General features: G+C 45.1%; 3 protein-coding genes and 2 long non-coding RNA genes across 11 annotated transcripts; 3 read left to right on the top strand and 2 right to left on the bottom strand.

The window, feature by feature from the left end:
• The first annotated feature begins 15,584 nt into the window (after positions 1–15,584).
• Positions 15,585–21,054, top strand: CNGA2 (cyclic nucleotide gated channel subunit alpha 2). The gene is made up of 5 exons (XM_058154609.1): positions 15,585–15,842; positions 16,372–16,539; positions 17,858–17,965; positions 19,076–19,182; positions 19,643–21,054. The coding sequence occupies exons 1-5, from the start codon at positions 15,673–15,675 to the stop codon at positions 21,052–21,054; spliced, it is 1,965 nt and encodes a 654-aa protein (XP_058010592.1). The 5' UTR covers positions 15,585–15,672.
• Positions 21,055–35,447: 14,393 nt separating this feature from the next.
• On the bottom strand, positions 35,448–57,483 carry LOC131183858 (gamma-aminobutyric acid receptor subunit alpha-3-like). Of its 6 annotated transcripts, none has more exons than XM_058154588.1 (10): positions 57,173–57,483; positions 53,708–53,838; positions 50,094–50,218; positions 46,409–46,476; positions 43,470–43,690; positions 42,930–43,012; positions 40,934–41,068; positions 39,827–39,979; positions 38,829–39,040; positions 35,448–38,418 (listed from the first exon to the last, which is right to left on the bottom strand). In XM_058154588.1, exons 2-10 carry the CDS (start codon positions 53,794–53,796, stop codon positions 38,077–38,079), a joined length of 1,428 nt encoding a protein of 475 aa, XP_058010571.1. In that variant the 5' UTR covers positions 53,797–53,838; positions 57,173–57,483; the 3' UTR covers positions 35,448–38,076. The 6 variants fall into 6 exon arrangements, with proteins under 6 accessions (XP_058010571.1, XP_058010572.1, XP_058010576.1 ...); XM_058154589.1 differs by having other exon boundaries at positions 57,177–57,483; XM_058154593.1 differs by lacking the exons at positions 53,708–53,838; positions 57,173–57,483 and adding an exon at positions 49,730–49,978 and having other exon boundaries at positions 50,094–50,217.
• Positions 47,037–52,645, top strand: LOC131183859 (uncharacterized). Its single transcript, XR_009151861.1, has 3 exons — positions 47,037–47,126; positions 50,290–50,385; positions 52,629–52,645. It is a non-coding gene; the product is annotated as an uncharacterized LOC131183859 (long non-coding RNA).
• A 6,239-nt stretch (positions 57,484–63,722) lies between the features above and the next one.
• Positions 63,723–65,922, bottom strand: LOC131183934 (uncharacterized). The gene is made up of 3 exons (XR_009151879.1): positions 65,697–65,922; positions 64,865–64,978; positions 63,723–63,951 (listed from the first exon to the last, which is right to left on the bottom strand). It is a non-coding gene; the product is annotated as an uncharacterized LOC131183934 (long non-coding RNA).
• Positions 65,923–66,030: 108 nt separating this feature from the next.
• LOC131183850 (gamma-aminobutyric acid receptor subunit beta-4) lies at positions 66,031–134,994 on the top strand. 2 transcript variants are annotated; one of them, XM_058154570.1, is made up of 9 exons: positions 66,031–67,394; positions 70,499–70,587; positions 97,312–97,379; positions 105,935–106,155; positions 116,585–116,667; positions 118,803–118,940; positions 120,791–120,943; positions 122,627–122,883; positions 123,893–134,994. In XM_058154570.1, the coding sequence occupies exons 1-9, from the start codon at positions 67,297–67,299 to the stop codon at positions 124,268–124,270; spliced, it is 1,485 nt and encodes a 494-aa protein (XP_058010553.1). In that variant the 5' UTR covers positions 66,031–67,296; the 3' UTR covers positions 124,271–134,994. The 2 variants fall into 2 exon arrangements, with proteins under 2 accessions (XP_058010553.1, XP_058010555.1); XM_058154572.1 differs by lacking the exon at positions 66,031–67,394 and adding an exon at positions 67,628–67,746.
• Positions 134,995–139,129: the final 4,135 nt, after the last annotated feature.

Genomic DNA, 139,129 nt, shown 5'->3' with positions numbered 1-139,129 from the left:
CCCTCATTGGCCACAGTTGTTGACTTCCTGCACCTTCTAGGGGGATAACCTGGAGCAGGGGGCTTCCAAGGGACACCTGACATTGCTTCTGGGCTGTTGGGTTGAGCTGTCAAAGCAGACCATCATCTGCCTCAGCTGGTTTGAAGTGCATTCAGTTCACTGGGAATGTGGAAAGGCAAAGCATGCAAGAAGGGGACCAGTGTTGGGGTCTTTCTCTTTTTTTGGCAAATCATTCCACTTCTTTGAGGATGCTTCTTTTCTTCACGGCTGAGACACGGGAAGATCTATCTGTCCTCCCTCTGGGCCAGCAAGAGCTTGCTAAGGGGACTTCCGGGTGGCTCCACCTCTTCGCTGAGCCCTAATTAAAGGGGCTCCGCACTGAACATCGTAAAGCCAGGAAAAGCCGGCTTTAATCTTTTTCCCTGGATGAAAGGGGAAGATAAGAGCAACAGGAAATGTTGGTAGACCTCCCCAGAGGCTTTGTTTTAATTAAGCAGAGCTTCGAAGGGTCGACGGGTCCCATAAATATTCCTGCCATAAGCTCCGACTTCAGTGCGTGCCTGCAAAAGCAGGAAAAGAAGAAAGTGTCCATCTCTGCTAATTGTCTTATCTTTATGGATCTCTTTAAGCAGGCGGAATGAGTGCCAGCGGACAATTATTGGATTGCAAGTATTTTTGATTTCCTGACTTCTACCTTCTAAAAAAGAGAAAAATTTTTTTCCTTTGTTTTAATTGACTCTTAAAGATGGCGCCTGAATGGGAGTGAAAGTGACGAATGGAATTTTAAACAGTCTGTGCAACTAAAAAGATAAGAAATGTTATGTGTGGATTTTAATGAACTGAGCTCTCCTATACTTAAAGGGGAAAAGAGAAGTTTCTAGACTTATATTTTGTGAATTTTAAAACTGAAATGGCTACTAAACCACCTAAGACTGGGGGCAGAAGGGGTTCTGAACCAGCTTTAGAAGATCTGATTAAAGAGCAAGGGAAAGTGTCTGAAGAAAGGTTTAAGGAGATTATGGATAATAATGAGAAAATAAGAGAAGAAATAAAAGAGAATAATAAAAAAATAAGAGAAGATATCTTGTTGGCTTTTCAAGGTTTGGCAAAAGACTGGAGGTGGTGGAGGAGGAGGTGCAAGAAATTGTTCAGTCAAATCAACAAATAGAAAATAGAATGGGGGAATGCAAATCAAATTGGATAAAATGAAGATCAAGTGGTGGTGATGCAGTATAGAATGATGGAAGGAGCTCTGAGAATTAGAGGTTTGAATGAGGAAAAGGGAAGATTTAAAAAATTTTATCAGAAGCTCTGGCTGAATTTATTGAACTTGATCCACAAGAGGTTGCTTATCAAATTGACAAAATTTATAGAGTTAATTCTTGGATTGCTAGGCAAAAGAAACTTCCTAGAGACATTGTGGTTTATTTTTTGAAAAGAACAGTGAGGAATCAAATTTTGCAAGTTGCTTTTCAGAAAAACTTGAAAATAGGGGAACAGGAGTTGAAGGGTTTGAAGAGATTCCTCCCAAGATGTTAAGGGATAGAAAGGACTTTACATTTTTCACAAGAACTTAAGAAATACCAGATTCAATTTAGATGGGAGGTTCCAGTTGGCTTGACAGTGTATTATCAAGGAAGGAGATATCGTATTGACACAGTGCTTAAGGCCAAAGATTTTCTTTCTACAGTGCTGAAATTTGAAATAGAAATAATAGAAAAAAGAATTCAAGAGACTCAAATGGGTGTGGAAGCTGAGGTGATTCCAGTGATGTTACCATCAGAGGAACAACCACAAGAACAAAGACTGACGAGGGGAGCCCTTAAGCGTAAAGAAAAGGAGCAACAAACTCAAAGTAAAGTTCAGGATTCTGCTACAGAAGCGGTGGGAGGAGCACGGCCGAAGATACGGGAGGACGATCTTCAGTTGATTGCTCAAAGGCTTCAGCAGCCCAGTAATGGCAAATAAAATCTTGACTTGGAATGTCAATGGTTTGAACTCAGCTCAGAAGAGAAGAAAAATATTTCATTATTTGAAACAATTTAAAATGATGTTATTTGCTTACAAGAAAGCATATTAAATTATCAGATCAAAAGTACCTAATAAACTCAAAGTTAGGTAAACATTTTGTTGCTTCAGCTTTGGAGAAAAAACATGGCATAGTGGTTTATTTGAGAAAAGATATACCAGCCAAGTTAATAGAGGCAGATATTCACGGAAGATATATTGCTATTGAACTTACAATAGAAACAAAAAGGACTCTCTTGCTTGGTATATATGCACCCAATCAGCAACAAGAGAAATTTTATAGAATGTTATATGATAAGTTGAATCTATGGGATTATAAATCGTGCATTATATTGGGAGATTGGAATGGAGTAATAGATACACGAAAGGACAAGAGAATTTCTTCCAAGAAGATACCTGCACATGCAAAGCTGCCTAAATCCTTTTTTGATATGATAGAAGATTTTGAGTTAAGAGATGTATGGGGACTGGAATTTGGAGGAAAGAGACTATACTTTTTCTCTGATAGGCATCAATCCTTCTCACGTATTGATTTTATTTTAATTTCTAATGATTTGCTTTTTAGGGTGAAGAAAACTAAGATATTTCCAAGATGTTTGTCTGATCATAGTCCTGTTTGGATGGAATTGCAATATGGAAAAGAGGGTAGAAGAACTTGGAGATTAAATGAAAATTTGTTTAGATATCAGGATAATGTAAATCAATGTAAAAAGCAGATGAAAGAATTTTTTGATTATAATTTGAATAATGAAACATCGATAGAAATGGTTTGAGACTCAGTAAAGCTTTTATGAGAGGTGTATTAATATATCTTAATAATAGACAGAGAAATAAGCAACAAAGACAGCGAGGTATTTAGAAGAGGAAATTTATAAGTAACAACAATTATTAATACATAATCCACATGATCAAAAACTTAAAGATGCAATAAAGTTACTACAGAATCAATTTAATATGATAATGACTGATCAGGTGGCAACAAATATACAATATGCCAAACATAATACTTTTGTAATGCAAATAGACCTGGTAGGTGGTTAGCATACACTTTAAGGAAAAGACAAAACAACGTACTATAGAAAAATAGAATATAAAGTTAAAGAGAGATATCAACAGGATAAAATTAAAAAAGCTTTTTTAGAATATTATACAAATTTATATCTTAAAGATAATATATTGAATAGGGATATTGATAATTATTTGAAGGAATATAAGGTTAAAAATTTAACTTTAGAACAAACGGATGAACTGAATCGGCCTATAACCTCGGAAGAAATTATTTTGGTAATTAAACAATTAAAAATGAGGAAAACTCCTGGTACGGATGGGCTCACAGTTAGTTATTATAGGAATTTACAGGATGAGATGTTAGGTCCACTTAAGGAATTATTTAATCAGATACAATTTGGGTTCCCCCCTCATGGAGAACCTCTTTTATTTCATTGATACCAAAAGAGGAACAGGATTGTTCTAAACCTGGGAATTATAGGCCAATCTCACTTTTAAATAATGATTATAAGATTTTTGTTAAAATAATAGCTAATAGATTAATGTTGATTCTGCAGCGAAGAATTCATAATGATCAATCTGGATTTATAAAAGGGAGACAGATGAGGAATAATGTTAGGCAGATTGTTAATTTACTGGAGTACTTAGAAAAGAAAAATTTTATTCCAGCAGCATTTATTTTTCTCGATGCAGAGAAAGCTTTTGATCGATTGCATTGGGATTTTTTATTTAAATTAATAGAAAAGATGCAATTTGGAGATGGTTTTTAAGAATAATTAGGCAATTTATGGAGAGCAAACAGCACAGTTTATAATCAATGGTAGCTTAACAGAACCTTTTAAGATTGCGAAAGGAACAAGACAGGGATGTCCTTTATCACCATTATTGTTTATTTTAACTCTAGAACCATTATTGGATAAAATACGAGAAGTAAAGGAGATAGAGGAATTAGAGTTAGACAGTATGAATATAAGTTAAGAGCTTTTGCAGATGATTTGGTGATTACTTTAACAAACCCTATAAATTCTAGTAAATCTTTGTTGGAAATAATTGATCAATATGGGAATGTCTCAGGGTTTAAGGTAAATCAGAAAAGACAAAAGTGATAATAAAAATATGGCCAGACAACAGAAAGAAAAACTAGAGGAAGTAACAGGATTTGAAATTGTAAAGAAGGTTAAGTACTTAGGGGTTTATATTACGTCATCAAATGTGAAATTGTATAAGAATAACTATGAGGTTTTATGGCAAAAGTTCAGAAGGAGTTGATTGTTTGGAAAAATTGCAATTATCTTTGCTGGGAGAATTGCTGCTATTAAAATGAATGTTTTACCTAGATTTTTATTCCTCTTTCAGATGATACCAATAATTAAGAAAGATAAGAATCTTGAGGAATGGCAGAAGGAATTAACAAATTTATATGGGAAGGTAAAAAGCTAGGGTTAAAATGAAAATAATTCAAGATTCTCGGAAAGGGAGGTTTAAAATGCCTAATTTTAAATTATATTATGAAGCAGCTGCTCTCTCTGCAATAAGTGATTGGTTTAATTTAACAGAGGACAGAATTTTGAATATAGAAGGTTATGATTTGCTATATGGATGGCATGCATATTTAATTTATGACAAAAAAGTGGATAAGGCCTTTAAAAATCATGTGCTAAGAAATGCCCTTCTGTGTTTGGAAAAATACTCTTATAAATTAAATTATAAGGTTCCTATATGGGCAAGTCCTAGACATACAGTAGAAAATATAAACATAGAACAGAATCAGGAAATGATTACATATAAAGATCTTTTGTATACTGAAAGAGGTAATTTGCAGTTAAAATCTCTGCAAGTATTAAGAGAGGAAGGGAAAAATTATACTTGGTTTCAATATGAGCAACTACGTGCTAGATGGAAGGGAGATCAGAAAATTGGTATAGAGCAGAACGAGGAATTTGGGTAAAGCAAATTAGAAATCAGTCTCAGGAGCATATAAAGAGATTGTATAATGTGTTACTTGAAATAGATTCTGAAAGGGACTTGGTAAAGGACTGTATGATAAAGTGGGCACAAAATTTTCAGGAGCCAATATTATTGGAAACGTGGGAAAAAATTTGGGTTAGAAATGTTAAATTCACGCAGGCACAGAATCTGAGGAAAAATTTTTATAAAATGTTTTATAGATGGCATCTAGATCCTAAAAAATTATCGTGTATGTATCCAGAAATGCAAGCAAAATGTTGGAGATGTAATTGTGATGACGCTACATATTTTCACATTTGGTGGACTTGTAAGGACATAAAGGCCTTTTGGATAAAAATTTGGTGGATTTTACAAAATGTTCTGAAAAAGAAGATAAAGTTCCTGCCGCAATTTTTCTTGTTGGGAATTATTACGGATTGTACAGTAATTGAGACTAAATTGATTTTAAATCTAATAACTGCAGCAAGATTACTAATAGGACAATATTGGAAGAAAAAAGAAGTACCAACAATAGAAGAATGGATATTGAAAGTTGCCAATTTGGCTGAGATGGCGAAGATATCAGCCTTTTTGAAAGACAATACGCAAGAAAGATACTTAAAGGAATGGAAAAAATGGATTGACTATATTCAACGTAGATATCAGACTAAGAGTTATCAGACTGTTTTTGAATGATTATGATGTATTATTTTTGATTGCTTTTGGGGGAAGTTAGGAATTGATGATTGTAGGGGTACAATTAAGTTGGGATGAAAATTTTTTAGCATATGTTTGTTTTATTTTTAACTATACCTTGTGCTCGTTCCGGGAAGTCGGGGGGGGGGTTGCGAAGGGAGGGGGGAGGAGGGGGGGAAAGGGGAAAAAAAATTTTTTTGTAAAACCTTTTGAATAAAAAAAAAAAAAAGAGCTTGCTAAGCTTCCAGCTCTGCCTCTGTCTCTGTGGCCCATGCAGGCTGGAGCCAGGCCTTCTGCACCCGTGCCCCAGCTGCCCAGCATTTTTTGGGAAAGGCAGAATCTACTCCTCCAGGAACATCCCTCGAGTGCTGCACTTCCTGGGGCGCCAGCTGTTCTGGCTGCTGTGGGGGCCCAGATGGGTTCAAATCAGGTACGACCAACCACCCCGTGGAACTCTGCATGTAGCGCACTGAGAAGTGGGTCATATTTTCCAGGGGGTGCAGCCACATCCCCAAGGTTGACCAGTCTTGCTGGGAATCTTTCTCCAGCCTGCTCCTGCCACCATTTATGGCTCTGTTCTGCCCCTCGCCTGCCAGCTTTTTCAGTTTGGACTAGCCCTGCTCTCCCTCCCAGCATGCAGCAGCGAATGATCTTTCTTTGCCTCCTCCCTTTAGTGCCTGGGGGGTGAACTTGGTCTTAGATGGATTCCTGGAGGAGACTGGCACCCTGGAGATTAGGGTGATGATGGAGCAGGTAAGATGGCGGACCATCAAAATGGGACTACCCTTGTGAAGCCCTGAAATGCGGCAAGAGGCTTGTTCCCTCGGCTGGGTCACTTTCTCTTCTTTCTCTCTCCTGTTGGAAATGCAGCTGTCTGACCTTTCTGAGCAACTGTTTGCACTGGAAGAGCAAAGTGGGAGTTGGCACCAGAAGGAGCTGTTTCTTTACTCCATGCTGGTCTCTGCCTGGCTCTTTAACGTGTGGCTGTGGCTCAGGAGATGACTTGCCCACGACAGCCACAAGAGGAAAATGATGCGGTTAGCTGTAAGATTTGCAAACCAGCCATGGGGGTTGGGGAACGGGACACTAAGTGTTCCTGGTCTCTAGTAGCCTGAAGGGTAGGAGGCAGGGGTGAAATCCAGCAGGTTCTGACAGGTTCTGGAGAACCGGTAGTGGAAATTTTGAGTAGTTCGGAGAACCAGCAAATACCACCTCTGGTTGGCCCCAGGAATGGGGAGGGAATGGGGATTTTGCAGTATCCTTTTTCTGTCACACCCACCAAGCCACGCCCACCAAGCCACACTATGCCCACCAAATCACACCCACAGAAGCGGTAGTAAAAAAATTTGGATTTTACCACTGGTAGGAGGGGAGAGGAAAGGCTGCCCTTCAGTTTCTTTTTTTTAATGTTCCTGCTGTAAGCCATTGCCAGGTTTTATCTTTATTACTATTGTTATTCCCTGCAATGCCCCTCGGGTTGTAGAGGGGAAAAAATGTATTTTTTCCTACTCGCATAGCCTTTCCTGGGGGATGGTGTGTGTGTGTGGAAGTGGCATTGAGTTGCCCTCTCTTCCACTCTTCTCGAGTCCAAACTAGAGATGATAATATGGAGGTGCTGTGCATTTAAGAACATGATAACATTGGGATTCTAATTTTTAGAGGGCTCTGCACATATTCCCCCCTGGCCTCTTTCCACATTCTCCCCATTCTTGTTTCCTGTGGACATAGTAGAAAGTATTGAAGATCATCTTGATAAAAATACGCAGACTCCATTACTAAGGCTGGGAAGGGTGAACTATACCTTACGTCCCCAGCAGACCAAAAATATGTGAAAGGGGCTCAGACAGAAAGCACCCTGGGTGTCAGGAATATAAGAAGGCTGAGCAAGATGGTGATTATAGTCATTCTCAATTTTAGCCTTCCTGTGGAGCTAATTTATGGATCTGCTCTACCTTGTGGGATTGCAACATGGTTTTTGTATCTACTTGTATATAATTTTTGGGAACTTTTTCTTCATGATAGCTGCAGCAAGATTGTTGTATGCACAAAGATGGAAAGATTCGGCATTGCCCATCATGGAAGAATGGCTGGTGAAGATGACGGAACTTGCTGCGATGGCTAAATTAACTTCTTTGATCAGAGGAAAAAACACCAATATATACATTTATTACTGACTGGAAACCTCTTACAGGTTTTTTGTGAAAAAAAATGAACTCATGATATATGATTTTGATGATTAGACTGGATAGATTATAGAAAGAAGATACGTTGTAACCATAAAGCAAAATTTCTAATTGTACTTATAACTGCTGTAAAAGAAGATTGAAAGCTCCTTCTTTGTGTCTTTTTTCTTCCTTTTCTGTTTTAATGTTACATTTCTGTTGCATTGATAACAATCGTGGCAGGGCCAGGGATTCGCCTAGGCTCTGTTAGCAACTTTTGGCTGCTTCCAGCATTGCATAACTCCTCTCTGGTTGGTATCAGCCTCCTCTGTGGTCATTTTGGCTGTGCTGCTGGACATTTGTGATATCAGGAGAAGAGCAATCATAGCAACCTCACTAGCAGGGCTGAAGGCCTGGATTTTGTAATCCTGCTCAACCCGCGGATGGGGCTCCTTCCTGCGAAAAGCTCTATGGGGTTTTGTAGCAGCCTGGGCAGGACTTCCACGTCAAGATCTGACAAGAAGATCAGCCCAAGAACCCTGGAGCAGGGATTGTACTAGTTCTGCCAGCTCTGTCGACCCTCCACTCCAGCCATCTCCACCCCCAGCCCCAGCAAGTTTTATGGGAAGCAGCTAGGGGGTCTTCTTAGTTTAGTTTTAGTTTTATTAGATTTTTATACCGCCCTTCTCCCGAAGGACTCAGGGCGGTGTACAGCCGAACTAAAATACAGAGTATATACAATTAAAAGAAATTAAAAGAAACTATTAATAAATGGCCGATAATTTAAAAATTTAAAAAATTTACAAATGTTTAAAATCACTAAAACCCCAATTTAAAATCACTATTTATGCCAGTCCTGCTTGAATAAATAAGTATGTTTTTAGCTCACGACGGAAGGTCCGAAGATCAGGAACTTGACGTAAGCCAGGGGGGAGTTCGTTCCAGAGCGTCGGTGCTCCCACAGAAGGCCCTACCCTGGGAGCCGCCAGCCGACATTGTTTGGCGGACGGCACCCTGAGAAGGCCCTCTCTGTGAGGCGTCTGGTCGATGGGAGGCATCTGGTAACAGCAGGCGGTCTCGTAAGTACCGGGTCCTAAGCCATGGGCGCTTTAAAGGTGGTAACCAGGATCTTGAGCGCACCGAAGACCACAGGAAGCCAGTGCAAACTACGGAGCAGAGGTGTTACGTGGGAGCCTCGGCTCCCATTACCACTCGCGCAGCTGCATTCTGGACTAACTGCAGCCTCCGGGTGCACCTCAAGGGCAGCCCATGTGAGAGCATTGCAATAATCCAGCGAGGCGTAACCAGGCGTGAGTGACCGTGCATAAGGCATCCCGGTCAAGGAAGGGGCGCAACTGGCGAACCAAGCGAACTTGGTAAAAAGCCCTCCTGGTGACGGCTGCCAGATGTTCCTCAAGGACAGCCGGCCATCCAGGAGGACGCCCAAGTTGCGAACCACCTCCTTTGGGGCCACTAACTGCTTCAACAGTCAGCTGCGGATGCAGCTGACTGTACCGGGGTGCCGGAATCCACAGCCACTCCGTCTTGGAGGGATTGAGCTTGAGTCTGTTTCTCCCCATCCAGACCCGTACGGCTTCCAGGCACCGGGACAGCACTTCGACCGCTTCGTTGGGGTGGTCCGGGGTGGAAAAGTACAGCTGAGTGTCATCAGCGTACAGATGATAACTCACCCCGAACCCACTGATGACCTCGCCCAGCGGCTTCATGTAGATGTTAAACAGGGTAGGCGAGAGAATCGACCCCTGGGGTACCCCACAAGTGAGGCCCCTCGAGGACGACCTCTGCCCCCCTGTCAACACCGACTGCGACCGGTCAGAGAGATAGGAGGAGAACCACCGATAAACGGTGCCTCCCACTCCCAATCCCTCCAACCGGCGCAGCAGGATACCATGGTCGATGGTATCAAAAGCCGCTGAAAGATCTAATAGGACCAAGGCAGAGGAACAGCCCTGTCCCTGGCCCTCCAGAGGTCATCCTGCGACCAAAGCCGTCTCCGTGCTATAACCGGGCCGGAAGCCGGACTGGAGCAGGTCTAGATAGACAGCTTCCTCCAGGTGCCGGGAAGCTGCCATGCAACCACACTCTCTACAACCTTCGCTAAAAGCGAAGGTTGGAGACTGGACGATAATTTCCCAAAATAGCTGGGTCCAGGGAAGGCTTCTTCAGGAGAGGTCTCACCACCGCCTCCTTCAAGGCGGCGGGGAAAACCCCTTCAGCTAAAGAAGCATTTATAATCCCCTGGAACCAGCCTCGTGTCACTTCCTGGGCAGCCAGTACTAACCAGGAAGGACACGGGTCCAGTAAACACGTGGTCGCATGCAACCTCCCCAGCAACCTGTCCACGTCCTTGGGAGCCACAGAATCAAACTCATCCCAAATAACCTCAACAAGACGAGTCTCTGTCACCTCAGCTGAATCATCGCAATCATGGTCCAAACCATCACGAAGCTGAACGATTTTATCGTATAGATAACCGTTAAACTCCTCGGCTCGTCCCTGCAAGGGTCATCCCGCCTCTTGTTGAAGGAGGAGCGGGTCACCCGAAACAGGGCGGCCGGGCGGTTATCTGCCGGCGCAATGAGGGTGGAAGCGTAGGGCGTTCGCCCCCCCCATTGCCACTAGGTAAGTCCTGGTAAAGGACCTCACTAGTGTCCGATCAGCCTCGGACCTGCTGGACCTCCAAACACTCTCTAGGCGTCTTCTCCGGCGTTTCATCTCTCTCAGCTCCCCGGAGAACCAGGGAGCCAATTGAGATCTGCGCCGGGTCAGAGGCCGCAAAGGCACGACACGGTCCAAAGCCCCAGCCGCGGCCCGATCCCAAGCCGCAACTAGTTCTTCGGTCGTGCCGTGGGTCGTGCCCCACTTGCAGGGGGAGGGGAATGACATCTTGCACTGCTGCACCTTAGCTTCTCACCCAGTAAACAATTAGAGTTATGTCCTCCTCCAGCATTGCTGCCAAGACAGAGCAGAGACCTGTTTTGCAAGTGAGCAAATGGCAGCATGTAATTTTGTGCCATCCCACAGTGGGAGAAAAAAAAAGCAGTTCTCTGAATACACCTGGATGTTGCTTGTGGCATTCTTGCTGGAGAAACCTTTTGGCTGTTGTCCCGCCCTTTCCTCTGCCACTCACTTCCCATCTCCCCCTTCTCCTGGGAGAAGATTGTTGTGGCTTTGCTAAGTATGTTTTGCATCATAGGTGCACTAGGGAGCCTGTGTCAGAGGATATAAGATTGGTAGCTGGCCTGGCAGCTGCTGCATCTTGAGCCTTGCCTGCTGCCATTTTACTTTCAGATCTTCTGATTTTGAAGCTTTAGCCTGGAAAGTCATATTCCTCCCAAAGTTCCCCTTCCCAGGACTTCCAATTCAAGGTTCTAATTTGGAGGAAGAGCAGTTTTGCAAAAATGTGGCCTTCTTTGTGGGTGGTGCCAGTGGTTAATGGCACAAATTCTGTATTTGCTACCTGCTTAGAGGACGTCTTTTGTAGGCAGAAGGTTTCAAGTTCAGCCTTGGCATCTGTCCAGTTTGAGAGGGGATCGTTTGCCAGGTGTTGGGAAGGCTGTCTTGCTGTCTGCAGCCAGGCGTACCCAAGTGGGAAGAGATGAAGATGCAATTTGCCTGTTGAGTTTGCATCCGAGATAATTTGATTGATTGACATCCTTTGGCGTTTTCCAACACGTTTTGACTTTCTTGCCCACTAGCTCAGCAGAAAGGCCGCAGTTCCAAAGAAAAAAAGCGGCAAACCTGTTAGCTCGAAGCAATCTGTGTTGGTGCTGGAGGTTACCTTGGCAAGAAGCCTAGTCCCTGAGCAGCAGAAAGTAGTAGAAAAGGCGAGCTCCTTTGGGCTCAGCTCCCACACCAAGTGAGCCAGAGGAAGGGCTCGGCAGCAGGCAGGTGGTCCTTCCAAGCCAATGCAGGAATGGGGTGTTGAAGGGCATTTGGTTCAGCATTAGCAGCAGGGTTGAGAACTCCTACAAAAAGAGGTTTGAACAAATGCAGAGGTCTGGCTGGGCAGCGTCTGGGTCTTTCTTTGGCCTCTTCTTTTCTCTTGAACAACAGGCTGCATGATTGGGTCGCCTAGCACCGTCCCAGCCTACAAAGGACCTCCTAGTTCCTTGGAACACCTGGCAACCCTTTGAAGCAGCAAGTCAGCCGCCCAACTGCAATGCCCAGCAACGCTGCGAAGGGAACCTGAGGCCCAGAGAGAGGGTGCTTAGCACAGACCGCAGGATCACTTGGAAGCAGCAGCTGCTGCTCCTCCTCCAGGCCTACCCACCTCCAGTGCAGTCCCCTGCCTCTGACCCGGCGGTGGCAGAGCAGCCAACTAGTGAGTAGCAGGGGAAGGGCTGGCTAAGCCTACTTAGCTGGAGGAAGGGTTAGGTTGGGGGGCCTGGAGGAACAAACTTACATGGGGCTGAGGAGAGTGGCCAATAACTTTCTTGCCGCTTCTTCCCTGACAAAGAAAACCCTAATTTCACCCTTGCTGTCACTGGAAGGCTAAACTAAGGCCACTTTGGAAATGCTTTGCCATTAAACAGGAACAAACATTGACATCTGTGCAAATCTGCAGGATGGCAGTCAAGAGGGCAGGCTGTTTCATTTGCCAAGAGTCTCAAGTGTGGCAGAGATAACAGATGTCAGAGAATTTAGAAATAAGTGCTGATCAATAAAAAGAACGAAGGTCAATAATACAACTACATTGCACTGGGTATAGATCCTGAGATCCCACTTCTCTTCTATTGTTCCAACTGTCTCTTTCTTTTTCTTCAACTGACTTTTCTAACTGCTCCGGAATGACAGCAACTGCCTGTCACACACAGCCAGGTGGCTCTTTCTCTGGCAGAGCAGAAGCAGCACAGCTGAACTAACTTCTCCTTTTTACCCAGTGTGTTGCTTGCTGTTGAGCCTGGGGGCTGCCTGGCCTGTGCCCCTTCTTTGATGCCCTCCCCTCAGGAGTCTGAACTCAGAGGACAGAAAGGAAGAAGTGTCTGTCTGTTCTTGCAGATGGACAGCCAGAGTAATTAGATACTAAAAAAAAGAGAGAGAGAGAAGAATCCTGGGTAGTTAACTTCTGAACTGACAACCATGCTTGGCACTTCTTCTGAGCGACCTGCCCAAAGACTGGAAAGCAGTGAGAGTTTTGGGTGGGGAGGTCTTGAAAAGCTGTAAAGAAGAGCTTGGAAGCCCATCTTGAATCAGGTAAGGTGATACAGTAGATACAGGTAGCCTGCATTCCTTCAGGGGCTTTGCCCTTTCCTCCTTTTCAGGTGACATAGTTCAGTCAGGGATGTGGCTTCTGCCCATAGTCGGTGGGTGGGTCCCCACAACTCAGCTCTGCAATGTAAGGACACTTCAAGTCCTTGAATATTATTCCTTTGATTCGTGATTATTTTATTGATGGTTCTTTTCTCTCCCACTCTGGGTTCTCCCATTGAGTTAGATACAAGCACTGCTATTACTTTTGTTTTTATTATGACTACTGCTAAATTTGCTGAAACCAATTACAAAACAAAAAAGCCAAGCTAGTGAGGGCCAAAACAGATATCAAAATGTCCGCATAATAGATTGTGGCAGTTGCTTCTTGCAACTGGTTGGTTGCGGTCAGTTGGAAGCTCTGTTGTACCTTCTGGCTAATGAGCCAGACTGCCCACTGCTCTTCCTCTGGAAGACTTAGGTGATACTTCTCCTGGGAAGCTGGCCGGGGGCTGCCCCCCCCAGCTGGTTCCTCCCAAGTTGCCCCGTTGAGTCTGCTGAGGACAGGCCATGAAAGCATCTCACACCTGTTGTTAGGCAGGAACTTGACGCTGATGAGGTTGCCATGGTTCTGATGGCAAAGATGAAAGCCTCTGGGAGAAGCCTTGAATAATAACATGGAGAAACCATGTGGGGAATTAGAGCAAGCAGAGGCGGCGGGGGGGGGGGGGATGCTGCAGAAGCCGGGAAGGAAAGGCAGATGGGAGGAAATTCTCTCACTAGCTGTATCAATCAAATTCAAACAAATTTTTGAATGTGAATATGGGGCTTTTTGCTTTGCCAATCACAATGATCCAATTTGTTTATTAAGATACAACCATTTAGATGATATTTTTCTTACTCCTGCAATTAATTGTATCCGCAGAGATTTGTCACTACAGGCTGTTTGTAGGGGCTTAGGCAGATTAATGGAGGGAAGTTCAGCTCTGCATTATGATAGGTGCCACACAATTAGCACCCAGTCCGCAATTCTTTTTTTTTTGTCACAACAGTATACGCAAACATTAACATAAAACAACAAAACATTATATAAACATATATATAAGCAAAAGTATGCAACAACTATATTAATTTGATATAATGAAAGGGAACAATAGGACAGGAACGGTAGGCACTTTTGTGCTCTTATGCACGCCCCTTAATTAATTCTTAATTCTTAATTCTTGTCCTCTATCTTTCATAGCCAAAGCTCTCACTGATTTTAGGGGTGTCACTTATTAAGCCAGCTCCCAGCTATTGGCCATAGGGCTCTTAGGTGTGTTCCTAGGACTAGATCTGATTCCTCCCCCTTGTCCTGGACAGAAACTGAAAGTGAGTCATGCCAGGAAGAAAACGTAGGCTGGTTGTTCCCTTGAGACACCCGGGATGCATGGGGACAGGACTTCAATGGAGACACCTGGGAAAGGTGGTCAAACTGACAGGAGGAAAGGGCAACCTCACTGGGATGCTTCAAATAATGCTCCATCTATTTGAAAGCCCTAAAGCCGTGACTTTGCTCAAGAAAAGTTGAACAACAGCCTTGGCAAGATGGCGTTGCCTAAGCCAAGCAAAGATGCCATATTTCAGTGGATCTCAGGAAAATTGCTTAAGGTACCAGTTCCTCTAGATTGCCAACCCTATGCCCCCTCTCACGTACAACAAAGTCATCTTTGGATAAAGCCATAGTGAAGCACCCAGCCCAGAAGCAAACCTCTTATTAGGTTCTCACATATCCAGCCAGGCTTCTTTATTTTCCCTGTTTTCCGGAGCAGAATAAAGTTGGTGGCTTCTGCACATGGAGGATGATGGCAAAGAACAATGGTGCCAACCACCAGAGAACGGTCTCTATAAAAACCAAAGGTAACCCGGAGCAGACCAAGCTGAGCAGCCACGATAGCAGGTAACTCAGGGCTTTGGAAAGGCTGCAAGACCCTCTATTTGCCAGATGAGCATCTGCTTACATTAAGACAATGGCATTCTGTATATTTGAATGCATAGTGTCTATTTGGGTATGTGTGTGCGGGAACATGGAACAAGAATGTGGTGCTGCAAACCCGGCTCCTTTTGTGCACATGTTTCCTGTTGCAGCCATGTATAAATTGGGCAGTTCAAGGCTTCGATGCTGCTTGTGTTATTCAGGTGGAATTCACTAACCGGTTTCCTACCTGCTGCCCCATCTAGAGAGGTTGGCGAGGCTGCCCTAATGCCAAGGAAACTTTCTTCCTCATATGACCCATGAGATGGCATTTCATCAGAAAGTGCCTGGTCTTTCCACCCCTTGATTTGGAGCCGTTTCTTGCCTCATCAAAGATAGGCTGATAGAAGCAGGGTCTGCTTTGGCCAATAAAGAGCTTCTTTCCAGATCACTGGGCCCCAGAAACATGGTTGGCAAGGCACAAACCTATGGATTCCCACCAGTCTGTGTAGGGAAGGAGAGGCAGCTTAGCTTCGTTTCTCTGCTGTGGCCAGAGCAATGGGTCTGGGGAAGGCAGAAGCTCTTGATGTCTAAGAGAGCAGCTCAGGGTTTGGCAAGTTACCAAGGCCTTATTTTCATGGAAAGAGAGGAGTGGTCTTGCTGAGCATGGTGGGTGATGGTGGGCTGCTGCTTAGCTTCATAAGCCAAGGAGGACCATTTGCTATTTGGTCTCCTCTCTACAGGCTTCCTTCAGTTGATGACGATGCCGCCTCGGAACTGCAACGAGTGGCTGCCTTAGAGGATGCAGACCACCCCAAAAAAGGAGCCCTCTCCAGGTAGGCTTCCGGTGGCTTTAGCCAGCTAGGATCGGCCAGGAGGAAAAGGCAAGGGAGCAGGCCTTTTTTAGTAGAGTTGGATAACAGCAGGGATTTATTCTTTGTCCTGAAATGCAGCCGTATTTTGCCAGAGTCATTGGGGAGTCTGCTGCACCCCTTCCTAGGCAATAGGGGGAGAGGTCAGTGGGTCCTTTGTTGGAAACTTTGGGCTGCAATCGCTTCAAGAGTAATTCTGTAGTTTGCCTCATAAGACTGATGCAATCATGGTTCCTGGGTTCAACATATGAGGATGTGTTGATGTTTCAGCAGGAGGAGTAACAATGTTTTGGGGACTACAAAAGGTCAAGATGTATTCTGTTCGGACATTACTGCTTTCCTTTTCCAGTCCTAAGCAGGCAGAAGAAAAAAACAAAACAAATGGCCAGTTTGTTTCCCTGAAGCTTTCTGTGCCACATCTTCAACTCCAAACGAATCAACCAACCAACCAACCAACCAACCAACTAACCAGCCAACCAATCTTCTTCCCTAGGATAGCTCGGCTAGTGATGGCTGTCCGAGGATGGGCAAAGAAAGGTAGGAAAGAAGAGGAGAGACCGGACTCCTTCCTTGAGCGCTTTCGTGGACCTGATGTGAAGGCTTTAGCATCAGAGTCGGCAACGGCAGGTGGAGATGGCCTTGCAGGCCAGGGCCGGAAGAAGTGAGTCTGCCTGACTCCCTGGTGAGAGGGGAGCTCTCTCTTCTGGGCTTGCAGAGGGGACTGAGGGACTTCCTTTCCAAGGGGTGTCTCAAGAAAGAGACCAATGAGGGCCGCCTTGGCCTTGGATGGGGGAGGATGGCAGATGACCCCGATTGTTAATGCCAGAAAATGGCTGCTGGCCACTCTGTGGCGGGGAGGTGAGCAGCTGAGAAAAATGAGAGGAACCTGAGAGAAGAAGGAGAGAATGCAGCCCATCTACTATGGTGAAGGTGGCTTCTTGGGCCCCCTGATAAGGGAATGGTGATATCACACTGAATGCATTTGAGAAATGTTGCCTGGACCTCTCATGAGGAATAGCAGAAAGTCTGAGGTAATCTTTTGGCATTTGGCAAAATGGCAGAACATCTCTTGAGGCCACCAGTACTAGTAGCTAGTGTCTCTAGTTGTTGCTCAGTCCTTCAATGGAGCCTCATCTCCCAGAATGGCTGCCATCTACCAACTCCTATCCTTACACGCTGCCCAGCAGGCCCCAACTGCTCGGCTTTGTCAGGGCATTGTCTTCATGGGTCCTTTTCCTGGGCAGCCAGGGAAGCCTTGAAATGCCACAGAAGCAGAATAACAGAATTGGAAGGCACCTTGGAGGTCTTCTAGTCTAACCCTCTGCTCAAGCAGGAGACCCTCTACCATTCCAAACAAGTGGCTTTTCAGTCTCTTCTTGTAAACCTCCAGTGTTAGAACACCCACAATTTCTGGGGACAAGACACTGATTATTTTCACTGTTAGGAAGTTTCTTCTTAATTCCAGGTTGCTTCTCTCCTTGATTGTTTTCCATCCGTTGCTTCTTGTTCTGCCTTCAGGTGCTTTGGAGAATAGGTTGACCACCTCTTCTTTGGGGCAGCCCCTTAGATATTGGAACATTGCTATCATGTCTCCCCTGGCCCTTTTTTTTATTAAACTAGATGTACCCAAGACAGATTGAAGGGCAGTGAGTCATAATCAGCCCCAGAGTCCTCTCATTATCTGTTCAGGAAGTAGACCATCAGCCAGAGACTGGCGCTGTCTCTTTCTTACTCTGGGCTAACCAAGGATGTGCTTTACTGAAGCCAAGGCAGTGGATGCTGGACAGAAGTATGGCAGTGGCTGTGCTTTGGCTTCCTCAAGTCACACACACACCCTCTCTCTCTCACACACACACCCCTCAGCCTCCAGACCCTGGGGGCCCTATCTGAACTGGAGCCGGATCCTTCCGCTCATCAGCCCTGCCCTCTTCCCAGTGCAGCTCAGCTCCTTTAAAAGAAGGTTTTGACTGTGTTTCCAGGAAGAAATGGAAAGTTCTTGTGATGGACCCTGCTGGGAAGTGGTACTACCGCTGGCTCCTGGTTATTGCAGTGCCAGTTCTGTACAATTGGTGCGTGCTGGTTGCCAGGTGAGTGGGGACTGTGGTTTTGGGGCTTGCCTCCTGTGTGTCTCACTTGCTGGGGTGACCTGGCTGCCTTCCCCAGGGCTTACCAACTGAGCAAGGGGCATGCATAAGTGCACCTGCGTCCCTACCGTCGCTGTCCTAATATTCCTTTTTACTTACTCTTTTCATGTATCCAAATTATGTTTATACTTTTACCCTTTATCTTATATTTGATTGACAAATAAATCAATAAAATAATCCAGCAGGCTCCAACAAGTGCAGAGGGGAAGAAAAGATTCCCAAATAGACCCTTTCACAACCCTTATTCTGCCCCATCTGTCATCATCCGCCACTATAGACCTGAGCTGACACACCCAGACTGCCTCCTTTCGTACCTGCCATAGTATCTCTCTTCCACTGGCTGCAGAGGAAGAGTATGTAAGGGCAGAGGTTCTTTCAGACATCTCAGTCATCAGAAGGAATGTTTCGCTGGTGGACAGCTGTCATCTTCTGATGCATGGAGGCCCAACAACTGTCCCTGGAAATTGTACTGGCTGTCTTTCCTCTCTTGGGGACCCCCCCCCCAAATCAAGGAAGCCCTTTTGGTTCAAGGCAAGGGAGTACCAGCCAGTTCCTTGTACAGAACATCCAAATGCTCGCTCCCACCACTATGAGTTCACTCTTAACAAACTGATTTTCAGCCTTTAACCTCCCCCCACCCTTCCTAGCAGTTTTCTGAAATTGCAGGGCCCATTTTTTTCAGATCAACTGAATGTTGATCCATTTGATCATGACAGAAATTGACTGGCTGGCCTGTTGCCTGAGCCTGATGTTGTGGGCTGAGAAGACTGGCTCAAAGTCACCCATCTGGCTTTCACAGCTAAGGAGGGACTAGAACTCTCAGTTTCCTGGTTTCTAGCCTGGTGCCTTCACCATTAGACTAACTGGTTCTTGTTTTCAGCTTTTAATGAAGGTGCACAAAATACACCTTAAAGAATGTTCACCCTATGGTGACCATTCGCCTGTTTTTCCTTTGGACAGCCCTGCCTGTTGGCCCCATGGTCTCTATGCCCTGTTTGTCACAGGCTCTTCAAGGGCTTCCTGGGCAGCACCTCAGCTCTGGTCTCTTTGCAGAGCTTGTTTCAATGATCTCCAGAGAAGATACTTGCTCTGTTGGCTGCTCCTGGATTACCTGGCAGATGGCATTTACATCGTGGACATTGTCATTCGGATGAACACAGGTGAAGGAGATGAGATGGGATCTAGATTGGGGATCTGGTTTGTGCTCTTTCTGTAGCTGAGGGAAAGATGCCTCTCTTGCCAACAGGCAGAAAATGACCCTGAGAAAGTCAATCTCCTTGCTTTAAGTTCTTGGGGAGAAGAGGGAAACAGTGATACATTTATCAAGTTTTATTGCTAGCAATGACCAAACTGGGCAGTAGTGGCCATCATAGAAATGACACTGCCCTGATAGCCAGCTGAATTAATAAGTGTTCAAACTGGGGCACTTGTAACTTTCAATATTTTGTCTCACCAACCTTCATCATTGTGATAATGGAAAATGTTGTCCTTTATGTTGTGCGATCCAGAGTAGTTCTTTCACTGATCACAGGCAGACTGTGGACCTTGGGTATAAGGAACAGTAGCAAAGAATGATATACATGACTATATTTGAACTGCTCTTTGTGTTTTTCCTGGTAGGTTTCCTTGAGCAGGGATTACTTGTTAAAGACTTCAAGAAACTGCGTGCTAAATACTTTGCCACTTTGCAGTTCAAGTTGGATATCTTATCCATACTGCCTACTGACTTGGCATATTTTGCGGTTGGCATCCATCGGCCTGAGTTACGCTTCAATCGGCTGCTGCATTTCCCTCGCATGTTTGAATTCTTTGATCGGACTGAAACAAGAACCAGCTACCCAAACATCTTTAGGATCTGCAATTTGGTGATGTACATTTTGGTCATTATCCACTGGAATGCCTGCATTTACTATGCCATCTCCAAGGCCATTGGCTTTGGAGAAGACACCTGGGTTTATCCAAATATCTCAGATCCAGAATATGGATATCTGACCAGGGAGTATGTCTATTGTCTCTACTGGTCCACCCTGACCTTGACTACCATTGGTGAGACTCCACCCCCTGTGCGGGATGAGGAATACCTCTTTGTCATCTTTGACTTCCTAATTGGAGTTCTCATCTTTGCTACTATTGTGGGAAATGTGGGGTCCATGATCTCCAACATGAATGCCACCAGGGCAGAATTCCAGGCCAAGATTGATGCTGTCAAACACTATATGCACTTCCGCAAAGTAAGCAAAGAAATGGAAGCCAAGGTTATCCGGTGGTTTGACTATCTTTGGACCAACAAGAAAACTGTGGATGAGTGGGAAGTGCTCAAAAATCTTCCTGACAAACTGAGGGCTGAAATAGCTATCAATGTCCATCTGGAAACCCTGAAGAAAGTGCGGATATTCCAGGACTGTGAGGCTGGGCTCTTGGTGGAGTTGGTGCTCAAGCTTCGCCCTCAGGTTTTCAGCCCAGGTGATTATATTTGCCGGAAAGGAGATATTGGTAAAGAAATGTATATCATTAAGGAAGGAAAGCTGGCCGTGGTGGCAGATGATGGTATTACTCAATATGCCATACTGACGGCAGGGTGCTGCTTTGGAGAAATCAGCATTCTCAACATTAAAGGAAGCAAAATGGGGAACAGGCGAACGGCGAATATTAGGAGCATTGGCTACTCTGACCTCTTCTGCCTGTCCAAAGAAGACCTCATGGAGGCTGTGACTGAGTACCCAGATGCCAAGAGGGTCCTGGAAGAACGTGGCCGAGAGATCCTCACCAAAGAGGGGTTGTTGGATGAAGCGGCAGCGGCGGAAAGCATGGAAGCGATGGATGTGGGTCAGAAGCTGGACAGGTTGGAAACCAGCCTGGAAACACTGAACGCTCGCTTCTCTCGTCTCTTGGCTGAATATGATGCCACTCAGATGAAGCTCAAGCAGCGCCTCACTTCTCTGGAAACCAAACTGAAGGAAGACAAGCAGGACGAGCCTTTTCCTGAGGGTTTTATCAGCCCACTGGGGGAAGAGGAAAAAACCAAGCATTGAAGTCTTGCTTCCTACCATTTCCTGCTCATTTACTTTATTTACTTTGTTTGCATGTTACTTATTCCCCCCAAATCGAATTCTCATCAGACTATCTGACCACAAGATTCATTTCCAGACTGCTGCTTTTTACACAACTCTCTCCCCTTACAGTGACCTTAGCACTCTCCCAAGGCTTTTCTTCTTTCACTAGTTAACAGATAACGGAGTCTCCCTTTTTCTTAATTCCCTTCCTTCATTCCTTTTCCTACCCCCCTTCAAGATGGGACAATGCAGGATATTAGATGTTCATTCTGAAAAACAGCCATGAAATTGAAGTAGACCAGGCTGTCCTTCTCCTACTTTTGGCCTCTATCCTGGTGACAATAATCCTTTTTGAAATATCATTTCACAGTTGGTGACTAACAGCCGATAAAAAAGTCCCAAGTCTTCCTATTCTGGAGCCAATTTCCAATGGAATTCTATTGCCTATACTATTTCACAGGCAGAAGGAAGGAAAGCGTGTACACACATTTCATGCAAGTGGTAGGGAGGGTTTTGTGTATCAGCCAGGACATGCAATCATCTCTTTAAGTGGGGTCTGCATAGTTCAAAATTGCAGAGAGAAAAATGTGCCTAAATCCTCTTGAACTTTTCAGCTCAGTTTTTGCTGCCTGGATCTTTTTATTCTATTGATTCTGAACAGTGAGAGTTCCTGCTGTGTATTCTCTTTGTTTTTGAAGATAACTGAAATTTCTTCTGAGGCAATGTTGAGTGCCAATAAATACAGCACATTCTGGCAGGAGTAGGTGTTTAGGGATTATCTTCACAAATCTCAGGCAGTCAGAAAAGGTCAGGTCCGGAATCTTTTCTGGGCCAGCCACCCTTTCTCATACTTAGATCCAGCTTGAAGAGGACCTGAAATTAATTGGGAGTAGCTGTCCAATGAGCATAGATATTGGTGGGTTGAGGCCTACGGCTGCCCACCAGATCCCCATGATTATAGCCTAGTCCTCTTTTAAATAAGGGGTCTTTCCAACATCACGGATGGGAAAATTATGTGCCTTGCAGGAAATGAGAATTGGATCCGTATAATGAAGTTGTCTGGAAAGGCTTTGGCACGATGCTTCCTTACCTGAATGGATTGTCCTTGGCCCTAACAATAATAGAAAAATCAGCACTTTGCCTAAGAAGGAGAAACAAGTGTTTGCATCCTCATAGTAACACTTGCTTGATCTACTTGAGGTGATGAAGAAGTGAGCTGCTGTCCTGCTTCAGAAGCTGGGAATGAAGAAGACATTTTCCTGTGCAGCTTTATAAAAGAGCATTTGGATCCACACACCCCCCCCCCAGATCTAACTAGAATTGGAAGCAGATTAGGCCAGTTGGGAAATCATCAACTTCCTGAGAAAAATGCATAGGTGAAAGCAATTTGCCCAAAGTCACTTTACATATTGCACTACTTGTAGTGTATTTTAAGAGATATCTGCCTTGATGTAACAGAGTTACACGCTCCCATGTCATACTTAAAAAAAAATAAAGTACTCAATACACCTGGGTGATTTCTTTTCTTGCTGCTTTTTCTCTTCTTGTATTTCCTTGTAAGTGGAAAATGGGGCAGTGAAATTGTTGAAGCTGGTGGCTCAGAAGGAAACAGACAATTCTAGTGATGGCAGGAAGTGGCTTGTCCACAAAGGGAACCATAGGCCACAAGGGGGTGCTGTTTTCCAATAAAGACAGGACATCTGAGGGAATGACACCCCCCACCCCAAGAACCAGTGAAGTTTGACCAGATGCAAACTTGCAATACTTTCCTGCTTTTTCTGGAGAGTTAAACCCATTCTGTAGATAGGTTTTCTCTTATGATAGTAACTTGATATACTTACTTCAGGTGTGGATTCTGCCATCTGGTCAGCTTGGTCTGAGAATATTCTGAGGCCACGTGCTTATAGAAGTTTCAGTTTTGCAGGATAGATTACTGAAATTTGCAATGCCCTCCAGAGGCTCCTGAGCCCTTCAGCAGGCACAAGACTTCCCTTAAAGCAGCCTATTCTCATTTGCCCTTGGCAAAGGACAAAACTGGATCAAGTACTGGTAAAAGTTGCTAGTAAAGCATGCTGATTTGGGCATAGAAGCATAAGTACTTCCGCACACTAATTGCATCTGCAGATAATCAGCCAGTGACCCACTTTAAAGTGGGGTAGGAGGATGCAGAGGTCTACCTGAAGGGGCATGAGGAGAGATCTGATCATTTTCTAGAAGACAAAATCCCCCAGATTCATCCCCAGTTAGTTGTCAATGTGGTTGCTGGACCGGTGGAGGCACCTGGGGAAGGTTCTTGCCCAGTTATCTGGGAATGGTTTGACCTGGTTGTTCCCTAAGACAGGGTCTAGGGAGTATGTAGCAGCTGTATTTTAGATCCATGCAGCTGTATTTTAGATCCATGCCCATCCTGGCTTGTGAAAGTTTCTTGGGAGGTGACATCCAGGTGGGTTCTAGCAGTGATTAATGTTTCCTTGCAGGAGGGAGTGGTGCCTTTGCTTCTGCACCAGTTGTGTCTTTTCCTGGACCAACAGTCCCTGCTCACAGTCACTCATGCCTTAGTCACCTTCTGTCTTGACTACTGCAACATGCTCTACATGGGACTGCCCTTAAAATGTATACAGACGCTTCAATTGGTCCAAAAGTGGTGGTTCACATGGTTTTGTGCAGGCTAGATGGGCAAAAGCTGCATTGGTGCCAATTTGATTCTGGGGCTAATTCAAGGTGCTGGCTGTCACCTTTAAAGTCCTTCATGGTTTGGGACCAGGTTATCTGAGGAACTATCCTTCCCTAGTCACATCTACCTGACCCACCAGAGCAGAGAGAAAGGGAATGCTATGGGTCCCCTCCCCTAAGGAGGTCCATTTAGTGGGATCCAGAATTAGGGCCTTCCTCCCTGCAGAACATGATCCCCATGGAGGCAAGACGGGCCCCCATTTCGACACTCTTTCAGAACGGCCTGAAGATCTGGTTCTGCCAACTGGCCTGGGGACCCCAGAGTGGGATGGAGTCCATCAAGTAGCTTATCTGATTGATCATTGGGAGGGAGGAGTTATTTATATGTATGTATTTATTGGATTAATGTGCCACCCATCTTGACTGGAGGTGCCTTTGCTTTTTTATTGTTTTTACATTGAGTTTTATCTCTGTAAGCTGCCCAGAGTCATTGAGAGTGAGTTAGGCAACCATATCAATTTTCTGAAATAAATAACTGTGAAGCCATCTTCCCCCAGCCCATTGAGATCATTCTTGTCTGTGTTACTTTCTGGTTTACGGGAATTTTTGCTTCAGTCAACAGCCACAGCGGGAGAAATTTACACCACAAGACTCAGCAGTGAAAGGGGGGGGCAACAGGAGCCTTTTCTGCTTCAGGATGGCAGAAGAACAATAGAGGTTTCAGCTGAGAGAAGGGGGGGAGCTATGCTACAAGCATTTGTAACATCTGCTTTGTTGTTTCTGCTGCTTTTGTCATTCCTTCCCATTTGCCTGGGGGGGTGGGGAATAGGGGAGTCTCTGACTTGCTTCCGTAATGACGAAATGTGAATGCTACATTTTTACTGCTCAGTCCCTCATGACAAAATAATGCTAAGACGAAATCAGGCTATCCATCTGCACTGAAGATAGTTTAAAACAAACAAACAAACTTCACCCAAGAGGAAGTTTTTTCAGCACCCTGGACAGCAACGGCAGTCCACAGCTGTGGGAAGGCAGAATCCCAGAAAGGCTGCCTGAGGCTGGCAGAAATGAAAGGTTCCGAAGTATCACAAAATAAAGCACAATAAACAAAATGAAACAAGATGCTTGACTCAGCCTATTGACTCACCTGGGCTTATTTTAACTTCTGTGAAAGCTAGGATCACCAAAGAATCAGGCAGCTGTTTTAGGATGCCACATAAAATCAGCTGTTGCATTCCAGGGGTTAATAATCAAAGAGTGGGGCTCATGGGAACATGAACTGGTTGCAGGTACAATGTTGCTGGGAGTGGGGGGAGGGGAGTATTTCTCATCCAGTTTTTCAATGGAGATGAGTGAAGAACCCTAACCAGAAACTTTTCAAAGTGTCTGAATATTACTTTCCTGAAGCTCTTGATATTAAATCTTGATGCTGGAAGAGGTTAGAAAGAGTGCACAGTCTCAATACATTTAAACTATACCAAGAGTATAAAACTCTTCACACCTTTAATAATAACTCCTTTGCCCTAGTCAGAGATGGAAATACAAGTTGCTTTCAGTAGGATGCATGGCCAATCCATGTCTAAGTCTAGCCTTGAAGGCCAAAAGAGCAGAACATCCATTAATTTATCACACCCATTAAAATAAGGTAAATGGGAATTAACATCTTTCAAAGCAATTCTCATCTAGGATAACTGAAACCTCTTCAGATGTTGAAGTTTTGCAAGGTGAAATTCTAACATACCTCCTCCCTGCCCGCGGCTCAGCAATTTCATTAATATAGCTGATGTCTTGGGTTTTGAGTGACTGTTGTGCAAACTCAGCCCGTTCAATCACAGCCAGCTGTCCAGTGCAGCCAAGCAGAAGCACTGAGTCCTAAGAGGAATCGATCAGGGTCGCAATCTCCAGCAGCCCTTTCTGCTCCCTGGCTTTGCTCACCCTTGGGGATTTCACAGCCTGGCTTGGTTTTTCAGGTCAGTCTGTTCTGTTTGTTTGTTTGTTTGTTCTGTCAGGGCTGTTTTGTTCGGCATGTCAGTCTGCCAAATTGTATCCCATTTGCTTGTGATCTCTTGTACAGGGAAAGGAAGCCCAGTCCTGCTTTCCTTCTAGACTGGAAGCACCACTTCCTGTGCACAAAGGCTTCATTATGGGCACAGGATGGCCTGGACCTGATCTCAAGCTCCCACAGGCTCCCACACATTCAGCAGCAGTCAAGCTCTGCCACACTTTGGGGTCACAAAGCAGTCTAGTGTCTTGGCAAGGCCAAACGGGTAGAAAGTGGAAAATAAAAACATCCCAAGAGGGAAGTAAAAAAAAACCAAAAACGCTACCATTCAAAGGAAAAGAGAAAAGTCTGTCCCCATCTTTCACAGCAATACATCCTAAAATAATCCCCCCCCCAAAAAAAATCTGGATTTCTGGCCAGCCTGAATCTATTTTTTCAATCTAATTTTTATTAATTTATCAGGATGTAAAATACAAAGGAAAATAATGGGAAAATAGGGGTAGGGGAATGAGTAGAGGGAAAAGGGGGAAAGAAGAAAAAGCATAGACTTCTAATGCTTTTTAGCACAGTAGAATAAGATTAATATTACAGTCTCAACTTTTAAACTTTTATATACTAATGCAGTGGTCACCAGACCACCAGAAAATTTTGGTGGTCCACAGAAAAATTATTTGCATTTTTTATATTGCACTAAATCATGGGTCCTCAAACTATGGCCCCTGGGCCGTATAAGTGCAATGAACAGTTGTATTGTTGCAGAGAGTCTCCCCCTTCGAGGTCTTTTTGTGCAGGTCGGAGGGGGACAGAAATTCCAACTTGGGGTCTGCTTCAGCCTCCTGGTGTGGGGCTTTGGGTGAAGGCTGGAGGGAAGTGCAGCTGGTGGTGAAGAGCTGAACCGCCTTGTTCCAGTGGGACAGCATCATGGCCTGGAAATGGCTGACCATCTCAGCTCACTGAGCTTCCATGCGTCTGTACCTGGCCTTGCACTCCCACAGCTCTTCCCTCTGCTTGGAAAGCCTATTTCCTAGTTCTTCATGAGGTGCTTCTGCTGAGCCTCCTTCTTGGTCAGATCCAATTTGAACTGAGCTATTTTGCCAACTCTTTCTCATGGTGGCTGCTTAACTCCAACAACTGCTTCCTGTTGGGGCCCTAAGGAGCCCTGGCGGGCAGGTGAGGAGTGGCTGGGAGGGGAGGGGAGAGTAGAGGTTGGCAAGGCGCCCCTTGACTTGAATGACATCGATTTGGCCACATCTACCCAGTCACAGGACTACCTAGCCACGCCCACCCAGCCGGTCATTAGGCAGATCATATCAGTGGTCCGTGGGATTTAAATTATGAATTTAGTGGTCCCTGAGGTCTGAAAGGTTGGGGACCCCTGTACTAATGTATACTAGCCATTTCTATAACAACAAACCTATTTAATCAGCAAAACCCAAAGTTTCATATTTTTCAATCTCAATACAACATCCAGAAGTGTGCCAGTTTGGATCTTAACATTTTGGGTAAAGCTGCAACGTTTTTCATGCAATAGAGGAAGAGAAGGTTTCTCTTTTTTTCAGATTTACAGTTTGGAGGCAAAGTTAAAAAGAGTTCAGGTATATTGTAGTAGAGGCTAAATCCATTAACAGTTATTGGCCAAGGAGCACCTCCATATTCAGAGGCTCTCTCTGGTTAGGAATGGGGTTCAAGGGAGAAGATTATTGTCCTCAGGCCCCGTAAGCGGGTCATCCCGAGGCACGCCTGGTTTCTGCTGCTGCTGCTGCTTGGAACTGAGGGGTCTTTTGCCGACTCTTAGGATTCCCTGGAGTCCCTCGCAAGAAGCGCGCGGCCGAGGGAGGGGCGGGAAGGTGAATGAGCGAGTCAACGAAAGTGGCCGGATTTTGAGTCCGGATCAACGCCGTTTTGACTGGGCGTGCCGAACGACCCCCCCTTTCTCGGTAAAAGCGGAGGACGACGGATCCAACGTCTGCCCTCCCGCCATTGCCAGGGCTCCCGGGGCTTTTCAGCTCCCACCAAGAAGGCTTACAAACGGTCCAGCTCTTTCTTTCTCCTCAAAGGCGAGGCCGCTGCAGTCAAAAGGTGGGAAGATGCCCGATCCGAGCCCGTTTTCCTCTGGACTGGTCCGGAAGGCCAGGAGTCTCTCCGGGTCTCTCCGTGCGGTCAGGGAGGAGCAGGAGCGGAGGCAGCGGCGGCCCCACATTGCTGGTCGAGGAAGCCAGTCCTGCGAGAGCCGCAGCGCAGAGCGAGAGAAAAATAGGTACCCGCCGCCTGGTGGACATAAAGATCAGCTAATCCAGCACCCTCAGATTGCTGATATTGTCCCCCAGTACAGTTCCTAAAGACCAAGACAACCTGTTCTCTCTGACCTGCGTCTTCCAGAATCGGTGGGATTCGGTGATTCACACATGGAACACGGATGTCTTTTGAAGGAAGAGTCAGCCACCTTTTCAGACAACTTTTCTGGTTTGAATCAGAGATCTCCTTTTGCCAATCCCATTGGCCTATCATTGCTCCAGGATAGAACACTGGCTTCCACAAGTGGAGGCCAACTAAAGTGCCAATTGATTCACCTGTGTGTGCTGGCCGGCCATGATCCACTGTCTCTTTCACCTGCCCAAGGCCAGAAGGCCAGCAGGCCAGCAGGCTCCTTGGGACAGAGGCTCCTCTCTGCCCATAGAAGGGGTGATGTGGATGGACTCCTCCATCACATCTGATGGCACTTTCTGGCATGGAAGGGGGACAGAGACACCCAGGAGGGTTCCCACAATGGTATCCTGAAGTGGAAAAGCTGCTCTCAAGGGCAGCCAAAGGGCTTATTGGCCAAGAGAGTCTCCCCACTTTTCTCCCAGGTCATTGGCCATCTTCTCTATTCTGCACTTGCTAATTTTTGAAATGCAGAAATTTGTAGACTAGGATTTAGCTGTTATCACCATCAGCTGTTAATGCTTAAAATATAATTAGTTGTGAAATGTTCTCTCTCACTTTCACAATTAATTACGCATGCATAATAACTGTCTTTCTCCTCCAGAATGCCCCAAGACACACCAAGATGTGTCCTCTGGGAATTTTTCTTCTAATCTAAGGCTTCTAATCTAAACTGTTTCAACTCCTACCCTCAAAATGACGCTACAGAGCACTGCACATCAGAACAACTAGACAAAAGGACAGTTTTTCCTCAAACACCATGACTCTGCTAAACAAATAATTCCCTCAACACTGTCAAACTATTACTAAGTCTGCACTACTATTAATCTTTTCTTGGTTCCCATCACCCATCTCCTTCCATTTATGACTGTATGACTGTAACCTTGTTGCTGGTATCAAGATTTATATTGACTGTTTCCTAATATGATTTGATTGCTTATTTGTATCCTATGACAATCATTAAGTGTTGTACCTTATGATTCTTGACCAACGTATCTTTTCTATTAGGTACACTAGAGCGTATGCACCAAGACAAATTCCTTGTGTGTCCAATCGCACTTGGCCAATAAAGAATTCTATTATATTCGTCTCCTCCTCTCATTTATCCTTCCTTGGCTCTGGAGGGATAATTAGGCCAACTGTGTTTCTCAGGGAGATGCAGGCACAAGAGCCTCTGATCCCTTGTAGAAAAGCCACCCTTTGAGAATCAGCCCGCTTTTAAGGGTCAGCTTGGGAAAGAGTGCTGCACCTGGAATTTAGGAACTGGAGGTTTGCTAATTCAAAGGGATAGTGGAATATCTTCTCTGAATGCTGGTTCTTTCTGTTGACAATACTATGGAGATTCTCAATCATCCAGGTTATGGTTGTTCCAAAGGTGCTTTTCAAAAGGCAGCTGGACTTTCTTCGTTTTTTCCTTGAAAACATTTCACTTCTCATCCGAGACTGAAGAAATGAATGAATGGATGAAAAGCAAAATGTTTTCAAGGATAAAACCAAGAAAGTCTAGTTGCCTTTTGAAAAGCACCTTTGAGTTGACAGTACAGTTCCTTCAGCTCTTCCTCCTGTTCTGGGACAGGTTGAGACGCAATCGGACCTCCTGTCATAAAATGTAATGTTTTGCTGTTTTCTTGGGTTTCCAATAGAACTTCCTAGCAATTGTGCCAGAAAAAGGCCTTTTCAAAGTCATATGTGACTGCAGGTTGGATGCTGATGAAGAAATGGAAAGGGTGTTAGAATGCCTGGTTAAAAGATGCTTCTGCCACTAGCAGTGTTTGCTGGGCAAGCTGAAGTGCAGTCATTACTGAGTTCTAGTACAGGGTGGTAGACAGAAATAGCAACTTGAATTTTGCTAGTAGAGCCAGCCTTTGTCTAGAATCTTAATTTGTTTGATTCTGCTTCTGGATTCTGTACAACTAAGTTATTCATTTGAAAAAAGATGAGCTGCCTCAAACAACAAAAATAACCAAACCCTCGGGCACAATGGCTGAATCTCCAGCTCACACAGCAAATGGAATACCTAATGAAGCAAGAGTACCTGAAAAGTAAATGCCAGGGGTACTGGCTGCCCTCTTCCATGGTGCATCAACTGATGCTAAAACTCTTAAGTCAGCGGCATTCTGATGAGCTTCAAGTTCTTCTTAGAAGCATAAAGAATGAGAACTTTTGTAGCCTGCCTGGCAGCCACCAACCAGGTTATTGCAATTTTCAGATTTATATTTAGGGATGATGGGCTCCCTCTTGATTCCCAAAGAACAGAAATGGATGAGGTTGGTAAGGGTGGCATTTTGTTTGACTTCTACTATGGTTAGCTAATTGGTTAATTTCACTATTTTGTTCATTTCAAGATTTCTGTCTTCCTAAAGCACCTTGCTATTTAAGTGAAAAATTAAAACTGGAGTGAGGGGAAAGACTGAAAGATTCATCCTATATCATTTTCTCAGTTACGGGTAATCTTCATTTTGTGACCACCTCATTTAGCAACCATTCACAATTACAATGGTGATGAAAAAGTAAGTTTGCAACCAAGCCTCACATTTACAACTTTTGCTGATCTGTAAAGTACAGTTAAAGTAAGATAATAAGTACAGTCAGGGTTATATTTTGCAACTCCTTCACTTAATGGGGTCCAGTTGTGGTCACTAATTGAGGACTACCTGTCTTTTCACCCTACAGCAAGCTGGTCTGAGTAGCAAATCAGGAGAAATGGCCTCCTCAGGAAAACCTTTCTTGCTCTGCGGGTCTCCCTGCTTCCAGTCTAGCTCCACCAAACCCTCCCGGAGTGGGAAAGCCTGCAAGGGAGTCCTCTCAACACCTGCGCCCATCCCACCCTGAATTTGCATGACAAGAAACTTTTCCTTATCCTGGCAACAAATGTTTCCAGTTCCAAAGAGTGAAAATAGTGCTTGGCACTCCTCCACCTGCCTTGATTAATGGAGGGCTCCATCTGTGCCCAATAGTCAGTCGTGCCCTCTGATCTGTGAACACTACAGAGATGCAGTAACATGGCAGAACAAAGCAAAAGCAGGCTTTTGAGCTAGTTTTTGCTAATGTGAGACTGCAGGCCAGTGCTTCATGTGCCACCATTTGACTTCAGGTTTTAGTAGACAGGTCCTTTGCTCAGTTTGTACATTTTCTGAAAGTGACATAATTTTTCCAGAAGTCCCTAAGTTTTGTTCCTACCATAAATAGGTGACGTCACTTGAAATCCATCTTTCCTTAGCCATGAATTTGGTCTTGGCAGCCCTGTGTCTTTTGGTGGAAAAGACAAATATATCCCTCCCAAAGAGTTTTTGTTGTTGTTGTTGTTGTTGCTGAAAGGAACAGCTATTCTTATTTATTTGTTTGTTTGTTTGTTTATTTATTTATTTAACAATATTTATAATCCAGTCCAATCCAAGGGGCCTCTGGGGAGCAAACAGGATAGAAACAATAAAAGAGAACAGGACAATAGTATAAACAATAATACCAGCAATGGCCGTTCATGATCAATCAGGGGCAAAGGCACATTGGGACAATGCACATGCTATGCCCTTACTTTAATTTCCTATTTGGCAGATTTTCCAAGCATCATTATAGCAGCTGTAACCTTTTCTTGGCTCCCTGAAGTTTTTCTCCCTCTTTCCAGTCAGTTATGTCAGTTCTCAGAGACCGCCTGGACAAATCCCTAAAATTTTCTTGGTAAGGTATTTCAGAAGTGGATTGCCATTGCTTCTTTCTTAGGGCTGAGAGACAGTGACTGGCCTAAGGTCATTCAGCTGGTTTTGTGTCCAAGGTGAACTAGAACTCAGGGTCTCACAGTTTCTACCTAAATGCTCTTAATCACTATACCAAACTGGTTCTCATGCTCTGAAGCTAAAGATGTTAAAAGTAGATTCCTGGTAGCATTTTGCTGCCAAAATGATAATGAGGTCAAATGCTAAATTTATTTTCTGACTGTCCACCTCAGACAGCATGGCAGTTCATAGTTTCACCTTGCATGTACAATGACAGTTGCCTTGACTGGGGGGCATCGCAAAGGCTTGGAGGTGGGAGGCAGATGGGTCCAGAAGTCACCACTAGCTTGGAAGTCCTCCAAAGAAAACAGGCCTTGCCTTCTCCAGCTTTCTTCTCTCTTGGCTTCTGTGGAGGTGCTTAGATTCTGCCCTGTGATGCTTGCCTGGCTCCCACCTCCCTTTTGCCTTCCGCTGCCCTCTCTTCTGCTTTGCTCCAGGCACCTCTTTTTCTCCATTGGATACATTCTCAGCAATCACATCTTTTCCTCTTCCTTTTTTCTTCTCTTGCTTCCTCTTCCCCATTTTGCCAATTAGCACTTATATACCGCTTCACAGTGCTTTACAGCCCTCTCTAAGCAGTTTACAGAGTCAGCCTATTGCCCCCCCCACAATCTGCGTCTTCATTTTACCAACCTCAGAAAATGGAAGGCTGAGTCAATCTTGACTCAATTGCACAAATAATCCTTGTTTCTGAGTTTCCCTTTTTGTTAAAAACAGGCTGTGTTTCTCCTTCTATCTAATTCAACCAGTGCTTTCTCTGGTTTTTCATTTGAGTCAGAGTTTGGGACATGTCTGGAAATATGTTTTTTCTTGCTCACGTCTTGTTCTCAAGGAAAATTCCCCTTTCCTGGGCTTATTTTTATGATAGCCAGGATCATCTCTATGATTGAATTCCCTGGGGACAACTGGAACCTCCTGATGATCTCTGGCTACCCTCTTGGATATTATTATTATAGGAGGAGCAGGAGCAGCATTCCAAATTGTCAAGTCTCATGGAGGCTTACGGTATAAAATTATAATAACATATATCTGCGGTAAGAATATTAACATAAATAATAACATAGAGTAAGAAATCGAACTCCCAACATCATAATAAAATGCAATGAAAAAAAAGTAACAGTTTATACTATAAGCTAACAGTGGTAAACAGTGATACCTTGATGGCCTTCTAGAGAACTTTGAAACTTATTAACTTGTAGGAGCTCCTCCACTTGGAGGAGGCGGCATTCCAGAGCATTGATGCCCCCTGCCACAACAAGAAGTCTTTCAAGGTTAGGCCTCTCAGGTAGATAACAATTATACACAAAAAGGCTGATCAGAAAGAGATTTGGACCACCAATCCCTGTTTTATTATTAACATTCACAATTATATTTACAACCCAATGAGAGATTTTATGAAAAGAAAAAGATGTTGCATATCTACTGAGTTTGGGATATTTTGTATAATTGCCTTGAAGCTGATTAAAAAAAACCCTCTAAGGCAATATTTGTTCACATTTAGCAATTCCGGGCTGTAGTGATTAACAGCAGATTCAATAGATAACAAATCCAACAACAAATATGAATGAACTAAATAAATTAAAAACAAAATGTTTAAAGTTACAAAAGCTAGTGAATCTGAATCTCAGTAATATTTGGGAAATAATTCTAGGAAATATATTTCTTAGGAGCTGAAGAATGAAACCATGACAAGTTCATCCCCACCTAATTCATGGCTTCAATTCTTCCCCACCAATAGAGAATGGATTTTTCTATGGGTGCAGGTGCCCCAATTCCTCACACCAGACCTAGTTCAGCTTCATTTGGGCTTCTTGAGCACTGAGAGATGAGGGGCAAAGCCTCTCTTGAATAAGCCAGCATGGCTGATCCCACAGTAGGACTATCATAACTTGAATGCAGAACTCTGGACAATTGCAAAATGGTAACCAGGTAATATGAAAACTCTCTAATGCTTCACTCAATGGACTGAGATGCTGCTGAGCAACAAGCCGTTGGTCGAAGTTCGGCAAAGCTTTTTCAAACATTGTATGAAACCTAATTTTTCTCATGATTGGTTTGGGAATGACTTTTCTTTGTCAGCCATTGCTCTGCTTTCTTCATTACCAGGGGGACTTCTACATAAGTGAGCGAAGGGCTATTTTAAAGCCTTTTACAACTTTGTCCTGGCGCTCTCAAACTAAACTTCCTTTTTGTGCTGTCTACTGGCTGTAACACAGGATGTGACTCCTGCGTTAGATGCTTTTCCAGCCCAGCAGCAAATCTCTGGTTCCATTGTCTTTTTATCCTACTCTGCAGTGGCACATCTGGTTGCTCTCTCATAAAAGGAGAAGAAGGTTGCCACCTGCTTTTCTTGCTGGGTCTGGGTCGGGGTGAAATGCTCCCGGTTCGGACCGGATTGCCTGATCCGGTAGCGATGGTGGTGGGTGGTTCGGAGAACCGGTAGCAAAAATTCCTGCCCCCCCCTGCCCATGCCCAGTTGAGCAGCGAGATCATCAGTTTTTTTTAATTTTTAAAAGCATTTTTTCTTCAGCCGAAAAAATGCTTTTAAAAGTTAAAAAAAAGCCTCTGATGATTGCGTGGCTCAGCTGGGATCGTCAGAGCCTTTTAAATATTTTTTGGCCAAAGAGGTTGTAAAAAATGCTTTTAAAAGGCTTTGGCAATCCCAGCTGAGTTGCCTGATTGTCAAAGGCTTTTTTTCTTTTAAATGCCAAAAAAAATGCTTTTAAAAGAAAAGTCTCTGATGATCAGGCAACTCAGCTGGGATCGTCAGAGGAGCCTTTTAAAAGCATCGGCCGAAGAGGTTGTAGAAAAAATTCTTTTAAAAGTAAAAAAAGAAGAAGTTGGCCACACCTACCCAGTCACATTACCACCCCCATCAAGCCACGCCCACAGAACCGGTAGAAACAAATTTTACATTTCACCACTGGTCTGGGTGGCCACAGAACATCAGAAGCAAGGAAGGCTTTCTGCTCGTATCCATTGACAAGCCATTCGCTGGTAGATCCCAAAGGTGTTTTTCAAAAGGCAACTGGACGTTCTTGGACTTTACCAATTGCCTTTTGAAAAGCATCTTTGGGACAACCATGACCTGGTTGATTGAGACTCTCCATAGACAGACGCTGGTGTGTTCACACTCCAGCTATTGCAATATGGCCAATCCTTAAAGAGGTCCAGCAACTGCCCCTGGCCAGGAATACAGAGGGGCAGATGGGAAGGCACAGGACCAAAGCAGCAGGGTGAAGTCAGCTTCACTGCCCTTGGAAGGACTTCCCTTTGAACCCTGCACGGGGGCATTTCCCCCTCTTATTACACTTTGGGGTGAAGTGGAGCTAGGATCTAATACACGAGGCCTTTTTTATGTTCAAATGCTTATGGTTGGAATGGTTCAATGTTTAATATTTCCTATTTTTAAGCATATTTCAATGATTGTTTTTATGTAGGTTTGCAAGCTTCCAGGAAGTTATCTAAGCAACCCCCTCCCTCCCCCCCAATGGCTGCTCCCAATGTTCCAGCCTCAGATTCTCCAGGTGAAGAGTTCCAGGAGCGGGAAAAGGCTTTTCAGGCAAGGCAGATGCTCAGCTGAGCTCTGGGGACTTCTTCTTGCACCTCTGCCCCCAAAGAGGCTTTGGAGAGCCAAGCAAGAGAGACAGAAGGGCAAGATTCAGGACAGCAAATGCTGGATGTGCTATTAAGGGGGCTGAGAGTAAAGAGGTGTCTTTAAAAATGGGCTTTTGGTTCAGGGTTCAAATGGAAATGCTTCAATATGTGTGTATACAAAACAGAACAACTTAAATTCAGACTATTGTGACAATTAAGGGAAATGAAGAATTTCATATTTTATGCCCATAGGTTCAAAACTTCAATATCAAGCCCCAGGCCTTCTCAAGAAAATTGTTCCGTGAGAAACAGAGGAAGGCTGCCAGATGCCAAGGAACAAGAGACAAGCAGAGGGCTCCCTGGCCATCAAATGGAGAGTAGACTAGGGAGGAGTTCCTCTTCTGGCCAAAAGACTAGGAAAGCCATACTTTATATTTTCATCCTTCTATTTTGTATTTTAGTCTCCTTTTTACTTGTTCAGTGGTAATTATTATTTTTAGGCATATCAGAAATCCCACAATTTTCTTACCATGTCTTTCTTGGTTATTCTTTGCAATTTGGTTTTGTACTACGTTTTTTTTTAAAAATTTGAATTTATATCCCGCCCTTCTCCGAAGACTCAGGGCGGCTTACATTGTGTTAAGCAATAGTCTTCATCCATTTGTATATTATATACAAAGTCAACTTTTATTGCCCCCAACAATCTGGGTCCTCATTTTACCTACCTTATAAAGGATGGAAGGCTGAGTCAATCTTGGGCCTGGTGGGACTTGAACTTGCAGTAATTGCAAGCAGCTGTGTTAATAACAGACTGCTTAGTCTGTTGAGCCACCAGAGGCCCAATCTTTTGCCCAATCTTTTGCCCAATCTCTACCAATTTCACATGTTTTATAATTTGCAACTATAATAATTAAGTGCAGCTCGCTTCTATTTGTACATCTCTGTCTTCACAAGTAGCCTATAATAAGGAGGCTGCTGAAACCTCAATCCTGAAATAATCCTCATCTTTAAATATGGGCATGGTGCAATGTGCAGGAGCGTGCAATTGCACACCCTTGTCCTGCTGTGGGAGTGACTCCATAGAGATCAAGCAGCTCCCTTTCCTCCAGCTGCGGCTGAATCTGAGATGAACTTAGGCTCCCTTTCAAAATATTGGCCAAGAGGACAGGTCTGCAGAAGAAGCCTGTGGGGATCCAGAGAGCACCTATACAGGTTTCTCCCCTTTCTGCTTGATCACTTCCAAGTCAAGGATAGTTTCTGATATTCCTGCTGGCTGGAGGGCCAGAAGGTGGGAAAGTACCTGCACTCCTTTTGATTCAAACTATTCTTTACACTGAAAGGTGGATCAGCTTCTTTCTCTTCTCCTCAAAAGGAAGCAGTTCAGGCTTGCAGAAGATCTGCTCAATTTCACAGGAAATGCTTCCAATGAGCTTGAGTGCTTCTTGTGTACTGGCAATATTTCAATAGACTATAAATGCACATTTATCACATGTGTATATTGATGGGGAAATAAAATTGGAAATGCATATGTTGATTCATTTATTCCACAAATGCATTCTCAAGAAACCACTGTGCACTATGTTTTAATGTGCACATGTGTCCATGCACATGGCTTAATGAAGAAAATAAAAAAAAATTCTCTGAAAGAACAGAGAAATGCTGCATCAGCCAATTATGCTTACTTAATATTTACAAAATTTCAAAATCCAGTTTAGATAATAACAGATAATAAAATCTGCTACATATATTACTGCTATATGACCAGAGACACATAATTCTGAACCATAGATCCAGTGAAAAATTCAGAGAAACTACCCATGGAGGACAAAGTCTGGCATAAGAAAACTGCAAAGTTCCTGAAACAGACACCTGTTCAGTATTGACACCTGCTGTTCCTGTTATATCCTAACAGCTTTTGTGAGAACGTGCAAGTATTGAGTCCAGGACCTGCCTGGATTCTGTGAGTGGCTGTCCTTCATCTGCCTGCTAGGCAAAGTTATCCCTTCAACTCTCATCATGTTTTCTGAATGGCCAAGTTGCTCCAAGAGGACCTAACATGTTCTCCAAATGAGGGACATCTTTCTCACTGAAGCCCTAGGCACTCCAGTGAGAAAGCCCCCTTCCTCCAGCTCCCCAGAGGCCACGGGCATCAGGAGCCCCTCGGTATGTCTCACACAAGATGAGCAAGACAGGAAGCCAGCTCCTGGCAAGTTGGAGAGGAGTTAGCCAGATTGGAGCAAAGGAATGTCAGGCTCTAAGATAGACACACTCCCCCCTCCCCCGTGGGTCTCTCAGGGACGTCCCCTGCCCCAAACAGTAAAGGTAATACATCCAATAACATTATTGATTTTGTTTTCTTTCTTTTTTTTAAATCACAGTTTGATTCACATAGGAAAGGAAGGAAGTCAGCTGAATAATATTAATCATAATAAAAGGTAAAAATGATTATAGTATCAGCAGGGGGACCAAAGCACCCCCCCAGGGCTCCTCTGTCCGGAATTGCATGGACATATGGAGGGTGCACAGCTAGTTTCAATCCTTGGGGATCATATCCTTGATGGCTGACTCCCGGTTGACATACGTTGCCCAGTACACCATGTTGAAAATGGCAAATAAGACTGGAAAGACAATGCGAGACATTTTGTCTACCTTGCTGACACTGTTGTAGGTCTTCCTGTTCTCCAGAGGTTTCTCTTCCAATCGGGGCACCTTGACGGCAGGGACCACCACAGCAGCAGGTGTGGCTGTGGGAGCAGCTGCACTCTTGGCAATGGTTGGGAGGGCAGGCTCCTTGGTGATATTGAGAGCATATGTGGTCCCCACAATGTTGTAAGTGTTGTTGGTTTTCTTAGCCAATGTGGCTGGCTCTTTCTTCTGAGAAGAGAAGCAAAGATGGTGAGATAATGGCCCAATGGTATTGATGCATCCAAAGATATTTGCCTCTGTGGGAATGGAAAGCTAAGAAAAAGAGAAAGGGCCAGCAGGGCACAATCTTTTGGAAAAGAGTACTTCCTGGAATCCAGGCTCTTCAGAAATGAACTTCTAATTTTTAGAATAGGGCACCCTCTCTTGGTGGTGTTTTCTGATGCAAATGTGAGAACTTTGGTGCTTACTCTGCTCTTTAAAGTACCATGACAAAAAGAGGCCAACTGGATGGCAATCACACTATTCCCTTTTGCAAGTTGTAGATTGTTACATTGTGGGCACATGGCCAGAACTTCTCTGGGTCACTAAACCCTGGCTCCTCTGATGCCTTCCCTTCCCCTCTGCCTCTCCCTTCTCACCTTCATCTCCTGAGCTTCCAGCACCTTCTTGCCTTCCCAGGCCCAGCTGCGCTTAGTAAAATAATTGACGGCAGCAAATTCAATCAGTGCAGAAAAGACAAAGGCATAACAAACTGCCATAAACCAGTCCATAGCTGTTGCGTAGGCCACCTTGGGAAGGGAATTCCGTGCACTGATGCTCAGGGTGGTCATGGTCAGCACTGTAGTCACGCCTGTGAAAAGGATAACAGATCAGAGGCATCTGAAGAAGGCAGGCTCCCATCCTTAGGCTCCCCTATGTCTGGGCTAGCAGGATTTTCTTTTGTCTGGTTTTTTTTCCCCTTTAAATTGGGAAATCACTCAGCAATCTTTCAAAATACAGCATCAATGAGGTTTGAAAACCTCTATAATGAATGACAAATTCAGGCACTGTTTATCTGCTATGTTAATAATGTCTTGTAGTAGATGATCCATTTTGAATAAGAATCTATAATGCTGGTGTAATAGAGTATTTTATTATTTTACTTTTAATTAATTAATTAATTAGCACACACACACACACACAGTAGCTGCTCATCTCACAGGCACATGATTCGGGGTGGTGTACAACACAATAACAGTTAAAAACCCCATACAATTTAAAAACAATAAAACCGATGACCTCCACCAGCGACTTCACGAAGATGTTAAATAGGAGGGAGAGACAGCTGAATCCTACAAAACTTCACACGATAAGTGTCTGATAGATGTACATACTCTCACATAATAAGGACCTCTATACTTCCCAAGGCAGCCTATGCAGTTACAGTATATAGGGGTGAATTTTGACACTGGCTTTTCCTGATCTTGTAATACATTTTTCTTGTGATTATCTTTTCACCTTGAAGAAGGAGGAGGAGAAGGAGGAGGAAGGAGGAGGTGGAGGAGAGGCAGTGTCCAGGCAAGTAAGACAGAAAGGCCCAGGCTGTGAGTGCCTACTGGCTCTCCTCTCCCTGCAGCCTGCTCAAGGACACACTCACCAAACACTGTTCGGGCTGGGACACTCTCCCTGTTGAGCCAGAAGGAAACCTGGGACAGAATGACTGTCATGATGCAGGGCAAGTAAGTCTGGATCACAAAGTATCCGATCTTGCGCTTGAGATGGAAGTAAGTGGTCATCACAATGTAGGTTCCTAGAAAGAAAAGGCCACAATGCAGTGATACTAATATCCTGTGGACAATCTAGGCAGCAATATGTTAGTTCAGCTGCCATCCTTATAAATGTGCAGGAAAACTGCTCATTGGAGTGACCAACCGCAGTTAATGATTGGGGTGCACCTACATCTATATCTTCACGATTTAAAAATCTGCCTTTCACATACTACATCTGTAATTGTTTTGTAAAAATTGTTTTTTTGGTCTCACGTGATACCATCAGTCTAGGGAAATGAAATAGCTGGCAACGCCCTTCTCAGGGTCTTCTACACTCTCCTTTCATGAAATCACAGGGAGTCGTCAATCCACCCAGTGAATTGGTTCGCATACTTAAACTACTTGAATTATTGCTCTAAGACCGTGAAGGTGAACCTATGGCATGCATGCCAGAGGTGGCATGCAGAGCCCTCTCTGTGGGCACATGTGCTGTCGTCAGCTGGTCTTCAGATTTCTGGTGCTCCTGCACGCACGAAGACCAGCTGGTTGGCATGCATGCATGTGCTGGAAACCCGAAGACCATCTGGCCGGTGAGCGCATGCACACTGGCCAGCGGGTCTTCGGGTTTCTGGCGCTCCAGCACGTGCATTCCAGTTTGGGCAATCAGTGCTGAAAAGGTTCGCCATCACTGCACTAAGAGACTGGTACAAATTTCCTTGCCTGGTCCTGCCTTCTTCTGACAGTGACAGGACCATGCAGCCCCTGAGCTTAAACGTACAGGAGGAAAGTGTTTTTTTTCCTTCTTCTTGCCACAAGAAGGACCGTGTGATACAAATATAATCCCTATGAAAATCAAACACACTTTTCATGGGATCATCCAATAGTAAGGGCCATTCTCTAAAACTACCCCCCTCATTTAACCCTCTGTAAAAGTGATCTCTATTCCTGCAGTCTGCATCACCTCTGCTTCTTGGTGCCTCACCCACCCAAATTACCTGTGCTAGACTCAATGGAGTCTCTGCCTACATTATGGCCAAGGAGGTCATATTGATTGAGGCGGGAGCCACCTTCAGCCACCTCCACTTTTCCCAGAGTCCAAGTATAGATGACTTCTGTCGTGGTGTAGGCATCTATGAAGGAAAAATTACAGAACAGATGAAAGATACGCCCAGAAGGCCTTTGCCCAGCTTTGTTTGGTTGGGCTAGTTGCACCCTCATCCAGAGGGTGTAGCACTAAAGAAGATGTCTTCGGCTTGCTGTAATTCATTCTAGATGGGGCTCTACTTGATGATCACCTACAAACCTTTTGATTGGGAGCCTCTCTGAGTTGGTTATAAGAGTGGTGTATAGATGTTTTAAATAAGTAAGTAACTTTCAACTGCTGCAAAATGCAGCGGTCTGTATATAGTACTTATGTCCCATTACTGCCATTGGAACATGAATGCTGGATATGAGAGGCTGCTGCTTGTGACCTACAAAGACATACAACTCAGGGTTTCTGCAAGATTGCCTTCCCCAAGCTAAAGAGGAAGTCCCAAAGCTGCTTTTTCCAAAAGGCAACAGGACTTTATTGGGTTTTTCTTGGAAAATGTTAGGATATTAAATTTAGTAGCTGAAACGGTAAAGTGTACAATGGCCAGAACACACAGTTATAGTTGATTGGTCGGAGAGTGCTGGCTCCTGCATGAGGCAATCTGTGCTGTGATTGGCTGCTGTGGGTGTAAAGGGGGAGTTTCCCTCCCCCCCCCGCCTTTTTTCTTGGCGTGTGTGCTCTGCATACTGTCTAATGATTTACCTCATGATGTTCCTGATTCTCTTGTCTGCTGTGAATATAAATGTAAAATATATTTATTTATATAAAACTACAAGTTTGTGTCGGTGTCTCCAACTTCATGTGGTCAGCTGCTGCTACTCAATTCCCTGACAGAAAACATTTCACTTCTCATCCAAGAATCTTCTTTAGTTTAGTTTACTTTCCTTTATTGTCACTGCACATGGTACAATGAAATTAAATGCCGTCTTCAGTGTACGTTATAACTATAAAAATAAAAATACAAACAAAAATCCTTTACATTCTATATAATTGAAATTAAAAATCTGATATTGCACTATTCCATAGAATTCAATATGGTTATTGCCCTGGGATAGAAGCTGTTTTTCAGCCTATTTGACCTTGTTTTTATTATCCTGTACCGTCTGCCAAATGATAATAGTTCCAAAAAGGGTGCCCAGGATGAGATGGATCTTTAAGATGTTTTGAACTTTCTTAAGGCAGCAGGAGCTATAAAGCTCTTCCAAAGAGGGGAGAGGGCAACCAGTGACCCTCTGGGCAATGATGTTGACCCTCTGGAGTGCTGTCCTATTTGCCTCTGTGCAACTGGCAAACCATACACAGGTGAAGTAAGTTAAAATACTCTCTATGGTGCAGCGGTAGAAGGTCACCAGCAGTTTTTCATTCAGTTGTTGTTTCCTGAGAAGTCTCAGGTAGTATAAACTCTGCTGGGCCCTTTTGACCAGTGCTGCAACGCAAGCGCCCCAAGTCAGGTCCTCTTTTATGATAACACCCAGAAACTTAAAACTGGCTACTTGCTCCACCTGGTCTCCATCGATAAGCAAGGGCTGGATGTCTGATCTATTTCTTCTATAGTCCACTATAAGCTCCTTGGTCTTATTGAAGTTAAGGACCAAGTTATTGTCTCAACACCATAAAAGCAACCGTTTCACCTCATCTCGATAGGCAGACTCATCCCCCACCCCCCAGAGATCAGTCCCACCACTTTTGTATCATCTGCAAATTTAGTAATAGTATTACTTGCATGAGTGGAAATGCAGTCATGCACATAACTTCAGCTCCTAAATCAGAAGAAGTGGAAGCAGGCCAGTTTCCAGCTCCATCTGTAGATGCAGACTGAGATATCACCACAACCTATGAGAGTTTAAGCAGGCAAAAACTTTCCTTCCCTTCCAGCTAAAGAACAATGAAGTACTTACAGCTCCCAAACTTCAGTGGGCAGGCGTGTACATCCATGGGGAAATCCTCCAAATGCATGGGGCATTCTGCATGAATGGTCAATCTGCAAAGGAGAGGGCCCACTGTCAAGCAGGAGGCTTAGCCCTGAGACGTATGGCAAACCCTTTGATTGGTTTCTTTCTCAGCTATCACAATTTGTCTTTCCACCAGAGACGGTGTTGACTCATAAAATGTATGCTTTTAAAACTGCCTCGATAGCCCTATACTGCTATTCCACTAAGATGCACTGCATTATGGGATGGAGTGTGCAAAAGTCCATTGTCGGCAAGTGGCATTGCCGACACATTCAGCCAGTGGCGTTGAGTGGGAAGCTCCATTGTAAACAGTGGTTAATCCAGTCCCTCCATCCGACCTCTCGGTGGCCAATCTGAGGTTGCCTCCTGCTGCTTCCAGACTCACAGCAACGGTGCGGGTAAAGCAGCGGGTCTCCCCTCCATCAAGGCCAAAGAGATTCCGTGCTACAACCCAAAGGACGCCCAACCCCAGAGGCCCCAGCTCACCTCATGGTGTAAAGGAGAGTGCCATTATCCACCAGCCGAAGCAATTTGTTTGGTGTGGTCATGTTGTGGGCCACCGATTTCTTTCCATTGTGGAAAAAGGTGTCTGGGGTCCAAATCTTACTGGCTAGCAAGTTATTCAAGGGCAAAATCTTCATGGGACCATCGAATTTCAACCGCTCATCTCTCCAGGATTGCCGGAAGAAGACATCAATGGTGTACTCCTGCCAGTGAAGAAACGAGCTGAAGATGAGGCTGCCTGAGGAACAGGCCCTCCCCTGGTGCTGCTCACAATAAAGAAGAATCCTGGAGCCAAAAGACTTCACAAGGTGAAACCACAGCACACGCCTCTAGGGCCTCTGTTCAATGCCTGCCTTGGTCTTGTGTGTTCATACCAGAATTAGCACCTCAGAGCCCCACAGAGTGAACAACCCAAAGAGGCCTTTTGTGCCACCACCCCAGCATCATACATTGCGGTCCACTTGTCCTGCACCCGGAGACCGCTCATGGCCCTGCCTTCCTGCCCCCCACCCTGGTCACTTCTGCCCTGTCAGCTTTGCTGCAGGCGGCTTCTGCTACTGTAACTGTCTTGCTGTCTCAGCGATGCCCTAACTTGACTGATTTGCCCTGTGGCCGGACATGGGGTGGCTAAAGGAATCCAAGGTCACTCAGGGGCGCCCTAGTTACGCTCTTGTCTCTAGAAGCAGCTCAAGTGCAGAGAAGACTGCGGGTGCTGACTTTTCAGACCTTCTTGGGAAGAAAACTAACTGGCAGGAGCAGTAAAATGATGAGAGCCCTCAGGAGATGCCAGTTGCTGGGTTCCTCTCAGAGCATGTAAGGGTCTGTGTGGGATTTTGCCCTAAGTGTAAAAGCAGCTGGAAGAAGAGATTGCAGGAGCCTGACAGAACATCAGCTGCTCTTTCCAGAAGCCAGTTTACAGGGGAGGGGGGTAATCATCAAGTCTTCTCCCGAACCTTCGCTTTGGGCTGGGCAGCAGGGCTACGTAGGCTCAGGAGGATGTGTTGTTCTCTGGGTGTTTCCAAGCCCCCTCCCCATCATCATAAGGAGAAAAGGCCCAGCAACAAGTGCAGAAAAACAGACCCCCTCCCAGCAGTTGCCATAGCAACAATCATGTGGCAAGGAGCACTAATGATAATGGATGCAGAGCGCTGCCAGCTACAGCAGCAGTTGCTCTCCCCTTCCCCCAGAAAAGCTTAGCTAGCCCCCAAGGTCCTTGGCCCATAGCCCTGTGGAAGGGAAAGGCTGTTCCTTCTCCAGCCAGCTCCTGCCCCTGGGTGGTCCCCTGAGGGAGGAGAGGACAAAGGGGCCGCCAAAAGAAGGTCCATGGATGAGATGTGCTGGCTAAGGAGGAGGATTTGTGCAGAAGTGAAGCAACCACATTCGACTTGACCCATCTTCCGCTGAGTAAATTTTGTAAGATCACGTAGCAATAGAAAATGCAATTTATTTTCAACTCTTTTGATTTCTCCTTTCTTCACAGTTCATTATACATGCTCACTTAATCAAATATGCTTAACTTTATAGTAATGACAAGGTACTCCCTGAAGGTGGAATGATTGAATATATTAAGGTTCTTGGCTTATTGTGCAACAATAAGGCAGAGACAGAGAGAAAGAGAGGGAGGGGGAGAGGGAGGAAGAGAGAGAGAGAGAGGAAGAGGGGGGGGAGAGGGAGGGAGGGAGGGAACGGGAGGGAGGGAGACAGCAGTCCAAAATGAAACGAAATTCACTTTCTTTGCAAGAGAGGCAGCTGTCCAGATTTTGGAGCTTCCTGATGGGGTGTGAAAGTGAAGCTTTTGCTTTTAAGCTGAGGTAACCCTGAATCTACCCAGTATCTCTTCCCCTGCACCATTCCATTGAGCCAGCTGCCTCTCATTCTTAATCCCTCACCAGGGATTTGTAGTGCCTGATTGACAGACCTGGGGTAACTGGATGCTTTAGCACCCTCATTACCACCTTATAGATCAGGTGCTGTGAGTCAACCATTTGGCAGAGCAGCAGCAGAGACCTCTTCCTGCTTTATTTACAACTGTAGAAACAGAGCAATTATTTTGGCTTGGAGTAAGCCTGTTAAATCTATGCTGCTGAAGGCCACAGACAGACTGAGCAAGGCTGATGACTTCAGAGGGACTCAAACGTCCCATCCCACAGGCCCAGACGGAGAGACCCGAGGGAGGCAAATTCCATTCCCTTGACTCAGGAAGAAGGCAGGTTCAGATCCCAGCAAATAAGTGCGGATGAGCCAGCTGTCGTGGCCAAGAGCTTCTCTCTGGGGCAGAGGAAGTCAGACTTGCAACCCAAACATACCAGAGAATTCCAGTCTGCCAGCAGGCTTAATCTGTATTAGCCAGAGAATCCCAGGAAGAATTCCCCACCATAGCTCCACAAAGAGGGCATGGAAAACTAGTTCTGTTTTCTTTACATGAATGGGATTTAATTTCCTGGCTGTATTTATTTATAGTGGAGATTGTTCAGATCTTGACTATCTCATTCCTATTTCCACTCAAGGGCTATCCAGTTCTCTCCTTTCCCTTCCCCATTAGAGTCTGCAGTCCCACAAACTTCTTTGCTGCCAACCAAAGATGGCACTTCCAGGGGCAACCTTTGCCAACCTGCTCTTCTGGGTCAGAAGTTGAATTGATAGCCTAGCTCCAGGGACTTGGAGGATTCTTCCATTGGCCATGGGAAACCATTCCCTCTGGTCCTACCAAGCCCATTAACACCTATTCATCCTTCAAAACAGTCCTCAGAACCTGATGGGCTCCTGCTGGGAATCACGCCCTATTGCTCCCCAGCCCTCCCTCTAAAATCCAACTGCAGGAGAGACCATAATACCAAAATATTTTTTAAGGCAATGCTACTCTGCTAGCTGAGAGCATCCCTTTCCCTCAGGAAGCTTGGATGTAACAAAGCATCACCTACCATGTCAGTGTCTGAGACAGGGCCAAAACTTGTCACATAGATGTTGGTTTTGACTTCAGTTACTGTATCTGAAACAACATAAAACATGATAGCTATTGAAAACAAGTTGTATTTACAGAGCAAACGTATCCCGATATAAAATTAGCATCTTGGGTTTTGTTTGAAATGTCCATGCTTTGGGGGAGCCTTTGATGTCTAAAATAACCCCATGATTTGAAAATAAATCAGAGATAGAATTTAATTCAAACAGAAAAATGCATTTTTATGTTTGTTAATTTTATAGGATTTCTATATACACACACACATGGTGTGACCCATGGATCTCCTGTCGTGCCATCAGCATTCAGCCAAGAATAATGTTTTCAAATTCTATTAAATGGCACAGGCTGCATATTGCTTAAAGCAGACGCTTCACAGGGGGCTGCTGCTGAAGACTGGTTTGGAAACTTGATTAATTAATTCAATATTTGAGCCAGGCAATGGGATGGGCTGCAGTCCTGCCCCAACAAGATCAGGGGCCTGCAGACATGGACTGGGACTTTCCACACACACACACCAAGGCAGGCCACGGAGCTACCCATTAAGGCCTCCCCATTCAGTACTTCAAGCCAAGGGCTCTTCTACATGGACACCCCTTCAGGTTTTTGCCCTCCAACCATATAACCTTGCTACAAGAAAGAAGAGTCGTTCCTTTGGAAAGAGGCCAATCACCTTTTCAGTTAAGTATTTCCCTCAACCTGCAGCCTCTGAAGGTTTGGCAACTACTTGCATTCTGACAAGCAGCCATAAAAGACTTGTTAGGACTGGTGAGACTAAAATATATAGTGAAATGGGCAGGTTAAGTCTTTTTTCTCCCATTCCTTTTGAATCCAAGTCATCCCAGTGATAAGTATCAGACCTCTTGAAGAGATACCTTCTCTACTTTGTGCCACTTTCATAGAGAAATTTTTGGCACAGAGAACTTACTTTCACCAAGTCCAGTCTTTCTGGCCATTCCCCCGTCCTTGAAAGCACCACACTTTTTAATTCCAAGCACCACGGCAACATATTTTGGCTTCCCCTCTCACTGATGCCTGTTGGGCAGTTGAGAGATTCCTAGACAGATAACCTAGACAGGCAGAGATGCACTTACTCATTTTATTTTCCCCATTATTATGTTTGTAGTCTCTGCCTCTGACACACAGAGCCCCTCTAGCCCATACTCTTATGATGACCATGCAGGCTCCCTGTTTCTTGCTTGGGGCCATGGAGAGCAAACTCCTCTGATCCAACTTTGAGCCTGGTACAAACCAGTCCAAGATCAATTTATTTGGCCTTGCTGGTTTGCCAGTCCTCTTACTGGCTATCTCGCCAGGGCAGCCAATGCCTCTGGCTTATTCTGCAGCATAGTAGGCAACTCAGGCCTACTAACCCTTGCCCACAGCTTCTGCTTTGCTCCAGTTTTGCGCTGCCATTCTTTTACAGCCCTTCCACAATGGATGGGTGGAAACCAAAGGAGAAGAGTTTCTCCAGAAGGAAAGGGTGGGAGAATGACTAGGAAGGGGTTTGAGCACATGCCAAGCTGCCCTCTGTATTCCTGGCCAAACCTGGGAGGAGTGTCCTCCTTCTCCTGCACCCCTACTTCCTTTCCAGCATATGGACTGCAACTTCCAGTCAGGTAACTACACTTCCTTTATTTTAGCAACAGCCAAGTGAGCTGTACCATTCCCCAGATAGAAGGCACCCAAAGTTACAGTTCTTCCCTAGACATTCTCTCTGGGACAGAGAGGAATGGAGGTTTGCACAAAGGGGTGTCTTGACAAGGATGTGGAGTGCGACTGGGAGCTTGAACTACAGAGGGTGGGCTAGCGAGTATTCTTGCTGAAAGAGGCCAGGCCCCTCCTCACTGCATAGGCAAAGATTTAGAAAGCTGGATGTGACTTAGAAGGTGAGCAAGGCCTGCCAATCAATGTGCCCACCCCCACCCGTGGCTCCACATAAGCCTTTTCCCACATTGTGAGGGTAGGCCAACCTTGTCCATTAATTCTCAGGATTTCTCTCGAGTGAGCAGTTATGTTGCCATGACAGCATCCTCAGGCCAGAACTGAGGAAGCCAGACAGACCCATGTATTCTTCTGGAGGCAGGAAAATAGAAATCCCCTGAGTGGTGTGTGTGTGTGTGTGTGTGTATCTGAGCTCAATTAGTGGCAATGCAGAAAAGGGGAACAAGCCTTCGTCATCCCTGGATATGATGCCCAGGGTAAGAAAGGAATGGAAAACCCAACCTTACCTTCCCGGGAGATAGGGGAAAAAAGGATGGGTTTTGCTAAATATGCCATACAACTATGGAGTCATGCATGCCTTGAGCAGCACTAGGTGCCCATCCCATCCGGGAGAGAAGTGTAAGTCATCCTTCATTGCACTGGCATTAAAACAATGTTTTTCCCTTACTCTGCCACATCCAAGGGCAAATTCAAGTTACATAAACTCTGTTAGGCTTTGTCACCTTGGAGGAAAGTCAAGCTCCATTGGCAGCTGAGAACAAATGCAACCGAGGCAGGAGCAGGATCAGCACTGAGAAGAGCACATGATCTGGTGGAGTGTTGGGGAAAAGCCCACATTTTTGGCCATGTTAATTCTTGTCTTTGTAGAGTCACACCAGCTCAATAGTTTCCTCTTGAATGAGAATAGTGTTTAGTGGTGGCTGAGAGTTTAGCTGCATAACTATAACATGAACCAACTTTACTGTTCCTTCAGGTGTTGGACTGCAGTGTGATAAAAAAATATTTTACAGCTTGATGCTATTTAGACAGTGGAACATGCTTTACAAGAGGTAACTACAGTAACCAGTTAAGAAGACCTTGTGCTTCTTTGCCCTACCACCGTTCCACTGAATGTTGGACAGACTCACTGTAAAATACCAGCTATGGCTTATAAAGCCCAAATCAATGTGGGAAAAGTTTTTCTGAAAGGCAGATTCTCTAAAATTAAGCCTGCTTAATTTTAAGATCCAGAGAACTTGCAGCCCTATTTCAGTTGGAAAGAAAGAAGGATAATGTTCTATATCAGAAATAGATTAAGAACATAAAAGAGATGAAGAGCATACATCCCAGCCACTACGGTATAAAAATCTAAAAAATAAATAAATAAATAAATAAATAAATAAAAATCCCCATCAATTTAAAATTAAGCCCAAACCAATTTTGTGTCAAGATGACTTGGAGAATCAAAGCTTGGCAGTGGTTTTGCTGGTCCTGCCAGTGACTTGGGTTGCACCTTGTAGACAAGAAAGAGCAGGTGAGATAACCACAGGAACCCCTGAGCTCTCCAAGCTTCACAGACCATTAAGAAGGATGCCTTGTTCCCAATTCTTCAAGGAGGGACTTCTCACCCACGCTCAGAGGGCGCCAGAACACCTGCCCAGATAAGTGCAGGTACGTCGTCGTGAGGAAGTAGGGAGGGAATGCCCCACAGGGCCAGCACTGTACCCACAGGCTGTGTTGCTGAAGGCTTCAGTGCCTCTCCTCCCCCCAGGCAGGAGCAGCTGCTCATGAGCACAGAACAAAGTAAGTCACCAAGAGTTGGCCGTATCTAAATTCAAATAACAGAAACATCTCATGTACAAAGAGTGCAAAGAAGCTTGAAATAGTTCTTTAGTTTATGGATGTCAAGAAACCACAAGGAAACACAGGTAAAGTGGATTTACCTCCGAGACCAGGTCTCAGTCGGTTATCATAGCCATCTAACAGACGATCCAGGATGCGTGTAAAGATGGTTATGTTGTCTTTGCTGTCATCGTCAATGATATCAGGACCATGTTTTTGGGCTAGTCTGTCATGACAATGGAAACAGGGGGAAAAAATCAAGACACACCTTCATTTCTCATATCTTGTCTCTTTAAGGGAGTCAGACATATTGGGACACATCCCCATCCAACAGATTTGAGGAGGAATTGGGTGATGATTGACTGTCCCAGACCCTCTCTAAATGGATTTCAGGTAAGTCCCAAAGGCCTGCTGGCATAATCTCCTCCATACTTCCACTGCTGCATAAATTGACAAAGGCAGTTTACTGTAGACAACATCATTAATAACATGGTAACATCTGGGCTAGATGAAGCTTCAGTTAGATGCAATCAGCTGCACCCTAAGAGTGCTTGTTAATGGTGCCACTTCAGCTGGGTGGGGAGGCTCAAGTGTCCTGGGCCTTATGCTGTTCAACCTTTCTATTAATGATCTGGATGAACTGGTTGAAAGGAGGATTATCAGATTTACAGATGACTCTAAACTTGGGGGACCGGCTAACAGTTTAGGGAGAAAAGTACATTTCAAAAAGGTCTATATATCTTTTACACTGGGACCTCCCAAACAAACAAAACAGAAAAACACCCAACCCAGAATGAAATTTAGCAGCAGAAATACCAAGTCCTGACTTGTGTACATGCATATGAATATGTACACGTACACATTCGTGCATACAATTAGGAATGGGGAGATCTGGTTTTGTTCTAATGCAAAAAAGTTGTGGCTGTTCTAGTAGGCCAAAAGTGAATGTGCGCCAACTGTCTGTTTTAACATTAACAGCTGTTAAAAATTAACAGCTGTTAAAAAGGCAGGTGTTATTTTGGCCTGTCCTAACTGCATATAGGAAGTAATTGTTCAGCTTCACTCTGCTTTGGTTAAACTCCAATTTTCACACTCTGCTTAGTATTAGGTACTGCAGTCTAAAAGGAGACAAACAGGAGCAAATTGAGAGAGGTGCTACCATGATTCTAGGGGGACTGGAAATCATATCCTATGAAGAATGGCTAACGGAAAATTTAGCTTGAGAAAGTGACATCTAATGTTACGGTATAAAGCGAAAGGTTTCCCCTGTTCAGATTTTTCTGGCTCTAGGTGCTGGTGCTCATCTCCGTTTCTTAGCTGAGAGAGCTACTGTTGTCTAAAGACATTTCTGTGGTCATGTGATCAGCATGACTATAGCCGAGGCACACGGAATGCAGTTCCTTTCCCACCGAAGTGGTACCTATTGATCTACTTGCATTTGCATGCTTCCAAACGGCTAGGTGGGCAAGAGCCAGGGCAAGAATGGGAGCTCGCCCTGTGGTGCGGCACTCGCTTCTCAAACTTGAGTTTTTAGCTTTCCAGCTGACAAGCTCTGCATCTTTATCTGCTGAGCCATTGTGCCATTTCACATCGCAAAGTGACATCTAATGTTGTGGTATACAGAAGACAATGGATGTTGTCTGTTGCCCTAGAGGGCAAAACCTGAAGCTGTGAGTGGAACCTTCTAAGAAGTAGGCTTTATGTTAAGAAGAATTTCCTGATGTTAAGAACTGATAGCAGTGAAAGAGGTTACTGCAGGCAGAGGTACGTTCCCCCTCATGAGGGGTCTTCAAAGATAGAAAGCAGACAGCCATCAGTCCCTTTTAGCAGAATGCTGAAGGGTTCGACCAGATGATCTCTAAGGTTCTCCCCTACTGTGTCTATGATGAGAAACTGTATTTGCAATGTGGCTGGAGGAGAGCAAGTTTGGGAATTGTATATGCTAGATGAATGGTATCTTTATGAGATGATTGGTGAGTTGCTACCTTCAAGATGGTCTTAACAAGAAATAAACTCCCCAAGAAGGTTAGACCTAAGTTTGATTAAGATAGATTTTGTGAATAGATTTTCTATCCATCCTTTTGATACCCTGTAATTCAGGGAGGAGCCGGCCTAAGTTTCTTCCTAAACTTCTCTCCTTTCCTGGGGCTAAAGGAAAGCTTCTGCTCTTGTTGTTTTTGTTAGGGTGTTTTTGAATATTTCCCTCACGAAAATCCCTGTGGCACTCCACTGATGCCCCACTCAGCAAACAAGATGGCCGCGTGAGGCTGCTCATGGAGCCTGAGACAAGGTCTCCTCTGACTAAGTACCTCCCCACATCTCCCCACTGCTTTTCCATTAGCTTCACACGCCCCCTCCCCTGCCCCCTAGACCTCGGTCCACATCCCCCGAGGAAGAACAGATAGTTCTGTATAGGAGCAAACCCCCCACCCACCCCCGTTCACCTGGCACAGGCTTATTATTCAGGCTGCCTTCTGAGTGTGGAGCTGGGGCAAGTCGTTTCTATGTTTTGTTCTGATCAGTCCTCATTTAGTGATCATAATTGGGACTAGCAACTCAGCTATTAAGTGAAACAGTTGCTATGTGAAACTACAACTATGCTTACCACCTGACTTCAGTTTTTCTTTGCTTTACAGACCTGCAAAGATTGTAAAGGTGAGGACTGGTTGCAACTTTATTTTTCATTGCTATTGTAACTACAAATGGTCACTAAATGAGACAGACCTTAAACGAGAACTATCGTATCTGTGATAGTAAAGTGATGCTCACGTGTCCAAATTCTCCTTGTGGATTAGGATTAGGCAAAGCAAGTAGACAGTAACATTCACAGCAACAAAATGTAGAAGGTGGAAACCCCCCTCCCCAAATGCCATTGTAAACTGCCCAGAGACTTTTTGGGTAGAGAGCATGTGAAATGAACGAATGAGAAAGAAAGAAAGAAAGAAAGAAAGAAAGAAAGAAAGAAAGAAAGAAAGAAAGAAAGAAAGAAAGAAAGAAAGAAAGAAAGAAAGAAAGAAGCATCAGAGTGACACTGGAGAGAGGGAGAGGTTTAAATGCTGAAACCTGTGAGTTGCAGCCAAGATTATCTTCATGGACAAATGCAAGAAGGAAGGGCAAATGACAAACTCTGGGATTCTCTTTTTTTTTTCATTCAGAGTGGGAAGAGCCCAGGGATCCATAGCTCCATCACTCTCTTGGTCAGGGCAGGAATCCAGATTAAAGTCTCCCAGCCTCTGTCTGAAGGTGTCCAGCCAAAAGGAGTCATCCCCCTCCACCTCCTGGCCTGCCCCTCTGCCTTTGTGGCTGGCTGTGAAAAAGACAAGAGGCTGGGCTGATGGTGGCCTCCCCACCCCAGGCGCTCCACTCAGTGTAGCTCTGCCTGATGGACAGCAAATGGCAAATGATGAATGAGGCCCAAGAAAGCTCCCAGCAGAGATGTCCTATTTTTGTGGTCTCTTGAGAAACTCCAGGGGCTGACCCAGCAGTAAATTCAGCCTGCAACAGACTGCTGAATCACCCCTTCTCTAGCACAGGAAGGGTAAAAACTGAGCAGAGCAATTTGTCAGCTGGCCTCCAAATAAGCGAATCAATCCTGTGGGGCCAGAATATGGGTCCAAGTGGAGGCTGATGCTTCCCTCCCAAAAATCATGGCTGGATCAGAAGGAATGATTCAGCTGCCCTGGTGGGACAAGAGACCCCGGTTCTGCCACCTTACCCTTCTGCAGGCAGGGCGTAGATTAGGAGCAGAAGTCCAAGGCTAGTGGTGCAGAAGGGGGTCCTTGCCCAGAGGATCCTGAAGGCCATCCCTTTACAGTGCAGCCGTGGTAGCCAGCAGATACGCCACACCTGCCAAAGAGGAAAAGGGGAGAGTCACCAAGGCCAGAAAGATGCTGAGGATGGGAGATGGGGGGGACAGAAGGCACATGGGCAAAGGCCAGCGGGAGCCCCTCTGGAGTCTTAGTCTAAAGGACCGACAGCAGGAATCATGGAGGCTGATGTGCAAAGCCAGGTCCAGCTAGCCACTGTCGATCCCCTGTGATGGTCCTTGGTCCCTAAATAATGTTGAGTTTGGACTGCTATTTCTAGACAGCCCAGGAAAATAATAGCTCCAATCTCTCAAGTCTGTCCTCCCATCTTTGGCAATGGTCAATGTGCTTTGCAGAGTTGAGAAGGAAGGAAGGGAGGGAGGGAGGATTACAGTGGTAATCTCTCAGGCTGGTGAGAGAATTATTGGTTTTGGGTTAGTTTTGTATGTTAGTGAATAATTTCAAAGAACTTTTATAAGGTTCTTTTAGAAGTAATGCCTGTTTCATATATCCTTCAGCCTCAGCCTTCATTCCTCCTGATTCCACATGTTTTCCTCAGTGTTATTTTTACACTTTTCTTCCCTAAAATCCAGAAATTAGGAGGGGTAAGTCAAAGGAGAGGTAAAACATAGTGAATATTAAAGGGTCACATTTAACATTTTAAAATTAATGTTATCTCAAGAAAACGGTTGGCAATTAAGAACTTTATCCATCAATGCAAAATGTTAGATTGAAATACATTTTAAACAGGCTAGACTGTGTTTTTCTCATCACTTTTTAGCCCCTTTGAGCAAAGAGAGCTGATGGAAAGCGTTATCTGGAATGGTTATGGAGAAGGTGGCAGCACAGCCGGAACACTACCGGAAAACAGCTCTGGAAAATACATGTTAGCCAAACAGTTCCAGTACCTAGAACTTCTGAGAAATAGCTCAAGACAAATGTTTGGGAAGCAGCTTATGAGTGAGCCTGAAGTCATAGAAATGTACACACGTTTCTGGGATAAATACAAACATAAGACTGAAGCAGCAAAATGGGCATCTCAGTAAGGGAAGAATGAGAGACCCTGGAAAAGCTTCCCCATCTCAAGAGTGGGAGGACGCTGGAGCCTGTGTGGATCTTTCAATCCCTCATTTCCCCCCCTGGAAGGCTCAGCCTAACATCAGGTGAACGAAGGGTGGGAAAGCGATCAGCCCTGAGCTGGCCAGGCTTTCTGTAGAAAGACAGCAGAGGATACTGTTTCTGCAGCACTCCTAAGCATGGTGTCTGTCCAGTTAGTTTTTCTAAAGGAAATGACAGAAACGCGTCTTTCACGGCCACCCCTGCTTTTGAACAGTCCCCACATGAGCTCATGTGAAAGGTATTCATGGATAGCTGGGTGACATGCAACCATGCATCTGCTGATGCCTGGAAAATGAGCTCTGCAGCCACTGCCACCGCCGTGCTAGTAGAAAAGGGGGCGTATTAAATGGCTGCCTTATTTACTACAATGTCTCCCTCTGTGTGCCTAATTATGTCAGCTCCGTCTGTATGTTGAGCTACTTGTTGTTAAGTCTTAGCAGCAATGCTTCCATCAACACCACGGGTTAGACACAGTGGAACTGAGATGGAGGAAAAGCGTAAGAACAAAGCCTGAGTCACTCATGGGGGGAAATGGAAATGAACTTGGTGGTATGGTAAGCACCGGGCACTCTTAGCAAAAAGAGTATCAAGGACCAGAAATTACAAAAAGAGAAGCGGCAAAGACAGAGGAAATGCACACAGAGAGCACACAGTGCAGTGCATCTCCAGCTGTGACTGGCTGGGACCCCCACATGGCTTGGCTATTTGTTGAGGCTCCCAGGCTCTTTTTGGAGGTGGGACTATGGTTGTTCCAAAGGACCCACTGAAAGCTTGCAGGTATCGAGCACCCCTGTGCCTCAGCCTGCCAAGCAACTCAGCAGGTGGCTTTTAAACCACTGGAAGGAAGCAAATGGTGGTCATGGATGCCACTTCAGGCAGCACGTCTTGTGCTGCTGGCAGCCTTGTTTGTAGGCTGCACCTAGTGGCTCTGGGAAAGCTTCCTAGCCATCAGTGGTAGGAAGAGAAATTGGGGATTAAGCTCTTCTGTTTCCCTGGGGTGCTGGCAAAAGCTTCCTAGACACAAAACGAAGGAGCCAATCCGTACTGCTTTGGCACTCAATTTCCACCCAGCTAAACCATAACCTTCTGCTCCAGGCCAGGCCTGATTCGCAGGAGCCCTGCCTCCCAAGGTGGCCTCTGGGACTGTGCAGCAGGGACTCCGGGAAGCGGGTACCGCGGACGTTTCCCTTTCAGCCTTCGGTGGGAGGAGATCTGTAGACCAGTTGGAACTCCCGAGCAGAGAAAGACCGCGGCGGACACGTAAGAGCACAGCGCCAGCTGCCAGGTTCGAGCCTGCAGCCCTGGAACCCAGCAATAAGCCCCTTTGGCCTGCCCGCCACAAGTCCCCAGGGGGCATGGGAGGCTAGACCATCCCTCTGTTGCTGCGCCCTCCCGGATTCTCTTTCGGACGCTGCTCTCCGACCCAAAGAATGGCCACCGCACCCGAAGTCCGGCGCCAGCCGCGTCCGTTTAAATGGCGAGACGGGACGGTGGGGGGGGAGGTGCAGGTTAGCGTCACTACAAGCGCTTGATTCGGATCCTGGAGCATCGCGCAGCTGGTTAACTCCCCGCGAGCACGGAGGCCGAGGGCTTAGTCGCCCCGTCTCCCCAGCCCCAGTCCTTTGCTGCAGCCCATTAATCAGACGAGTCTAGAACTGCCGGCTTGGAGCGCGAGAGACCCAGAGAGGCAAGGGGGCTGCGGAGGCACGGAGCCTGTCCGCGCAGTTCCTTCTCCTGCCAAGGCAGCCCAGCGGAGGGGAGTCCCGTTAGCCGTTGCTGTCTCGGCTTTTCCGACCGTCTCCTTGGGCAGCCGGCCTCAAGACCCTCAAGCGCTGGCATTCAGGGTTATGGCTGTGGCTGGCAGCGTCTCAGCCAGAGGGAAACGCGCCCACTGGCGCGCGGCCCTTTGTCCTTCTCTGGAAGTCGGCCGTGCGACTGCCCTAGCTGCCGGTGGCCCGGAAAACGAGGGCCGAGGGGCCTTTGCCTCCCCCTCCCTCGCTGCTTCCCTCGCAGCTTGCTGCTGGCGCTGCGCAACTTGGGCGGGGGCCGGTGTGTGTGAGGAAGATGTGGGCTGCAGGCACCGATCTTCGAGGTCGTGCAACGGGTATAGCGAGCCGCCGCCCGCCGCCCGCCGGTTTCCGCGTCTATCGACCGGGCTTTGAAAAGGGGCCCGCACACCAACAACGTTTGCCCTCCCCTCCGATGCCTCCCGGCGCTTCTTTTTTGACCCAAAGTGCGGCAACGATCAACAGCACCTGCCTTCCTTGAGATCCGAGACGCCCCTTTGGGCAGAGGAGGCGAGGGGCCGAGGCTCAGGTCCGTCGTCGGAGCTGCCGAAGCCAGAATCCTGTCGGAGCGGCTCTATGGGCGGCTGCTCGCCGCCGCCGTTCGGTCTTGCTACCGGCAAGCCTCTGGCGCTGCTCTGCCCTCGCGGGTGGCTGGAGAGGGGAGAGGGGGCGGGGCAGTCTGGCGAGTGGCTAAGGAGAGGAGCGCATTTCGACCTGCGTTCCCCGGCTGCTGCGAGTGATTCGCGCGCTCTCTGGAGCTCGGCAGCGGCAGGGCAGCAGCCGCGGCTGTCTTCCTCCGAGACTGGTGAGGGTTAGGGCGGCGAGGCGCGGCGGACAGATTTCTCCTCCCTACGCCTCTCCTCCCCCTCCCTTTTCAGGAGAAGGCTTGGCGATCTTATGAGCGCCAGCAGAGAAAGTGCCTACTCTGACCCGGATCAGAGAAGCGGCTGGTCAGACGGAGGCAGAAAAGGTACCCGCAGTGAGAGCCCAGCAAGTGGCCCCATCGGGATTAACATCACCGGAGCCTCATTGGCAAAAGAAGGTGGCTCATCGGTCCGAGCAGGCCCGCTGTCAGGCGGAATTCTTCAGTCCTGCACTGCTGGAGGGCCTAGGGCAGGAAACGTCTTGCCCAGATCAAGAGGAAGGGTCCGGACTGGAAGAGGCGCTGCCGCTTCTGACAATGGTGTCAGACATTTGGAGGGGGGGAAAAGGAGGGGGTGGGTGGGAAGGGAAGGTGCTGGTGCTTGGAGGTGGGGCACTGATTGCATTTTGTGGAACCTTTGCAGCCAAAGACAGCAAGGGTTGGGCTGACAGCTTCGGGGGTGGGGGGTGGGAATGGGGAGCCTCAGAGGGGAGCCTCAATAAAACAATTTTACTGATTGTTTCCTAACAATCAGTAAAATGGCCCCAGCAGCGGGTCTTATCCTGCTGGTGTCCAGGCATCCCTTTTTTGGCTGGGAGAGTTGCTTCCTCCTTTCTTTTCAGTGGGATGGCAATCGCTGAGGGACTCCCTGGTCTAAGAAGTCTGCCTTGGCTTCCTTTGGCCCCAATAGCAGGAGGGTGAGTTGGTCCAGAAGTCAATAGCAGGCAGGCCTGTATTTGTGGGACAGTCAGCCCAGAGTGTATTGCTGTGGCTGAGGAACTTCCTTGGATTTCACTTGATCCAGGCTCTTTGACCTCTCCCTTCTCTTTCTCCACCTGCTGATAAGAAACAGAGGGGATGGTGAGGGCATGTCTTTTCCATTCAGACATTCCAGAAGATTGCAAGCCTCCACTCATGGGTAGGCTCTGCTGAGATGACCCTATGAAGTACCCAGGTCTCAGGGTTTCCTGTGCAAAGCTCCCACAGGAGACGCTTTGCCCAGCTCCCCATCCGCAGAGCAGGGTTTTCCGAGTGGCATCTCAACAGTAGCAAAGCAGAGTCAAACTGGCAATGGGGAAGCTGTGTAACAGGAGAAGCACATTCAGCACAGCAACTGCCTCCTTTTCATCCCTGACCTCTTTTGAGACAAGGTGCCAGCTAAGAAATGGGAACTCTGGACTTGTTTCACTGTCAGTTTCTCCCCCTTCCTGTCTTAATTAAGGAGGATTCAGAAATTAATTAACAGGTTTCTTAAAAATAACTTCTCAGAACATTCATACTTAAGATACTGGAGATTTAGGTCAAGAGCTTGTATTGTCATGGGAGTAATCACTTCTACTTTGTGAGGAAGACACTGCATGGACTTTAACTGGGGGGGGGCTTTTTCCATTTGCTTAGGACATTCTGTGCCCTTTGTCCTTCATGTTTTGATTTGGATGGGCTGAGATACCCTGAAAGCTTCATGGCATCTCCTACCCTCAGTCAAGCTGTTGTTGGGGTCAGCACCAGAGAGCTGAAGGTCTTCCCCAAATGCTAGATTATGTGAGACTGGCCATAGATCTTCACATGTGTTGTGGGGGCAAAAAACAGTGGAGATGATGCCCCAAGATGACAATGACCAATGGTCAATTTTCAATATCGCGGATGGCTTTCCTCCTCTTGGGGTTTCATAAGGACCCTGAGGCACAGCAGCAGGAGGATGCAGTCATCACTTCAGTGATACCAAGTTAATATGGAACCTTAGCCTCTTCCAAAAGCAGGTGTCTTTCCCTCTGGAAAGCCTGCTCATTGGAGAAATGAGAAACGGATGCTGTGCAGTTGGAAAGCCTGAACCTGGAGGAGTTTGAGCCTGAGAATAGGGCAGAGCCTTTGGGAAGGATCCTGCTCCCTGGGTGGGTAGGTGTGCTCCTTCTGCATCCTATCTTGGAAACCCCACCTAGACCTTCCTGTTGCTTTCATGTTGCCCAATTGGAGCAGGTCCCTGCAACGCCCTTGAGAGACTTCTCAACCACTGAGTGCACCCCCTCCCCTATTAAGAAGAAGATGGCACAACTTGGAACTTGCTTCTTTCATTGCCTCCCCCAACCCGCACACATTACTCTGAATTGGGGTTTTGGAGGGTTTTTTTGAACTGCATTGTCAAAGCTCATCGATGCCAAGGATTTCATTAGTCAATTTCCATAGCAACCTATCTACAGTTTTACTGAGATGGATCCCACCTCACCATGGTGGTCTGAAAGACAGATCTGCACCCTAGTCTTCATTCTGAATAGTTGATACTTCACATTTCTCAAGGATGAAGGATCACCTGGTTTAATCATAAGTTAAAGAAACCGCTGTGGGGGTTTCATAGTATGTCCAACTCCATCTCTGCTCCCATAATCTGGAGGACGGTCTGTCACCTCTGAGGAAGATCAGCCCCTTCATAGAGCAGACAATGTTTGTGCTGGCTTGGAAGGCAGCATTTTAAAATGCAGCTGAAGTGTTTACTACAGGATTTGTTTAGTTTTTATTGCAGACATTTACAACAATTCGTGGTTGCAGTTGCAAACATACTCCATCTGCATTAGAACTTGTGAGGGATGGCTCTGTTGCTGTTCTCCAACAGGCACTAGACTTTCCTGTTGTAGACTGGGACTTTCAAGAGCCCATATGGAGAAAGGGGAAAAACAGACCCAGGAGCCCATCTTCTCCTTCTCCAACCACCTCCTGAAGCTTCCCGGCACACTTGCCTGCCCCTCTCAATATGATCCAAGCTGATTAAGTACTTCATTCCTTTTTTTTAAAAACTGATTGAACTTTAAATATTTGCTGTAGCTGTTCATATTGATATCAACAATTGCTTTAAAGATGATGTGCAAAATGAGTGAAGTATTCATGTTGCAGTCTTACAGAATGCAGAACAAACTAGCTCAGAACTGGCAGAGCAGTGGCAAGAGTGGCTCCTCGCTCCATATATTCAAGGTTTGTGGCAAGAAATGGGGTGTGAAGGAGGCCTGGGAGCTCTACAACTGGAGGCAGCTGCCTTCCTGGCTCCACTAATCTTCATATGTTTTGCTGCAACCAAGTGTGTTCTGTACAAATGATCAACACAGTTACTTAGTCCATCGCCTGAGTGATGATAGTCTGATGGTAGTCTGGCAAAATCTATTAAATTAAGCTTCTTACAGCTGCTCTACAACTTCCCCAGGCATCCAAACCAAGCTGTCTGCTGCCCAATTTGTTGAACACATGAACACCTTTTCCTTTTTATATAGCACAGGAGATATGAAGATGGCTTTCAGGGAAATATTCAGAAGCCATTAAAAACCAAAAAGGGCAGAAGCATTCCTTAAACTCCAAGAAAAAAGACAGTGTTAGGAAGAGGCTCAGGTTACCTCCTTACTCACTCAGTGGCAGACAAAAGAAGGGAAGGGAAAAGGCAATCTCCATGAAACAGAGTTGCACTCTTCCTGTGGGGTGGGGTTCCTTGTGCCATCTTCCAGGCACCTCACCCACTTGCCAGCATTTCTTCAAGGATACCACCAGCTCATTCCTTTGGGGTGCTGTTCTTCTAGCTCTGAAGATTTGACCTCAGTCCATGAAAGCAGTGCAATTCCCCTGTGATAAGTTGCTCATCGCAATTCCTAATTGTGTTTTTATCCATCTCGAGCTTCATCCAGTTCTTCCAATTTCTTGAAAGAATGCTGGCCTCTTCCATGCTCCATCTAAAATCTGGCCTCCTTCTTTTCCTCCTGCCAGCTGCAGGGGCGGGGGAGGGGGAAATCACTCATCAGCTCCTTCTACTGAATCAAACTTCAGAGGAGGGCAGCTTTGGTACTATAGTAGTTGAGATTCTGCTGCCCTCTAGTTGCCAAATGTATCCTGTAAAGGCACAATAAAGCACACCCCAAAAAGAAAAACAAGCATTATACTGTATGAAGAAATGTAGTTCTCCAAGGGATTGCGGACATGTATTTAGCAGCCCTTTTACTGCTATAGTATAAGCCATGTCATGCTGTCATGCGTGTGAAAAATAAGCTGAGCAATGGTAGAATCACAAAGTGGGGAAGAGAGGGACATTCTTAAGACCTCAAGCTGGGATGGCAGCACCCACCGACAGCCATTGTGACAGAATAGTAGCCATTGTGTCAAGCCATTGTCTCCTTCACAATGCCTTTTCCTATTCCTCTGGTCATAAGAATGAGAAGAAAGGAATATCAGTTAGACTTTGCCAATATTTTAACCTTAGCATGATAGGAAGTGTAACATTGTAGGAGATCTAATGAATGAGTGTTGTGTGTAGATCCCAAAGCAGATTGCAGGAAGAAATAGAAAATTTGGAACTGACTTGAAAAGTACAGTCGAGAATGGCAGGAGACCTCACATTTCTATTGTAAATGGCTAGGAATCCACAGGAGTATGGTGGAATAAAATTAAGCAAGTACATACAAATTACAGCATTGGTCCTTGAATATCAATGAAATTATGATTAAAGCTTGCAATTAAATGACGAGACTGATTTCTGTCTTCTCTCTTTGTAGCTTGTGAGTTTCAGACTTACTCATTCAGGTTCTCATAAGAACAATACATTTAATAATCTAACTGAAAAAGTATTCACAACTGCATCTGTAACTGTCTTTGTTTGGAAATCAGAAGAGAGGTTCTTCTCCTCTAACATGAGTTTAGCTCATCCTGACTAAAGATTTTAAAAGAAAGAAAGCTATAGAAGGAAAATTGAAAAACAATATCAGACCCAAATCTCTTGGAGTATCTTCCTCGCATGGTAAAGTTTATTCCCTTCAGGCAGCAGAGTTTTCTAGTTCTGCAAAGCATGTTCGCTAATATGTTAATGAGGCCACATTACTCTGATATAGCAGGGATGGGTGTCAAAGGGTCAACCTCCCAAGTTTAATGTGGATTAATTCAGTGTAGCAAAGAGGAACGTACTTCAGACTCAGCAGATTGTCATATATTTCACTGGCTTCCGCGTGTAGTTGTGTATAGGCGTGTTATCACAGGTAGCATCAGCAAGAGAGTCTGACATCAGTAAGTGTCTGCAGAATAAAAAGACCCAGGGACTTGCAAAAGGGTTTATTTTCTTATACACAGTTCATAGACTAACTCTGTGGAATTCATCACCAGCATCCTGGATGATTTTAGAGGTACAACAGACAGGTTCAGAAGGATCAGGCAGAATGGTGGCTCTTTATAATTTCCTTAACTGAAAAACACAAGGAGAGGGATGGATGCTTTGGGATTTGGGGCACTTTGTTTCATGCCTTCCACAAACCTGGCTGCACCACCAAAACTGTCGTGGAAGAGCAACATCAAAAGAAAAAAAAAGCAACTGAAGGAGAAGCAGCTGCTGCCCTGGGAGGGCCAGGCAAGAGCAGCCAAGCTCTGGCAGGCCTGCCTCTTTTTCTAGCTGGGGCAGCCACTGGCTGCCTGTTACCTTTCTCTCCCTCCCACTTTTGGCATGGGGTCTCGGCAAGTGATGTCTGAACTTTTGCCCAGGGATGGGTGGATGGGTACACTAACATGGGTCCCAGACGCTCAACTCATGCCCCAGCTACCTCCTCTGGAGTGATATCCTAAATGTTAGTTGTGGGGAAGGATTGTGTTTAGGTCTGGGAGCTTCCCCAATGCGCCCTGTGGCCCCTGGGCAATTTGGGAAGCCGGAGCCTGTCAGCTCCACTGCAGAGGTTTTCGTATAAATTGAACACACACACACAAACCAGGGGTGAAAACCAGCAGGTTCTGACAGGTTCTGGAGAACCGGTAGCGGAAATTTTGAGCAGTTCGGAGAACCGGTAGCGGAAATTTTGAGTGGTTTGGAGAGCCGGCAATTATCACCTCTGGCTGGTCCCAGAGTGGGGAGGGAATGAAGATTTTGCAATATCCTTCCCACAGAAGTGGGGAGGGAATGGGGAGTTTGCAGTATCCTTCCCCTGGAGTGTAATGGGAATGGAGATTTTGCAGTATCATTTCCCTGCTATGCCCACCAAGCCACACCATGCCCACCAAGCCACGCCCACAGTACTGGTAGTAAAAAAAATTGGATTTCACCATTGACACAAACACACACACACACACACACCCCTGCAGGATCTTCCAGTGGGGAATGTGGTTTAGAAAATACGATACTTCAAAAGACACAGATAAAGGCCTGGAAAGAGTCATTGCTTTATTGGAAACAAAACAGGGAAAATAGAGGTGTGTATTAAGGGAGAGTGAATCCCTTAATATTCCAGATCAGGGAATTAGAATCATTCATAAAAATATAAGAATGCAGAAAAAGCAATAATGCAGCATGATCTGACAAAGCCTGCATATATTCCCAGGGGCATCTGAGGAGACGTCCCCACTCTCCCGAATTTCCAGGTAGATGGGTGCACAGCTACTTCTGGAAAGGAAGGAACACAATTTTAGACATTGAGGCTATGCCAGAAGAGAGAAATTTTCTGGGGATTCTTTTCTGGGCACCCCCAGCTTGAGAGAGGAAAGATGGGGAAGGGCTCTCCCTGGCCACCTGATAATATGCATTCCTCCCATCCCTGAACTGGCAGAGAAGGGCATGATTTGCCCAGCCCTGAGGGCCAAGTTGTCTCAGGTCCTAAGTTGGCTTCAGAACAGGAGAAGGAAAGAGATGGGTCCTCTCCTCCCTCCTCCCCTTAATCCTCCCTCCAGGTCAGCAAGGCAAGACAGTGCTGATAACTGTAATCTCCCCACTCATATGGAAGGGAACTGCATTCACCACCAAACCTAGGAGATGCCTCCCCCCACATTGGTGAAAAGCTCAGTGCCCTTGTAAGAAAACATTGACATCAAGATGAATTGGTTCCTGAGTAGCAACAGGGATGAATTAAACAGGAACCAGTGACCCAGTAAACCAAATTATTTACATATATTCACTGACCATACCTCAAAAGATAGTATAGCTGACAGAAATGAGATGCAGGCGTTTTCACATTCAAGAGTTTTCACATTCATTAGAGCTTAGGGAGAAGTCACAGAAGATATAGATATAATTTGAATTAGTGCAAAAGTATCCTGATGTAATTTTGGAAGAAAGGAAAGAGAAATTTAGGATAGGATAGGATAGGATTGGACAAGACAGGACACTTTATTTGGCCAAGTGTGTTTACAGAATAGATAAATAGAAAATAGAAAAAAAGAGACTGGCGAAAAATGTTTAATTGAGCAGCAATCAGGGAGGGTCTTCTCTGAACAGCAAAATCCTCCGTCCTGGAATTCTTCCCTTTCTGAGTTAAGGAGAGCTGAAAGAAGATGGAAATTCACTAAGGTGCACCTCTTACCAAGAAGCCCCATGGCTTCATTTGAACAAAGGCGCTTTTCCTTAAATAAGTTCAGGAACAGGGACTTCCAACGTCCTTGTATCAGGCAGATAGTTTTCTTCTCTGTTCCCTGCCCTGTAGAAACATACGGTTGTACTTACTCATGTGTGCCTATGCATGTGCACGCACACATGCGCGCACACACAAAGCTGACTGTTCAGCTACCTCTCCTTTCTGAATCTGGTCCACCATTTCTTATGGATTCCCTCCCCATGTACCTAAAGGGCACTCAGAGTAGGATAGTGGCATGGAGTAGCCCAGCTGGTGGGCTTGCTGTAGCATAAATCCCATCCTCGGGCAGGTTAGCCTACATGAGCTTCGACCCCCTCCCTCCTACTTCTGGGTCTATGGTTAGAAAGGGAGTCTTGTGGCATCAGTTTGGCAGCCCTTGCCATAGGGGGAGGAGGAGGTCAGGGTTGGTTTGTTTATTTTAGAATGGAAACGGGAAAATATTAGAAAACATGTCCAGACATCAACGGAAATGAAAATGCATCCAATTTATCCTAGATTGTCTGGTTCTCCTGAAATTCGTGTAGGGAGTGGTGCAATGCCCAACCAGACCTGAGGAAGGAGATCTGTTGAAGTAAGAAATCTATCAAGGAACCCAGCCGTGGTCTCCCTGGAAATGGGGGCTCTTCTTGCTCAGCATGTCGTGCCTTGTCCCTGGAGCCAAGCCAGTTTGCCCACCCGCGGGAGGAGAGCATCACAGCCCTTCTCCTGCTCTCTGTTCTCGCTGAAGGGCACGAGCCCCTTGCCCTCGTAGGTGGCTAGCTGGAGGGAGAGGAGTACTTACACCGGCACGGAAGGGCTTCTCCTTTTGACGGATCCTGACTCTAACTCAGCTCTCGATGCTATCAGTGTGGCATCTTGCGGGGTTGTTAGCAGGGTGTTCTCCTGGGCTGACTAACCACATCTACTATCGTCACTGTGGTGATGGGGAAATACTGCCGAGGATGTCTGATTGGCTTATGAGTGGCCAATGGTCCGCATTTCTTGATTTGCTCGCTGAGATACAAGCACATAACCCAGGAATCTACCAATGCCTGGTTAGGATCGGTGGTCACATGAGCGCTCTTCCCTCAAAAGTGGGGAGTAGGGAGGGTGAGATGGTGGGGAAGAAAGGGAAATGAATCACACACGATGGCCCTCGGTCGATTTAAGCAGGAAAAGCTAGCACTGCCGTCGCCGCCGGATAAGCCCGAGAGAGTTTAACCCGAGCTAGATCGAGGGAAAATAGGTAGATGAGGGAGGAATGGTCCCTAGGATACCCAAGTGCGGGTGGCGTTCTCGAAGCCTCCGGGGGGGCGGCGCTAGGAAGGACCTCAGCCCGAGAAGAGCTTTGTCGGGTTCGGCGGTTGGGCAGAAGCGAAGGAAGGAGTTGGGCTCCCGCTCTCTTTGCCCCCGGCTCCTTCTGCCCCTCCTCCCCCTCCCCCTCCTCGTGACGGAGTTGGTGTGGGTCGGGGAAAATCCGCGGAACCATCTTCTGTTCATCCGCATGCGGGGGCGGCGTTTCCTCCTCTCCCTGGAAACGCCCCCGCCTCCCTTTCCTTTTTTGCTGGCTTCTTGCAGCCCCTCCCGTTACAGTTCATCCGTGCCAATCACTTTCCGCATCTCCTGCTCTGCAAATGCTACCCGGTGGGAGCGAGTCAAGTGCGCAGGCAGACCCTTTCTAAAAATAGGGAAGGGGGACCCAGGCAGGGGCGGGAGGGGGCTGCTGTGAGCCCGAACGGTGCGTGGCTCGCCGCTCTTCCCCAGCCGCTGCCCGACTGCTCGCGTAGACCTCGTCTCCTCTTGGTCCGCCGCCCCAGTCCCGAAGGAGGCGAGCAGGCAGGAGCGAACCTCTGCACGGCCGGATGGCGGCGTAGCGGCGCCCAGTAGGCAGCGCGGTAGCTCGTCTGAAGGCTCTTTTCCGCGGTCCCCCGCCCACTCTCCCTCCCACCCTGCCTCCCGTTCTCAGCCCTTGCTGCCGCTGCCGCCGCCGCCCGCGAGAACGGAGTCTACGTTTCACTGAGGCCGTTCGCGAGCGTTTGTCTCTGCTCGCTCCCGAGGGACCTGCTCTGCCGCCACAGGAGAGCTTGCTCGCTCGTTCGCTCGCTCGCTCTCTCGCGCAACCGAGGATGCTGCTGTTGCCGCAATTGCCGCTGCTGGGGGCCAGAAGTGGAGTGTCGGGCCGGCGCTGAGGGACCCTCCCGTGCGCCCCTCCCCTCCCGGTTTCTCCTTTCCTGCCTCCCCAATGTTTAAATGCTTCATGTGATTAAAAAGCAGCCGCCGCAGCACCCCGACGTCGGGCACCCAGGATATCGGTCGCGGGCACCGGCCCTTCCTGCGCGCCGAGGAGGGCGACGAGCGCGGCTCCCTTCCACCCCTTCCGCCCTCCCCCTTCCCTCCCTTCCATGGTCCTGGAGGTGGAAATGTGGAGATTTCAGGCACGCAGGCTGACTGGATTCGTCTCTGCTTTGGCAGCTCTTTGTCTAGCCTGCTGCGCCCAAAGGTAAGAAGCGACGTCGGATCGGGGAGGCGAGGCTGGGCTGCAGAGGCCCCCTCCCGCATTGCTTTCTTGCGCCACCCTCGAATTGCCGATAAGGGGACCCGCTCAGTCCCGCGGGGGACAGCAGCCAGCCGGCCGGCCGATCGACGGAGCAGGCAGAAGAGGGTGACCCCGAAGGAGGCCTCTGGCGGGGAGGGGCCAGCGGGAAGAAATTGCTGCTGGCCATTTGCCGCCGGAGCAAATCGCCGCTGTTCTTGCGCCTCTGGACCCCGAGGGAGTTGCTGGCGCCCGGCGAGATGGGGATGGGGATCGGCGGCGATGCAGAAGCGGCGCCAGCACAGCGCTGCCCTGCCAGGTTGGCTCTCGTCTGCAAGCGATCCGACGCCGGGCTCGAATCGCCGGCGTGTCGTTTGCCTCTGCCTGCCAGCTTAACCGGGAGAGCCAGAGGGATCGGGACCTGGAGGCCGCATTTCTCTCCAGGGTTCAAATTCCTTCAAGAGACAGAGCTCTCCAGCCGTTGGCCCTGCTGGTACCCAGGGGGGAATTGGAACCTGACTATAAATAGATTGTGTGTGTATTGGGTTTAGACGGAGATCGATGCCCAAAGAAATGCCTCCCCCAATTTTGGAAGGGATATGAAGAGTCTTCTGCAGAACTGGCCAGGAGCAGAAGCTCTTTTGCTAGTTAAGGGGAGTCCACCCTCTTCCCCTAAGTTGCTCTTCTGACCAGAGACAAGACAATGGGGCAGGCCTTGAGTTCAAGTCCTTCTGCTCTTCTCTCATATCAGGCTGTCTTTGGACATAATACAAAACATCTAGGCAGTCAAAAAAGTGAAAATCTGAACTGGAAAGTGGAGCTGTCCATGTGCCAAATCAGTTGGGGAAGAACTGGTAGTCTAGTAAGCCTCCTATCTGAATAAGATCTCTGTGCAATTCAGAAGCTTGCATGTATCACAGCAGGCCCATTCTGGCGCATCTTCTTCTGAGCCATTCCTATGATACTCAGGTTAGGGTTAAGGGGGGGAAATCCTGGTAAAGAGCAATCTTTAGCCCATCATCATCGGCCTCTTTCGGTATCTTTTCAAAATGCTCAAAGTTGCATGAAAGAGGTGGACGAAGGACCCTGTATTAAGGGACAGATGATGTCAGAAGGAGCTGGAAGCGGATTCCATATAGCATAACATCTTAGGAGAGCTTTGCAGGATTGGGCCTTTGGTTCCCATTGGAAGACCAAAGGGGACTTGAGCTGTGAAAACTGATCTGTAGAATTATCAAATCACATCAGACCTTTATTACTGCCATGGTCTTCAGAACTAGGCAGTGCTTGCACCTAGTGAGGAAGTATAGTGCCATCAGGACTTGAGTATTCCACTTCCATGATTTCTCCAATCTCTTAAAAACTGGCCAGCGCTGCCTCGGCCTTCCAGTAACAAATCCCATGGATTTCATGCTTGAAGATAAAATCCCTCTAGTCGGGTTCAAACCTCCTGCCACATTCCTGTGTCATGAGATGATTTCCATGAGCTCTCTTCTTTTAGGGGGAGAGAAAATGCTTTACTTCATTTGATTGACTCACATTAGATATAATTTTAGATCCTTTACATACTGCAAAGCATCAATATCCCAATCATTTGGATCATCCTTTTCTGCATTATTTCACTTCTTCAAGATACTTTTGAGGATGAGAAGACCAGAAATTATGCACAGTGTTCTGACGGTCCCGTGAATCTTTAGAAAGGGTGCACCAGGGCACTGTCCAGCTTTATCAGCATGCCCCCTGACTTCTTAAAGCACCGATTTGCCTTTGCCCAAAGGCCAGGGGCCTTTTTCAGAAGACAAATACAAACCAATCTCCCCAAATCTACCTCTGGGCTGAGTCATTAAGAAGACCAGGAGGCATCTTAACATTACCACTAACATTAGCACTAGCAGCAGCCATGGTGGAAAAAAAAGGCTCCCTCGGCTTGGCTAAAGACACACACACACACACACACGTATGTTCAGAGTGGCTACATGCTGCTTTCATCTGCTGATTGTGTCTGAATCATATATGGGGTGGTAGGCAGGAGGAGTGGTTCTGAAGGGTACTCTGCTTCCGACCCACCTTGGCTGGCTGAGAGTCCTGCTGCAGCTTCAATGTATGACAAAAGAAATGGTGCCTTTGCCTTGGGAAAGGCCGATGAGAATGATGTCTACATGAACCAGCCTGCAGAGAGAACAAGGTCCATGGGGCTGGATATAGTGCAATGGTTGCAGGAGTGAGGAGCAACTGCTGGATTGTGGGTTCTTAGCCTCAGGCCAGAGGGTTTTGCTTCCTTTGTGTCTCAACCTGTTTCCTTCGCTCCACCCCACCCTGCCCTTTGGAGGGACTCGGTCTCTAAGAGGAAAATAAGAGGTTTAGGAAGGAAGCAGGCTCATCACACCAAGACCACTGAGGCCAAGATGGAGTCTTGCCTCTCATTGGCTGTAGAAAGGCAGTTGCTCTTTAGAGCATTTTCAGGGGCTCAGGAGTCTCCTGCCCGTCCGGTAGTGGACGGAGCAGGGACAGCAGGAATGACAACCATGTTCAGGAAGCCCCGGGAGAATTAAGGGGGCAGAGCAGCCTCAGTGTCTTCTTTGTGTAAAGGCGATGGCCTCGTGACCTGATTTCAGACGTTGCACATCTCATGGAAGGTCAAGCACAGGAGGTGTTATGGGGCAGAAGCTGTGAGGCTGATAGGGGCCTGCCAAGAGGAACCAGGATGCCATGAAGATGCAGATCCCCTCCCTGGTATTCCCAGAAGGCTGTGGGGAGGGAAGGAAATGGCATAGCAACTTCTGGGCAGGACTGTCTGGGCTCAAGAGAGGCCTCAGGCAGTGGGAGCAACCCGACAGGAGACGCTGGTGTGAGAGTTAGCCAACCTGCTGCAATTAAGGTGGCTGATCTCCCCCAGTCTTTCTCTGGCCAGAGCAGCTGTTTCTCCGTTAGCTTTTCTTGGTCACTACAGTCCAGGATCTTGCGGGATGCTGGGTGTGGGTGTGGGTGTGGGTGTGGATGTGGGTGTGGGTGTGGATGTGGGTGTGGGGCACTGATAGTGACCAGATCACACTACCCTTTCTGTCTTCTAGCCCAGCCACTGGGAATATATCCGTGGTTAAAGATATTGTGGACAAATTGCTGAAAGGGTACGATGTCCGTCTCCGGCCTGACTTTGGAGGTATGTAGATCCTTCCATTCCTTTTGCGTTGATTGGGGGCTTGGTTCAAAGTAGACAGAGGCCCTCACCAGGTTATTGGGGCTCCCTTTGTCAGAGCTACTGTTGCTCTGTAGCTTTTGTGACAACCTTTGCAATTTCCTTCCCTTTCCTCCATTCTCCCCTGTTTCTCAGCTGGGCCAGGCAAACCGTGCCTGATCAGAGCCAGCCTCCACCAGAATCTGCCCTCAGTCCTGAGAATGATGGGGGCATGAGGAATGAAGATTGGCCTTGTCAGGAGGGGCTCTTTCTGCAGAAGTTGCTGCTGTAGACTTCCTGACCTCTCCTGACTACAAAGGTCAAGATGTTGTTCCTTGCCCCAGGATCCCATAATGTCACAGTGGCAGATCACTTATCCTGGCAAGGCCTCACCTATCTATGCCTTCTCAGGCTGAGGGATGCACGCACACAAATGTCTTGCTGTGCAATTCTTTGAGGTTCTTCCAACACGGCATGAAAAAAGCATGCCAAGGCAATCAGTTGTTTGCTTAGAAGTGTGCAGATTGGTCATCGCAAAGAGGAGGACTCCAGTGGCATCCCAAATAATCTGCGCTCAGGAAAACACTTCAGGGGCTGATCTGTTAATTGTGCGTTTTTGGTTGACGGGATGTTAGGACTGGAACTTTCGTTACTTTGTTGCAGTATACCTTTCTTCATTGTGTATTGGACATTGTCATAGTTCATGGTTGCTGTTGACTTTTTTTTCCTTTGGAAATGTTGGGTCACTTTTATATCTATTTTGCTAAGATCCTACAATATTACTACTACTACTAATAGCAGAGCTAAGAGTATTGAAAGTGTTTATGCACACTTTATAGTTTAAACATTGCTTGAGTGACAATGTACTGAGTAGGTGGTAGGATGAGGACAACAGACTGTTGCTTGCAAAAAAACCCTCTGTAGATCAGGGATCCTGGTTTAGGAGACTAACATGCTTGGAGTAAAACTAGGCTCTGGATGTGCTTGTGATATCTTAGCATAAAATGTACCAAAACAGATGGTCATTCTCCTTAACATAATCAGAGAATGCTTTATGTAGTTAAGACTGGTAAGATCATCCATACATTCTCTTATCTTCTAAAAAGGAACATATAAAAATCTAGATTGATCTAAACCATAAAGGATAATAGAAGTCAATATTTATGATACATCTGGTGATGATCATATTATATGGAAGGTGATGACATAGAATGTATTAGAGGAATTACTGTAAAGAGCATGAATTAACAAATTAAAAATTTTTAAAAATAGGATGAAGGATGTAAATGAAGGCAGTCTGATTTTGTGGAGTGGTATTGATAAATATAGGCAATTTTTCAGAGAGGTGTGAGATGGTGATAATGGGGATTACATTTCCTATCTGCTGGGAATTAATTCTACCAAGACAATTCTTGCTGTCTTGCTGATAAATACATTTGCCAGAAGGTGAAAGAAAGAACAAAGGGTCTATTATCCTAAACCAAATCCTTACTAAAAGGGATGAGTTGGTTGAAGAAGTCATGGTGACTAGTACCTTGAAGGAAAATGATTGTGTTATCCTTGAATTCATGATATCCAGGGGAGAAAGAACTAAGAAGAATCAGATCTGCCTGCTGGACTTCAAAAAAACATATTTGTTGAACTCTGAAGAAAGGTAGGTTAGATCCTATGGCTTGAAATCTCGAAGGAGAAACATGTCTAGGAACCATTGAAAATGATCACAGTTGCAAACAATTCCAAAAAGAAGAAATATGGAAGAAATATGATGGCTGAGAAGGTATCTGCATCGTATTGGTCTGTTTTTAAAAAATTCTTGGCTAGGCAACTTCAGGTCCAAGATATAATATGCTAATCTATAAGACTTGAGGAACAGGAAGAAGAACTGCAACCAAGACAATGGTCAGATAAAGTGGAGTCCAAGACAGAAGTTGAGAAAATTTGAGGAAAACTTTCAGACTTGACCCTCCCTAGTTCTCTTGAAGATAAAGGGAGGGGGGTTACATTCAGACTTATAAGATTGTCTTACAGTAACCTTATTATAAAACAGCATTAGCATTCATAATTTTAGACCAGTCTGGTCTACCTTGAAAGGCTAAGTTGGGAGATAGGATAGTAACCAGGGGTGAAATGCTCCCGGTTCGGACCAGATCGCCCGATCCGGTAGCGATGGCAGGTGGTGGTTTGGTGAACCAGCAGCAAAAATCCCTGCCCCCCCCCATGCTCAGCTGAGCCACGCAATCATCAGAGGTTTTTTTTTTTACTTTTAAAAGCATTTTTCCTTTGGCTGAAAAAATGCTTTTAAAAGTAAAAAAAAAGCTTCTGATGATCGCGCAGCTCAGCTGGGTGCTAGGAGTCTGTTTTTCCTCCCAGCAGGCTCTGCTAGCCAAACCAAAAAACGGGAGGTGAGGAGTCCATTTTTCCTCCCAGCAGGCTTCCCTGAAGCTTCCCTGAAATCTGCTGGGAGGAAAAACGCCCCCCCCCGTTTTTTGGTTTGGCTATCAGGGAAGCCTGCTGGGAGGAAAAACGGGGTGTGAGTGTGGGGGGGTTCATTTCTGAGAGAACTAGAGAGAGAGAGAGAGAGGAGGCAGGGAAGGAAGGAAGGAAGGAAGGAAGGAAGGAGGAGGAGAGGAAGGAAGGAGTACAAACCTGGCACTAGAGGCAGCTTCAGAAGATAATCCAGGGCTGGAAGGGATCTGGAGGTCATCTAGTCCAACCCAGTTCCAGCAGGACATTGCTAGTGAGTTTCTGTCTTTTGATCCCCCAGTCACATAGACACACCCACCGAGTCACATGACACCCCCACCAAGCCACGCCCACCAAGCCACACTACAGAACCAGTAGCAAAAAAATTTAGATTTCACCCCTGATAGTAACCCTTAATTTAAAATACAATGAGTATAAGAAAAGAAGATATTGCTTGGAACCCAAAGAAGAAAATTATTCTACAAAGTGCTCAGATTTGGGTGGGTGGAGCTTTCCTATTAGGAAGGATGAAAAAAATATTTGATGGAATGATAACATGAGACAAACTGTGGATAAGGAAAATTTATATAAGGAAACCATTGCTGAAAACAATGAGGATGAGAAAAATATATTGCAGAGAGGAAATGGTTAGTGGCTAGTCATATGATGAAAAAAAAAAGAAGTATTAAGATTAAAGGTGGCCAAGAAAGAAATTTACAAGTTTGATAAATTAAAAAAACCCTTCAGGCAGTGGGGAAGAGAGGTCTAAACAAGTAGTCTCTAGCAAACTGAACAGAATTAAGAATAAGATGAAATTTCAGGGATGAACCTGAAATGACGAAATGCTTGGTAAAATATTTTAGATATTTTTATGGGTTCGGAATTGAAATGGTTGCTATAAGTGATAGTGTTTCTAGTGTTATAAATAAGAAGGAAGTCACATATCCTTGTTAAATATTGAAAAATGATAAGATGGTATAGGTGGTATTAAAAAATGAATGTGGCTTCCATATGGATTAGCTTGTGAATTGTTTAGCTTGTATGAGGATGGCATCTATGGCTTATGCCAATGTGATTGTTTCCCTGTAAAAAGGAGAAAGTATCAAGAGGGGGTGAAAGGGGGTGAAATTTAGTTTGTGCCTGGGAAGATGGGAAAAGTACGAGAGTAACCATGAACAATGGTTGGGAGATGCTGTGCAGCTCCATGCCAGGCAGGGGAAATGAAGACCCACATTTTGCCCTTCAACAGGTCATTGAAAAAGATATGAATGCAAGCAACAAGCATTACTGCATGTTTGATTATTTAGAGAGAGTATATGATAAAAATAGGGCCGAATTGTTTTGGACTCAATGGATAAAGAACTGGAAAAAACACCTGGAACTTTGATGTTATATGTGCTGACACCAGTAACAATACTTTATGCCAGGCTGAAATCTGCTTACCTTCCCTACAGGTTCAGAAGTGTGCACTTGGACTCTCTGCGCATGCGCAAAGCCTTCTGTGCATGCACAGAAGGTAAAAAAACAGGTTACTTCCTGGTAACATCCGGGCGGGTGAGTGGAGCCTCGTGCTTCTGCCACTGCCAGTTCGGTACCAGTAGCATTTCACCCCTGCTTTATGCACAAAAATGGAAGGATGCTTTGATTTCCGCAATGGACAAATGGCTGCAAAAGGTGATGGTGTTGGCAGAGATGGCTGAACCGACTGCTCTGATTAAAGGAAGCAATACTTGGAAACTGCTTTTAGACTTTGTACTTGAGGTGTGAAAAATGAAAGTTTGATTTGGGGTTTTCTGATTAAATAGGTTTGATTTTGCATTTTGTTACAAAACTGCTACAATGGCTAATTTATATTATGAAGTAAAAGCAAAAAGTTGAGGTTGTATGTTATTACCTTATTCTACTGTGCCAAAAAGAGTCAGAAGTCAATGCCTTTCTCTTTCTTTTTCCTTTTACCATACACATTTTCCGCTTTCCCTTCTACTCTATTTTCTGATTATTTTCTTTCTTTCTTTCTTTGTATTTCAATATTTTATATTTCGATAAACCAGTAAGAAATTGAAATAAAAAGCTAAAATAGGGCTGAATTATAGAACATTTCGCATGAATATGAAGTTAAAGTTAGATTACTGAATGTACTATAAACAATCCATGATGGAAATACAACATGGTGAGAATAAATATAAGGGCTGAAAAGTAATGTCTCCATTATTATAATTCACTACCAGATGCTAGTGCTGGCTTCTCAGAAACTCTGGTGTGTGTGCGTATGTGTGTGTGTGTGTGTGTGTTAGTATTTGTTCTTTCACTTCAGTTGGTGGGAAATTGCTGTGCGGAAAGATTGTGTTGCTGTTATTTGTGAAATGAAAGCTTGGAATGAGTACTCATCAGTGTACATGACATTTTTGGCTGTTGAAGGAGTCTCTTCAATTGAGGTTCACTGTTGAATGCTGCTTGTCTATAGTGATGACTGTGTGGATTTGGGTAATGTGTGTTGCTTGGCTAAAAATAAAAATAATTAAGAATTAAAGATAGTGAACTGAGAGGAGCCAATTTTATGGTCAGAAATGAATGCTGTAGATGACCTACGGCAGCAGCCTCTGAGTTCCACGTGAGAAAGTCAGATGAATCAATTAGGAACAATCAACAGATAAAGGGAAATTGCTGTCCAACATAGCATTTCACAGGAACGGTCATGATGGTCACATTATGGATCTTCTTCAATATCAGAAGATTTGCTCCAGATGGATTCCTTGAATGCTATAGCAGGGATGAGCGCTTCAAGACTAAATTTGCCAGCAATTATTGTCAACACCGTAAGAATGAATGTAAGGAACTGCTTCATAGCATTGTGACAGCCAACAAAATGTAGTTTTTTGGCATGCAGATGTGGTTATTTGACTGGATTTCTTTGAATAGAATAGAATGGAATTTTTTAGTGGCCAAGTGTGATTGGACACACAAGGAATTTGTCTTGGTGCATATGCTCTCAGTGTACATAAAAGAAAATATCCTCTGAAGTCTGTGTCTGTCCTGTTGGGTTCAGAACCAAACCAGACAGTTATAGAGATGCAGATGACGGACTCAATAATAATCTGGAGCTGTTATCAACTCAGAATGGTACAGTGCAACACTCAAAATGTTGTAGCAATGATTAAGCAGAGTTTGGAAGTATCAGAAGTAAGTTTTATTGCTATATGGCCTCACACCTTATGAGCCATCCAAGAGGCAACTCTGAAGTTGGATCTGTCTTACCCATCAGACATACAGGCCAGACGTGGCCCCCTGTATTTCACCATTCCCATGAAATGAAGGAATACCTTCATGGGCATCTATTTAACTCAGAGGAAGAGGCGGAGGGGACTTTCAGGGCCTGGTGGAAGACACAAATGTGGAGTTCTTTAGTGATGCCTTTAAGAAACTTGTCCATCCCCTGTACAGCAAATGGTGGTAACTGTGTGGACAAGTATGGTAAATAGAAGTAACAAAAGAGTTCATTTCAAGAATTATTTCCTGTTTCGTTTATTATACTTATATAAATCAAAGTTATGGAGATGGAGACATTTCCTCTCCTTCAATCCTCCTGGAAAGTTTTGGGAATGATTCAGTACTGGAGTAAGTAAAGGCATCAAGGACATTTGTTGCCCTCTAGATTGCGTAGCGTGTTTGTGGATCAATGTATCAAAAGTGCTTGTGGTCATTAGAAGTTGGCTGGAAATTTGAATATTTTTTCTATGCAGAAAACGTTGCTGGCCAACAACCCAAATAATTTGTAGCGGATGTTACATATTGAGGGATGCAACAAGAAGTATTAATTGGAATTTATTGCTTAAAAGACCCAAGTAGTTGTGTTTGATAGAGGAAAAAATGAGCGAACCATTACAAGTTATATATCAGTTGAGAGCTGAATCCAGTTGTGAATTCTTACACTTTGACAAGTTGTTTATTACAGCTGAAAACACAGAGGGAGGAATTTTAAGATGTGCAAATGATAGTAGAACTGCAGACTGTTGAAGGTATTTGGAAGAACAAGGCGAAGAGGTCAAGAGAGAATTAGTTATGAACGAACTGTGTCTTGAAGACAAAAATGAATGACCAATGAAAAGAAGTACTGAGGCAGTTTAATCATATGGGGAGAATGAATGAGAATGGAATGTCCACACAAATATATGAAGGAAGGTGAATGGGAGGAAAGAAAGGGAAAAGGCCTTGAAAAGTTTAAAAAATATAAATCAATGTTTGAAGTAGAAGATGGATGCATAAAGCAAGCAAGGATGGAAAGAAACACATTGTAAACGGTGCTGGAACAGAATAGCTTGCTTTAATAAAACTTGCTTTATTTATTTGATTTATTGCTCCCCCAATCCCAAATAAATAACGTCCATGGCAGAGATGAAATGCTCCCGGTTCGGACCAGATCGGCCGATCCAGTAGTGATGGCGGCAGGTGGTCCAGAAAACCAGTGGTAAAAATCCCTGCCCACCCACCCCCCGCCCATACCCAGCTGAGTCGTCAGCTTTTTTCTACTTTTAAAAGCATTTTTACTACAACCTCTTTGGCCAAACAGGCTGTAAAAAAAATGCTTTTTTTTTGCGCGCCGAATTGCGCGCCACAGCAGATCACCCCACTTCCATGTGCGCTGTTCTACTTACCCCAAGTCTCCTGCACTGCACATGCACCTCGCATTTGGTGCATGGTATGTAATATACATGCGCACGCAGTACACATGCGCAGCCAGCGAACCAGTAGTAAACCGGTTCAGATTTCACCACTGGTCCATGGTAACATATTTAAAATTCATAAAAACAAAAGACCAAAATAAAGCATTGTGTGATGTATATGCATGTGTGTATTACAGTTTTATACATAAAGTCTTATTACAGAAGTTGGACCCTGAAGTTGAGAGGGTTACCGGAGATTGTGCTCATAGTAGAAGTGAGACCTGACTCTGATTCCTATCTCGGTTTCAGGATCGCTCTCCATCCCATTTGAATGGTCAAGTCTGCAGCACTTAAAACCCCTTTAGGAAATCATGTTTTCAGCTCACATAATTTCTGGCCCAGAAATAGTTAGTCAGTCCTCCAAATATTGAAATGGAAACAACAGATCTGCGATTCAGTACAAGGGACTCAGATATTTAAAGGAGTCCAGAGGGTCCTTCTTCCAGAAAGGGGTCCGGTTTTCAGCCATACAGTAGGATGCCTGGAGTCAAGAAAGTGGGTTGATCACCAAGTGCTTAAACACCCTCTTCGCTCTTGGAGGCTGCAGAGAAAAGGGTGGACTTGCAAGGATTTGACAAGCTTTTATGGGAAGAAGGCTACTGTCTGAACTTCATGGCAGGTCCCCTCCCCTCCACCTCTGTGGTGCTACAGGATATGCTTCAGTCCTTCCTTTCTCAAGCAAAAAGAGGCAAAATTAATTCAAGGTTTAAATCTGATTATTTGGAGTTCTCAGTGGTGCCTAAGCACATTAGAATAGAATTAGAATAGAATTTTTTATTAGCCAAGTGTGATTGGACAAAAGGAATTTGTCTTGGTGCATATGCTCTTGGTGTACATAAAAGAAAAGATACGTTCATCAAGATCATAAGGTAAATCATTAGTGAAAGCTGGAGGCATGTCTCAGTTTCAGGGCACAGTATTAGCCCCATCTACGAACCCCAAAGCTATTCCATAATGTGGAATTCTTTTGTGTAAGTCAAGGACCCCTCCTGCTCATGTGTTAGCCTCCTATGGCTGCAGCGGAGAGTAATGTGGGCAGGCTTTATAACACTCCCGTGATGGCTGGACAATGCTACAATAAGCCTTGAAAAGTTTAAAAAATATAAATCAATGTTTGAAGTAGAAGATGGATGCATAAAGCAAGCAAGGATGGAAAGAAACACATTGTGAATGGTGAATAAAGCACTAATGAACCAAGATAGACTGGAGTAGGGTAAGATATGTCCTTTATGAGGTCATCCTGTTGGGGTTCAATGCTGCTTCCAGAAGAGAGTTGTCCTTTTGCCCTTACTCATCCAGTGCATGGTCCTCTCTAGGTTGATCTGGCGGGCCTCTCTTCCTAGGTTGCAACAATATGGAGGAGTATTGTCAGATCTCTTTGCCTCTTCCAGTGGGATAGTCGGCTGTGGGCTGGGAGAGTGTTTGGCTTTGGTTCTAATCCTGTGCTAGGGCCTGTCTGAACTGTACAAAGAACTCACAACTTTCTCTTTGGGGGGGGGTGAAACATGACTGGTCTTGATTTATAGGGCATGGAAACATCCCAGCTAAAGGGCAGCTCTCCTTTTGTGAAAGCATTAGAATTGTGCCAAGAGAAATGAGCTATACTTTCTGCAAATATTCATCAACACATTTTAAATTATTGCGTTATACTGTACTGTTGTTTTATATATATATTTTTACCTGATTGATTTATTGTTCACCACCAGAGTCATGTCTGAGAGATGGGCAGCTATATAATTAATTAATATATCAATCTCCAAAAGGGTTCCTCTGATGAACATGAAACAACTGATTGTTGTGCTATTTCCATAGCATATGGTAATTGTTTATGGAGATTCTCAGTCATCCAGGTCATGGTTGTCCCAAAGGTGCTTTTTCAAGAGGCAACTGGACTTTCTGGTTTTTCTTTGAAGAAGCTTCTTGGATGAAAAGTGAAACGTCTTCAAAGAAAATCCAGAAAGTCCAGTTGCCTCTTGAAAAAGCACTTTTGGGACAATAATGGTAATGGCATATAAAATGAATTGTTTATGTTGACCCTTTAAATTTACTGTGTATTGTATTTTACTGAGCCTAATCTTCAGGAGTTATAGATCCAGTCAGAAAAATCAAAGAGAAGTTCCTTCAGCCAGTGCCCAAACTTTTCTGAAAATTGGCATTATATCACTGGATGACCTAAGACAGGAGGTCTCCTCTGATGGCCCATTTGAATCTGCTGCAAGCATTCAGCAACTATGGGCAACACTAATAAGGAGGTGCTGAGCAAAAGCTTTTAATTAATCAAATGTACAACCCATGTACTTAGTGGAGTGGTACAGCAGAATATATTTTAAAAGCAAAGTGAAATAAGATAAGAACTTCATCAGCCGAGGGCCCAAGGTAGGGGTGGGGGGTGGCGGTTGTAATTAAGGAAGATCTAGAGCCGAGGGAGGCCACTGTTCCTCAGATTGCCGGCTGTGAATCCCTCTATGTGAGGTGGGGCCATAGGAATCAGTTGGGCTTATTGATCGCATACCTGGCTCCTTGCTGCGTGACCACAGCCCTGCCCGAGCTGTTGGAGGTACTTGCCGCGGTGGCGGTTGAGACCCCCAGACTTATAGTCATGGGGGATTTCAACCTACCATCAGCTGGCTTGTTATCGACTGCAGCTTGGGAGTTCCAGGCTTCCATGACGGCCTTGGACCTGATTCGAGTAAATGATGGCCCTACACACATGGGGGGAGGCACGCTGGACTTGATTTATATCTCTGGACAGTGGTTAAATGATCTGGAATTAGATGATGTAGTAACAGAACCAATGTCATGGTCCGATCATTTTCTCCTTCGCCTAGACTTCCGAACCGCCACTCACCATCGCAGGGAGACGGAACCTATACGTTGGTTCCGTCCCAGGCGCCTGATGGACCCTGAGAGGTTCCTGACGGAGCTTGGGCCATTCCCTGAGGATCTGGCCCATGGCACGACTGAGGAACTAGTCACGGCCTGGGAACAGGCCGCGGCTGGGGCCCTGGACTGTGTTGCGCCTTTGCGGCCTCTGACCCGGCGCAGATCTCGTCTGGCCCCTTGGTTCTCTGAGGGGCTGAGGGAGATGAAACGCCAGAGAAGACGCCTAGAGAGCACCTGGAGGTCCAGTCGTTCCGAAGCTGATCGGACATAGTTAGGTCCTATTCTAGGACCTACCTGGTGGCAATGAGGGAGGCGAGGCGTTCCTACGCCTCCACCCTCATTGCGTCGGCAGATAACCGCCCGCCGCCCCAGCTGGTGACCCGCCTCCTTCATCAGGAGGTGCGGGATGACCCTTGCAGGACGTGCCGAGGAGTTTAGTGGTTATCTATACGATAAAATCGCTCAGCTCCGGGATGGTCTGGACCGAAATTGGGATGATCCAAGCGAGGGAGAGGAGGCACGTCTTGTTGAGCCTGTTTGGGATGAGTTTGACCCTGTGGCTCCCGAGGACGTGGACAGGTTGTTGGGGAGGCTTCACGCCACTACATGTTTACTGGACCCGTGTCCTTCCTGGCTGGTACTGGCCACTCAGGAGGTGACACGAGGCTGGCTCCAGAGGATTATCAATGCTTCTTTGTTGGATGGGGTTTTCCCTGCCGCCTTGAAAGAGGCGGTGGTGAGACCCCTCCTCAAGAAGCCCTCTTTGGACCCAGCTATTTTGGGTAATTATCGTCCAGTCTCCAACCTTCGCTTTGTTGCGAAGGTTGTAGAGAGTGCTGTGGCGCGACAGCTACCCCAGTACCTGGATGAATCCGTCTATCTAGACCCGTTCCAGTCCGGCTTCCGACCCGGATACAGCACGGAGACAGCTTTGGTCGCATTGGTGGATGATCTCTGGAGGGACAGGGACAGGGGTTACTCCTCTGCCCTGGTCCTATTAGATCTCTCAGCGGCTTTTGATACCATCGACCATGGTATCTTGCTGCGCCGGTTGGGGGGATTGGGAGTGGGAGGCACCCTGTATCGGTGGTTCTCCTCCTATCTCTCCGACCGGGCGCAGACGGTGTTGACAGGGGGCAGAGGTCGACGCGAGGTGCCTCACTTGTGGGGTGCCGCGGGGTCGATTCTCTCGCCTTCTGTTCAACATCTATATGAAGCCGTTGGGTGAGATCATCAGTGGCTTCGGGTGAGTTACCAGCTGTACGCTGATGACACTCAGCTGTATTTTTCCACCCCGGCCACCCCAATGAAGTTGTTGAAGTGCTGTCCCGGTGTTTGGAAGCCGTACGGGTCTGGATGGGGAGAAACAGGCTCAAGCTTAATCCCTCCAAGACGGAGTGGCTGTGGATGCCGGCATCCCGATTCAGTCAGCTGCAGCCGCAGCTGGCTGTTGGAGGCGAGTTATTGGCCCCAAAGGATAGGGTGCGCAACTTAGGTGTCCTCCTGGATGGACGGCTGTCGGTTGAAGACCATTTGGCGGCCGCTCCAGGAGGGCCTTCCACCAGGTTCGCCTGGTTCGGCAGTTGCGCCCCTTCCTTGATCGGGATGCCTTGTGCACAGTCACTCACGCGCTCGTTACCTCTCGCTTGGATTATTGTAATGCTCTCTATATGGGGCTCCCCTTGAAGTGCACTCGGAGGCTTCAGTTAGTCCAGAATGCAGCTGTGTGGGTGATAGAGGGAGCTTCGCGTAGCTCCCACGTAACACCGCTCCTGCGCAGACTGCACTGGCTACCTGTGGCCTTTCGAGTGCAGTTTGTGTTGGTTACGACCTTTAAAGCGCTCCATGGCTTAGGGCCTGGGTACTTACGGGACCGCCTGCTGTTACCATATGCCTCCCACCGACCCGTACGCTCTCACAGAGAGGGACTTCTCAGGGTGCCATCCGCCAAGCAATGTCGGCTGGCGGCCCCGAGGGGAAGGTCCTTCTCTGTGGGGGCTCCCACACTTTGGAACGAACTTCCCCCGGGCTTACGCCAAATACCTGACCTTCGGACCTTCCGCCGCGAACTGAAGACACATCTTTTCATTCGCGCGGGGCTGGCTTAAATTTTAAATTTTAAATTACATAAATTTTATCAATTTTAAATTTTTTACTAATTTTAAATGGGGTTTTGGTTTTTATAAATTTTTAAAGTTCTAGGCTAATTATAATAAGTTTTTTAACTTGCATTTTAAATTGTATACTGTAGTGTCTGTATTTTATTGTTGCCTGTACACCGCCCTGAGTCCTTCGGGAGAAGGGCGGTATAAAAATCAAATAAATAATAATAAAAAATAACTGAACAATTCCCACCCCGCAAATGTAGAAGTAAAAACTAGTCTGAGAGAAGCACACAAGAGTCAGATGAAGCCCACTCCATCCTAGATCGGAACAGTCTTTTATCCTCCTAACGCAAACTTCTGGCCGCTATCCAATCCGTACACCAGGCATCATAAGAACTGAGCTCCTAATTAGGTTGGTCTGCTTCCTGAGTGACCCTTACTATTATATTTCAAAAACTAATCAGAAGTAAAACCTGGTAATTTGCTTCCCTCTTGCAGGTTTCCACTAGCCATCCCCTCTTGATCCAGCTTCACCCACTTGGCTTTCCATCTCTTCCAATCATCCCACCGTCTGTTCCTCACCCTCTCCTGCATGTTTCAGAGCTGTACTGCAGAGCTGAGGGGTCCTACTGGCTCACTTTCATCCAGATCCTTCTCTAACCTTCTGCATTCTATCATGGGTTTCTTCTCTTCTTACACCCAAGCTAAACCAACCAATCCCTGCCACCATCTTTTTTCATGCTGTTGATTTCTTCCCTCTGTAACCTCATTATTCTTCCTACTCTGCCATCACCTCACTTGGAGACATACGGAACATTTGGGGGAAGGAGTGGGTGACAACAACTGTAAGAGCTGTCTGCTACAAACCTCATTTATCTTCCCAGGCTTTCTAGTGTTTAGAGTGGATACTTCTTGTCCTTACTGCATGGATGCTAGAAGGCCTCTGCAGCCTAGTGATATTCCAGAGTCTGCTGCTGCTAAGGTGCATTTGGAACCACTGATCAGCGACTGTAGGAACGTGATGTTTTTCAAGTAGATCTTTTAACTAAAATAACTCTCAGCTATTAAGTCAGTGAATGACACGGGGCAGTTGCAAAATCAGTCACTTCTGCTGGCCAAGCAAATCTCCAGCCGGGTGTGATAATATACAAGGGGAGAATGAAGATGACTGTTCATCTGTGATTATCTTGAAGAAAACCTGCTGTTCTCTATAGACAGATCCCTATTTTCAGGTGTGAAATATGAGGAAAGTATATAGGGTGCCCACTACCATCAGGAGACTTATGCAGACTGTTAGTTCCTGGCGGAGCTTCCTTTGCGAAGCATCCAGGATCAAAGCTAGAGGCTGATGAAGTTTACATAGAAGAATTAATCTTTCTGTTTCTGTCTGACTAATTTCAGACAAAACAAATCCATGGAGTGTTCTCAGACTAGGGAACCGCAACTTTTCCCAGTCCGAGTCATGCATTTGGCTTCTCGGTGTGTGCAGGGAGTCTCTTTGCCAAAAGGAAATAGGCCAGGATAAAAACTACACCTGTCTGCATGGGCTTCCACCCGTATCTCAGCACTCTGCACACATTTCTATGTTCCTTACTTCTAGTCCATTTCTGTCAGCCCTTTGAGGTAGGCAAGATAAAGAAACAGGGGCTGTTAGGTGTCTTGAAATGTGCTGTATTGCAGTTAGGGTCTTCTTGTAACAGTCGTAAAAGCCTGCTAAAACTTCAGCTTATACATAATGCAAAAGGTGGAATTGTTCTGAGTTTCTTTCGACTTAAATGTATTTGTGATAAGGCTTGACGTAGTCCTGACCTTTTTCTGAATCAAACTCATATTCCATCATACATATTGACTAAAGTTCTCTGTTCAAATTATAAAGTTATGAAAATTTGTGATATCATAACACAATGTACAAAAAGCAATGAATAATAACACTGTGAAGTTATATACCGTATGCAAGCCATCCAAGAGCAGGGCAGGACTTTCGAAGCCAACTGATTTGAAAGTAAAACGAAGGCATTCAAGAACTGAGGTATCATTCCAGGCACTGACAAGGTATCAGCAGCAGATTCCCTGCACTCCACTCCTAAGAAGGGATCGTCTCCTCTCCTGGAGGAGGGTCTCTGTTGGAAATAAATTTCAGCCAACAAACCTTGGGTCAATGAATACAAAGAGACTTTATTAAAAGAAAATAATAAAAGCAACTTTGCAAAATAGAGTGGTATCCCAGCAGAGACCTCAACAAAGGAGTTTGAGCCAGGAAGCCACATCTGAAATTTCAAAAGCATCACATTTTATAGTTCCCTGTCCCAATGCGGCCCCCCAATGCCCCTCCTACATCGACCCAGTGACCGATCCCCACTAATCAGTGATGCTTTCAGAGACAACATCATCTCTTTCTCTAACTATATGTTCATCAACACCTCCCTATAACTACCCATAAAATATTTTGCAAGCATGGCTCTTCCTTATCTCTATTGCCTTGGCATTAAGGAATATCCCTTTAGTTGGGCCTCTTTCTAACAGGCATCAAACAAAGAAGATTTATTCTAACGCAACATTATTACATTTTCAGCATGTCTTTTCTCCAACTATCTTAAAGAAGAATAATGTTTAACAAATTTAACAGAGTATCAGAGCTGGAAGGGACCCTGCAGGTCATTGCATTGGACATTGCGCATGTCCAAGATGGCACCGCGCTGCTGATTTGGGGAATGCGGCAGTGAGCCTTTTCGGGCCGGCCTGAGCCAGGGGGGACCCTTTGGAGATCTTGGGTCCCCCGCCCGGGTGATGGAGCATCTCCCCAGCTGGGGGATGTGCGGAGGGCTTCGGATGACCACAGGCAAGGCCGGCCGGAGCGATTTTCTCCGGCGGCCTGGCCAGGCCTGGTCCGGCGATTGGTCGGGCGGCGCCGGTGTTGGTGCCGGCACCATTGGGCGTCGGCAGAGTGCGACGGGGGACAGCGGTAGCGGCTGTAGCAGCGTGTGTTTCCCGCTGCAATGGTGCTGCGGCGGCCCCCGGGGTTGCTCTGTGCGGACGGGGATGCCAATGACGCTGACGGGGGTGCCTTCCCCTTTTAGAGAGCCGGCCAGGTCGTGAAGGGTGAGCATGATGGCCTCGACATCAGCGTTGGCGTTGGCGGGGAGAAGTGGCGGCAGTGGTGACGGCGACGGTGTTGGGGCGCTGATGCTGGTGCCCCGGCAGGGGCGTGGTCCTGGTCGCTGCGGGTCCCCAGCGACGACGATGGTGACGATGGTGGAGCGAAGATCCGTGCTACAGAGATCCCCCAGGTGGAGCCCATGGAATCCATGGATTTTTGGGGACTCCCCTCCCCCCCACAGACCACCCATGGATTGCCCATAGAACCCCACCGAGCCTCAGACTGCTTTCCATTGGCGGCCAAATTAGTGGCCACAATTTTCGAGGCTACGGTGGGGATGTTGGGATGTTGGGATGTTGGGTTGTTGTTGGTGGTAAGTGGTTGGATAAGGCGGTGACTATACCATCTGCTGCCTGAGACTGATTTCCATCGACTTGTTCCCACCTGGAGAGCTGGCGGTTCCATCTCAACCGGCTAGGATGGGACTATCCGCCAGCTTTCATCACGTGGACTTTTTCTGCGGCTGACCTTCTTGGCCTGCAAGATTCCCCCCTCTCGCAGGTTTGGCCCTCCACATTATTGAGGACCCACCTTGATGACGGGTTTTGGAATCCTGAGAGGTGGCATGCTAAAGATAGGAAACTTAGGGGATTTTTAACTAAGTGTTTTAAGGGGATTTTTAAGGGGAGTTTTAAGGGGATTTTTAAGGGGAGGGAGTGTAACGATGGGTTTGGGGGTGGTATAATAAGCCCTTCGGGGGGTGGGATAAAGGGCGGGCCAGATTCTGTGAGTGCTCGCGTCGCAGATAGTACAGGTTTGGAGACGGGAATAGAGGCGGGTGCTCGTGCACCAGAGGGCCTTTCCATCGGCACTGTAACTGGGAGGGGCAGATATGGCGGAAGCAGGGGACCGTATCATGTTTGGGGAGTGCGGGATCGTTATTTGCGAACGATCCCACACTCCGGTCCCTCTGACTTTTCCCGTATCCCGGGTGGCCAGGAGCCTCAGGACCTGGATCTCCAGCTGATGCTATGCAATGCCAGGTCCGTTGTAAATAAAGCCCCCCTCATTTACGATCTCATACAGGAGGGGAGTACGGACCTTATTGGCATTTCAGAGACCTGGTTGGGCACGGAAGGAGGGGTACCCTTTATAGAAATGTGCCCACCGGGTTTCTCTGCGTTCCATCAGCCGAGGACCCAGGGTGGGGGGGTGGCGGTTGTTATTAACAAGGGTCTGCAGCCGAGGGAGGCCACTGTACCACAGATAGCCAGCTGTGAATCCCTCTTTGTGAAGTGGGGTCGAGGGATACAGGTGGGCCTGCTGATCATGTACCTGGCTCCTTGTGGCATGACAGCAGCCCTGCCTGAGCTGCTGGAGGTGATAGCCGGGCTGGCGGTTGATATCCTTAGACTTATTGTTATGGGGGATTTCAACCTGCCATCGCTTGGCGAGGCATCAGCAGCAGCTCAGGAGTTCAGAGCCTCCATGACAGCCTTAGACCTGATCCAATTAGTTGAGGGTCCCACTCACATTGGAGAAAACACGCTGGACTTAATTTTTGTCTCTGGACAGTGGCTGAGTGATTTAGATGTAAGGGAATTAGTCATTCTACTGTTGTCATGGTTGGATCACTCTCTTCTTCGACTAGACCTTCGAACTGCCTATCCCCATCCAGGGAGTCGGAACCAATACGTTGGTTCCGTCCCAGGCGCCTGATGGATCCGGAGAGGTTCCTGACGGAGCTTGGGCCTATTCCTGAGGCCCTAGCCCACAACTCGGCTGAGGAACTCATCGCCGCCTGGGAAAGGGCGGCGGTGGGGGCCTTGGACCGTGTCGTGCCTTTGTGGCCTCTGACCTGGCACTGTTCTCAACCGGCTCCTTGGTTTTCTGAGGAGCTGAGAGAGATGAAGCGCCGGAAAAGACGCCTGGAGAGTGACTGGAGAGCCAGCCATTCCGATTCGGATCGAACACTAGTAAGGTCTCATATTCAGACCTATCTAGTGGCAATAAGGGCAGCAAAATGGGAGTATTTCGCCGCTTTCATTGCATTGGCAGATAATCGCCCAGCCGCCTTGTTTAGGGTGACCCACTCCCTTCTCTCTCAGGGGGCTAGGGAGGACCCCTTGCAAGGTCGTGCTGAGGATTTTGGACAGTATCTGCACGATAAAATTGCTCAGATTTGGGAGGGGCTGGACACAGACTGGGTAGATTCAGACGAGGGGACGGGAGCAGGTCTTGAGGTTGTCAGCTGGGAGGAGTTTGATCCTGTGGCTCCCGAGGACATGGACAGGATACTGAGGAGGTTGAGAGCAACCACATGTTTACTGGACCCGTGTCCCTCCTGGTTGGTACTGGCCACACAGGAGGTTACACGAGGCTGGCTTCAGGGAATTATTAATGCTTCTTTGAGAGAGGGTGTCTTTCCGACCGCCTTGAAAGAGGCGGTGGTGAGCCCTCCTCAAGAAGCCTTCCCTGGATCCGGCTGTTTTAGCGAACTACCGTCCGGTCTCCAACCTTTGCTTTGTGGCGAAGGTTGTTGAGAGTGTGGTTGCATACCAGCTCCCTCTGTACCTGGATGAAACCGTCTATCTGGACCTGTTCCAGTCCGGTTTCCGACCTGGGTACAGCACAGAGATGGCTTTGGTCGCATTGGTGGATGATCTCTGGAGGGCCCGGGACAGGGGCTGTTCCTCTGCCCTGGTCCTATTGGATCTCTCGGCGGCTTTTGATACCATCAACCATGGTATCCTGCTGTGGCGGCTAGAGGGGTTAGGGGTGGGAGGCACCGTTTTTCGGTGGTTCTCCTCCTTCCTCTCGGGCCGGTTGCAGACGGTGTTGGCGGGGGGGCAGAGGTCAACCGCAACGCACCTCCTATGTGGGGTGCCACAGGGGTCAGTCCTCTCGCCCCTCTTGTTCAACATCTATATGAAGCCACTGGGCGAGATCATCCGTGGTTTTGGGGTGAGTTGTCATCTGTACGCTGATGATACGCTGCTGTACATTTCCACCCCAAACCACCCCAACGAAGCCGTCGAAGTGATGTCCCGGTGTCTGGAGGCCATGCAGGTCTGGATGGGGAGAAACATGCTCCGGCTCAACCCTTCCAAGACCGAGTGGCTGTGGATGCCGGCATCCCGGTATAATCAGCTGATTCCATCGCTGACTGTGGGAGGCGAGTCATTGGCCCCCACGGCGAAGGTCCGCAATCTGGGCATTCTTCTGGATACACGGCTATCGTTGGAAGAACAAACGACGGCCGTCACCAGAGGAGCTTTCTATCAGGTCCGCCTGATACGCCAGTTGCATCCCTTCTTAGACTGGGATGCCCTATGCACAGTCACCCATGCCCTTGTCACCTCCCATCTGGACTATTGTAATGCTCTCTACATGGGGCTCCCCTTGAAGAGCACCTGGAGGCTTTAGCTGGTCCAGAATGCGGCCGCGCAGGTGATAGAGGGAGCAAATCAAGGCTCCCATATAACACCACTCCTGTGTAGGCTGCACTGGCTTCTGGTGATCTTCCAGGTGCAATTCAAGGTACTGGTTACCACCTTTAAAGCGCTCCATGGCATGGGACCTGGCTATTTACAGGACCGCCTACTGCAACCGACGGCCCCCCAGCGACCAGTGCGCTCCCATAGAGTGGGCCTCCTCGGGGTGCCGTCGGCTAGACAATGTCGGCTGGCGACCCCCAGGGGGAGCGCCTTCTCTGTGGGGGCCCCAACCCTCTGGAACGAATTACCACCAGGTTGTTCTGTTTCCCTTCCCCCAATACTCCCAGCAAAAAGTCAGTCAGAGGCCTCCTTTTCTGATTTATTTACATATATATAAATGTCCTGGCCACGTCTACCCAAGGGCCTGCCAAGTTTCTGGAGATAACAAGGAAATTACAGATAAGGCCAGAATTACTCACGAATATATTCTTCCCTCCATTGATACAGTTTGCCCGCGCAAATTCATTGCTTTGTCCAAGACAAAAAACCAGGAAGTCCCGCCTCCTATTTATAGTCTCTGCAGATGTCACTGCATGACAATTATGACTTGGCTTTGTCCCAATGCTTCCTCTGCTGCACGCGCCGGTCACGCCTGCGCAGTCTTGCATCACTCCAAAACTGTTCTTGGGGCGTTGCCAAATCAGAAGAAGGCTCCAGGGAATCAGGCCTTGCCGGCCCCTCCTCCTCCCTTTGAGTGGGTGCCAGGGAGGGAAAGGGCTCAAGAGAAGCAGGGCTTGCCAGGTCTTCTCCCTCACTTTCTGAATCATCCGAGTCAAGGAGTCCGGGTCCAGGAACCTGGGTCACAACACAGGTATTCGCCAACTCCGGACTTTCCGACACGAGCTAAAAACATGGCTGTTTTATCGTGCAGGACTGGCCTGATAGTTTTAATTGGGAATTTTAAATGGGTTTTAAGGAGTCAGCCTAAATTTAAATATTTCATTTTAAATTATTTTAATGTTTGTAAAATTGTTTTAGCATGGCTGTAAACCGCCCTGAGTCCTTTGGGAGAAGGGCGGTATAGAAATATAAATAAATAAATAAATAAATAAATAAATCCAGTCCAACCCCCTGCCTAAGCAAAATTGAATCTTTACTTACATGCATTTCTGACCTATATACCTACATACTATTTTATTTTTGAATTTTCTCATATCCTACATCTCCAACAGTAATGGAAGAACCCGAGCAGATACATAAACTTCTGGTCCCAAATTATTCAGGGCTTCAAAAATCAGCTCGAACTATTTATTTATTTATTTATTTATTTATTTTATTAAATTTCTATACCGCCCTTCTCCCGAAGGACTCAGGGCGGTGTACAGCCAAAATAAAACACAGAATATATACAGTTAAAAGAATTTAAAAAGAACTATTACTGTGCGGCCGATTATTAAAACATTTAAAAATTTAAAATATTTATTTATTTATTTTATTTATTTATTATTTAAATTTATATACCGCCCTATCTCCCAAAAGGACTCAGGGCGGTTTACAGGCATATAAAACATCAGTATACAAAATTAAAATAATCTTTAAAAAACTTATTCCAGTGCCCTATCATTTAAAATAGAAATATAAATATTAAAATCAGTTTAAAACCCCTATAAAATTTAAAATCTAAGCCAGTCCTGCACAGATGAATAAATGTGTCTTGAGCTCGCGACGGAAGGTTCGAAGGTCCGGAAGTTGACGGAGTCCTGGGGGGAGCTCGTTCCAGAGGGCGGGAGCCCCCACAGAGAAGGCCCTTCCCCTGGGCGCCGCCAGACGACACTGCCTAGCTGACGGCACCCTGAGGAGTCCCTCTCTGTGAGAGCGCACGGGTCGGTGAGAGGTATCTGGTCGCAGTAGGCGGTCCCGTAGATAACCCGGCCCTATGCCATGGAGCGCTTTAAAGGTGGTCACCAAAACCTTGAAGCGCACCCGGAAGGCCACAGGTAGCCAGTGCAGCCTGCGCAGGATGGGTGTTATACGGGAGCCACGAGGGGCTCCATCTATCACCCGCGCAGCCGCATTCTGGACTAACTGTAGCCTCCGGATGCCCTTCAAGGGGAGCCCCATGTAGAGAGCGTTGCAGTAATCCAGGCGAGACGTCACGAGGGCGTGAGTGACCGTGCATAGGGCCTCCCGGTCCAGAAAGGGGCGCAACTGGCGCACCAGGCGAACCTGGTAGAACGCTCTCCTGGAGACGGCCGTCAAATGATCTTCTAGAGACAGCCGTTCATCCAGGAGGACGCCTAAGTTGCGCACCCTCTCCATCGGGGCCAGTGACTCGCCACCGATGGTCAGCCGCGGATTTAGCTGACTGTACCGGGATGCCGGCATCCGGTGCACCTCAAGGGCAGCCCCATGTAGAGAGCATTGCAATAATCCAGCCGAGACGTAACCAGAGCGTGAGTGACCGTGCATAAGGCATCCCGGTCAAGGAAGGGACGCAACTGGTGAACCAAGCGAACTTGGTAGAAGGCCCTCCTGGTGACGGCCGCCAGATGTTCATCAAAGGACAGCCGGCCATCCAGGAGGACGCCCAAGTTGTGAACCACCTCCTTTGGGGCCACTAACTCGCCCCCAACAGTCAGCTACGGGTGCAGCTGACTGTACCGGGGTGCCGGCATCCACAGCCACTCCGTCTTGGAGGGATTGAGCTTGAGTCTGTTTCTCCCCATCCAGACCCGTACGGCCTCCAGGCACCGGGACAGCACTTTGACCGCTTCGTTGGGGTGGTCCGGGGTGGAAAAGTACAGCTGAGTATCATCAGCGTACAGATGATAACTCACCCCGAAACCACTGATGACCTCACCCAGCGGCTTCATGTAGATGTTGAACAGGGTAGGCGAGAGAATCGACCCCTGCGGTACCCCACAAGTGAGGCACCTCGAGGGCGAGCTCTGGCCCCCTGTCAACACCGTCTGCGACGGTCGGAGAAATAGGAGGAGAACCACCGATAAACGGTGCCTCCCACTCCCAACCCCTCCAACCGGCGCAGCAAGATACCATGGTCGATGGTATCAAAAGCCGCTGAGAGGTCTAATAGGACCAAGGCAGAGGAACAACCCCTGTCCCTGGCCCTCCAGAGGTCATCTACCAACGCGACCAAAGCCGTCTCCGTGCTGTAACCGGGTCGGAAGCCGGACTGGAACGGGTCTAGATAGACAGCTTCCTCCAGGTGCCGGGGAAGCTGCCATGCAACCACACTCTCTACAACCTTCGCTAAAAAGCGAAGGTTGGAGACTGGACGATAATTACCCAAAATAGCGGGGCCCAGGGAAGGCTCCTTCAGGAGAGGCCCCACCCCCGCCTCCTTCAAGGCGGTGGGGAAAACCCCTTCAACCAAAGAAGCATTTATAATCCCCTGGAGCCAGCCTCGTGTCACTTCCTGAGCAGCCAGTACTAACCAGGAAGGGCACGGGTCCAGTAAACACGTAGTTGCATTCAACCTCCCCAGCAACCTGTCCACGTCCTCGAGCCACAGAATCAAACTCATCCCAGATAACCTCAACAAGACGAGTCTCTGCGCCTCGGCTGAATCATCGCAATCATGATTCAAGCCATCACGAAGCTGAACGATTTTATCGTATAGATAACCGTTAAACTCCTCAGCTCGTCCCTGCAGGGGTCATCCGTCCCTCCTGTTGAAGGAGGAACGGGTCACCAAACAGGGCGGCCGGGCGGTTATCTGCCGATGCAATGAGGGTGGAAACGAGAACGCTCCTCCCTCATTGCCACTAGGTAGGTCCTAGTAAAGGATCTCACTAGTGTCCGATCAGCCTCGGAACGGCTGGACCTCCAAACACTCTCTAGGCGTCTTCTCCGGCGTTTCATCTCTCTCAGCTCCCCGGAGAACCAGGGAGCCAATTGAGATCTGCGCCGGGTCAGAGGCCGCAAAGGCGCGACACGGTCCAAAGCCCCAGCCGCAGCCCGTTTCCAAGCCACAACTAGTTCTTCAGTCGTGCCGTGGGTAAGATCCTCAGGAAACGGCCCAAGCTCCGTCAGGAACCTCTCCGGGTCCATCAGGCGCCTGGGACGGAACCAACGCATCGGCTCCGTCTCCCTGCGGTGGTGAGCAGCGGTTTGAAAGTCTAGGCGAAGGAGAAAATGATCTGACCATGACAACGGTTCTTTCACTATATCTCCTAAATCCAGATCATTTACCCACCGACCAGAGATAAAAATCAAATCTAGCGCGCCTCCCCCAATGTGTGTAGGGCCATCAGTTACTTGAATCAGGTCCAAGGCCGTCATGGAGGCCTGGAACTCCTGAACCACTGTTGATGACAAGCCGGCCGATGGCAAGTTGAAATCTCCCAAGACCAAAAGTCTGGGAATCTCAACCGCCACGCCAGCAAGCACCTCCAGTAGTTCAGGTAGGGCTGTGGCCACACAGCAAGGAGCCAGGTACGTGATCAACAACCCCATCTGATTTCGATGGCCCCACTTCACAAGGAGGGATTCACAGCCAGCTATCTGAGGAACAGTGGACTCCCTCGGCTCCAGACTTTCCCTAATCACAACCGCCACCCCCCCACCCCTACCCTGGGTCCTCGGCTGATGGAATGCACGGAAACCCGGAGGGCACAGTTCAACCAGGGGTACACCCCCTTCTGTGCCCAGCCAGGTCTCCGTAATGCCCATAAAGTCCGCGGACTCCCTCTGAATCAGGACACAAATCAGGGGAGCCTTATTAACCACGGACCGGGCATTGCAGAGCATCAGCCGTAGACCCAGGCTGGAACTAGGCTGGGAATTAGGGCCAAGAAACAAATGGGCACCCAGTGCCATTAGAAGAACCATCATGTGATATGGATCCAATGGATAGCAGCCTCCGGCTCCAATTCAAGCTAGCTGAAGGGGGTGGGGGACTGTCCTCAGGGGGAGTTATACCCTGCAGCTTTCCAGTTTAGAGATTCTCTGGTGCTCAGCTGTCTCTGCCAAGAAAGAGTGGCAGCTCTAGGTAGAAGATGATAGAAGATTTTCCTCACCATCAAGACCCCTGAGACAAGCATGGTAAGAGGAGCACAATTTTTCCTGAAATAGGCTGAACACTATCCAGATGAATATTTGGGCCTTCTACCAATTATTTCTGTCTTGCCTGGACTTTGTTTCAATTTTCCCAGTCTTACCCAGTTAATTGCTGTGCTCAGGCATCAGCTCAAGACATAAATGCTCATATCACCCTTTTTGTGATCCTGTAATCCTTTAATTTGGGATAGAGTCAAAGTGGCTGGATGGAGAGGAAAAGCTGGATGCAGTGAAGACAATTCAGCCCCTGATCCCTGTAAGATTTCCCACGATTTCCTCTCGAACCTCAGCCTGAAAAATGTCATGCCACTGAGACATGGGCTGTGGTAGCTCAGGCTGTAAGAAGCCTGTTATTAAAACACAGCAGCCTGCAATTACTGCAGGTTCAAGCCCAGCCCAAGGTTGACTCAGCCTTCCATTCTTTATAAGGTAGGTAAAATGAGGACCCAGATTGTTGGGCGGGCAATAAGTTGACTTTGTAAATATACAAATAGAATGAGACTATTGCCTTATACACTGTAAGCCGCCCTGAGTCTTCGGAGAAGGGCGGGATATAAATGTAAATAAATAAATAAAAAGATAACTATTAATTTCTCAGCATCATCTTCTGGAAACAACCAGTAACACAAGAGGAAAATTAAACAATGGAGTTTGTTGTTGTTAGTTGCGAATGGAGTTAGCCCTCCCTAATTCCAGTGGTCTAGAGGAACCCCAGAATTAAAGTCATTGTAGGCACTCAGCATTAACAGAATAAAAGAGTAGCAGATTGGAAAGGACGTTGGAGGTCTTCTAGTCCAACCCCCATCCAGGCAAGAAATCTTGGCCTATTATCAGTTTGGATAAACAGCCGTCCAATCTCTTTCCAATCTCTTTCCGTCCAATCTCTTTCGAACGACTAGCCTTGTGGTGCAACCAAAACAATCTGGAACTGAACACACTCAAAACCGTAGAAATGGTGGTAGACTTTAGGAAAAACCCTTCCATACTTCCACCTCTCACAATACTTGACAACACAGTATCAACAGTAGAAACCTTCAAATTTCTGGGTTCTATCATATCGCAAGATCTCAAATGGACAGCTAACATCAAAAACATCATTAAAAAAGGACAACAAAGAATGTTCTTTCTGCGCCAACTCAGTAAGCTCAAACTGCCCAAGGAGCTGCTGATCCAATTCTACAGAGGAATTATTGAGTCTGTCATTTGCACCTCTATAACTGTCTGGTTCGGTTCTGCAACCCAACAAGAAAAACACAGACTTCAGAGGATAATTAGAACTGCAGAAAAAATAATTGCTACCAACTTGCCTTCCATTGAAGACCTGTATACTGCATGAATCAAGAAGAGGGCCGTGAAAATATTTGCAGATCCCTCGCATCCTGGACATAAACTGTTTCAACTCCTACCCTCAAAACGACGCTATAGAGCACTGCACACCAGAACAACTAGACACAAGAACAGTTTTTTCCCGAAGGCCATCACTCTGCTAAACAAATAATTCCCTCAACACTGTCAGACTATTTACTGAATCTGCACTACTATTAATCGTTTCATTCTCTTTCCACTTATGACTGTATGACTATAACTTGTTGCTGGCAATCCTTATGATTTATATTGATATATTGATCATCAATTGTGTTGTAAATGTTGTACCTTGATGAACGTATCTTTTCTTTTATGTACACTGAGAGCATATGCACCAAGACAAATTCCTTGTGTGTCCAATCACACTTGGCCAATAAAATTCTATTCTATTCTATTCTATTCTATTCTAAAAGCCTCCAGTGTTAGAGCACTTCCCGCTTCTGAAATTGTTCCAAAAGAATAAGCAAGGGGTCCTGTAGAATCAACAAAGACACGAATTCTGGGAGCTGCTTTTCTTTAGTCCCTAATCAGGATTCTGATTCCTCAGCTCTTGTGGTTCTTTAAATTCTTTCTCACCTAATTTAAATTCTTTCTCACTTAAAGAGGGGTATCTTTGATCAAATTTCACGGTTTGTCACCTTTCTGGTGTTCCTAGGGTTTTGCCTTAGGTTTCTTTCACCAGCCCTTTCAGATTGGCTGGATGTTATTATCCCCGAACTGCAGAGGGAGGTGCCGAAGGGATAGAGCTCTTCGGAAAGTGAATTGTGTGGCGGCTGCAGGTCCCGCTAAGTGGCTGCTTGTGCAGAGGGGGGGGGGCATTCAGAGCAGATTAGCACCACATCTTTCAGTGTCCTTTTAAATGAACTGTCATGTGCTCTTTATTTTTTTCACAAATAAACTCTGATTACAAGAGACCAATTAATGGGGCAAAGGGCAGCGTCCTGTTTTCTTCTGTGATTTAGGAAGAAAAGCAATTTTATGTTCTTCAGAGCAACCTTTGGTAGAGCCTTTTATTCTGGGCTTTATATTTTTCATAGTATTTATGCATATGTGTCTTGGGGATGCTTGAGAAAATCAGTCAAAAACAAAACAATTAGTCTCACTGTTGCTTGTAATCATGGCTTCTCCTCTACCTGGAGGAGGGAATTAAGTTTTAGCCAACTGTTGGTTCTCGTAAAAGAGGCTTCCTTCTCCCACATTCTGACGTGAGGTTTACCAAGGCTTCAATGGCATTTAGCAGAGGTTAGACACAAACACTTTCTTTTCAGTTTCAAAACTTGCTCATAGCAGAGAATACATGTAGCTCGGGGCTGAACTGCTGGATTCTTGATGCTTAGGGTTAAGCTTAGGCTGGCAGTGCTGCTGTTGCCTGGTCTGGTGATGAAATATCTGCATGAAAACAATCAGACTCAAAGAGCATCAAGAACTCAGCTACCCAATTCACTTTATCCATTTTATAAGCCTGAGTTTTATTCTATAGACAAAAAACAGGGTGGTCCATGACAGACCTAAATTAAGTCAATTTGCATGGGAACTAATCCTACTTCCTTGTGCTTCAGGTAACCCCGTTACTGTTGGAATGAGCATCCATATTTCGAGCATTGATCAGATTTCTGAAGTGAATATGGTGAGTATAAATGACAATAACAAAATCATTCTTTTGGTGAATTCCATCTCATGTAACCAATTGAGCAAACCCAATTTGAATTGAACAGAGAGGCATTAATGCTCACTGGCCTCACTTGCAAACAGTGTTTAGCCAGAAGTGAGGTATAACAGAGCATGGGGAATCTCCAAGCATGCATTCAAACATGGGTATAGTGTATGGATTTCCAATGAATAGAATAGAATAGAAAATAGGATAGGATAGGATAGGATAGGATAGGATAGGATAGGATAGGATAGGATAGGATAGGATAGGATAGAATAGAATAGAATAGAATAGAATAGAATAGAATAGAATAGAATAGAATAGCAGCGTTGGAAGGGACCTTGAAGGTCTTCTAGTCCAACCCCCTGCTCAGGCAGGAAACCCTGAACCATTTCAGATAAATGGTTGTCCAAACTCTTCTTAAAAACTTCCAGTGTTGGATCATTTACAACTTCTGGAGGCAAGCCATTCCACAAATTAATTGTCCTCACTGTCAGGAAATTTCTGCTTAGTTCTAGATTGCTTCTCTCCTTGATGAGTTTCCACCCATTGCTTCTAGTCCTGCCTTCAGGTGTTTGGAGCAGAGGTCTCCAACCTTGGCAACTTGTGGACTTCAACTTCCAGAGCTCCTCACCCAGCAAAGCTGGCTGAGGAACTCTAGGAATTGAAGTTCACAAGTCTTAAAGTTGCCAAGGTTGGAGACCACTGCTTTTGAGAATAGCTTGACTCCCTCTTCTTTGTGGCAACCACTGAGATATTGGAACAATGCTATCATGTGATATTGTATACAGAAAATATACTATTTAATGCCATGATTTTGTCATGATAATTATTTGCAGCAAATTCTATTTTATCCTGATGGCAAATATCATACAGGAAAAGACTTTTGAAATATGATTGAAAAACCTATCTTCAGTTAATGATCTTGCATTGTATTGACAGCCAATGAAGTACTACTACCTCTCCCTTCACCCCACTGCCTTTTGCTCTTGTGAAAAGGTTCTGCACCGAATTCAGTGTGGAGCCTTGTTAGAATCTACCATCCTCTGGGTGGGGCTAGAACAGATGCGAAAACTCCATCCTGTAAACTTGGTGGAAAGCTTTGTGTGCCTCTCTCAATGGAGCCCCTTTCCACTGGGGTATCCACGAGCAGAGGACCTGGTCCGAAGAAGAGGCAGGTAGTTAGAAGTCCTATTCATTCTGCATTGAGCTTTTCTGAAAGATTTCCATAGTTATCTATGGAGCTAGAAGTAATTTTTTTTTTAATTGAAAAAGTTTTAACAAACAAAAACATTTTTCCCCTTTGCCCCTCCCCCACAAAACCCCTTCCCCTCCTTCCCCCGGCTTCCCGGGTCAATCACAAGGTATTGTTATACATAAACCAAATATAGAGTAAAATTTTCCCTTCTAATCGTAATAATTTTTATATACTGATACAAGAATGCGTTGATCACCTTTTCTTGACTTGGACATCCTTTTAAAGCTAGATAAAACTCTGTATGTTTTCTCTAATCTTCCTAGTTTATATTAGAAAGGAATCGGGACTAGTCATACTTTTACAGGCTGTCCCTAGATTTCAGTCACAGGAAGAAGTGGAAGTCCAGCTTCTGACACTTGCTTAACATAGCAGTCATTATAATATATTTAGGAACTGTGTCTGAAAATGAATTATTATGCAGATTCAAAACATTGAATCCCTTCCCCTTCCACTTGCATTTGTATCTAATTCCATCATAGGTGGGAGTATTAACAAAGAGCAATTTTTAAGCCTTAATCTTAGCTAATTTGAGAAAAATATTTACAAGTTCAGTTCAGAAGTTATTGGTTGATGGAAGAGGTTTTTTTTTTTAAATGATGTTAGGTGCTAATGTGATTGACTTGTCTTTTATGGAGTACTATAGTAGACAGTAACCGCTAAACTCCAAATGGGAAATTCTGCCACTTCTTATTGATTGCTAAATGATTCATTTCATGACCAGATCTACTAAGAACAAGCACAAGTTCATTCTAGGCACTGCGGTTGCAATGGTAGGAGAAGAGCTGGCAATTCCTTTGCTGTGGTTTATTTTGAATGAAACAGTTCCTTCACTGGGGAAAAACAAGTTAAAATATTCCATTTGAATGGGAGAGCCTTGCTTCTACATTGTCTTTTTAAAAGTGAAGGACACCTTTTCAAAGGTGAAAGCACTTTCACAAAATAATGAGGTGTTCAGTTGAGGGGAGATGCTAGTCTGAAGTTGTTCCATAACTAGTTCTTGTTTCTCATGAAAGGTTTAGTTGACCTAGATCTTCCTGAAATGAGAAAAAGTGAGGAACCTGAAATGGAGTTTTGGATGATGGGAAGAATAACAGAGTAACAAAGTTGGAAGGGACCTTGGAGGTCTTCTAGTCCAACCCTCTGCTTGAACAGGAAACCCTACACCATTCTGGACAAATGGCTGTTCAAAGTCTCCTTAAAAACCTCCAGTGATGGAGCACCCACATCTTCCAAAGGCGAGCCATTCCACTGATTAATTGTTCTCACTCTCCGGAAATTTGTCCTTTGTTTTAGGTTGGATCTCTCCTTGATAAGTTTCTATCCATTACTTCTTGTTCAGCCCCCAAGTGCTTTGAAAAATAGGTCCACCCCTTCTTCTCTGTGACAGCCCTTCAAATATTGGAAGACCGCTATCATGTCACCCCAGCCCTTCTCTTCATTAGCCTAGCCCTAGACATAGTACATCGTTCCTGAAATTGTTCCATGAGAGCCTCAACTTATTTTTGTATTGCTGAGACTAAAACTGGGTGCAGCCTTCCAAGCCTGGTCTAACCAAAGTGGCATAAAGCAGTACTAACATTTCATGTAATTTTCGTACTATCCCTCTGTTGATGCAGCCGAGGACTATGTTGGCTTTTTTGACACAAATGTGTGTTGTAATGCAAACACAATCTTGACTTAGCTGTGTCTGATGTCCTGATAAAAATACCAAAGGATGGAGTTGTGATGTCACAATACAGCCTCTTCAGTGCAAATGTTGTGATATTAGCCTAGAATGAGCATATGCTAATTGTTGAAATCCTGCTTTCAGATTTAGCAGGAAGCTAAATCACATTTGCTCTAGTCTTCTTAGGGAGAGCTTTCCATGTGGAAAGATACTGCAGAAGATTCAGGAGAGCTTCACTCCTCTTCTCTGCCTTAGACGCCGGGTAGCCTAAAAAGAAAGCAGACATCATCCTAAGGTCAGCTTGGTAAAACACCTTGTTGCCTAGAGTGGCCAGCAGGATGCCCCTCCCCCCCAAGAAAGGAGAGGGCCACAAACCTTCATACCTAGACAGATGGGGTCCTAAGAAGGAGGCTTAAGGAAAGGAGCTCACTAAGAATCTCTTTGCTCCTCTTCGATAATCTTTCATGCTGACAGACTCCGTCATTTCTTATGGCAACAAAATCAATAGTCTAAATATACCTTGAGAAATTGACTTCCTTGGATATGCTACATACCATAGGTGTCCAACATTTGGCTAGAGTGAAGAGGAATTGTCTTGGGCTGAATATAAAATATGCAATATAGTTAATATATATTAACCCTATACAACCCCAGGACCTCAGTAAAAAGCTATGTTGAATTGCTGTAGGATGCGGCTGCTGCTGAGTGATGGATGGGAGGCCACCAGGTGCTGCAGAAGCTTCATTTTGCACCATGAGGCTGGGGATTTATGCAGACTCCCTCCCCGGGTGCCAGTTGCTATGGAAACAGGCTAGCTTGGATTGCTGCATGCTTCCGATCATAGGATTAATTAATCTCAGAGTGTTTCTTCAGCAGAGGGTTAAAAAAGAAGGAAATTCAAATTAATTTTGCCAAAGAGTCTATTCAATCACCTGGCTGAATCCCTGGCCCATAATATTTCTATGCAGTAGTCTTACAATCTTTTTACAACAGTTCATTTAGTGACTGTTCAAAGTTACGATGACACTGGAAAAAGTGACATGACAATTTTTCACACTTATGACCGTTGTCTCACATGATAAAAATTCAAACACTTGGCAACTGATTCCTACTTATGATGGTCTCAGTGTCCCGGGGAGTCACATGATCAGCTTTTGTGACCTTCTGACAAGCAAAGTCAATAGGGAAGCCAGATTCACTTAACAACCAGATTACTAACTCAACAACTGCAGTGATTCACTTAACAACTGTGGCAAGAAAGGTCGTAAAATGGAGCAAAATTCACTTAACAACTGTTTCAGTTATCAATGGACATTTTGGGCTCAATTGTGATTGTAAACTGAGGTCTACCTGTATTAGATTTCTAGCCTGCCTTTCATTCAGGAGCAAAAGGCAAGGGAACCAGCGAGCCTTCCACCTGCATCCCCACAGCCTCCACCGCTGCTCGGTGAGGCAGATTGGGCTGAACGAGAGTGATTGGCACCAAGGTGCCCTAGGAGTTTTGGTGGCCAGAATTCTTGCCAGTCCATCACCTTGTCTACCACATCACACTGGTTACCTGTCTCTTAGAATTAGCTGGGGAGGGAGGCCCCACACCTGAGTAGTGAGTTCCACTTACCTTCACTACTGGTTGTGAGTGCATGCTTGCGTGCAACGCTTCTGCACTTCTGCGCAGAACCTTCTGTACATGTGCAGAGCATCCATGATGATGTCTGGGTGGGTGGGTGGAGCCTCCCACCTCCGCCACTACTGATTCACTTGAATCAGGGCAAACTGGTAGAAATCCTCCACTACCGCACCCCACTTCTCTCATGCAGGCCTGAAGGCACAGCCTGCATCATCAACTCCAAGGCTGCAGCCCAGGACCGAGAGGAGGAGTGGGAGTCCTGGGAACCTCAGTTCTGCACAATTCAGTCAAGCCCCCCTTCCCCTCTCCAATCAAGAAGCTGCATAATCATTTTGAAACAACACATCTAGACAGCAAACTGGGTGGCCATGTACGCTCCTTGTATCTCATAGTGTTTTCAACATATCTGGGCTGCAAAATTCCTAATGCCCATTATACACGGCACAGAGCCCGGATACTTGAGGTGCTGCCTGTGCCCTACAGTACTTACCCATGATGATCTTTGGAAACAGCCTGTTTTTTGGCATGAATGAGAGGATGGAGTAGCAATAGACCGTTGGGTAGAAGCCTGTTTATTTTTATAGTTAGATTTATTTCCCACCTCTTCTCCAAGCACTCGAGGCAATTTATACAGTGGGTCCCCTTATATCCCCAAGAACCCCTCTGTGAGGCAGGGCAGGAGACAGGACCTGTCCAAAATCCCCCAGGGAGTTTCAATGGCCGAGGGGAGCTTGAATCTGGCTCTCCCTGGCATTAGTCCAGCACCCTCCCACTCTACCACGCTTAGCAACGTGAAGGTCCCATTGAGACTTCGTAGCAGGGAGTCGTTAAAACTCCTTACTGACCCCCCTTAAGTGTTCTTCTTACATAAGAAAGGGATACACGTGTGCATGTTTGGAAGTGCTGCTGCTGTACTGCTTTCCCTGGGACGTTTGTTGTGCTGCAGAGCATGTCTGGAAGGCAGAGAAATCCTGGGTAGAAGAAATTCAGAGGGGTGTGTGTGCGCGTGTGCATGTGCGCCTAGGAACTGTTCCGCTGTTGGAGCACTCAGATCAGAAAGCTGATTCCACTCTGATAGAAGCCCAGAGGCAGCCAGGGAGCTCTGCTGGAATAAGACACTCCAAATGCATTTCCGATTTCCTTCTTCCTCTTCTTTTGTTCTTGCCTGTCAAGCGTGAGGAAGGGGAGGCTTGGCGAGGGGAGGGGAGCACTTAGGATTCCAAGGCAATAAGGCGTTGCTACGCAACAGGACAAAGGGATGTAACAAGATTATGCAGCCCCTTAGGTGGCCCAGGACAGGCTTAGGCACCTTCATTCTTCCATGCAGAAGGCTTGGCCAGCCCTGGAGCCTGCAGATGCAGGAGGCATTTTCCTGGGCCGTTCTCCAGTTCTTTCCAGCAGCTCTGCATTCCCATCTCTATAACTTCTTTCTTACCATCGTTCACACAGACATGTTTTTTCATCCCTCTGATTAGCATAATTCCAGAAATGATTAAGTTTTAATTGCGCTGCATTTTGGAAATTATTCTCTCTACTATGTTCTAAGCAGGTCTTAAAGCAAAAGCATTGCAAACTCAAAACGGCAGTGAGGCCACGGACAGAAATACAGAACAAAGATCATATTTCTATCAAGGAAGGGAACTGACCCTTTGGGCAGACCAGAATCTGGGTGACCCCCACCCACCCACCCACAAGAGACTGAAGTGCAAGCGGTGCAAAGGGAAGGCAGGCACTGAGTGGGAGGCACAGAGAAAAAGAATGGCTGTATATGTACAAGTTGCTTAATCAGAGCAATAAATAATCCCACAGCTCTTTTGCTCAGACAATAGGTCACATTTACTGTTTTGTTTTGTTTTTTTTAAATGGCAGGTTTGCCCGCTTATGTTCCATCAAGTTGCTGTCATCTCTTGGCGACCGCATGGATTTTTTCTAGTATGATCGGTCCCCAATCTGGTCCTTCAGTTCTTCAAACATGCAGCCATTAGCATTATAATCCATCCACCTGCTTCTGGCTGTCTTGCTTATTTCTGCTTTTTCCAGAATCATGGACTTCTCAAGGCAGCTAAATCTATACATAGGCCCAAAATATGTTGGTTTTGTTTGGAAAAAATAATCAAGCAGTGCATTTGTGAGCACCTAGAAATGAGCAAACTAACTAGTAGGATTTATCAAAAAGAGGTCATGCTAGACAAACCGTAGTGCCTTATTTGACAAAGTGATTAAATTAGTGGATCAGGGACATAGACATAGTTTACCTAGATTTCAATAAGGCACTGGATAAAATAGCCTACTTCTTGGCAAAATAGAAGACAGTGGGTTAGGCAAAATCACTGCTAGATGAATTTGTAACTAGCTGACCAACTGCACTCAGTGGTAGTCTTCAATGGAACTACATCTACCTGGAGAAAAGCATGTAGTGGAGTACCTCAAGGTTCTGTCTTGGGCAACTTCTTCATAAATGATGTAGATAGAAGGGGAACTCATCAAATTTGCAGATGACACCAAGCTAACACTTTAGAAGAATAACTAGCACTTCAGAAAATAGATTCAAGATTCAGAAGGGCCTTGGCTATTTGAACACTAGGCCCTATCCAACAAAATGCAATTCAGTGGTGAGAAGAGTAAGGTCCTATACAGAGGCAAGAGAAACCAAATGCACAGGTACAGAATAGGTGATACCTGACTCAAAAGTAGCAACTGTGAGAGGGTTCTGGGTGTCCTAGTGGACAACCACTTAAATAGCAGGTTTGCCTGCTTATTTTCTATTACGTTCCACTTACCGGTAAATATGAGTCAGTAGTGTGCTACAGCCACCAAAAAAAGCCAATGTAGTCTTAGGTTGTATCAACAGAGGGTTAGTTTCAAAATCTTGTGAAGTGGCAGTGTCACTTTCTACTGCAACGGTGAGATCACATTTGAAATACTGCATCCAGTTCTGTTCCCCAAGATACAAAAACAATGATGAGGCCCTAGAAAGAGCACAGAGAAGACCAACAAAGATGATCAGGGATCTGGAGGCTAAACCATATGATAAACAAGTGAGAGAACCAGATATGTCTAGTCTAATGAACAGAGAAGGATGATATGATAGCAGTCTTCCATTACTTGAGGGGCTGTCAAGAGAAGAAGGAATCAACCTGTTCTTCAAAGCACCTGAGGGCAGGAGAAGAAGTAACAGGTGGTAAATCATCAAAGAGACATCCAACCTAGAATTAAGGAGAATTTTCCTGATAGTAAAACAATCAGTGGGAAAGTTTATCTCCAGAAGTTGTGGGCACTCCATCACTGGAGGTTTTCAAGCAGAGAGCAGACAACCATTTGTCCAGAATGGTATAGGGTCTCCTGCTTAATCAAGGGGTTGGACTTGAGGAGCTCCAAGTTCTCTTCCAACCCTAACCCTAACCCTATTATTCTATGTTCCATGTCTTTCTCAGATAATTCAGTTGCCATCAGATACCCTGATATTCTCTGTGCTGCTATCTAGAAAAGACAGAATAGAATAACAGTGTTGGAAGGGACCTTACAGATCATCTAGTCCAACCCCCTGCTCAAGCAGGAGATCCTGTACCATTTCTGACAGATGTTCAGTTTCTTCTTGGAAAGTGTCCAATGATGAAGCACCCACAACCTCTGAAGGCAAGCTGTTCCATTGGTTGATTGTGCTCACAGTCAGAAAATTTCTCCTTATTTCTAGGTTGAATCTTTCCTTGATCAGTTTCCATCCATTATTCCTTGTCTGGCCTTCAGGTGCTTTGAAAAACAGCTTGACCCACTCCTATCTGTGATAGCCCCTCAAATATTGGAACATTGCTAGACTAGCCATGTCCAGTTCCTGCAACCGTTCATCATATGTTTTAGCCTCCAGAGACTCTTTCTAGAGTCTTTTTTATAGTGTGGTGACCAAAACTGGATACAGTATTCTAGGTGTGATGGCCATTCTTCTGATATTTAGCCCATGGCTTCTCCACTTGTGTTCACAGGACTATACCATCACCATGTATTTCCAGCAAAGTTGGCGAGATAAGCGTCTAGCATATAGTGATCTAGCTCTAAATCTCACCCTGGATAATCGGGTGGCTGACCAGCTGTGGCTCCCTGACACATATTTCCTAAACGACAAGAAGTCCTTCCTGCATGGGGTAACAGTTAAGAACCGGATGATCCGACTTCACCCAGATGGGACTGTTCTTTATGGTTTGAGGTGAGTCTAAAACATAGCATTCAGTCTGAATTCTACTCTTTATGTTCTAGTGAAATGAGGAGAAAGCTGGCTTTTCTGTGGCATGTTTGTATTGTGATTGTATTTTACAGTATCTTTTTTTTAAAAAAATAATTTTTATTAAACAGTTTGTCTTTAAAAAACAACACAAAAAACAACCACACATACATAAAAACCCTGAAGCATATCAAAAGCAGATCATTTGACGGCCGTCTCCAGGAGAGCTTTTTACCAGGTTCGCCTGGTGCGCCAGTTGCGCCCCTTTCTAGACCGGGATGCCCTATGCACGGTCACTCACACCCTCGTGACGTCTCGCCTGGATTACTGCAATGCTCTCTACATGGGGCTCCCCTTGAAGGGCATCCGGAGACTGCAGTTAGTTCAGAATGCGGCTGCGCGGGTGATAGAGGGAGCCCCCCGTGGCTCCCGCGTGACACCTATCCTGCGCAGACTGCACTGGCTACCTGTGGCCTTCCGGGTGCGCTTCAAGGTTTTGGTAACCATCTTTAAAGCGCTCCATGGCATAGGGCCGGGTTACTTACCGAGTAACTTACCGGGTTGCTACCGAATACCTCTCACCGACCCGTGCGCTCTCACAGAGAGGGACTCCTCAGGGTGCCGTCAACTAGGCAGTGTCGTCTGGCGACACCCAGGGGAAGGGCCTTCTCTGTGGGGGCTCCCACCCTCTGGAACGAACTCCCCCCAGGACTTCGTCAACTTCCGGACCTCCGAACCTTCCGCCGCGAGCTTAAAACATATTTATTCATTTGCGCAGGACTGGACTAGGTTTTAAATTTATATTGATTTTAATTGGTTTTAGTATTTATATCATTTTTAATTAATTTGGCTTTAGAATAAGTTTTTTAATTGTGATCTTAATTTGTATTTATATGTTTTTATTGGCCTGTGAACCGCCCTGAGTCCCTCGGGAGATAGGGCGATATACAAATTTGATTAAATAAATAAATAATAATAAAACATAACGTATTGAACATTTCATACTGTCAATGGTAATTTTACAGCATTCCGTATTGACTTACATATTTTCCTTTCATAGTTCTCTATTCTATCATTTCTATTTACTTCTCAATATTAATGTAATAGCGTTACTCCAAAGTATGTATGTATGTATGACCTATATATAGCAAAGATCTATATTATATATATATATATATATATATATATATTTGTTTTCTGAGGTTTTCGCGGGTGTTTGTATGTAGGTCTTTGGTTATTCGGGTTTTCTCCCGCGTAAAATTGGAAGTGTCTTGGTGACGTTTCGACGAAGTCTCATTCGTCATCTTCAGGCTTCAGCTTCGTGCTTCTGGGAGCAAGAAGCACGAAGCCGAAGCCTGAAGACAACGACGAGACCCGTCGAAACGTCGCCAAGACACCTCCAATCCCACGCGGGAGAAAACCCGAACAACCAAAGACCTACATATATATACATATCTATATATGTTTTCTGAGGTTTTCACGGGTGTTTGTATATAGGTCTTTGGTTGTTCAGGTTTTCTCCCGTGTAAAATTGGAAGTGTCTTGCCGACGTTTCGACGAAGTCTCATTCGTCATCTTCAGGCTTCAGCTTCGTGCTTCTGGGAGCAATGTGTGATCGCAGCTGTTTCTTCCTTTTAACTGCTAGTGGGGGTTTGAACTGATTGGGTGGGAGCTTGGCTGTGCTCTGATTGGATGGGGGTTTTTCTGTGCTCTGATTGGCTGGGGGTGTGTCCTGTGTTGGTGGGGGCTTGTTTGTGCTCAGTTTAGTCTGTGCTGCAGGGGGATTTGAGCTGGTGAGCTGCATAGCTGTTGTTTGGCTTTGTGGTCGTGCTACATCTTCATAGTGGGTGTCAGTCTGCTGCATGAATGGATTGGAGGGGTTTGAAATGGCTAATGTTGCAGCTGCAGTCTGGCTTCTGGTCCTTGGTCGTGCTTCATGATCAGTGTGGGTTTGGGTCTGCTTTCTGGGTGGATGTGCAGTGGTGACATCCTGTGTGGACCTTGTGAGTGTGGGTCTGGTGTCATTCCTCGTGTTAGGGACTCGTTTGTCAATAAGGGCGGGTTTCCAAATGGCTGGTAGGCGGAAGGTGTCATCTCGTTTGTTCATGCTGTGTGGGCGTTTTTCTATCTCAATGGCTTCTCTGATTATTCTGTTGTTAAAGTGTTCAGTTTGGGCGATAGTTCTGGTCTTTTTAAAGTCAATATCATGTCCTGTGACTTTAAAGTGTTGGACCAGGGAAGAAGTTGGTTCCTCTTTTTTGAATGAGTTCTTGTGTTCTTCAATGCGTGCACTTATTCTTCTGTTGGTTTGTCCAATGTATGTGGTGGGGCAGGCGGTGCATGGGATTTCATATACTCCTTGATTTTCTAACTCAATTTTGTCTTTGGGGTTTCTTAGGATGGTGGATATGTTTCTGTTTGTGCAGAAACCCGCCCTTATTGACAAACGAGTCCCTAACACGAGGAATGACACCAGACCCACACTCACGAGGTCCACACAGGATGTCACCACCGCACATCCACCCAGAAAGCAGACCCAAAGCCACACTGATCATGAAGCACGACCAGGGACCAGAAGCCAGACCGCAGCTGCAACATTAGCCATTTCAAACCCCTCCAATCCATACATGCAGCAGACTGACACCCACTATGAAGATGTAGCACGACCACAAAGCCAAACAACAGCTATGCAGCTCACCAGCTCAAGTCCCTCTGCAACACAGACTAAACTGAGCACAAACAAGCCCCCACCAACACAGGACACACCCCCAGCCAATCAGAGCACAAAAAAACCCCATCCAATCAGAGCACAGCCAAACTCCCACCCAATCAGTTCAAACCCCCACTAGCAGTTAAAAGGAAGAAACAGCTGCGATCACACATTGCTCCCAGAAGCACGAAGCTGAAGCCTGAAGATGACGAATGAGACTTCGTCGAAACGTCGCCAAGACACTTCCAATTTTACACGGGAGAAAACCCGAACAACCAAAGACCTATATATACACATATATATACATATATATATACATACACATACATACACATACATTGTAATATTCATTGTTCTTATCTATACATTTATATTCATTTATATTTACAACTCTTTATTTAATGTTATTCAGTTACTCCAATTTAAATTTCATCAGTATTAAGTTAAACATTTCCTGTTCTGGTTTCTATTTTCGAGCCAACTGTACATTTTATTCCATGTTTCATAATAGTCTGAATCTTCCCTCTCTTTCAACTCGATAGTCATTTTATTCATCTCTGTGCATTCAAGAATTTTCCTAATTACTATTTCATCTGTGGGTACATTGTTTTGTTTCCAATTTTTTGTGAATGTGATTCTTGCTGCGGAATGTGTAGTATAATGTATTGAAGGTTTTTGTTCATTTTTGGGTCCAGTATTCCTAATAAAAACAGTCCAGGTTTCAAATCTATTTTTTGCTTTGTAATTTCTTCCAACCATTTTTTAATTTTACACCAATACTTCCTTGTGATGGGGCATGTCCACCACATATGATAGGATGTTCCTGATTTATTGTTGCATCTCCAACAATTGGGTGATAAATTTGGGTACATCTTGGCCAATCTCGCTGGTGGCAAATGCTTACCTATCTCTTAGAGTTAGCTGGGGAGGGAGGCCCCTCACCCCCAGTAGTGGGTTCCACTTACCTTCACTACCAGTTCAGAACCTAACCCTAACCCTTTATGTTCTAGCGAAATGAGGAGAAAGCTGGCTTTTCTGTGGTGTGTTTGTGTTGTGATTGTATTTTACAATATCAATATATTTTTCTAGTAATTTAGAAAAATGATCTGGGTTTGAATTATTTGTATGGTTTCCAAAGTTACCCTCAGTAGCATTTCAAAAAGGCTTTTGATCTTGTCTATATCTAGAAATTAAAAATTGCAGTTTTCTCATAACTCAAGCATTGCTTTGTGGCAATGCTGCAATAGTTTGTGGCCAAAATACATGAGTTACACATTGATCTCTAAATGGTTATTTCAGTTTGTACAGGACAATTGCAGTTCGCTGCCTTGGATAAAGTTTTGGCTTAAACCAAGCTAAGGGATTCCTTTTAATTTCCCGTTTCTGGCTTAAAAGAATGTGTGGTCTCCACACAAGGAGGATAATTGAGTGCAGTTGTAATGGCATGTGGCTTTGAACAATCCATAAGAAGTGTTCAGTTGAGATTGAAATCTTTGTAGCACAGAATTGTTTAGAAGCTATGCTATGGTCACCAGAGGCATAGGAGAGGGGTAGAATCCACCTGGCCAATGCTTAGAGGAAGATATTTGTTAGATGTGGCCAAGTCATTAGGGATAATACATAGTGATGGATAGTTATCAATGAGTCTGAACTGTACTAAAATTTGATCATGCAAAGCTGAAACTAAAACAAAGGTGGCTATCTGATCCAGCCATGAAGGAAATAAACAGTATAATGCAGCACTGAAAATGACAAAAATACAAGGGTAACTAAGAAAAGGCAGAAGTAATCAACTCCTTCCATTTGGGCTTCATATTTTTTGAGGAGGGGATATGCATCCCAGAGGCTATAAGGAAGAAGGGCATATATGGCTCTATGCCAGTATAGGAGATGGAGGGAAAGTATCAAAGAACTAGAGTGGATCACAAACTCCGTATGAATCAGCAACAAGTGACGTGACTGCTGAAATGTCAAATTCTCTTATCGTTTGGGGCTGATAGGTAACCATATATCTCTGTTCTGGGTGAAACGAGTGATGCAGTGGATGCCCTTTTGCGGTGCCTGGAGGCTGTGGGGCTCTGCATGGGGAACGACAGGCTTCAATTGAATCAGGGGTGAAATCTATTAACCTTCCTTACCAGTTCGGAAGTGCACGCGCTGCCCATGCGTGTCACATGCATGCGCAGATCTTCTGTGCATGCGCAAAACCTTCTGCACATGCACAGAAGGTAAAAAACACATTACTTCCTAGTTAAAACCTGGAAATAATGACACTCAGGCGGGTGGCCGGAGCTTTGCTCCGCCATTGCTACCAGATCGCCGAACCACCATCCATGATCGCTACCAGATCGCGTGATCCAGTCCGAACTGGGAGCATTTCACCCCAGAATTGAACCCTAGTCAGATGGAGTGGCTCTGGGGGACCCCCTCTATATCCAGAGGTTTATCATCTTTGCTCCTGGATGGGTCGTGAGCAAGCCACGGCCAGGAGGGCCTTTGCGCCTTGTGCCAGTTATGCCCCCTTCCTGGGCAGGGAGGGCTTCTGCTCGGTACATATGTCAGAGTCATTTCTCAACTGGACTACTGCAACGTGCTCTACATGGGGCTACCCTTGGGAAGAAGGTCAAATTGGTGCAGAATGCAGCTATGTGAGCCATACTAGATGCCGGGAGGTATAACACCTCTGCTCCGTGAAGTGCACTGGGTACCAGTTTGCTTCTGGCTCTAATTCAAGGTATTGATTATTACCTATAAAGCTCTACATGGCAATGAGCCAAGCTGCTTGTGGAACTGGCTTCACCCCATCACATCAACCCCTCCAACTTGTTCAGGCAGGGAAGGCAGGCTGCAGATCCCATCAGTCAAAGAATTTCCACTTCTGTTGCCGCCTCTGCATTACAAAACATCTTACACCCACCCACACGGGGCGCAGAGCCCACTACCACCATGGGTCTGGTTGGCCCTATGGGAAACACCCTCAGACACACACACCTACCCTCCCCATCTTGGTTTTCTCCATCTTTTGTAATGTTATAATGTTTTATATTTTTAAATCTTAAATTATTCCATTTTAATGCTTAGTTTTATGAATTAAATTGTACACAACCCAGGACCCCACTCTGAGGCAGGGGTCTCCAACCTTGGCAACTTTACGTCTTGTGGACTTCAACTCCCAGAATACCTCAGCCAGCGCAAGCTTTGAATTCTTCAATTCTTCAATTGAATTCTTCAATTGAATTCTTCAATACTGGGAGTTGAAGTCCACAAGTCGTAAAGTTGCCAAGTCGTAAAGTTGCCAAGGTTGGAGACTCCTGCTATGAGGGAGGTGGCAGTTAAGAAATGTGACATATAAACAAAGCTTCCCCTGTCAGCCAAGATCATTGTTCCGCATTCTTTGGCTCCCACCTCAAGTACTCTGTGTCCAATAAAGGGCATCACCCTTTTAAGAAAGAGGAAGAGGAACTGAAATGAATGGGATTATCAGAGAACCAGGAACAACATTCAAAGAAAAGAAAGTGGCCCCACAAGGGTGTCCCCCAAGGCAGGCCTGAAAGGATATCATGCAACAAGAGGTCAAGGTTTAATCCCCATGGTCCCCAAATTCAGGGCAGGGAGAGTTTGCTTGCAGCAGCAGTTTGGAGACGGCGTCTTTTTCTGACAAGGTTCACATGAAGGTTTTGCTTTAATTTCCAAAAGTTGTGCATTTGAATAGGGAAAGACATTAAATGGTGTTGCATTCTTTTGAATACAGTTAGGTTTGTTATCACTCTCGCTTGAGTATCTTTCACAATATTGCATACATTTTTAAACCATTTCCCCTTAATTCAGGACAGACACAAGAATCTGCCTATTGTTGGCTGCTTGTTTGGCTTTGTCTGACCCAGAGGATAAGGACTCCAACCTGTAATAGGGAGGGTTGCGTGACCTCAGACTGAGCACACCTAATACCTTGCTTCAGGTGGAAACCCTCTGGATCCACCACAACAAGAGTAATCCACCAATCATAAAAAGTTAGGAATTGGTGATTCTCTAAAAGTTGCTCCTCTGTTACTCTCAGAAAGCCAAGAGCTCTCTTGAATTCGAGGAAAGTCTGCAGGTTCTTCTTTTCCTCCATCTCCACATGAGAGAGCACCAACCAATTCGTGACTCCTGTGAAGGGCTGAGCCTTCCTAGAAGAGATGTTCTAAGACCAGATGCTGCCTCAGGGAGTCGCTCGCTTGCCGCTGGCAGCCAGACCATCCCTGGGAGCTGCAGCTAGCTTTTGCTTAGTCCCTCCTGGGAGGAAATGCTCCCAGCCACTAAACAGCCACGTACTGAACAGACCTCACCCATCCCCAGACTTTGGCAAGTGATCCCGATTCACCCGAGGGTATGTTTTTCCTACGTTCCCCCATCCCTTTGCACCTATTTATAGGGCATGAGACAGCAGCAGAGGCACCCTCAAGGCTCCCACTACAGAAAGATAAAATTATCAGGTCACTGCTGGTAATTATCTCCCTGTCTCCATCTTCCTGAGTTTCCCTTTGTGTTCTCATGGTGTACACTCTCCTGCTGGTTGCAGTCACCTCATTGTCTTCTTTCTCGCTCCATGTTCCTGGAAAAGCAAACGGTCCCTTTAGATGATAGAGGATATGTTGCTCGAGAAGTGCCTTAAGCTCAGCCTCTGAACTGCACCCATTCGGAGACATTTGCCAGGGGCTACTGAGAATCCTGCTTGAGGGAAACTGAGCCCTGACAATCAAACTGGAGCTCCAGTCAGACATAGCACACAGACTTCACACAACAGTCCTTGGATGCTGATTTTGCCTCCCAAGATGTGGGAAGGAGCTGGTTCCTCTGGCTGAGGCAAGGGACATCGGATTCCAGCCATTGCAACTAGAAATACAACCATCTAAGAATGAAAGCAGTTCCTTGCCGCCCCGATCAATATGAATGATAGAGCAAGGCTCCATGCCAGTTTTTCAGAGCTACCGAATAAACTTCTAGGTACTTTTGTTCTTGAAAAGAGCGGGAACTTCTCTTGGAAGGTTGTGATCATCAGAGCCAGTTCGATTAGAGTTCTTTTTGCATTGATGATGTTCCTTAGTTGGAGAATGAAACATCTGCAAGAAAACAACCATGTTCGGAGAGCACCAAAGACCCCCCACAGTTCAACCATCCAATGTTCTCTTCTATTGGCTCCCATTTCTTGTTCTGAAATGCTGCTTGTACTGCCTTTTCTATGCAGTAATAAAAGATTAGAAGTAGAATCCATAGGAGGCTCTTCCTTGTTTTTGTTTAAAAGCATGGTCAAGACTCCCTTGGCTTCAGGACAATCTTAACTTGTACCAATCTAGAAAAGCTTGGAGAACATCGCTGCTAAGTATGTACTGCTAATCTAGGCGACCTCTACTGCAAGACAGCCACAAAAACTAATAGATGTGAAAACTATGTGAAAAGTCTGGTAGTTTTCAGGGTGGTGGCTGATGAAGAGCAAGGCAGGGAAACTAGGAACAAACTCACTCTGAAATGCCGCCTCAACCACAGTTTGCTATCTCAGCCCCAGCTGACTCCTGCTCAGAAGGTGACGTGGAGGAAATGTGGCACAGACAGGAGTGACAGAATCGGCCACATTTACTGAGTTGAAACTTCCAAGTCTTCTGTGCTGGCAGTAATAAAAATGGAAAGATTCAGGATCAATGCACAAAGTGCTATCCTGCCAGAAAAGCAAAAGATCTTCTGAAGAAGGTACCTCTCAGTGTGGCTTCATGCAACTGAGCCAAGACTCCAGTTCCAGATGTCTTCTTGTGCCACTTATCAGATCAATAAATGTTAGAGAACCTGCGAATGCAACAGAAGGATTACTCTGCACTGCCATTCATCATTAGCCATCTTTATCAGCACCAGCTTCGTTTTGTCTGGATTTAGCTTGAACAACTCTGATTCTACCTAGGTGACATCAGTTTTTTGTTTTTGTTTTTTTAATTTATATCCCGCCCTTCTCCGAAGACTCAGGGCGGCTTACATTGTGTAAGGCAATAGTCTCAGTTCAGGCTAGAGGCAGTTGCTCCAATGCTTTGTTGGATAAAATGAGTTAAAATGCCTATTAAAGCCACAGAAAGCTATGCATGACTTCAGCTGGCAGCAATTTATAGAAATTTAAAACTGCCATGGTGATGATAATAATACTGAAGGACCCACTGCATAGCTCCCCAAGATCATATACCTTCATCGCTGATTTGCTCGTTGAACACATGCAGTCTTCTGCACTCACCCGCTAATTCATTGGGACTTTCTCTATGAAATCTATGACAGCTGTTTTTAAACTCTGGGGCAGAAACAACCTGGTCCAAAGTTTCCTGATTTTGTAGGCCCAACTCTATTGGCAAGGAGGAATTCTTCTGATCAATTTTCAAAGGAACATCATTCAGCCATCATTCAACAAGCCATCTCCATCTCATAGTCACTACAAGAATCAGGTTGGAAAGAATGAAGGCAAGAAATAAAAGGGAGGGAGGACCTTTTTTTTCTAAAAGAAAATAAAACTGTGATGCATCAGTAATGGATTCTTTAGCACCATACCAAGGTACCGTTTCTATCTCCATTGCCACAATGAAGCAGGTGGGGCCAAAGCTTCTCAGTTACCCCAGATAAATCACTCAGAGCTCCCAGAGCAGTCAGTTCCTAGCATTGTGGCACAGCCCTTGCAGACAGGGGAAGAATAACTAAGAAGGTGGTGCTGTCCAAAAAGCCTCCTCACTTGCTCATAGCAGCCCTGAGAAGAGACTCGCGCCAGAGTAACCCCAAGGCTCCATCAGCTGATGACCTGAGCTTCTACCTTCTGCATGATGGTCTTTCCCAGCTCTGCCAGCCAATCAGATTTCTGGGATTTCTCGCTTTGTAGTCCTCAACTTGTATCAAAATTTTTGCTTTTCCATTGTTCAGGGTCTCCCTTCTCCTGAGGTTGTGCTCCTTCTTTAGATCAAATTCATGATACAACCACATCCCATCCTTTTGGAGCGTTGCAGGGCACAAAGGCATTGCAACGGTGTCCCATTCTGACTCCACATTGCCCTCCAAAGCTCTGGCAAAGATCACTTTTGTGGCCTCTTGAGCTGGTTATTTGATATTTATGGATCTGCAGCTGCCTTTTTTGTGGTAGTCAAATGCAATTGTATAACTTGTTTATGTAATTTGGGGGTGGATGATTTGAGGGATTTAAGACTGTGGTTGGGTTGGATTGCAGTACATTTACAGAAACCATGTTTGGCCAATCAAAATGCTTGATTAGATTTGGTTTTCATATTCCATTTGAAACTTAATTTTGACTGAAGTCAACTGATCCTTTTTGAAGAGTTCAGATGTAGGTGTTTGCATTTTAAAAAATAACAATATATAACTAGATTTATTTCTGAGCTTTGCCTGCATGGTAACAAACATGAATGTCTCTTGTTCACTTACTGATTTTCTTCTTATAATTTCTTTCTGACCCTCCTAGCTTGTTTTGGTAGAGCTGCTGGACTGGCTGCAGTGAGTCACAAATTACTTTAAACTGTGCCGTTGATGCTGTGTAGCACAGCCAGTCTCTTCCTCTCATCCCCCACCTCATGTACACACCTACCCTACACTCTCTTTTTGGTTGTCATAGGAACAGCAACCCACCATGTTAACTTTCTCTTTCTCCCTTCTTTCTTTCCTTCTCCCCCCTCCCCACCCTCTGCCCAGAATCACTACCACAGCTGCTTGCATGATGGACTTAAGGAGATACCCCCTTGATCAGCAAAATTGCACTTTGGAAATTGAGAGCTGTGAGTACTAGCTTGGTCTGGAATGGGTTTTTCCAGTGAGTTTGAAGAGGAACATGGGGTCAGGTTGGGTGGGTGGGTAGGGAGACCCTTCTTTGCCTGCCTGCTTTTGACACTTACCCTGCCACTGTGGAAATCTCCTCCTCCTTTGCTTGCAAAATGCTATTTTGTCTCCTTTCCTACTGAATAAGTGGGCTTCTAATGTGGGCACCTGTCAATTTTCTACAATCGCACGTTTTAAACGGGTTCAAAACCAATCACCTTTGAGTGTGTGTTTGTGTGCGTGTGTAGGTGTTTGTTACTGCAAAACTGAGGTGCTGGATGGTCTTCAGAGTGCAAGAAGTGCACATTTGCCCAGTGGCACAGAAGCACCTCCCCATCTTAATGACCTCCTGTAATTGGGTGAGAGGCTTCTGCTGCTTGCCAGAGGGGAAGATTTTGGCTAGCTGCCATCTGGGCAAAGGTGTCTGGTTATGGCTGTCTGGCCCACTCCCACCTCCAGCCGGACACACTCGGCCTCCTGGAATCCGCCTGAAGCTTCAGCGGAGCGGATAGCGTGAGGCTTCTGCGCATCCCATGGGCCCAGCTTCATTGCTGCCAAGGAACTTTCCCTTCGCCCTGCTCCTCTTCTGCAACCTCAGCCAACAGAGGCCTCCAGCAGGAAAAGGAGCCCTTCCCCCTCCCCGCTGGGCTCAGGAGGGGGATGCTGAGAGTGAGGGCTTCCCCCTTTAGGCCCCATCATCCCGGGAGAGCCACATTCATACGTTTTGCCTGCCAAGTGAGGCTGCAACGGGAGTTGCAGGAACCTGACGCTGCACTTTAAAGCAAGGCTCCCTGTCCTCCCATGAAAATGTGCTTGACAGCTGACCACCACCATTGGGCGATCCAGTATTGGGCAGAAGAGTGCAGCCAGTCTGGAAGCCGGGATGACCCTGACTCGTGCGCTTCGATGCAGGCGAGGCTGGGTGAGAGGCGGGGTGGGAAGGGAGCCAGACTCCTCTTGAGACTTCAGAAAACCAGGGCGGCTTTAACTGGAATGGGCAATCCTACAGCTTGGGGTGTAAGAGTGCATGATAGGAAAGCACAAGAGGCAGCCCCTTACATGCCCAAAGACAGCCATATGTGGGAATGGGGAGGAACTCCTGTAGTTAGATGTTCCTTTGTCATTCATCAGAGTTTCCAAACCTTTCTCACCCTTGTCCCAAAGGTGCTTTTTTCAGGAGGCAACTGGACTTTCTTGTTTTTTGCTTTTGTTTTCTTTGGAAGATGTTTCACTTCTCATCCAAGAAACTTCTTCAACTCTGACAGGATAGTGGGGAATGGAAGGATTTATATTCCTTGCAGACAGCTAGTAATCTGCATCCTTTTCGCGGGGTCGTTGAAGCACTTGGAGGTTTATTTGTGTCCTCAGGATCACCCGAGTGATGCTCCTGGTTCCTGTAGTCTGCCATTTTTCTCTGGAAATCTAGTCCTACTTCCATACCATTCAAAAGGTGTTCATCCCAAATTGTATAGCTAAAAGTCTGTAGAGATTCTCAGTCACCCAGGTCATGGTTGTCCCAAAGGTGCTTTTTCTTTCAAAAGAAAAGACAAGAAAGTCCAGTTGCCTCCTGAAAAAGCACCTTTGGGACAACCATGACCTGGGTGACTGAGAATCTTTACCGGCCTTTCTCTTCCTTGGAAACATTTGAGTGGGAAAATCCTTTATTTTCTCCATCCCCCCACCGCTCCTCTCTTCATTTAGGAAATGTAAGGTGCAATTCCTAGGGCTGGAGCAAGTTTAGCAGACTGAGTCTGCCCTCTGTGTTGGTTGGGGGGGGGGCATTGGGAGGTGACTTGGAAAGACAGCTTCCCCAAACCTGTAAGGCTAAGATTTCCCAGCTGTCATCGCTGGAAAGTATGAGAGCTGCAACAGGTTCTTCACCAGGAGAGAAAAATGCTTTCTTTTTGCAGAAGAACTAGGATTTGTGTTTACATTTGTGACAGCTATTAAATCCCAGTAGCACTAATATAAATCTGCATACACCAGTATGATGCTAACTTGTGTCCTGTGAGCCTGTGGCTCCCACATCCTCTGGCTATTCAGAAATACTCTGCAGGCTTTGCATTGACTCTCTCTGTGCTCCTCTTTTCTCTAGATGGCTACACAGTTGATGACATCGTGTTCTTTTGGCAAGGAAATAATTCAGCTGTGACAGGGATGGAGGTCCTTGAGCTGCCCCAGTTCACCATCATTGAGCAAAGGCTTGTCACCAGAGAAGTGGTCTTTACTACAGGTGAATTTTTCCTTCCTTCCCATACAATTTCTTGGTGCATCAAAGCCCCGATGTAAACACCAAGAGATTTAGTTACACACATAATGCAAAGACCTAGCTCCCTAGGGTAGAATTCAAAGTTGAGGAAAGAAAGGGGTGACCAGTAGCAGGCAGAATGGGCTCAGTTACAGTGGCATTGGGTTCACCCTTGGAAGTCCTGATGACCAAGGGAGGGGCAGATCAGCAGGGAGAACATTATATGGTACGTAGAAGCAGAACATGACTTGATGGCACATAATCCATCGATCTTGGCCAGACATTTTCCATCGGAGCAGGAGGGAGCAAGTAATAAGGTGCTTTAACTGTTCTCTCCATTTCTGATTGCATGTGCTTCTCTTTCTGTTGGTCCTGCTTCATGGTATAGGTTCTCCTCTTGGATTTTGTCTCCTGTATTCCCTGAAAATGGAGGGAGACTACCTGTGGATGTCAGCAAGTTCCAAAAAGCATCTGGATATGGCTCAATTAGCCCACTAAGTGTGGATGCTTATGAATAATCTGTGAGGTGGTGGTGGGGGAAATGAATCAATGAATGAGCCTATCTCCTCACAAGTTTCTGGTAGCGCAGTGGCTGGAGTGCAGTACTACAGACTAACTCACTGCTCATTCCAGCAGTTTGATTCTGAAGGGCTCCAGGTTAACTCAGCCTTCCATCCTTCCAAGGGAGGTGGGTAAAATAAGGACCCAGATTGTTGGGGGCAATATGCTGCCTCTGTAAACTGTTTAGAGAGGGCTGTAAAGCACTGTGAAGCTGTATATAAGTCTAAGCGCTATTGCTATTGCTGTTAACTTTTGCTGCTGTTTGGGAGAAGCTGAGGCTGTCTTTGGAGCTATGGGGTGAGCTGCATTTCTGCCCAGCTGCAGCTGTCTTTCCCACAACCCCAGCTTCATTCTGTCACTTATCTTGACTAGATAATATTTGGGCCCCTTTAGGTTAGAATATACTACAATTGCATTGAAAACTGAGCGATCTATTTAGCTGAAGCAATTTTTCATAACCTTCTTATTTCACAGAGCCTCCTTCTTTCCCTCCCAAAGCGTGTCTCTCTTTGCCAAGTTAGCTTCATTGTTTATCATTCATTACTACTGTTCTTATGTTGCCCAATTACAGTATTGTAATATTGCAATAAATGTCATTCACAACCAATACCATCAATTAAAATCCATACTGTAAACTAATCATTAAAGTGCATAGACAAAATTAAAAATTAAACAACTAAGGTTTATTGTTTCATTGCAAGGACTATATTTGGAAAGGGTTAAGTTACAATAAATACAAATGCAACTCCTTTTGTCTTATAACAGATGGTGGTTGTAGGGAGTAATGAAAAAGGATGAGAGATAGTTAGAAAGATAAAAAGAGTTTTAGTTGTCAGTTGCTCTTCTGATGGGGCTTAGAGGGATTCCCCAGATGACTGGTCCCTGCAGGAGCTCTGAGACCTCTTGGGATCAGGTTGCCCCCCCGCACCCACTTTGGCTGATCATTGCAGGATTTTATACTTTACATGGCTGTGAAATAGATAGTCGCTGCTATTTACACAACTGGCACAATTTCATTGCTATAAAGGGCTGGAAGGACATAGGAAGAATAATCTTTGTTCCTTCAAGCAGAACAGAAAACAGACAGTTGGATTACAACTGTCATTTTATATTGTGGCTGCTTATTTGTCATTTAGATTTACTTACCATCTATTGGACAGTGTATAATGATTACTTTGATGTTGAGTTCTGTGCTGAGAAAAACTAGAAATTTCCACTGACATGATTCCAAGATCTTCTCATTATATTGTTTTTCCCCCTTGTCTATTTGGTAGGTTCCTATCTTCGCTTGTCACTCAGCTTTCGAATAAAACGGAACATCGGTTATTTCATCCTTCAGACATACATGCCTTCCATTCTCATCACGATTCTTTCCTGGGTCTCTTTCTGGATCAATTACGATGCCTCTGCAGCCCGGGTTGCCCTAGGTAGGTCTTCAGATTGACATCGACTTAAGACTGAGGTGGCTACAACAGAAGAAAAATGTTTATCATGAACATTTCAAAAAATTGGGGAAGTTTTCTAAAGGTTTGTAGTAGTAAGCTGTAGGCAGGAAGGCTTACAAAGTTGGCCAAGAAATTTCTGTTTTCTCTTTCACAGATTGTTTCTTGGGGATGTAAGTATATCAATAATGCTCTTCTCTCAGAAGTTTTGCAACATCTATTTCTTTTCTCTGTGTAAATTGAGAGGCTAACCCAAACAAGAAAATGTTGTTCAACTTTGAAGTCAGGGCCTTGGCTATCATTAATAAGCCATCTGCCTCTACAGGAGCCGGGATCCAATTAATTTAAGTAACTAATGATAAACAATATTTCTCCCTCCCAACTAATTATGGGAAACAATATGACCCTACCGATTTTTTAAATTATATCTAGTATACCAGCTGAATTCCACTGTAGGCATGAATACCAGTCTTCAGGGTTATTTTGTTATCTGCACAACCACTCAGTTTTGTGATAAGTAAAACGTGGGGCAAGTCTGATTTGGGAAAGGATAAGGGCTGGGGCTATACTTGGTCAAAATATTACTGGGACAAGAATTAAAAGAATCTGGATAAGATAAATATATTTTTTTGAATAATTGCTTTTTAAAAGAATGAATCCTGGAAATTAAACTTGTAAGTGATCTGAACTTCAGCAGTTCAGATTATTATTCATATTTTGGTTCATCACACAGTCAGCCAGATGTTCACACTAGATTTGGCATTTTTTCCTATCTGTTGAGCGGGGATAGGCAGATGTGGATGTTTGATGGTCCTAAAGGTCTCATCTCAGGATGGAAGCTCTTCTGAGCAAAACTGCCTTTTGCAATTGACTGGTAGTGATTTTGTCAATGCCCATGGTGTTTCAAGTGGTGCTCCAGTTGATTATACCCAAGGCGCCCATTGCTATTGTGTACTGTCTTTGTTTTTCTTTTGCCACTTCTATTTGCAGGTTTTTGTATTTTATTATTCTTATTTTGATTATTATTCTGCCCAGTTCCCAGCAATTCCGGGCAATTTACAAATGTTTTAAGACATTAAAAACACAAAGAGCAACAAAAGCAAAGATAGCAGGATGACAAACCAGGTGGGAACAAAGGAAAACAACCCAATTTAAGAGGAGACTTCAATTCATTCTCATCAAAGACTTAGGCAAAGAGCCAGATCTTCAGGGGCATGCCATAAAAATGCCAAACCCAGTCTAAACATCTGGCTAATTGTTCCACCAACAATAATAATATGCCACTCAACTCCCAGCACCTCTTTATCAATGTATGCCCAAACTCACAAGACTTGTATGGCGGATCTTGTACAGTATTGTCAAGTAGATGGCAGAGCAACCTGGGACTTATTACAGTGACTACTTAATCCAGAATCCTACCATTAAAGGGGCAGGCTGTGGGGGCCCTGGGGAGAGGGGCTCCACCCAGGAATCAGCTTTCTTTTGCCGAATTAGTGCAGGCTTTTCACACAATCATCCCTCCCTGGTGCCCTGTGGTGTTTTTTTTAAATTGCCTCCAAAAGTATTTTAAAAAGGTGCGGTGCAGCTGCCCTTGCTCCACTGAAAATCTTTTCCCAACCACAATCAGTTTGAAAGCACTAAATGTGTGTCTGAACTCTCCCTCCATAGGGGTCACCACAGTCCTCACCATGACGACCATCAACACGCACCTTCGGGAAACCCTGCCCAAAATCCCCTATGTCAAAGCCATCGACGTCTATCTCATGGGCTGCTTTGTCTTTGTGTTCCTGGCACTCCTGGAATATGCCTTCGTCAACTACATTTTCTTCGGCCGGGGCCCCCGGCAGCAGAAGAAACAGAGCGAGCGTCTCAACAAGGCAGCTAACGAGAAGCACCGCTACGAGGAGAAGCGGGTGAGAGAGCAGGTGGGTTGCTTTGCTCATTGCAGAATTACGGGCAAACTAATACAGGTTGCATCTGGTGAGTGTTCAGCGTAGAGAACAAGGAGGAAGATCTTGAAGGTTATGTTTTCCTTTGACAAACATTTATACAATTTATTATTAATTCCAATCTTCAAGTAATCATTATCTTTATAGAGATAAAACATACATATACAAATTCCTTAAATATTCCTTGTAGCATTCCCTTAGTTTAGTTTCATCCTAAAGCTTTTGTCACTTTTATTCTTTATTCTGTTCCTCTTTGGGGTTTTCTTTACTACCTTCTATTTTTCTTTTTATAAAGATTATACCTTCCTCACTTTTTGGAGCAATCCTTTTCTCAGATGCAGGTTTTCTAATCCAGAGTCCCTTTCTCTTTGTCCTTCCACCAAGTGGGGAAAAATATCTCTCTTTTTCATTTACTCTATTGGAAGAGAGATCTGTTTTCGAATACTTGTTCATACATAATGTTTGCTTTCTCTTCCTGCAAATGCTTTACAGGTAGTTCTTAGATTACAGCCATTTGTTCAGCGACTGTTCAGAGATGACAGCGCTGAACAAATAGTACTCACATCCAGTCCTTGAAGTGTCAGTCACTAAACTTCCTCATGGCCACCAATTCATGATTTTTGATGCTCCTTATGAGCAAAGACAGTGAGGAAGGAAGTAGGAAGGTAGAAGTCGTGATCACATGAGGTCCTCTCTTCATGACCCACAGAGCCCTTGGATTACAACAGTAACCAGGACGGCTGGAATTGCCATTGCTAAGTGACATGGTCAGATGGCATCACTTAGCAATGGAAAATTTGGTCTCAATTGTCAGTGGTAACCTGAGGACTCTTTGTACTTTCACACGTGATCCTTTCCATGAAAATTTGTGAAAAAGCTGCTCAAATAAATGTATCATTTATGACATCAACACCTGTGTTCAGGTACCATCCATTGTACAGACGAAATGTTAATACTGTGCAATATCTCTGGCCCTTTTTTCCAGGTGGACCCTTATGGCAACATTCTCCTCAGCTCTTTGGAAATGAACAATGAATTATTAGCTTCTGATATGATGACAACAGGAGGAGAATCACGAAACTCTGTCATGTCCTATGAAGGATCAGGAATCCAGTTCCGCAAGCCGCTGGGACCCCGAGATGGCTTTGGACACCACCCACCACTAGAACGCCATGTCCCATTGACCCATCATGCGGCAGCCCGTAATCGTGCCAACTGCCGACTCCGCCGACGATCGTCCAAACTGAAGCTCAAAATTCCTGACCTGGCAGATGTCAGCACCATTGACAAATGGTCAAGGATCATTTTCCCCATCACTTTCGGATTCTTCAACCTGGTTTACTGGTTGTACTATGTAAATTGATGCCTGCAGATCAGAGGAAGAATAGGGGAAGACACTCAGACTATGACAACAACACAGGAGTGTGGCGATCTTTGGGGTTTGGTTATTCTCTTGATTATGACCAATTTTTCACTCCATCCCCACCTTTGATTTACATTTCTGCAAATCGTTATTCCTCTTTTCAGCACATGATGCACACACAGTTTGTGTGGTGGGCTATGTGGGTTTGTTGAAGGGGGAGGGAATGGTTTTCAGGGATTTTCCTACCTTCCCTCCCTCCCCCTCTCTTATGCTTGAAATACTTCACCCCCAGGGATGGGTAGTGGGGAGATAATCTCTGTCTCTTTTAATTCATTATTTCAGCTAATTTAGTTATTAGGATAGTCTTGCAAAAGTTAGCTCTAGAATGTGTTGGCAAATGCCTGGCCATCATCTCATTGACTCACAGATTGTGCAGTTCCTTACCGGTAAGGTTATTCCAAGAGTTTTTCTTTCTTCATGGATTGATTCTTTTGAAAGACATTCTCCCACAGCATGAGTTTCCTTTATTTTGTCTCACCTTCTATCTTATAGGTGCATAAGGGTTTGTTTAAAACAATAGAACCCTTATTTTGCAACCGTTTGGCAGAAAGGGAAACTTACCCATGGGGGAGGGGGGACATCTGCTGTGAGCGTGTTGAGGACAAAGGCATGTTTGCAAGCTGCATTTATGACTTTCACACTTTTGGGAGGGTTTGCTTTCCTGGGGTGAATGTATACTTTCTGGGGTGAGGGAGGGATTTGTATCGTCCATTGGTGGAATAGAATCGAGAGTCGTAGGTGTAAAGGAAGGCGGTAGCGATGGCTGCTCTGTACCCCTCCTTCAGGTTGACTTTGCCCGGGTTGGGTGGGCCCCTTTGGGGCTGCCACAGCTTTCCCTGCCACTGCCGTTATTTCTTGATGCCAGAGATGGACTTGAAAACATCTCAGGTGGCACTAAAGCTTAGATAGATCCTTTCTACAGTTCTTTTTATAATCTCTTTTGATTGGATATAATGTAACCTAGGAATAGAGTCCATGAAGTTATAATTATTTGCAAATTCCAATGAGCAAAATTGTGGACCATGATCTGTGGTTTATTTATTTTTATTTTATTACTTTATTTTGTCTTCGATTTTATTTACAGAATAACAGAGTTGGAAAGGACTTTCGAGGTCTTATAGTCCAACCTCCTGCTAGGCAGGAAACCCTACACCATTTCAGACAAATGGTTGTCCAATCTCTTCTTATAAACTTCCAGTGATGGAGCATCACAACTTCTGGAGGCAAGTTGTACCACTGATTAATTGTTCTGTCAGGAAATTTCTCCTTAGTTCTAGATTAGTTCTCATCTGCTGCTTCTTATCCTGCCTTCAGGTGCTTTGGAGAATAGTTTGACTCACTCTTTTTTGTGGCAGCCCCTGAAGTATTGGAGCACTGCTACCATGTCACCCCTAGTCCTTCTTTTCATTAAACTAGACATACTCAATTCCAGCAATCGTTCTTTATATGTTTTAGCCTCTGATCCCATAATCATCTTTGTTGCTCTTCTCTGCACATCTTTTTTTACATAGTGGCAACACAATGTAAAATTTATATACAATGTATAATGTACAAAATTATACCATGTAATGGTATAATGTAAAATTTATTTAATTTATAGGCTGCCCCATTTCCAAACAACTCTGAGTGGCTGACAATAAAAAAACAATTTATTAAAAGAAACACAATAGAAGAGCAAAATCCAAAAACATCAAGATAAATAAAGCTAAATAAAACAATATCTTCAAAGATTCCACAATTTATGAAAAGAGATAACGCAAATTTATTATTTGACTAAAAAAAATTCTACACAAACTTCACAAAATTTAGAAAAACAACTAGTACAAAATGTTTTTAAAATTCAAATATAGTCATTCCCAACTTCTGCTGATATCTCATTAACTAATCCAATTTCTAATTTCTAAACTAATTTCTGTTGATGCTTTATTTTTCTGAAAATCTGATATACCTTGTATATTATCTTTGGAGTATTCACGCCTAGCCAAAAGAAAACCTTTAAAGGCCTTTGATATATTATTTTCAAATTCTTACTGCTAGCTGTTCAAGTATGATCACTGTATCATTCTTGAAAAGTAAATGTTTAACTTTTTTCTTTAATTCTAATATTTTTTTACATTCTCTGGAACGCTTTCCTTTTTGAGACATGCTCATTTTGATTTTAATTTCATGTTCCTGAATAATTGTAACAATCTATCATTTAATGTAGCATCTTTAAATTCTTCCACTTTTCTATCATAAAGAAGGCATCCTGTACATTGTTTTGTCAAAGACCTCTGTACCGGCAAACCACGTGCAATTACTGGCTATTTCCAGATTTAAACATTTGTTGTTTAATTAATATTAAACATTAATAACCAACTTTGGATTCCTACACATGAACAGTATAACAGTTCCTTAAAAACAGCTTGCAAAGATTTATGATCAGTCTCTAGTAAAAGTTGTTTTCTGGAAGTAGCAAGAATTCTTGTACATCCAAAAATGATAGCTAACATTTCTTTTTCTATCTGAGAATAATTTCGTTGTGCTTTACACATGGCTTTGGAGAGATGCCAGAGGAAATCTTCCTGGTGGAAATACTGCACCTAAATCAGATGCACTGGCATCTACTGACGACACAGTTTTTCACCTTATATAGTAACATGGGTGCCTTTGTTAACAACCCTCTTAATTTATTAAATTTGTCTTCATCAATTGGCATCCACTGTAATTCCATTTCTGGAAGATGTTTTGCTAAATAATTGATCATACTTAAATATTGCTCAGTACATTAACAATAGTTTCAATCTTCATTTTGTCAGGTTTCACAGCAGTGCAGTTAGCATATGCCCCAAATGCTTTACCTCATTTAAGCTAAGCATATATTTTCATTTATTTTATTTTATTTTTTTCTCTACCTTTTTGAAAGCTTGTTAATTCTTGTGTTCTTGTTTATCCCTAACCTATGCCAGAACATCACCATTAAATGCCACAAAGCACTGCTTCTAAATCATCTAGAATCTGCTGCATTTTATAGATTTCTGGGGGAAAAAGAAATAGCAAATAAACTTTTAAATTTGTACTTATCAAATTTTAAAAATTCATCTCTCCAAACTCCTGTAATCTAACTGCATTTTTTTAAAAAAACTACTTGCATTGAAAACGATAAACAATTGTGTTCCCACAAATTCTTCTTCTACAGTTAGTAACAGTGTTTTCTTAAAATAGCTTTATTTAAATTCCTGGAACCAAAACATATCTTTGTTTCCATCCTGGTTTCTCCATAATTAGTACTCAGTTTACTTATTCAGTAGAGTCATTCACTTTTATTACAACCCCTTGTTCCACTCTATTCAGTTCTTGTTCCATTTTTATGATTACCAGACTATTTCTTGGTGCACAGGAAGTACTTGTTAATTCAATTTGATTCATTTAAATTCATTTAAATTCAATTCAATAATGTCCTGTTAGGTATCCTAATTAAAAATCAATTTTTAAATGTGTATGCTGTATTACACATGACTTTAAAATTCTACTTCTTGCAAAAACTCTCAATACAAGTTTTAAATGAATTACTATGCTTAACCTAAAGTAGTCCTTGTTTTAAAATCCACAACTAGAACTTTAATATCAAACTCATATTTATACCTGCAATTTATTTCACATTTCCCCCCCTGGAACTACTCAATAAGACCCAGCATTTACTTATGCCCCCATAAATTTCAATTTTGTAACAATCTATAATTAAATAAATGCCCCGTTCATCTTTTATTCTCTCTATTTAAAAAACACTGGTCAAAAGTTCTTCATTCAGAGCGCATAAGATGTTTGCCATTAGTTTTATACAGTTTTGCAAAATGAAGGAGCTTTGCTCTGCCTCAACAGCCCGGCAGGTTGTTTCAGGAGGATAAACTCTAGATAGGTTTTTCCACTCTCTGGCCTTTGGCATCCCAAGGGATTGCAAAGATGTAGCTTTTGTTGAATTTAAGGTTTTACTGCTCAGAATTTCAGTTTCCTTTTAACTGCGTTACAGCTGACTCCTCAGCTCTACAGACATCAACAGCATCTTCCAACATTAATCATCGTTCTGTAACTCTTTGGAGTTTCATTCCATACATGATACAATCTTTAAAGAGTTCCCCCAAAATGTGCTGCAAGTTTTAACTCCGTTACAGAGCGGATAATATCTCCTTTTTGTTTCTTTGTAGGCCTTTCATAATGTAATATTCTCAGTCAATACACAGTTATTTTCACGTTTCTCAAACAATTTTTGCAGCTTTTGCTTATCAGATTCCTGGTCAGACTGCAGTAAAGACTTTGCTTGCCTCATCTCCAGCAACATGCAGAAACAGACTGCCTGTAATTTCTCGCTCTTTGCATTAAGCCCACTATCACACAATGCAGCTCAAGTCTTTGCAACCATTTTCTCCGGTTTTCAGCACGTCCTGCAAAAACTAACCTATCTGGGATTGCAGCTAATCTGTACTAGAAATTCCAAATTTTCTCGGTTTTCTTTTGATATCATGCTATATTTGTTCTACCACTCACAAACAGAGATAACCAAAATCCATATCAAGTACTCCTGTAAATTTTACTGCTATCGGTTTACATTAGGTATAAAAAGCTGCTTGTCAGCACCCAGAGGTAACTCTTTTGATCTCATCTACCCCAATTATAATTTTCCTGTCAAGAAGTACAACTTGTAACCACCCCAACTCTCACGGTGGCCACACTGATGCCCATATGTAAAAGGAGCCAGGAGGGTCTCCGTAGTTGGAGGCCAGCTGCAATTAGAACAACCATTGCTCCACTTTTCTCTGGTTGTGGAAATCTATACGGGAAATCAAATAATTATGCCTGGAGGTCTCTATGAAGTAATTGTCAATAGTGATGACCCCACAAGAATGTGTGTGCCAACAGAATATTAACTGATGAAGGAATCCTTTATTTTCTTATTTTCTCAATCTTGCAAATACACACATTTTCCTTCACTCGTGCAGTTAAAATTGCTCCATGTCCAGCTCTTGACATAAATAATCTAGGAAAGTTTGTACTTCCAAACAAAAAACAAAAAACAAAAACCTGACCTTGACCATGGAAAAGGGAGAATAGTTGAGTTGCTGTGACTTGTCACTATTTGGACAAAGATTTCGGCTACCTAAAGGCAATCGTGTCTGTCCACTTCTACCGTCTCTACACCCAACCCCATAATTAACATCCTTTTGATAACTGCAGCCAGTTCTCATTTGACTCTATCAAAATGGCTCAATTTCTGTTCATTAGTATGCCAGTCAAAAAAAATCACAAGGTCATCTTTCTGACAGTTGTGGAGCAGCCAGGAGCTTCCTGGACATCACTCTTTCTATCTTGATTCTTCTTGTGCTTGTTTTCTAGGTCATCCTTGATCAGCTTTTCAAAACATTTTTGTTCAATCTTCTTTGATGCATGCAAACAGTTGAGATTTAATCTGCTTCTCTACTACTGGAGAAGTAACACAGAAGAGAACAGGAGCAGAAAAGATCTTGATGAAAATGCTTGATGAGTCTGCTGATCATCCTGGACTAATCAAAACTCAGGATGAAGTATTTCCATCACAATTCCTTTTCGGGGAGAGAGGAGGAGAAAGAAAAAGAAATATTAATAAATAATGTCAGAACTCTCAGGACAGCACAAACTATAGGCATGCTTTGTTTTCTTCTGCTGGCACAAAATAGGGCCACCACCACTCAGGGACTTTTGTGAATTGTGGGTGCCATCCAATCAATCGCTCCATATTTCAATACCCCACTCCTTCCTCAGGGAGAAAAAAAACCCCCATGTATATGGATTAAACAGTAGACAAGAGAAAAGAAATGTGGACTGAAGTCAGCATGATGTTTTGGAGGCCAAGCTTCATCTACCAATTTGCCTAATCAAATTGCTGAGCCACGATTGGGGGTGATCTCAGCTCAGCAAATGTGATATAAGGACTTGCAGGAAGCTAAGCATTGTACAGGAATGGCTAAAATGCAACCAGAGTCCTGATAGAATAATTCATGAATGGGGAAGGAAAACTAATAATTAACATTGTTAAATAATTAATGGCATGTCAGAGAGTCAAGGCTACAGAGAAATGGAGCTTAGCAGCTGTGGGGTAATTCCTTCAATGTCAGATGGGTCAGTTGCACCATCCAGACCAACTGAGCCTTCTGATTGGCTCATCAAGCCATCAGCATAGGAAGGGTGGGTTGGTTGGGACCAAGTACCTGAAGGGTCTCTATTGTTGCTTTGCATGAAAAGGTCCCTGATTTGAATACCACTGCTCAGTGCAGGCCAAACCAACCTACCTGGTTAGCCTTAGAATTCAATGCAAGGATGATTTCTGTGTTGTGTGACTCTCCTTCAGAGAGTAAAGGGAGGAAAAGGTTTGTCAGAGAGGCCGCCAGCCCTGTGTACGTGTGTGTGATTTTTGTTTTACAATTTTGTTGTTCGATTCTCTAGGCAAGCAAATCGGATGGAACAAGCAGGACAGCAGGAGAAGTGTAATTTTTCAGAAAGAGACTTAATTTGGAAACATGAACAAGGAATGTTGCCCCTGCCGCTGGCATTCTTGTGTTTGGTTGCATTAAACAACAGGAAGTGGGGAAAGATAGAGTTTAGTCACATGCCACAAGCTTGATTTAGCACCAGTTTCTCTTCTGTGGCCTCCCCATATGAAAAAAGGGTGGGGGAGGGGGACGTTGGGTCTGGAAAATAAAGGAAACACTGCAGTTATTTTTGCCCTTTGGCAAATAATAAGCGGTAGAAATCCAAGGATTTCTCTGCCTGGGAAAAACACTGTTTTCTGTTTCTCGTATTTCAGAAAAAAGAATTGGAGATCTGATCCCAATGCACAGTAATGAGCAATATCAGTATGTGGGAATCCTCCATTAGAATCAGGCCAAACCTATTACCAAAAAATTTTTTAGAAGGGATTGGAAAATTAAGTTCCCTGCTCCGGTTTTTCAGCACTGCTGTGTTCTTGCCTAGTGTTTTTTTTGAGCTAGCACAGTAGCTCTGATCAACGTATCGGCGTATGAAGCATACGGGACAGTTGAAGAACAATCGTATACTTAGTAAGGCTTTACTGTCTTCAACCTGAGAAAAACAATCCTACATGCTGTCTGGTTGTTCTCTCCCTGCCAACCTTGTACAACATGCGGATTGTTATCTTATGGATGTAGGACTATCCCAGGGGAAGAAAAGTCTTTCCATGGCTGCACAACTAGCGCCATTATTCATCGTGTTCTCTCTTTTCCCTTACTAAAGTTTCATGCTGTCCGTCATTGGTGAATATTTTAACAATAGTTCTGCCCCTCACAAGAGGAACACATTAATTGACCCAACAGCCTGTATAAATCTCATTTTTATGCAGAAAAATAAGGTGACAATATTTTAAATACAGAGGTAAACATGAATAGAAATGGTAAGGTAAACAACTTGTGTAGTTCCAAGAGTACAAATTTAATAATGATAATAACATCTGCCCATCCCAGATCCTTAGAAATGACTCAATAGGTGGATTGAAATGCCAAATACAGTCTAAACATCTGGTTGACTGTGTAATGAATCATAATAATAATAACATAGATGAGATAGTGGCACATAAGTCTAATAAATGAAGTAAATATGATAGCATTATAGGTTCTTGGGGAAAAATTGGATACATATGAAGACCAACACCAGCTAAAGAATCAGCAGCTGTGTTTTCATATGTTCGTATGCTCTATAATAATACTAATCCCCGCTGTAAATGATGGACAAGGTCTGGAAAAGAACAGTATGGAGGACTAAAACGGGAACAGATGAGTTAACTACATGACATTCATAAGATGCCATGAACAAGCATTTACATCCTAGCATCAGGAAAATTTCTAAATGAAATGCTATTGTATGCAATCAACCACCCTTTCAGGAGTGGGAGAACTCCCAGGCTCAATCATGCCACAGGGCTCAACAGTGGAGGGGAGTTCAATAGTGAACAGTGAACTGGATGGCTCACTTGCAGTGATAAATGTTGAAACGTGGCACTAAATAAGTAGATTCAGTTCCAATGTAGCCATGGTGCAGGAAGTGTTCACCTTCCTCTCATGGCTGGCACTGGCTTATGCTGCTTTCGTACCTACATTTGAGGACAGAAAAAGGCGCTGCTTGGCCAGGCTGGAAATGATGGTGGGAAATTGCAGGAAGGAAGCCAAATGGACAGAGTCCTTGGCAAGATTGCCACCAAAGCCATTAAGAGACATCAAAGGTGGTATCTAATTCCCAAATTTGCCTACATGATGATGATGATCTTTTTTTCTAAAGAATTCTCCTGTTTCTGTCCTGGGGCAAGCAACGTATTACACATGAATAGACTTCCTAAGTGCCATATAATTTATAATGACAGAATTAGTGTTTGTGCCAAGTGGGGATTCTAAACTGCGCCGGATAGAAATGAAAGGAAGTAACTGCTGGGAGACCAGGCAGCGTTTACACGACGTTTCAGTGAAAAGATTCCAAAAGAGCTCCTGGCAGGGAAAAGCTGACTTGGTCTTGCCTGCAACAGCTGGCAATTTATATTGTAGCAAACTTCTACCCAAACCGGAAAATGGTGCCAAGGAGAAAGAAGACCCTGCATTTCATTGGTACATCCCACCTTCCCTATTTGGATGGAAAAAGAAAACTCAGTGAGTTTAGTGGGATTTGACTTCACTCTTCTTAGCATCCACTTTCTCTCAGGCTTTGTAAAGTCGCATTCCAAACTTTAGGAAAATGCGGCTTTCCAAACAAAGTCTCTTTAAAAGGAGTGAGTAGAAGGCTGTCAAATATCACCTTTCTCAGCTGACCCAGGTCAGTCAAAAGGCATCTGAATCTGGACAGGAGACTGAAAATATACAGGTCATCTGTGTTATCACGTAAACTTGTGGTACGTGAAGCCTTTTATACTCTTATTAGAACTTGTTATCGTCTGTATGCTGCCGATGCTTAAGCTCTGGATCTGGCACAGGAACGCCAGTTCCAGTCGAGAGTGCCGAGAATCCTTTCTGCGGCCAAAATCTGGCAGGGGAGGAGAGCAGTGATGGGATTCAGCCAGTTCGCACCACTTTGGGAGAACCGGTTGTTAACTTTCTGAGCAGTTTGGCAAACTGGTTGTTGGAAGAAATCATTAGGACAGAGAACAGGTTGTTAAATTTCTTGAATCCCACCACTGGAGGAGAGCCACAGGCGCCTTTGCAGGGGCCTTAGTCCAAAGGAGGCAGTGACTAAAGAAAAAAGGAGACTGGGCCCGGTCAAAATTTGAATATTACCTGAGTGAATTCAGCTGAAAGTAATAATGCATATATACACACCAATGCATTTCACCAAGTAATTCCCCTATCGTGTTAAAATTAAGTGAAACTGCAATTCATTGGCAAGTTTTCAAATTGCTCTGGAGGTCTATAGAGGACTACTTGCTCAGGACATTTTCAGGGCTGTAATTAAGTTAGGTGCTTTGGGTGTCGGTATTACTTTACGTTTAGGCAACAGGAATTTCTGCTCAATAATTTAAATTTGAAACAAGTTTTAGACATGTGCTATGGCCATTTATCTAAAACTGGCATAGTTTCACAAGGCAAACAACGCTGCAGTTGACCAGGAGGCGTTAATTTAGCTCTGTGGTGTCAATGGCCATCTCTATAGAGATCAAGACAGAAGACTTTAGCCGCATCAGAACATTCACCAGAAGCCACAAGATATGCCCCTTCTGTCTTCTAAGAGACCATCTGATCGACTTTAAGTAAAGCCAGGAAAAGGCAGAAGATTCCATTATCATGATCTGGGAGCAGATGTTGCAGTAGACACTGTTCTGTCCAACCTATTTAATCTTTCCTAAACAGATTACTTTGTACCCTACACAAAGAAAAGAAAAGAAGAAAAGCAGCTTTTTAATTACATTTGATTTGCAATTTGTGCATGAAATGTTCTTTTTTATATATTTTTTTCCTCATGAAAGCGAATTCTGCTTTACAAGTGTACAAAGCAGGAAAGGAAATAATCTTTCTAGCAAAGTGATTTAGCTGTAGATTTTTGTATAAAAAGGCAAGAAAACAAACAAAACAAAAAAGAAAGAAAATAAAATAACTTAAAGAGCCATCTTTGTCTACTCTAAGGTGTGAAAATGCAATTGGTGAGCAAATACTTCCTTTTCACAAGCAGCCACTGCTTGCGAGTTGAGAGTTATCCAGAGCTCCAGCTCTGCAGAAGAGAGAAAGCGATTGGAAGTGCAGACTCACCAATTGCTTCATTAATAATGTGCTTTCAAAAACTGTCTCTTTTAATACATAGGGCAGATTTCGTTTTTGATTCTGTTACTTTAACAGTGACAGTTTTTGAAAAATGTCAAGGAACTAACATTTAAAAAAGAAACTTGAACATAGTTTACAGTTTTGTATAAAATACGGTCAATATTAACAGTGTTTTTTAACAATCATAAGAGTGCCAAACAATGTAAAGTGCGTACATTCATGTTTTTCCTTTCCTTTTTTGTTTTGAAAAGTACTGAAACCCACAGACACACGCACGCACACATACAGACACACATACATCCCTAACTCTAATCCTTTTTAAAGAAAAATCAAATGACAATGTATATGGTCTAAAATGTATTTTAAAATTGTTAAATAATAATCGGTCAGGAATTTTTTTTGTTTTTTTAACCCAGAAAAGAAATAACACTTTCAAAATACAGCTTGATAGAAGATATGTTTATTTCTTTCCCTAGTTTGAATGTAGAAGTGTTTTTCGGTTTGGGGAACACAACATCCTGGAATAAAGGAAGAGAAGGGGATGTCTCTCGGCAGTAACTGGGGGAAAACTAGGGCCCAGAATAATAAGCTTTGGTCCTTGGAATATCGGATGGGAATACATTTAGTACAGAAACTTGCTCTGAATCAGAAGAGAATGGGATTGGGGCGGGAGGAGGACCCACACAAGGGCCATCAAGCCAATTTGCAGTCTCTGCTGCTTTAAAAGTAGCTGCCACACATTGGTTGAATGCCGGTTGAGTCATAAATGCTAAGATCCAAAATGTGCGTATGCGTGTGCACGAGAAGAGAACGTGCACATAGGCTCCTGCAGGCATCCCGATGTGACCGTGATCACCATTAAGCAATAAGCTGCATATTCTGAACTCTTAGAGGTGTCCTGCAGTCCTGATTATTTCAGCTCACAGCTGAGCCAGAATTAAACTTGAGGATTAGCCACAGGGGTGGAATTAAATTTCTTCCTCTTGAGAAACAGAGCCGAAGTAGCTGCCTTGCCATAGCAGTCCCTTTGTTGTGGAAAAGTCCTCCTCTTCTGACGGGATGCGACCCAGGACATCTCCCCCAACTTTTTCCAGAGCGCTGGTGCAAAAGAAGAAAGGCAACCATATAAAGCAGCTTTCTTGGATCAGGCATGGAGCAAGTGAATTTTTGGGTTTTCAATAACTTTCCCCAGGACATAGGATCAGAAACCCAGAGACACCTTAGTCGAAGAAAGAGGGTGTCTCTGTCTCGGACGCCCAGCCAAGAACACTTTCAAGGGCTAGATTCCAGAAATATGTCCTGCCAGGGATCAACACCAGGGGGTGATCTGGTGGGCAACTGCCAAGCCTAGAGCTCTCAGGACCTGCCCACTCAGTATCTTTGCTGAGAAGAGGGTAGCTGCTCCCCTGGCATTCTCTTTGGAGGAGCCAGGCAAATGAGAGGCATCAGTGGCTGGAGAGGAGGAGGAGGGGGAGGAGGAGGAGAAAGTCGTCATCCCAGGAATAAGGAGTCTCCTAAGGGCATCCCGCTCAAGGGATACGGCACAGATCAATATATTTTTTTTAGGCTGAGGCAAATATTAAATGATTATCGGCTGCCTTGAACCTAGGTCAGGGGGCAACATCTAACCTGCCTAGGCCAATTATGAAAGCTAATTTAGATTTTCCTTTTTTGGTGTCTCGAATGATGTCCTTCATCATTGCTCTGTGCCCTTGTTCTCCTCAGATGTCTAGGAAATTGGTCTGAACTTAGAGGTATTCCCTGAAGTCTACATCAGGACCACCTTTGACCTCCACGGGAGCCAGAAGTGCTGTAGATGACCAATCGTCAAGAAAATGTAGTTTCACTGACAATTCAGTCTTAAGGAAAAGGGTCCTGTAGGCATGAAGAGGCATTCTTTATCCTTCATTTTAGGCATTCTTTGTTTGCTTGGTTCTTCCAGATGATTTACGTTGTGTGTGTTATAAGACAAAGCAGACAACGTAATGCCATGCCATGCCATGCCAAGCCATACCATACCACATCACAGCATAGTATCTTGAAAGAGAAAGTTGCGGAATGAATTGTAGTGTTTCAAATGCACCATTGTCATAACTTGATAGAAATGGGCCATTTCAATTTTTTTGCTTACTCGTTTCACAAGAAAAAAAAATCATGAAACTCAGTGACCGCTGTAGTTTACTCGGCTTGGGGTACAGGCAGAATGGCCTTCCTTCAGCAAAAGCAGCAACAGAGAAGAGTTTGTATCAGGCAAGATACGCAACGCAGTTTTGGTTCAGATACTGCAGCCTTCTAGGCCACTCAACCAGCCTTGTAGGGAATGCAGCAGAAATGCATGTTATACGAGGACTGGACGGAAATAGCTCTGGAAAGCCACCGTTCTGAAGAAAAAAATGCCAGGGTAACGATCAGAGTCAACATTTGCTTCTTATTTTGCCACCATATGTTTAAGAACGAAATATTTTTTTTGTTTTCACCATTAAGGCATTTATTTGCTCTTCTTCTAGCATCCCATCTGAGATGGGAGGTTGGCTTTTGCAGGAAAGTGACAAGTCAGATCCACATACAAGGATGTTAGCAAATGTACTCCCTAAGAAGAAATAAAGAAGGTTCAGTTTCTATAGCAATTATAGAAACTCTGGAGCGTAAAGTGAAAACCATTCCGCCATTTCTTCCAAGAACAGCTAACCCATTCCGTGAGAGCATGGATAGGTTTAAAAGGATAAGTAATACGAAGTCATGGGGTTTAGATATTTTCTAAAAGGCAAAGAGGGCAGAGAGATTATCGGGCACCCACCACCAGTTAAAGACCGCCATTCTGTACACTAAGACATTTTAGCCAGTTGCCAAGCACCCACATTTTTATCACGTTACCACGAGGATGCTGCAAGTCGTGTGAAAATCAGTCCTGTCACCTTTTTTTCAGTGCGCTTGTAACTTTGAATGGTCACTAAATGAATGGTTGTAAATCGGAGTACCAGTATTGAGAAAGAGTAGCAGTTCAGCTTCCACTGGGGGTGTGGGTGTGGTGAGGAGGTCGTCACATTAGGAAGAATGCTGAAACCGAGACGGTTTTTTTTCTTCTAATAAATTGCTTATGAAAATCGGATTAACCTGCATGTTTCTGTTGGGTTCCCTGGGAGCCAGTCTCTCCTCCCACCTCGTCAGGAAGGACGCATCTGGGAGGCGCCCTGCATTAGGACGGCAAGGGGGAAAGGAAGAGGGAAGAACCGTTTTGTGTAGTAAGGCGGAGTCCCCAACCCAAGTGCTGGGGGGGGAAAAAGGATAAAAGATAAACGTGTTTTTTGGTACAATTATATTTCACTGCTTAGGAAAAAACAAAAGAGGGCGCGGGCAAAGCGCCGGTAGTCGCTCGCCTCCCGCTTTTGCCCAGAATCGCGGAGACCGAGAAGTGAAGCCCCGCAGTGCAGAGCGGAAGCAAAAGCACCGCCACTCTATGCTGTTGTGAAAGGGAAGAGCCGCTTTCGCTGGCTTCTTTGAACGGCCGCCGGCTTCTGCCTCGCCAGCCATCTCCGAGAGACCTTTCCGGCACGGCTGACTCCCTCTCCTTCACCGCATTGCCTTCGGAAAGAACCTTCCTGTCGTGGCCGACTTCCGGTCCATCCTCCTTACTTTTCCCCTACTTCCTATTACCACGATAAAGTCCATCAATGTGCATTATCCCTCCAACTTCCTTGCGCAGCGACCTTCTTGGCATGGCGAACTTCCTGTCCGTTCACCGCGACCCAGTGCCTTCGAAAAGGACCTTTCCATCATGGCTGACTTCCTGGCCATCCCCTACTTCCTACTATCACGATAAAGTAATATCTCGATAGCTTCAATGGTATTGAAGTGACAAAAAACAGTGCCCTTCTGTGGTCTGAGCAGGTAGACCAGCCACAAAATGAAAAAAATCCTTTTTAATGGCATTTAAAGATTATTATTCTATATATTGATTATTAAAAGCCTTATTAATATTAATAGTGCAACGAAAGGCCTGGGAGCCACACAACAGGCACAGAAGAAATAATATTCCTGTTTCAAAAGCCTTAAACCGAGGTAAAAAGGTCTATGATGGTCTCAATGCTAAGGGATAGATAGAAAATAGTGTCATCCTGTGATCAAAGCAGGTATAGCAGCCACCAAAAGAAATAAACTTTTTAAAAGGCATTTTAAGGTTATTGTTCTTTATTATTAAACCCTTATTATTAATATTAATAGGCCTTATTAAGTCGGTTTAAGGCTTTTGAAGCAGGATTTCTTTTCCCGTTCCTGTGTTGCAGCAAACAGGCCTCCTGTTGCCCTGTTAATATTAATGAGGCGTTAATAATAAAGATACAGTATAATAACCTTAAAATCCCATTAAAAAGGTTTCTTTCTTTTTGCTGCTGCAATACCTGCTTTGGCCACAGGATAGCAGTTTTCAGTCCCATAGCGTTAACACGGAGGTAATCGTATGCCTTTTCGATTGCCTCAATGCTATTGCTGAGGGACAGAAAACCCTGCCACCCTGTGGTCAAAGCAGATATCGCAGCCA

The sequence above is a fragment of the Ahaetulla prasina genome, chromosome 11 (assembly GCF_028640845.1).
Source record: "Ahaetulla prasina isolate Xishuangbanna chromosome 11, ASM2864084v1, whole genome shotgun sequence".
NCBI lineage: Eukaryota > Metazoa > Chordata > Lepidosauria > Squamata > Colubridae > Ahaetulla > Ahaetulla prasina.
The sequence above is the reverse complement of the archived record's forward strand: the minus strand, read 5'-3'. Positions and strand labels throughout refer to the sequence as shown.

Bases quoted from the DNA above. Each gene is read 5' to 3' on its own strand.
- LOC131183850 (XM_058154570.1), top strand. From the start codon at position 67,297: ATGGTCCTGGAGGTGGAAATGTGGAGATTTCAGGCACGCAGGCTGACT. The intron at 70,588-97,311 runs GTATGTAGATCC...CTTGTGCTTCAG, and splicing joins TCTCCGGCCTGACTTTGGAG to GTAACCCCGTTACTGTTGGA. The intron at 122,884-123,892 runs GTGGGTTGCTTT...CCTTTTTTCCAG, and splicing joins AGAAGCGGGTGAGAGAGCAG to GTGGACCCTTATGGCAACAT.
- CNGA2 (XM_058154609.1), top strand. From the start codon at position 15,673: ATGGTGGGTGATGGTGGGCTGCTGCTTAGCTTCATAAGCCAAGGAGGA. The intron at 16,540-17,857 runs GTGAGTCTGCCT...CTGTGTTTCCAG, and splicing joins GCAGGCCAGGGCCGGAAGAA to GAAGAAATGGAAAGTTCTTG. The intron at 17,966-19,075 runs GTGAGTGGGGAC...GTCTCTTTGCAG, and splicing joins TGGTGCGTGCTGGTTGCCAG to AGCTTGTTTCAATGATCTCC.
- LOC131183858 (XM_058154588.1), bottom strand. From the start codon at position 53,796: ATGGCCTTCAGGATCCTCTGGGCAAGGACCCCCTTCTGCACCACTAGC. The intron at 43,691-46,408 runs GTAGGTGATGCT...CTTCACTGGCAG, and splicing joins CTGTCTCAGACACTGACATG to GAGTACACCATTGATGTCTT. The intron at 39,980-40,933 runs GTAATTTGGGTG...TTTTCTTTCTAG, and splicing joins CTCCATTGAGTCTAGCACAG to GAACCTACATTGTGATGACC.